Source organism: Martes martes (genome assembly GCF_963455335.1).
Source record: "Martes martes genome assembly, chromosome: 4".
NCBI classification, from domain to species: Eukaryota; Metazoa; Chordata; class Mammalia; order Carnivora; family Mustelidae; genus Martes; species Martes martes.
In genome coordinates this window covers 117,320,807-117,451,736 of record NC_137891.1, presented here as the reverse complement: position 1 = coordinate 117,451,736, position 130,930 = coordinate 117,320,807, and the positions used below count along the sequence as shown (strand labels likewise).

The 130,930-nt window shown below is 39.0% G+C and overlaps 2 protein-coding genes and 1 pseudogene across 4 annotated transcripts; all 3 read right to left on the bottom strand.

Annotated features, from left to right (window-relative positions):
* Positions 1–21,700: 21,700 nt before the first annotated feature.
* KYAT3 (kynurenine aminotransferase 3) lies at positions 21,701–82,651 on the bottom strand. 2 transcript variants are annotated; one of them, XM_080803077.1, is made up of 15 exons: positions 82,235–82,651; positions 76,698–76,794; positions 55,099–55,157; positions 54,420–54,564; positions 50,622–50,771; positions 47,020–47,106; positions 45,928–46,053; positions 45,708–45,828; positions 38,829–38,905; positions 37,309–37,398; positions 33,268–33,454; positions 30,944–31,020; positions 30,591–30,677; positions 24,122–24,196; positions 21,701–23,959 (listed from the first exon to the last, which is right to left on the bottom strand). In XM_080803077.1, exons 2-14 carry the CDS (start codon positions 76,791–76,793, stop codon positions 24,134–24,136), a joined length of 1,365 nt encoding a protein of 454 aa, XP_080659203.1. In that variant the 5' UTR covers position 76,794; positions 82,235–82,651; the 3' UTR covers positions 21,701–23,959; positions 24,122–24,133. The 2 variants fall into 2 exon arrangements, with proteins under 2 accessions (XP_080659203.1, XP_080659202.1); XM_080803076.1 differs by lacking the exon at positions 76,698–76,794 and having other exon boundaries at positions 82,235–82,640.
* A 15,260-nt stretch (positions 82,652–97,911) lies between these two features.
* On the bottom strand, positions 97,912–101,147 carry LOC308341675 (homeobox protein MSX-2-like; annotated as a pseudogene). Its single transcript has 2 exons — positions 100,925–101,147; positions 97,912–98,739 (listed from the first exon to the last, which is right to left on the bottom strand). The product of its transcript is annotated as a homeobox protein MSX-2-like (transcript).
* Positions 99,684–116,654, bottom strand: GBP1 (guanylate binding protein 1). Its single transcript, XM_080800917.1, has 11 exons — positions 116,472–116,654; positions 110,141–110,349; positions 108,494–108,621; positions 107,034–107,143; positions 106,570–106,766; positions 105,740–105,982; positions 104,573–104,853; positions 103,727–103,939; positions 102,836–102,938; positions 102,404–102,597; positions 99,684–101,832 (listed from the first exon to the last, which is right to left on the bottom strand). Exons 2-11 carry the CDS (start codon positions 110,328–110,330, stop codon positions 101,716–101,718), a joined length of 1,776 nt encoding a protein of 591 aa, XP_080657043.1. The 5' UTR covers positions 110,331–110,349; positions 116,472–116,654; the 3' UTR covers positions 99,684–101,715.
* Positions 116,655–130,930: the final 14,276 nt, after the last annotated feature.

The following is a 130,930-nucleotide window of genomic DNA, read 5'->3' as shown; positions in this document are numbered from 1 at the left end:
TTAGTAGTTTCATCAAGTTGTGCATACATCCTTAATCCAGTTTTAGCATATTTCCGTCATCTTGTTAAGAGCACTCATGCCCAGGGGCGCTGGATGGTTCAGTTAAGCGTCTGTCTGCTTTCAGTTCAGGTCATGATCCCAAGGTCCTGGGATCGAGCCCCGCCATCACGTTCCCTGCTCGGTAGGGAGCCTGCTTCTCCCTCTCCTCCCTGCTCATGCTCTCTCTCTCTTGCTATGTCTGTCTCTCTCTCAAAAGATAAATAAAATCTTAAAAAAAAAAAAAAAAGAGGACTCGTGCCCATGGACAGTTAATGTGAATTTGACTTCCAGCCCCAGGAATCACTTTTCTGGACTTTTCATGTAAATGGAGTCATATTACATGTCTCTTGTGTCTGGCTTCTTTTACTTGGTGTAATGCGGTGGAGGTTCATTAAATCTATCTTGTGGCCTCACTTTTGTAAACATTGATATTTAAGTGTCTGTTATGGTAACATTGGAGAAAATAACATTTTCCTAACCTAAGCAAGGTTTGACAAATATTTGTTTGGGAATTATATGACATATTCTGCTAGGCTTGGAAGACTGAAGGATTCAGTGAAATGTATGGCCAGATCTGACTTGGACTCTTGGAAATGGGATAAAATGCCTAGATAAGCTTATTAGATAAGCTTCATGTGCCTTGTGCCTAATGTGATTATGTATTACTTCTAGAAATGTGAGAGTTTCTTAAATTTTCCAAAATTTTTATTATGTATGAAGATGTTTGAACACACTAAAAATTAGAGGGTATAATGTGACAAATCTTCATTTATCTCTCTTCCTGATTAAACAATTATCCAGTACTTGCCACATTTGTATCATGTATCCTTTCTTCCTCTATGTCTCCCCTGGTTAAAGCACTTTATTTTATTTTATTATTTTATTTTATTTGTTTTTAAGTAGGCTCCACGCCCAATATCAGGCTTTAACTTGTGACCCGAGATCAAGAGTTGGGCACTCCACTGACTGAGCCAGCCAGGAGCCCCTAAAGCATTTTATAACAAATCCCATCTACCACCCTGACTCATACCTATTTTAGTGTGTCTGTCTAAAAAATAGGGACTTGTAAACCTTTTTAAATATAACATTATAATACTTCCTATATTACCCATGATACCTTTACACACTGAGTTTTTCGTTGGTGATTGCCTTGGGTCTGCTCTGCAGTGTTTGGTTTCACCAGGCTGAACAGTAAGACCTTGCTCAAAGTGGCGGGGAGCCAGAGAGGGACATGGAGGGCCCCTCATGGACCTGCAAGAACTGAGGTCCTTATGCAGCAGGCCATCTGTTAGGTACCTCACATTCCGCTTGTGTTCTCTCGTTCTTGGTTATCACATCAGGCAAGATATTATTATTCTCCTTCTAAAGGCTTAGAGAGGTTGAGGAGGTAAACCGCCCAGAGTCGCATGATAAGTTAATGGTGGAGGTAGAATTCAAAACAAGAAACGCCAGACTCCAAACTTTTCCCTCTTCTCTGTGAGCCTTTTACTTTACATTACTGTGTAATGGACACTGTATTCTGGGGCCCCAAGTACTGTGCCCTGGGAAATATAGATTATATTTGTAGAAGCATTCAATAGCATTTTGACTTTTTAATAAAGACATAAAGTTTTCTTTTTTTAAAGATTTTATTTATTTATTTGACAGAGAAAGAGATCACAAGTAGGCAGAGAGGCAGGCAGAGAGAGAGGGGGAAGCAGGCTCCCCACCAAGCAGAGAACACGATGCGGGGCTTGATCCCAGGACCCTGAGATCAATATCTGAGCCAAAGGCAGAGGCCCAACCCACTGAGCCACCCAGGAGCCCCAACGACATAAAGTTTTCTTTAAATTCAGATAGAAGTAGTAATAAAAATAAATAATCACGAAATTAATAATAGCAACATATGCTCCTAGAGTGCTTGATATGTGCCAGGTGCTATTGTTAAGGCTTTGCATGTATTAACTCATTTAATCTTTCCACCAACGCTATGTGCTGGATACTATTCTTGTCCCCATTTAACAGAGAGGGAAATTGAGGCACGGGATGGTTAAGAATAGCCTGAAATCACACAGCTACTAAATGGCAGAGCTGGAATTTGAACCCTGGCAACCTGGCATCAGAGTCCATGAGGTATCCCTCCTATTAGAAACTCAGTGTACAGAAATTCAATTTACAGACTTTAAGATCAGGGAATGGATTCAGCAAGCAGTGTACCTGCAGCAATCATGTGGGTTTGATTTTATGGGACTGCTGTGCTCTAAAATATTCTGATCAGCTGTCTGCATAAGGATACTTGTGTTTGTCAGATTGTGTGCTGCCTACACTGAACTGTGCCTGGCTCATCGCCCATTGCTAAAAGTACTTGCATATGTGATCCTGAATTTAACTTTTCCATTTGTTTGTTGATTTATGTGACATCTTTTATTCGCCAGTATTGGCAGCTAGCTTGTCTTTCCACTTGAGAATAAAGCTAGCTTTCCACTGAGAAAAGCCAGTAGCTTCTCCACATGCTAAGAAGTGGAATTTAGGCTTAAAACATTAATAATATATAAATAGAAAATATTAACTCTCAGTTATCTCCTTACAGGATCAGGAAGGAAGAGTGCTAGAAATTAATTCACTTTTTAATTCAATGTTCAGTGAGTAGTCGTTTACTTTTAAACTTCTAAATTACTCTGATAAGGGGCACCTGGGTGGCTCACTCAGTTGAGTAGTTCTGCCTTCGGCTCAGGTCGTGATCCCAGGGTCCTAGAATCGAGTCCCGCATCAGGCTCCCTGCTCAGTGGGGAGCCTGCTTCTCCCTCTCCCTCTGCCTGCTGCTCCTCCTGCTTGTGTTTGCTCTCTCTCTATCAAATAAATAAATAAAATCTTTAAAAAAATAAATTACTCTGATAAAAGCAAAATGAAACAAAACTCTAAGAGGTTCATATTAATAGCCTAATGACTATTTAAATTAATATTTTTCCAAAAAGATATCATTTGGCATTAAGCATGTGACATCAAAAGTTATGCTGCACTGTTTAGTGCTGTTTTATTCTGTCTTAAAACTAATATTCCTCCCCCCCCAAAAAACTAGTATTTCTCCCAAATACCAACTGTCTCATTTATAATAAAAAATATGGGGAAATTGAGTGATATATGAGGTTATAATTTCCTAAAAATGTTTTAAAGCACATTTACTGGATTGTAGGTAAGATTCACCTCTACATTTCTCTTAGTGGTTTTCGAGTGCCCTGATGAACTACTGGGGTAAAATGAGAACATGAAACATGTTCATGTTCATGTGACATGTTACTTCACACTTTCTTCAAGACTAAATTTTAACATTAGATATTTACTGTTTGCATGAAAATCACATGCTAAAAACCTTATTGTGGAGAATACCTATTTTCAAATAATCTCATGTGATCTGAACATTAAATAAAAACTCTGGAAGTATTAGTTATAAAGGATGACCATGTGACAAGAATATAAAATTGTTCCTCTCTTTACTGTCATGCATCTCACTACTATAAATTGATACAACCTTTGAGAAAGCAATTTGGCATTACTCCAAGAATGATGTAGACATGAGCCAGTAAGCCCACTTCTGAGAACCAGAGTAAGGAAATCATCTAAACTATGGGACACTCTGTTCATGAAGATGTCCACTGCAATGTTATTTATAATAATATAGGATTGGAAGCCAGATAAATGTGACAAACAGGAATACCGTAGCTCTGGTAGTAATACTACAAAACAGGAAGCGATCTTCCCTTTGAAATAGGGGAACAATATACAGAAGGTCCCTTAAGCCTTAGTACAATTTAAGGGGTAAAACCAATGCATGCACTAAGGATCTGTTCTAAGCAATTCTTGACCCATTCTGTTATTTTGGGTGCTTGAAAGGAAGCTGCAGTGAGCTCACTGAGGGCTGAGGCATCATAATTTTCCTCCAACCTTTGTGACTAATCTTTTGCACACAGAGGACACCCAATAAATGTTGGCTCGTGTGACTTATTGGTTGAATGAATGAAATAATATATTTAAAATATCACTATTCAGACTGTTCTTCACAATAATTAGACCAAATTAGTGAGGTTTACCAAGAGTATTCCCATTTATGGCTTTTCCTTTTTCTTTTTTTGCTTCCTTCATGCTTTCTCCCTTCCACAAAACTGTCCTTTAAACCATCTCATTCTAGCTATTTTCTGACCTTTCCCACCTAGTATTTTACTCCTTCACATTAATGAGATGAAAGGACCCTGCCCCACACTTGCGAAGTAAAACATTTGCCACCCACTGTTCTACCACTGATCTTAGTCAAGATGGATAGTCTGCTCAGTGCTTCATGTTCACACATCACAAGAGTCCTTGCTCTCATTACTGGTATTATTAGCATGTGAGTACTAACAGCGTACTTACTGCTAAACCAGGTCTCTTATTGACTGACAGTAAGTAACAATTCCCAAATAGAGCTTAATAGAGGTGATATTTGGTATACGATTGGTTGTAAAGAATACTTTTCCTGGGGTGGCTTTTTTCAAGTTAAAGAAAAGCCAAAGTAAGTTTGAATGTAGCTTTTTAATTAAAACTACAAAAGTCACAATGGGTTAGCCATTTTCCATGGTTTTAATGACTTTATTCTATGGCATTGCATCAAGATGCAGCATAAAACCTGGATAACAAGCCCATGTTGCTTTCATCTGTTCTGAACACTCCGACCAACTTTGTAGACTCTCATCAAATGTTCGCTTCTAGCAGGTCTGTGGATTATCACTTTCCTCTTTCAGGCCTGTTAAACTCTTGTCGTACTCTTACATTAGTGTAGATTTTGCCAATGAGGGAATGTTTGTATCTTTCTGCTTTCTTTTCTGTTATGTGGAAGTTGATGTTTAAAAAAAAAAAAAGATGCCCCAAGAACCCAAGATCACGAGTCTGATTTTACAATAGAAATCCTGAGACTCTTCCACCAGACTAAATGGTCACTCATCTCTACATCTAAAATACCTAGACATGTTTGATTTTTTCAAAATATTCATAAAATTGTTCCAGGATAACATATTAGCTACACTTCAATGAGAATTAAAGTTAAGTTAATGAGAATTTAGGTATGGTTTGCTTTCAAACTACTATATGACACTGTGATAAAAATCATACTTTTAAGTACTTTTATTTAGAACTCGAAAGTATTTGGATCTACTAATGGAAATAGTAAATCCTGAGTATGAAATAAGAAGAGAGGAAGATTATGTGACTTATTAAGATCAATTGTAAAGTACTGTAGGCAACTACTCCCATTTCCTGAACAAAAGGTGATGCCTAAAAACAGCAAAGGAGGGGCACCATACCACACTGGTGGTCAGTCCCTCAGATTTCCCAAACTCCCTCGCAACTCAGGACTTTGGCCAAAAGATGACACTGTTTCCAGCTCAGTTGACACTGCCATATTGCTTTTGCATAAGCACTGAGCCTGTTTAAAATATTAAACAAATTTTTAATTTGGAGATATTAAAAGCACTTAAAATTCTGAGCACAAGAAAAACTGTGTTAAAATTTTTATATATTCCAATATCTAATTTGCACATTCAGAGTCATGTAAATGTGCCCATATTGTACCTGGGCCTATTAATCTACTCTTGTGTTTTTATTTTATTTGTACACACAGATCATATTCAGTAGTCTGTTAGTTATATTTCAAGTGGCAGAAATGAAAAGCATTCTTTCATTAGATACCATAATTTATTTAACTATACCACCAATAATGGAGGAATTGGATATTTCCAGGTTTTTTGTATTATGAACAATGTTGTCATGAACATTCTTGTTCATATTTATGAGTGAATGTTTAAAAAGCATAAAATACCTACTCTTCTGAAGCCATTTCAAAAAATAGAAATGGAGGGAAAACTTCCAAGCCCATTCTACGAGGCCAGCATTACCTTGATTCCAAAACCAGACAAAGACCCCACTAAAAAAGGAGAATTATAAGCAAATATCCCTAATGAACATGGATGCAAATATTTTCAACAAGATACTAGCAAATAGAACCCAATAGTACATTAAAAGGACCAATCAGGGGCACCTGGGTGGCTCAGTGAGTTAAAGCCTTTGCCTTCGGCTCAGGTCATGGTCTCAGGGTCCTGGGATCGAGCCCCACATCATCGGGCTCTCTGCTCAGCGGGGAGCCTGCTCCCTCCTCTCTCTCTGCCTGCCTCTCCGACTACTTGTGATTTCTGTCTATCAAATAAATAAATAAAATCTTTTTTAAAAAAAAGGACCATTCACCATGATCAAGTGGGATTTATTCCTGGGCTTTGGGGGTGGTTCAGTATTTGCAAAATAATCAACATGATATATCACATTAATAAAAGAAAGGATAAGAACCATATGATCCTCTCAATAGATGCAGAAAAAGCATTTGACAAAATACAGCATCCTTTCTTGATAAAAGCCCTCAAAAAGTAGGGATAGGAGGAACATACCTTAATATCATAAAGGCCACGTATGAAAGACCCACAGCTGGTATCATCCTCAATGGGGAAAAAACTGAGAGCTTTTCCCCTAAGGTCAGGAGCACTAAGGGATGTCCACTCTCACCACTGCTGTTCAAAATAATACTGGAAGTCCCAGCCTCAGTAATCAGACAACATGAGGAAATAAAAGGCATCCGAATCAGCAAGGAAGACTTCAAACTTTCACTCTTCATACATGATATGATTGTACATAGAAAACACTAAAGACATAGATAGATAGATAGATAGATAGATATAACTATATCTATATCTCACCATGAAACTTACAATATGTTTCTCTTATTTAACTTATCATCTAAAAATCTATATCCTCCCCTAATATACATTCCATGAGGCCCTCCAGCACCTAAAGCAGAGTCTGGCATATAGTAGGCACTCAACAAAAATTCGAATTTCTGAAAATGGAATTCGGCCCTCAGAACACCACTGGTCCTTTGTTGTTATTTTGTCTTTAACCACTGGCTCTCTCCTTGGTCCATGTCCTTCATTTAGGAATGATTTCTTGAAGACCAAAGATTGTTTCTTTTTTTTTCCTAAAGATTTTATTTATTTATTTGACAGACATAGATCACAAGTAGGCAGAAAGGCAGGCAGAGAGAGAGGAGGTTGCAGGCTCCCTGCCGAGCAGAGAGCTCAATGCGGAGCTTGATCCCAGAACCCTGGGATCATGACCGGAGCAGAAGGCAGAGGCTTTAACCCATTGAGCCATCCAGGCGCTCCCCAAAGATTGTTTCTAAAACAGCAGATATGACTAGCTTGTCTCAGAGTCTTCTTCCTGGCTTCTGAATCCTCTGTGCTGAGGAATCCAGCTAATTAATAACGGACTCTGCCTGATCTCTGGAACCCCAGTCCCAAGAGATAGAACTCAAAGCTACAATTGGCTCTGGCCCCAAGATAATTAGTGGTCTGCAAACATTTTAAAGTCAGGTAGTGCATATATACACATGCAAATACACACACACACACACACACACACACACAAGCTTGAAATTACATCTACCTCCCTTTTGCCTGGCAAATATTTCTAATCAGGGTCTGCTTTTCTGTCTAAAATGATATTGAAAGGATAGCTCCATGCTGCTCTCCAAGCATGGGAAAATAAAAATTTAAATCAGTGCAATATTTCTGGAAGGCAATTTCACAACACCTATTAAAATGTTTTGAGCATGCCTTTTGATGTCCTGATTCTATCACTAGTATTTATGCTCTTTTTTTTCTGTTAATATTCCTTAAATTGAAATTCAAGTCAGTTAACATACAGTATAGTATTGGTTTCAGGAATAGGATTTAGTGATTCATCACCTACATGAAACACCCAGTGCTCATCCCAACAAGTGCCCTCCTTAATGCCCATCACCCTTTTAGCCATCCTCCCCACCTCCCCCACTCCCAGCAACCCTCAGTTTGTTCTCTTAGCTATAGTCTCTTATGGTTTGCCTCCTTCTCTGTTTTTATCTTATTTTATTTTATTTGAGAGAGAGAGAGAGCGTACAAGCAGGGGAGGGGGAAAGGCAGAGGGAGAGGGAAAAGCAGGCTCCCCACCCAATGTGGGGCTCAATCTCAGGACACTGACCTGAAACGAAGGCAGACTCTTAACTGACAGAGCCACACAGGCACCCCAGTTTTTATCTTAATTAATTTCCCTTCCCTTCTCCTATGTTCATCTGTTTTGTTTTTTTAATTCCACATATGAGTGAAATCATGTATTTGTCTTTCTCTGACTGACTTTTTCACTTAATATCATACCCTCTAGTTCCATCCATGTTGTTGCAAATGGCAAGATTTCATTCTTTTTATGACTGAGTAATATTCCATTGTATATATGTATACCACATCTTCTTTGCCCATTCATCAGTTGATGGACATTCCAGCTCTTTCCATAATTTGGCTATTGTTGATAGTTTTGCTATAAACACTGGGCTGCAAGGGCCCTTTCGAATCAACACTTCTGTATCTTTAGGATAAATACCTAGTAGTGCAATTGCCGGGTCATAGGGTAGCTCTATTTTTAGTATCTTGAGGAACCTCCATACTGTTTTCCAGAGTGGCTGCACCAGCCTGCATTCCCACCAGCAGGGTAGGAGGGTTCCCTTTTCTCCGCATCCTCGCCAGCATTCTGACAGGCAGGAGGTGGTATCTCATTGTGGTTTTGATTTGTATTTCCCTGATGATGAGTGGTATCAAGCATTTTGTCATGTGTCTGTTGATCATCTGTATGTCTTCTTTGGAGAAATGTCTGTTCATGTCTTCTGCTCATCCCCTGACTGGGTTATTTGTTTTTTTGGGTGTTGAGGTTGATAAGTTTTTATAGATTTTGGATACTAGCCCTCTTATCTGATTAAAAAAAAAAAAAAAGCCAACCAACATTTTCAAGTATCTAGAAAACTGAACAGTTTTCATGAGTTTTGTACTCTTTCACACATCTATGGGTCAACAGAACACTCCAAGAATAATTATAAAAGTGATGTTAAAATAAGGCAACTCAGAAATTCACACACAAAATGGAGTCGTTGTGTTAGAAGATACAGCTCTATGGTTTCAGCTAAAGTATGATATTTATACTTTTAATGGCTAATTAATGAGAAGGATAAAAGAGTTTGTGAAAATAATGCTTCAGACAGGATAACCATGCTCACTGAGAAAACGATTAAATTATTCATCTTTTAAACCATGAGACTTTGCTACAATGGAAAGTTTTACATATTATAAGAAAAAAAATGTTGTATCTAAATGTAAAGGAAAGTAGTAGCTGTGTAATATGATGAAGTTAATATTGATTAGAAAATCCAATTATTTCTACAGTTTATTCTGTTATATCCCAAGATGGCTGTTTGTCAGCAGGTGAACTTCCTATTTAATTGGCATGATTGAGTAATTAGATGTATTCTCAGAGCAGCAATAAAATGAAATTCTCATGTCTCAAGAACATGGTTGAGGTTTTTGTTTTGTTTTGTTTCACCCTTGGGTTTATCCAGCTGAGACTGAGGAGACTCCTTGCTTTATTTGGGAATAATTTTTGATTTAAATATTTGGTAATTATGTAGTTATATAATTGTTTTCATGATAAGAATGGGAAAAATTCACAAATTTGACAAAGATTGGTGATTATTTGCCTTTCTCCCATACTAAATCCTTCAGGCCCTCACCGTCTTTTCCTGTAGGAGCAGGAACCTTCTGATCGGCATCTCTTTCTGTCTAAAGGAATTTTCATCATGTCAGTTTACCTTCCAGAAGAAAAATTTGATATTTGTAGATAAGAGAAAACCCTGCTATAGTAACTTAAAACAAATAGAGGCTTATTTGTTTCATGCATTAAAAAGTCTGGGGGTAGGTACCATGGCTCCAAGTTGCTTCCAGGGTCCCATTCTCTTCCCACCTTTCTGCTCTGCTATCCTTGTGATGTAGGCATTCTCTCTCATGCCAACTGCTGCATGAATACAGTCTGGCTGCAGTATCTCTAGACCTTACTTCTACATTCCAGGCAGGAAGAAGGTAGGAAGGTGAAAAGGACAGAAAAGACAGAAAGTCTCAGAATGTCTTTGCCTTTTATCTTTTTCTACGAATGGAACCCCTTCTTGGGCACTTTCGATTAGTTGTAAGGGAAGCTGAGAAATTGGAAAGTTTAGCCTTTTAAAAGCCTCTATGTAGACGTGCTCAGAAGAGAAGGAGGATATAAATGGCTTTTGGTTAGCCCAATTATAATTTTCCATACTCCCTTCCTCTCTTCCATAAAAATCTGCTGAAATTCATCATTGTTTCCTATGCAAATCTGTATCTCTTACTGTCATATGGCATGATGTCACTGTATGACTTCTCATCTAATTTTGGGAATTTATAGACAACTTATTTTATTTTTGCTAATCTACCTGTAGTAGTCAGAATTCTCCAGAAAAAGAGAACCAATGACTTTGTGTGTACATATGTCTTTATATACATATATATATAGAGAGAGAGAGAGAAAGAGAGAGAGAGAGATAATTGACTCATGTGATTATGGATGTTAGCAAGTCCAAAATCTGCAGGGTGGGCCTGTAGTCCAGAGACCCAAAGACACAATGTTGCAGTTCAGGCTTGAAGTCTGTCTGCTGGCAGAACTCTCTTGCTTAGGGGAGGTTAGGTTTTTGTTCTCAGGCCTTTGATCAATTAGATGAGGCCCACACACATCTTGGAGGGGAATTTGATTTACTCAAAGTTCATTGATTTAGATGTTAATCTCACCTAAAAGCACTCTTACAGACACATCCAGAATAATGTTTGATCACATATCTGGGAACCATGGCCCAGCCAAGTTGACACATTATATTGAGCATTATACCACCCAATTTTAAGCACAAATGTCAAAAAATGACTTGGATTAAAAGGCAGAGAGGAAAAAAAAAAACAAACAAAAAAACCCCCTCATTTAGAAACTGAAATGAACTCAGTATGACCAGACCCGTGAGTTCGAAAAAAATGACCAGGGAAGATGAGACTGGGGAGAAGGAAAGACCATATCATGCAGGACACTGCAGGTCCTGATAAGGGGAGCAGCCCTTACATTAAGAGTGATAAAGAGTCATTAAAGTGTTTTAAGTCACTTAAGATGTTTGCTCATTCATCTTCCCTCTTTATCATTCTGTCCCTTCTGTCAACCAATATAGTTTGTGTTGAGTTGACCTCACATTGGCCTCAGATATTGAGCATAACCAATCCCCTTGGCACACCAGGCAGCTCAGGGAGGGACCAGTGTGTAACACAGTATGACCAATGCTGGAGCTTCAGAGAGAGAAAGTGTCCCTTTCTTGTTGGATTTGCTAGTGTGACCATATGATACTTAGAAATTCCTGCAACCAACTTGCTATCATAAGACATGGCAACTTGAAGTTCAAGCTGACTCAGAGAGAACAGAACTATAAGACAAATCTTGGTAACAGATTATAATCTGCACCCTGGATCAAGCTGTAACTGAAACTAGACTACTCCTAAAATGTTCAGCTAAGAAAGAAAATTCCTTTTTATTTGATTAAAACTTGCAACATGCATATGCTTAACTAATATATGTAACATGATCATATTTGTATTTTAGGAAGCTCATATTTGCAAGGATAATGGATTGCAAGGGGTAAGCAGGGAGAACTGTTAAGAAATTAACTGGTAGGGACACCTGGGTGGCTCAGTTGTTTGGACGACTGCCTTCGGCTCGGGTCATGATCCTGGAGTCCTGGGATCGAGTCCCGCATCGGGCTCCCAGCTCCATGGGGAGTCTGCTTCTCCCTCTGACCTTCTCCTTGCTCATGCTCTTTCTCATTGCCTCTCTCTCAGATAAATAGATAAAATCTAAAAAAAATAAAAAATAAAAAATAAAAAAAGAAATTGACTGGTAGTCTACTTGAGAGATGATATTGGCCTGTACCAGAGGGTTGCAGTTGGGGGCAGAGACGTGATGGATTTAAGAGATAGTTAGGACACTATATACAGGAGTTGGGTGTGAAGAGAAAAGAATGATTTCTCAGTTTTCTGACTTGAGCAACTGGATTGGTGGCATCATTAATTGAGGAGACCAAACTGGGCATAGGGTTTGCCTGTGAAACATCCACAGAAGACGACAAATGGACTGTTGGGTATATGGGTCTGAAATTCAACAGAAAGGACTAGGCTGGATACACAAATTTGGGGGTCCCTAGCACATAGAGGGTAAATTAAGTTATTTAGTGTGAAAGACAAAATACCAATTGCTTCTCAGCCTTTTGGCTAAGATCAAGTGTAGAAAAGACAAAATAACAATATTTGAGGAACAGGCAAAGGAGACTGAAAGGAGGCTATTCACGAATGTGCAGTGTCACAGGAAAAAGAAAGGATAGGGTTTAAGAGGGCCAGAGTGGTCTGCAGCAGTGAATACTAAGAGCTAAAGCCTGACAGGACTAAGAATCCAGAACATGGTTGGAGATCTTTAGAAAACTTAGCACATATGGTGAGTGCTGTGAGGTGTGTAAATCTGGTGATTCACAGACCTGTACCCCTGGGGCTAATAATACATTATATGTTCCCAAAAAAATTAAAAAAAAAAAAAAACAAAACTTAACACAATATTGGGCAAGGAATCCAGACTGTAGAGGTGTGTGTGTGTGTGAGAGAGAGAGAGAGAGAGAAAGTAGTGTTATCAAGTGAAAAAACTTTCAGGAGTTATTCCACTTTGCAGTAAAAGTTTGCAAAACTTCTGGGCTAAGTCATCAGTTCTTCTTATTGCTAATACTGACATATTTGGTGCCTCTATCCACTCTCATTTCTAAATATCATCAATAAACCACAGATTCTCAGATGTGTAAATCTCTAGCCTCTTCCCTAAACTCCAAGCTGACCCTCTAGCTGCTTACCCACCATCTCCATCTGAAAGGTAATGAGCTCTTTTCTCAAACTCAAATGTGTTCAAAACTGACCTCCTGACCTTCCTCCAAGACTGCTCCTCCTGGAGCCTTCTTGCCTTCAGTGAGAAACTCAATCCTGGCCTTTGCTCAGGCCAAAAAATGGACTCTTCTTCTTCTTCTATTTTTTTTAAAGATTCCAAGTATCTATTGACATTCTGAGTAAGAATCCCAACATATTTAATATTGCTCCTAGTTTAGCATATAGGAGTTATTTCCCTAAAATGTTAACCGCAGCTGGATTGAAGTATTTGAAAAATGTGGCAATGCTGCTTAAATAAGTCTACCATGTTATAAATCTACTGGAGAGCCAAAGGGATCTACCTTTACGGAATTTGGAACAAAAGAACAAGCAGCAAAATTTATTGAGGTAGTGAAGAACCTATAAAGAAAAGCAATGAAAATTAGTAAGTGCTTTAAATAGTAACAAAACTTTTTTTTTTTTTTTACCTATTTAATTTCAGTTTCATAACAACCCACCAGAATAAGCACCAAGAAAGCCTGGTTTATTTCCTAAGACAGTAAAAAATATAAGATCCTTTGTGCCCTTAGAATAGTTGGCAAATTATTTAATATTAATATTTAAGTAGATGTAGTTGAAGCTAAGTAAAAACTAATGATAACATTGTTACAGAAAAACAGAAAAAGAAGTTACAGAAAAAAGACAAAAAAGACAAGCTGAATGAAGAAGGAAGACGCTATCCAGACCAAGAGTCATCTGTGGGCACAAGCATGGGAAATATCTGTAAAATGAGAAGATCTAGGACCACATCTGAGGGTGCTGAAGTAGAGATTACTAAACCTCAAAAGTCACCCTTAAAGGAAAAGAAAAGAAAAAAAGGAGGGGGGTGGCGGAAGCGCTAAAGTATCCAGTTTACCTTCATTCAGCACAGGGAAGAGGACGAGAACTACTCTGAAGATGCAGAATACCTAATTCCCAGATGGAAAGTGAAGTCAATAGCTCAGAAAGACAATGTTAAAAAGAAAGCTTCATTAATTTCCAAAGACAACAAAGGTATACACAAATTTAAGGTTAGGATTAAATAGATAAGGTTTTCTTATTTAACTTAAATCTTTATTTCTTGATATGTCATTTTAAGAAGTCTCTGATAGAGGAAGAGAATATAGGAGATGTAAAACATGGATCTCTCTTAATGGTAAAAAGGAAGTATAAGAAAAAACATAAAGAGAGACAAAAAATGTGAGAAGGGATTCTACCATTAAGAGTATTGTCAAAGTAAGTTGATGATACAAATTCTACTGTTGGCAATTGACACACTTCATGGACACACTTTTGATTCCTTTTATAAACTCTGTTAGCAGATCCTCTTGGTCCTGCCTTAAAATATCTATCCAGAATCTGACCATTTATCACCTTCCATTGCCACCACAATGATCTTTTATGTGAATTACTGTACTAGGTCTCCTTATCTCAACCTTTGCTGACCCTGTGGTCTATTCTCGGCATAGCAGTCAGAGGGACACTCTGAAGAGATGTAAAGACTTCAAGAACCTGGAGTGCCCTCAAGAACAGATTATGATGAATGTATTCCCAATAGCAGGAAAGAGGAATAAAAGACCGAAGCCTCTGTTTGAGAAGATCAAATGAAGGGGGAAGAGGCTGGGAACTCTTAAAGGAGTGCAAGGCAGCTGTGATTTAATGCTAGGAGCAACTACTTTGAGCAACAGCTGCAATAGAGATCACCAGGAACCAAAGACATAGAGCAAGGTGCTAGATGTGAGCGGGGCAAACCAACCAAAGCCGATCCTAATGCTCTTGTTCTGTCAGTCTTAGGTTCTTGCAGACCCTTCTGTCCAACCCCTTTTGGGTTTCACACTGTAGCAGTGTGTCTCTAACCACAGTTAGACCTGGATATCTAATCAGGCACCTGGAAGTCTCAGGTCTAGCCTTGGCTTCTAAATTCCTAGAGATGTTAGGCTATACTTTAAAATTTTCTTTGTTCCAATATTGCACTTATTCACCCACAGATCCCATGTTTAAAATCCATGCCTTCCTCCTCCCGAAGTCAACTCTTTTCATCCCAGCCAAGTGGAAAGGATGGTAACCTCTGTCCCTTGATTCACTGAAACAAGGAGTTTGCTATGAACCAGTCCTAGGCCTGACTGTTGGACCAAAATATGGAAGCCCTCCAGTGGTCACAGAAATTGTAGAAACCCAAATGTTGGGGTGGGCATTTGAGGTTTCAATGATCACAGTATCAGATTCTAGTATAGAACACTCTGTCTACTGAGAACTCCGGCTTATTCTTTAAAGATCCTGTGAAGAAACCCTATGAAAACAGTGCTGATGAAATTCATTCATGTGTTTAGCTGTAGGTTGTGACTTTTCATTGCTGTATGCTATTCCATTTTATTAGTATACCCCAAATATTGACTGTTGATGAACACTTTGGTTGTTCCCAGTTTGGCATAATTACAAACAATGCTGCAATGAACATTATTTTAAATGTTAAAAATAAGTATAAAGTGGTATCCTGGTTGTCTGGATTGAACCATTATCCTAACACTATCCTTACACTACATTACTTCTCTGACCTCATACTTGCTACTTTGTGCCTTGGTTATTATATCCAGCCATACCAGACTCTTGGTACTCAGCAGATATGCTGAATACACCCTCCTGTTACAGTCTTTGCACTGGTTATTCCTTCTGGATAGAATGTTGCTCCTGAAGATCTCCACAGGGGTCCCTCCCTCCTCTCCTCTAAGTCTGCCTCCATGGTCCCTCCATGAGACCTACCTGACGATGTTTAACATTCCAAATTGCTTCCCTAACACTTTCATTCTCCTCTATCCTGCTCTACTTCTTTTCTTCATACAATTTCCATGTATAAGTTTGACATTCGGTAAGATCATAGGATACAAAATTAACACACAGAAATCTGTTGTATTTCTATACACTATTAATGAAGCAACAGAGAGAAATTAAGAAAGCAACCCCATTGACAATTGCACCAAAAAGGATAAAAAATTTAGGAATAAAATTAAACAAGGAAGAGAAGGACCTGTACTCTGAAAACTAAAAAACATTGATGAGGGGCACCTGAGTGGTTAGGTAGGTTAAATATCTGCCTTCAGCTCAGGTCATGATCCCAGGGTCCTGGGATCGAGCCTCACATCAGGCTTCCTGCTCAGTGGAGAGCCTGCTTCTCCCTCTCTCTCTGCCTGCTGCTCTGCCTACGTGTGCTCTTTCTCTCTTTCTGTCAAATAAGTAAAATTTTTTAAAAAATTGGTCAAAGAAATTGAAGATGACACAAATGGAAATGTATTCCATGTTCATGGATTGGAAGAACAAATATCATTAAGTTGTCCATACTGCCCAAAGCAATCTATAGATTTAATGTAATCCCTATCAAAAGACCAACATTTTTCACGGTACTAGAACAAATAATCCTAAAATTTGTATGGAACCACACAAGTCTCCAAATAGCCAAAACAATCTTGAACAAGGAAAACAAAACTGGAGGTATCATAATATCATATTTCAAGTTATACTATTAATCTATAGTATTCAAAACAGTATGATACTGGCACAAAAACAGACACACAGATCTATGGAACAGGATAGAAAGCACAGAAACAAATCCATGATTATATGGTCAATTAATCTTCAACAAGAGAGGCAAGAATATGCAATGGGAAAAGGAAAGTCTCTTCAACAAATGGTGCTCGGAAAACTGGACATCTAAATGGAAAAGAATGAAACTGGACCACTTTCTTATACTATACTTAAAAACAAACTTAAAATGGATTAAAGACCAAGGTGAGACTTGACACCATAAAAACCCTAGAAGAGAGCACAGGCAGTAATATCTCTGATATGGGCCATAGCAACGTTTTTCTAGATAGGTATCCTGAGACAGAGGAAATAAAAGCAAAAATAAACTACCTGGATACATCCAGACTGAAAGTGAAGGGATGGAGAAGCATCCTTCATGCCAATGGACCTCAAAAGAAAGCTGGGGTAGCGATTCTCATATCAGATAAATTAGATTTAAACTAATGACTGTAGTCAGAGATAAAGAAGGATCTACATCATTCTTCAAGGGTCTATCCACTAAGAAGATCTAACAATTGTAAAATATTTATGCCCCCAATACTGGAGCAGCCAAATATATAAGACAACTGTTAATCAAGATAAAAACTCATATTGATACGAATACGTTAATAGTAGGGGATCTTAACATGCCACTCTAAGTAATAGATCGTCCAAGCAGAAAATCAGAAAATCAATAAAGAAACATGAGCATTGAATGACACATTGGACCAGATGGACCTCATAGATATATACAGAACATTCCACCCTAAAACAACAGAATACTCATTCTTCTCGAGTGCACATGGAACTTTCTCCAGAATAGACCACATACTGTGTCACAAATCAGGGCTCAACTGATACCAAAAGATTGAGATGTTTCCCTGTATATTCTCAGACCACAATGCTTTGAAACTGGAACTCAACCACAAGAAAAAGTTTGGAAGGAATTCAAACACATGGAAGCTAAAGACCACCCTGCTTAAGAATGTTTGGATTAACCAGGAAATCAAAGAAGAACTTAAACAAATCATGGAAACCAATAAGAATGAAGACACTTCGGTCCAAAACCTGTGAGATACAGCAAAGGCAGTCCTAAGGGGGAAATACATAGCCCTCCAAGCCTCCCTCAAAAAGTTGAAAAATCCAGAATACACCAGCTCTCTTTACACCTTTAGAGAACTGGAGAATCAACAACAAAGTAAGCCAACCCCATGCACAAGAAGGGAAATAATCAAGATTAGAGCAGAGATCAATGAGATAGGAACTAGGGATACAGTAGAACACATCAATGAAACTGGAAGCTGGTTTTTGAAAAGAATCAATAAGATCGATAAACCATTGGCCAAACCAAACCAAAAGAAAAGAGAGAAGACCCAAATTAATAAAATTATAAATGAAAAGGGAGAGAACATGACTAACAACAAGGAAATAGAAACAACCATCAGAAATGATTATCAACAGTTATATGCCAATAAGTTAAGCAACCTAGACGAAATGGATGCATTCCTGGAAACCTATAAACTTCCAAAACTGAATTAGGAAGAAATTGACAACCTGAATAGACCAATATCTAGTAATGAGATTGAAGCAGTGATCAAAAACCTCCCAAAACACAAGAGCCCAGGACCTGTTGGATTCCCTGGAGAATTATACCAAACATTCAAAGAAGAAATAATACCCATTCTTCTGAAGCTGTTTCAAAAAATAGAAACAGAAGGAAAACTTCAGGACTCTTTTTATAAAGTCAGCATTACCCTGATCCCCAAACCAAGCAAAGACCCCACCAAAAAGGAGAATTTCAGACCAATATCCCTGATGATTATGTATGCTAAGATTTTCAACAAGATCCTAGCTAATAGGATCCAACAGTACATTAAAAAGATTATCTACCATGACCAGGTGGGATTTATCCATGGGATGCAAGGGTGGTTCAACATTTGCAAATCAATCAACGTGATAGAACAAATCAATAAGAGAAGAACCACATGGTCCTCTCAATTAATGGAGAGAAAGCATTTGACAAAATACAGCATCCCTTCCTGATTAAAATGATTTAAAGTATAGGGACAGAGGGAACATTCCTCAACCTCATAAAATCTATCTATGAAAAACCCACAGTGAATATCATCCTCAATGGGGAAAAGCTGACAGCCTTCCCTTTGAGATCAGGAACACAAGGATACCCACTCTTGCCACTGTTGTTCAACATAGTGCTAAAAGTCCTAGCAACAGCAATCAGACAACAAAAAGAAATAAAAGGTATTCAAAATGGCAAAGAAGAAGTCAAACTCTCTCTCTTTGCAGATGACATGATACTTTAAATGGAAAAGCCAAAAGACTCCACCCCAAAACTACTAGAACTCATACAGCAATTCAGTAATGTGGCAGGATACAAAATCAACGTACAGAAATCAGCTGCTTTCTTATACACTAACAATGAAAAAATAAAAAGGGAAATGAGAGAATCAATTCCATTTACTATAGTACCAAGAACCATAAGATACCTGGGAATAAACCTAACCAAAGAGGTAAAGGATCCGTACTCGAGGAACTACAGAACACTCGTGAAAGAAACTGAAGAAGACACAAAAAGATGGAAGACCATTCCATGCTCATGGATCGGAAGAATAAACATTGTTAAAATGTCTATACTGCCTAGAGCCATCTGTACTTTCAATGCCATTCCCATCAAAATTCCACCAGCATTTTTCAAAGAGCTGGAACAAGCAATCCTAAAATTTGTATGGAACCAAAAGAGACCCTGAATTGCTAAGGAAATGTTGAAAAAGAAAAAAACAAACAAACTGGGGGCATCACATTGCCTGATCTCAAGCTTTACAACAAAGCTGTAATCACCAAGACAGCATGGTACTGGCACAAAAACAGACACATAGACCAGTGGAACAGAATAGAGAGCCCAGATATGGCCCCGCAACTCTATGGTCAAATAATCTTCGACAAAGCAGGAAAAAATATACAGTGGAAAAAAGACAGTCTCTTCAATAAGTGGTGCTGGGAAAATTGGACAGCTATGTGGAGAAGAATGAAACTCAACCATTCTCTTACACCATACAAAGACAAACTTGAAATGGATAAAAGACCTCAACGTGAGGCAGGAATCTGTCAAAATCCTAGAGGAGAACATAGACAGTAACCTCTTTGACATCAGCCGCAGCAACTTCTTTCAAGATATGTCTTCAAAGGCAAAGGAAACAAAAGTGAAAATGAACTTTTGGGACTTCATCAAGATCAGAAGCTTCTGCACAGCAAAGGAAACAATCAACAAAACAAGGAGGCAACCCATGGAATGGAGAAAATACTCGCAAATGACACTACAGACAAAGGGCTGATATCCAAGATCTATAAAGAACTCCTCAAACTCAACACACACAAAACAGATAATCATGTCAAAAAATGGGCAGAAGACATGAACAGACACTTCTACAAAGAAGATATACAAATGGCTAACAGACACATGAAAAAATGTTCATTATCATTAGCCATCAGGAGATTCAAATCAAAACCACACTGAGATACCACCTTACACCAGTTAGAATGGAAAAAATTAACAAGGCAGGAAACAACAAATGTTGGAAACAATATGGAGAAAGGGGAGCTCTCTTACACTATTGGTTGGAATGCAAGTTGGTGCAGCCACTTTGGAAGACAATGTGGAAATTCCTTAAGAAATTAAAAATAGAGCTACCCAGGGCGCCTGGGTGGCACAGTGGGTTAAAGCCTCTGCCTTCGGCTCAGGTCATGATCCCAGGGTCCTGGGATCAAGCCCCGCATCGGGCTCTCTGCTCAGCAGGGAGTCTGCTTCCTCCTCTCTCTCTGCCTGCTTCTCTGCCTACTTGTGATCTCTGTCTGTCAAATAAATAAATAAAATCTTTAAAAAAAAAATAGAGCTGCCCTATGACCCTGCAACTGCACTACTGGGTATTTACCCCAAAGATACAGATGGAGTGAAAAGAAGGGCCACCTGTATCCCAATGTTCATAGCAGCAATGGCCATAGTCACCAAACTGTGGAAAGAACCAAGATGCCCTTCAACAGATGAATGGAAAAGAAGATATGGTCCATATATACAATAGAGTATTATGCCTCCATCAGAAGTGATGAATACCCAACTTTTGTATCAACATGGACGGGACTGGAAGAGATTATGCTGAGTGAAATAAGTCAAGCAGAGACAGTCAATTATCATATGGTTTTGCTTATTTGTGGAGCATAAGGAACAACATGGAAGACATTGGGAGATGGAGAGGAGAAGTGAGTTGAGGGAAATCAGAGGGGGAGACAAACCATGAGAGACTGTGGACTCTGAGAAAAAAACTGAGGGTGTTGGGGGGGGGGGTTGGTGAGCCTGGTGTTAAGTGTTATGGAGGGTACGTATTGCATGGAGCACTGTGTGTTGCGTAAACAATGAATTTTGGAACACTGAAAATAAAATTAAAAAAAAAAAAAACTACTGGGACTACATCAAAATAAAAAGCTCTGCACAACAAAAGAAACAATCAAACCAAACCAAAAGACAACTTCTGAATGGGAGGAGATATTTGCAAATAACGTATCTGATAAAGGGTTAGCATCCAAAATATATAAAGAACTGATACAATTCAACACCCAAAAAATGAATAATCCATTTTAAAAATGGGCAAAAGGGGCACCTGGGTGGTTCAGTGGGCTAAAGCCTCTGCCTTCGGCTCAGGTCATGATCCCAGGGTCCTGGGATCGAGTTCTGCATGGGGCTCTCTGCTCAGTGGGGAGCCTGCTTCCTCCTCTCTCTGCCTGCCTCTCTGCCTACTTGTGATCTCTGTCTGTCAGATAAATAAACAAAATCTTAAAAAAAAAAATTAAAAATGGGCAAAAGACAAGAACAGACATTTCTCCAAAGACATACAGATGGCCAAAAGACACATGAAAATATGCTCAATATCACTCATCATTAGGGAAATGCAAATCAAAAGTACAATGAGATTTCACCTCACACATGTCAGAATGGCTAAAATCAAAAACAAAACAAGTATCAGTGAGGATGTGGAGAAAAAGGAACCCTTGTGCACTGTTGGTGGGAATGAAGACTGGTACAGCCACTGTGGAAAACAGTATGGAGGTTTCTCAAAAAATTAAAACTAGAACTACCCTATGATCCAGTAATCACACTACTGGGCATTTACCCAAAGAATACAAAAACATTAATCTGAAAAGACATATGTTTATTGGGTATGTTTACTGCAGCATTATTTACAATAGCCAAACTGGAAGCAGCTCATGTGTCCACTGATAGATGAATGGATAAAGAAGATGGACTATGACTCAGACATAAAAAAGAATGAAATCTTGTCATTTGCAATGATATGGATGAAGCAGAGAGTATAATGCTAAGCAAAATAAGTCAGAGAAAGACAAATACTATATGACTTCACTCACATTTGGAATTTAAGAAATAAAACAAATGAGTAAGGGAGAAAAGAGAGAAAAACCAAGAAAAACCAACAGACTTAGATTAGTGTCTGTCACATAGTATGAGTTCAATGAGTGTTAAAGGAAGGAACAAAGGAAGGAAGGAGGGGGAGGGAAGGAGGAAAGAAGGAGAAATTTTACCCTGAAGAGAAAGAAATAATAGGGTAGTAGATAGCATTTAGGAGAGGATTTTCTAATAGAGAAATCTGGACATGTTTCACTGCTGAGGAAGGGAACCAGAGGCTGAAAATACAAGAGAATGGACTAAACCAAGTGAGAATGTAAGAAGAAAGGGTGGTAGGATTAGCAGTGGACAAGTCCCGGACTGCAAAGAGCAGATTTAAAATCCTGGCGAAAACTGTATCATGTCCCCAGCAAGAGTGGACGGGCTAAAAATTATACATGGGATTTATACTGGTATGCAGTAGTCAGCTCTTGAGGTCCTGGGTTTCCTTCTGCATGACTGGACCTGGTTCTACCTTCCTACCAATCCTCCCCATTCTGCTCCAACCCTGGATGAAATGAATAAAGGATGAATGCTGGTGCAGATAGGTCATAGGCCTGTTGGTAGGATCTCAGTTGACAATGCTTGTCTGGCAGCATCTGTTTTTACATTTTGTTTTTCACACAAGTGGGAGATGAGGTCATTATCTGTGATTTAATTGTGCTGGTCCTGGTGGGCTTTGAGATGTAGAGAGAAAGGAGGTTGGATATTTTTATGGTAGAGAACAGGAGAGTATTAGGAGTTGCTGTTGTGGTAACAGGTAGAGAAATCTCATTAGGGTGTCATGGAAGGATTAAATCTAGTTAAGCTTAACGATGTTCATTCGTGGTTGTTGGTATCTGCACAATTGTGTATTTTGTGACAGCAGTAGTCAGCAGCCCAGTATAAGCATTTAAGCACCTGGGGGGTGAAGTTTTGGGGTTTTTTGACCAGTTAGGTGAGATATAACAATGGGCAAGTTATTCAAGGCAGCAAAAGTATCTTGGTTGAAGTGAAAGATGATGCAGTCTAAGCTGGGCAGGGAAAATATAAGGGGACTGATGGGAATGACATAGAGGGTTCCATGTGATTATCAAAATTCAGCTGGTATAAAAATCACCTTGGAAGGGCCAGATCCTGAAATTATTTTCAGCAGGTCTAAGGTGAAGACCAGAATCTATTCTCATGGATTGATTCTGATTCTGCTGTAAGAAGGCCATAGACTTTTTTTTTTTTGAGAAATAGTGGATTTGAAATGAAATTATAGTGAGTTTAAAGAAGTGTTATTTTGAGAGCAGATGAGAAACATCAAGAGAATACTATAGGCATAGGTGGGTACGGTGTGAGATGACTAATTTATTTTCTCAAAGGTGACACAGCCTTAAATGATGAAAGGTCCAGGGTGTACCCAAGGGGGTGGGTGGCTGAAGTGGAGAGTGGGGTAGAGGTGAACATCACCAAAGGTGAGGTCAAAGTTCTGAAAGCCTCCATAATCCATGTGGACCTTGAAGCCACTCTGGAAGATGGCAGTATTTGTGACAGAGAAGCAAAACTGTGAGCAAAGTTCAAAGGCACTGGTAAATGAAGGGGAGGAAACTACATGTGAGTAGAGAAAGAAAGGACTTGGAGTTGAGGGCCTATAAGTGGCAAGAGTTTTCACACAATGGTGGAGAAATGGAACTGGTACTAACATTAGTTGAGGGTTTACTGAGGCTTTACATATATCAATCCATTTTATCCTCACAAACTTCATCTAAAGTAGGTACTATTTTTTTAAGTAAGTTCCATGCCCAACATGGGGCTGGAATTCATGACTCCAAGATCAAGATTTGCAGGCTCTACCCACACAACCAGCCAGGTGTCATAAGGTAGGTGTTGTATTTTATTCCCTTTTTATGATGAGGGAACTGAAGCACTGAGAGGTGAAGCATCAACCGGCATCTCACAGTTCTTATCCACGATGCTACTCTGCCTGAGGTAAAATGGTACCGGAAGGTGTTTGCATACATTTCAACTGAAAAACGACAAAAAAAGAAAAACCCCAGTGGGGTTAACATTTTGTAAAAGCAATGGAAATGTTTCTTCATATTTCATTGGTACTGATGTATTTGTTTTTCAATATCCAGCAGATGGCAGCACTAAATAACAATTCCATATCAGGTCATCTAATACAAACCTTCTGCTTGGATCAAGACTTCTGTCCAGTCCATGCCTTAATTATTTCTTCAGCAGCATCCAGTGTACTGTCTTTCTGTAAATAAATGAAATAATCTCAATATATATCAAACAAATTCAAGATGAAGTACATATTTAAATATTTAAAAAATATACCAAAGTCAATGGATCAGGAAAAGTCATGTAATGATTTGGAAACCAAGTGCTCTTCAACCCCTGATAACTTGAGCAGGGCCCAGCTGGGCTCTAGCCTGTCCTTGGCCTCCAAAGCACCGAATCCCAGAGTGTTCAATCTGGGATCATGCCTTCTCAGAAGATGAGTCATTGGAAGCCTTGCCTATATAAAGCCACAACTCTGGGAGGTGCATGGACAGAAACTGGAAAATGGCATCCATAGCATCTTCCTCCACCTTGGTGGTCTAGTACACAGGTCCTGAGCTCTTTAAGGAGCCCAGGAGCAAATTAAACAAATCAATTATTTATAATGTTATATCCCATTACTGCCTAGCTGGAAAAGTGAATGAACTTCCTAAGAATTCAATATTAGAGAAGCTAGAGAAGTGTGACACTGATCACTACATCATACTGTTTTGTGATACTGGCTGCCAGTTTATTGCTCCAATCCTGACACTAAAGAAATGTACAAATCAACTGGCATGTGGCCAAAAAGCATCACCAAGAAAATGATCGACAAACTGTTAAATGCAGTTCAGACTGAAAACTGTTTAACCTGATCCCTGGCAAAACCACATCCACCAGTGCGGACACTCTCACTATTTATAACCAACAGAGCAGTCCAAGCAGCTTGCCGTGCCAAAGAAGACCCAGACTCATAAATGACACTGATGCCGGCAGCGAGTCTGAAGGATGTGCCCATGGGATCCACATTTATTATTTTGGCTTTCTTGCCTCTCACATCACCCCCTTTTGTGCATGACCTGACACCCCTGATGATATCCAGCCATAAGCCTGGGATATTAAAGGACTGAGACTCAGTCTCCAGTTGGGGTATTTGAATATCTTTAGGAAAGGAATTCACAAGGGGGAAATCCTTTCCATTTGGGAAACTGCATGATATTTATTGATTGTGTTTACTGCCTACATTTATATCCAATGCTAAGATTTCTGAAAAAAATCATTTTTCCTTGCTGCTCAGAAAAGCTTACTGAAAATACTGGTTCACTAAAAGCATTAAAATCAGCAGTCTCTCTCCTCTTAAAATGACATTTACAAATATGAAGATGATTTTTTCTGACACAAAATCATGGTGAATGGTACCACTGGCTGGCATTTGCCTAATTGAAAATAGGCACGTTGAGCAAATTACAGCTATCATTCATGAAGTTTTGGATAGTACTCCAAAGATTTGTTTACTTTAAAATAAAGACAGATTTTGGTAAAGTAGAAAAAATATCAAACATAATAGCACTAAATGAAGACTTAAGTGAATATTTGATCTCGAGAGAATTTTCAAAATTTTCAAAAATGAAAAGGCAGACCTATAAAAGGAATACAATTAAATTAACATATAGTTATGGAAACAAATCAGAGAGTGTAGAAGAGCTTACAGAGTCAGAATCATCTGCTCCTCCTCCCTACTCCTTCCTACTATGCCCACCATCCCCCAAGACAACTTTTTATGGTAATTTCTGGTTTTAGTTCTAGTGGATACCTCCAAGATCTAAATAATGCATTTGGTTTTATTTCCTTATTTATCGACTTCAGACAAAATTCACAATTCTCTGCTCTGAATGAGGAAAAATTGTTCGTTTATACTACTATGCCCATTCCCTTCAATGTTTCAGTTATGATTTCTCATAAAACTCATTTGCTTTTTGAATAGGTAATACCAGCATATGGTATAAAATTAAACTGACAAACAGTGAAAATCAACCTCTTGTTTTTCTCCTCTGCTTTTTCTACTTCTTTTCTTTTCCCTCTCTACTGAATGATTTAATTGAAAAGCCATTTAGTGGGGCTGAGTGAAGCAGGTGTCCACATATGGAGGTAGGGGAAGCCTGGGCAGCCTGGTGCAGCATGTAGCAGCCTGAGTGGAAAGAGGAGGGTTTCTTATGTGGGTGGCATGAGGTGTTGGTGATGGCAGTGGCAGTGTTGACTGGAACAGGATGTCAGGATCCAAGCAGAGTAAGCCAGCATCTGTATGGCAGGGTGGCTCCAGGCAGGGTGTTGGAATAGATGGGATGAGGCAGGCATCTGCCAAGGTAGACGGGCATGGGATGTCAGAGAGTACGAGGGGTGAAGGATTCCATGCAGTGGGTGACAGTGGCAGCCTCGTGTGCAGTGATGGAGAATTGGAGGAGGGCATCTCTGCAACAGGTGACAGATATAGCAGCCTGGTACAAAGTGTCAAAGCCTGAGGGGTGGTGGCTGGAGGGACAGTGCCACATACAGAGGGACTGATTAAAGATGTGATTCCATGATGAAAGCCAGGGTTTTTTTCACTGTCAAAGAGGGGAGTTGAATCCTTGAGCACCAGTTATTCAAAATGTGCAAGTCAATCCATGGGGAAAAGATCCCAGAAGTAGAATTTCTGCTTCTGGGAGGTAGCAGAGGTATGTGCATTTACATGTGGATGGAAATGGTCAAACTAACCACTGTTAAGAGATTTTACAAATGATACCCCTGCTCTCTGTAAGAGTGTCTTAAAGAAATTTTTAGTTGTTTGGTTGTTTCCAAACTAATAGATAAAATAAAATTTTGTTGCAATTTTAATTTTCATTTCTTGTAATATGACTAAAGGGGGAGTCCTCTCATATATTTGAGAGCTGCTGAGAATTTTACCCATAACCATTGTAAAGTGCTCCTTTTTGGCTTATTTTGCCTTAAGTTTCACCTGCTTTCTTTCAATTTTCATTATTTTGGCATGTTTTGCCATCCTTTTATTTTTAGCCTTTCCAAGTGGTTGAGTCAGCCATGGTAACTTTCCTCAGACTTCTCGGTATTGCTCCCATATCTTCGCGGATTGAGTGTTGATGGAAAGGGGGTGTGTTCACACGGATCCTCTTACTCTGCCCCCATGAAGGCTTTGGTTTTTTTGTGTAGATGATGAAGGACTGTTTATCTTTTAAGTCCAATATATCTCAGTGTTAATTGTTCTGTGACAATCTTTCCTGAGGCAAAGCATTTCCTTTCAATTTCTGGATTTAGCTGCCTTTTTTTTTTTTTTTTCATTAAAAAAAATGAAATTACTGAGCATTCTTAAGCATTCTTAAAATACAGCTATTAAATTCTTTTCAGGGTCCATTTGTTTCCCCCACCACAGAATTCTAGATATTTCACTTGTCTTCCATATCTATAATTTTTCTAATATTTTAAAAGTCTTTGATCCTCTCCATTCTTCTTTGCTCACTTTTCTCAATCCTTAAGATGCTTACAGAAGTATTCAGTGTTCCCTGAGCTGTTTCCAATGTCACTACAATTACCAATAGCTTGATTTTTTTCCCTTCAATTTTATACCTGAGCTCTGACAAGCTGTCATTTTATCTTCTTATATTATCTGACATTATCTTCCCTGAACTTTTAAAATCTCTGCTTTAATCTCATTTTAAAGGTTCTGGATTTGAACTATCGACTTTTATTTGCTCTATAGCAACATTTCTCTGATTGCATATTCTCTTTCTGACACTTTGTTTTCCCTGCACCTTTCTCTTCCACCCTTAATAGTATATTTTTATAGATTCGCAGCTGATTCTTTTTCATGAGTCATTTTTGATTGAATTACCTCTGTAATCTCTTGCTAGTGCACCTACTGTTCCTTTTGTTCTGGTAATGAATATGTTACCTACTGACTTTGTCTATAATTTGAAGATGTATCTGCAAATCTGAGGAGTTAGGGTAGCACTAGAAGACAGCAGAAATTCTCCCTGGTTCATAGTAAAGTTTAATATGATTGATGTGGATTTTAGTGGTGGGGAGGGTTTTTTTTTTTTCCCTCCCAGATAATTTAAGAGGCTACCTCCAATTTAATCTATCTCCTACACATTGCCCCAACATGGGTTGGAGCAAATATGACAGGTGTGAATAAGAAAATTTATAACCCAACTATAATCTCCTTTCCACCCTGCCCCACACAGGTTCTAGATGGGACAGCTGTCTATCTCTCCTGCCTTGCATGATGCAGAATGAGTCTGGAGAAGCTCCCACTAGTGTACTTATTGTCCTATTGTTTTAACTGAGTAGGTTCCCTGCTGGTGCTGTTTACAACTTGAAGATGTAGACACAAGAGACTTTCTAGGTGTCTTCCCTTTATTTTCACAGTGTTTGGCAACTCTTCTTCATTTACTGGGGAATTTGTGAATCTGTTTTCCATTCTCCTCGTTGTTTTCGACAATTTCCAAGAAGAGAATGGGGAAGGGCAGTGTTTATGATTTTAAAACAGGAAGTCTTAAGTTACTTTTTTTTTTTTTAATTAGTTCTGCTTGTAACTTTAAAAGATACACCTCTCTTTCTAGGATCCACTGAAAGATGAGAATATTCTTGGCCTTACTCTCTCTTCTACAGTTTGGTCAACTAAATAAAATATTAATAAATAAAAATAAAATAAATAAAATATTATTAGGTTGTTAACATTTTTATTCTCTTCTGAATGAGTCTTCCAGAGTTCGTAGATTGTCTTTCAAAGTTGAAAACAATGTTTACATCATTCTGACTAGGTTTATAGATGAATGTGCTGGTAGTTTTTGGATCTTATTAAGCCTGTCTTCAGTAGCAACATCTTAAAAATAGCAATGATGCATATATTCAGATTTTTTTTAAAGATTTTATTTATTTATTTGAGAGAGAAAGAGTGAGAACACAAGCAGGGGGAGTGTTAGATGGAGAAGAAAGCAGGGAACCTGATGTGGGGCTCGATCCCAGGACCCCAAGATCACGACCTGAACTGAAAGCAGCCACTTAAGCGACTGAGCCACCTGGGTGCCCCTCAGATTTTTTTTTTTTAAGTACAGATCTGATGATAAGCAATTCATTTAGCTTTTGTTTGTCAGGAATATACACTTCATTTTCAGTTTTAAAGGCTATTTTCCTGGATAAAGAATTCTGGGCTGATATGTTTTTTATTTTAGCACTTTGAGGATGTCACTTCACTGTATTCTGGTCTCCATTTTTTTTCTGGTAAGAAGTTGCTAAATTCATAAGCATGTGAAGTAGAGTCTTTCTCTTGCTGTTTTCAAGATCTTACCATTACACTTGGTTTTCAGCAGTTTGAGTATAAAGTGTCTTAGGGTGGTTTCCTTTCCTTTCCTTTTTTTTTTTTTTTTAAGATTTGACTAATTTATTTGACAGAGACACAGCAAGATAGGGAACACAAGCAGGGGAGTAGCAGAGGAAGAGGGAGAAGCTAGCTTCCCACCGAGCAGGGAGCCCGATGTGGGACTCAATCCTAGGACCCTTGGATCATGACCTGAGCCAAAGGCAGATGCTTAACGACTGAGCTACCCAGGCACCCGTTAGGGTGATTTTCTTTACAGCCTGTTGTGGTTCACTGCTTTTAGATCTCTAAGGATGTTGCTTTTCACCAAATAGGAGGAAATTTTGGCCATTACTTCTTTTTTTCGGGCTATTACTTCTTAAAATACTTTTTCTGCCACTTTTCTTTTTTTTTTTTTTTTGGTACTCTAATTACATGTATTATCATTTGATACTGTCTCATAGACCTAAGGCTCTGTTCATTTCTCAAAAATAATTTTTCCCTCTGTTTTTCAGATTGGATAATTCTATGAATCTATAATTCAAGTGGGTCTTTATTCCTGATATCCTCAATCCTCTGTCTGTTAAGCCCCATACATTTTTCATATCAGATATTACACTTTTAAATTCCTGAATTTCCAGTTGATTTTTTTATAGTTTTAATTTGTTCATTCATTATGACTATATTTTCCTTTAATTTCTTGAACATACTTCCAATATCTGCTTTAAAGTCCTTGTCTGATGATTCCTATATCTGGGTCACCTTGTAATCTGTTTCTACTGACTACTTTTTTTCTTTATTAAGGGTTATATATGTATTTTTTAAAGATTTTATTTATTTGAGAGAGAGCACAAGCAGGGGGAGGGGCTGAGAGAGAGGAAAAACCAGACTCCCCACTGAGCAGAGAGCGTGACGCAGGTCCTGGGATCATGACCTGAGCTGAAGGCAGACACTTAACTGACTGAGCCACCCAGGTGCCCCAAGGGTCACATTTTCTTATGTCTTCACATGTCTAGTAATTTTTGATTTCTGCTGGACATTGTATTATTACATGGTAAGGTGTCTGATTATGCTGTAATACAGTAAACTCAATACTTCAAAGTGTTGAGTTTTGTTCTGGTAGGCAGTTAATTTCATGGCAGCAAGCCAAAATTTTAAAACTGCATATGAGCACATCATTCCTAGCAAGAGAAAAAAGGTGCTTTATAAATCAGAAGGAATGACATGGTAAATGTGTTTTTGAATAGAACAGGGAACTTACTTTTATGAAGCAAAATCGCACAAACTTCTCAAACTGTAGTTTGGTCTCTGCGTTACAGAATGCTGAAACTGGAATGGCTGACAGTTTCTGAAAAATAAATAGGAAAATAAAATAGGAAAACTACTTCTACTTCAAATTTAATTTTAGAATAGATAAATGTCAAAAACAAATACTTCTAAATGTTCACAACAACTTCTAAAAAGAAAAAATGTTTTTAAAATCCTCCACATAGCCATAAGTGGAATATCACATAACAAAACGATAGTTAACATTGTTCAAAACATGTCAGCAAGTATTCTTCGTAAGTTAACCATAAAATACAGCACAGTATCTCAAAGGCCAATAAACATTACCTTATTTTTAGTCATCCATTTCACAAATTTATAGTCATATGGTTCATTGCTGTCCTTCATACCAGAGAGGTCTGCATCTAAAACAACAATGAAAATTAGATGGTCTTATTATATCTGAGGAGAAGATGTATTTCATTTAAATCTGCCAAGATGCAAAATATTTTCAGAAAATAGTCACAGAAACTACTGAAGTCTCACACTATATGGTGGGTTGGGAAGTGAGGAATTCACAGGGAGGAAGTGAGGAATTCAAATTTTTTTGTTTTGTTTTGTTTTTTTAAGAACGATTATTTCCAAGATTATGTAACTAACTCCATTTTCCATTTGCTATGCAGCCACAAAGTTCAGTCCGAAGTTAATGCTAATCACAATACTGTATGAACCTATATGAAAAATTTGCTTCCTTCCCCTCCTATGTGAACTGATCCTCTGTTATATAAATTTCTATTTATATATATTATTACATAGAAACCTTTTTAATATAAGTTAGCTTAAATGCTTTCTGGAAATAAATCAAGTATATAAATTAATTATTTTAAAAATAACTCATGTTGGGCAACCCTCTGGTTCCCTTTCTTTCTCAGGAGCTTTTGTACTGTCACTTAGATATCTCTCAATAAACTTTTTCTGTTGCCCACCAATAATAATAATAATAATAATAATAAAAAAATAAGTACATAAATAAAAAAATAAAATACATAAAAAATAAAAATAATTCAATGGATGGCTCAGTTGGTTAAGCATCTGCCTTCAACTCAGGTCATGATCCCAGGGTCCTTGGGGTAGGGTCCCACATCGGGCTCCTTGCTCAGCAGGAAGCCTGCTTCCCCCACTGCCTGTCACTCCTCCTGCTTGTGCTCTCTCTCTCTCTGACAAATAAATAAAATCTTTAAATAATAAATAAAAATATACAAAATAAGTAATAAAAAATAATTCATGTTGAAATGGTATGGATTTTCAATTCAAAAGCAAAACTAAAGGTGATGAAAACAGCTGTTTCTTTTTATCATCTCATAAAATGAGTTATACATTTAGATGTACCATAGGAAAAGCGATTTCTAAACCTCAGAATATAGGACATCTTAAGGGGTTTTATATAATAATGGAGCTTGGTAGAGCCAAACATACATAGCTTTCAGGCTATAGGACAGCAAAAATCTCTGGGCATAATGGCCTCTGTTTTTCTCATAACAAATGAAGAAATAAGTCACTGTTTGGTTATAAAAATCAAAAGTTTCCAGTCTTATAAAATTTAGTATATATAAAATGCTTTTCAAGTTCAGTGGAATATAACTTTATTGTAATAGAACCTTAAAACAAACTATTTGGCCAACTTCTATCAGAATAAATTATGCTTTTAAATTTACTAATATTAACACTATAGGGGTTTTTTTGAAGAAAATTGGTTATATATAAAATGTTATTATGCTCCTAATTTTAGATTAGTATGGCATGTCAGAAATATATAAAATAGCTTCAGGTAATACAAAGACCATTGTTGGGGCTCCTGGGTGGCTCAGTGGGTTAAACCCGCTGCCTTCAGCTCAGGTCATGATCTCAGGGTCCTAGGATCAAGCCTCACATCCGGCTCTCTGCTCAGCAGGGAGCCTGCTTCCTCCTCTCTCTCTGCCTGCCTCTCTTCCTACTTGTGATCTCTGTCAAATAAATAAATAAAATCTTTAAAAAAATTAAATAAAATAAAGACCACTGTTTTTTGGAGACAAAACTATTTGGAATCCAGCTATGTGACTTCAGGCAAGTTATTTAAAACTTTCTAAGTCTTCACATCTTTAAAAGTGGAGCTAACAACACTTTCTTCAAAAGGGTGTTTGAAAGTGCTAGGCATGTAGTAGACTCTCAATAGACATTATTTTCCTTCTTTACTTCATTTCAGTATATTCTAAAATAACAAACATTCCCTGATAGCAACAACATTCTAGAAATTTTATTTTTCTTAAGTAAAAAGGGAACTAAAATTTTACTCAGGGGAACACTGGGATCATATATTATTTCATATACTTTTGTTTTAAATTCCACACTAGAACAAGATGATAGCAAATTCTATGTTTAATGGAATACCTAAAAGAACTGACTCCATAACCATGTTAACAGTCACACTTAAGGTTCAGGGACCTAAAACTCAAGACGGTTATTAAAACAAAAGATAAACAACAACAGTAACAAAAACCAGTGACATTGTAAAAAGCCATTTTCCAATAGACAAAATGTTGGTATGACTTTGATACCAATCTTTACTCTCTAATTCTAATATAATTTCACACATAAGTTTCCATATATTTGAAATAATAAAAACTCTTACAAACCTAGCAAAGACACATCAGCAATGATGAAGTATCCCCCATCAGGAACTATGGGCTTTAGGCCAAGATTTTCAAGTAAATGTATCATCCGATCTCTTTTTACTTCTAACTCTTTTGGCAAAGAATTGAAGTAACACTCTGGGTCATCCATGCGCTTGATGTCAATCCAAAAAGCTTGAGCCAAGGCTTCCTGCATGTTAAGAGTGAAACATGTGGAAAGGAAATACGGTAATGTTACTTATTGCTGAATTTATTGGTAGAATTAAAATTGTCTGAGTCACATGATAGGCAAAACAAAGAAAAAAAAGTCATTCAGGGAATTATAGCTGAATTCCTGTGAACTTATGTTAGACTATGTAAATTAACGGAGGAATCAGTTACATGTGAATGATTACATCTAACTTGAAGAACTGAGAATGAGCCATGAAGATCCGAATTAAAAAAGAGGTTTTGTATAAAGATGGCTTACTTGGAAATGAAAAGACATGAAGTTATTTTCCACTGAGATGAGCTGCAGAATGACTTGCTAGCTCTAAGTCTGAAAGATGACCAAAGAAATGATGAACTAGCCAGCCTTTTCCCATTACCTTGGAGGAGGTAGTGGAAATGAAAGCGGACCCACTATGTCACTACCCATAGGTATGCAATAATTCTAACCTAAATTCTAATCCCTGTTCTAATCATTCGTATCCCAGAAGTGTCTATGGACCACAGGGATTAGAAAAGAGTTTCTAAGGTATATGGAGTCACTTCTGTACCATTCCTCAAGAAAGCCAGAAGTGACAGGAGAGAAACTAGGAGAAGGGAAAAAGCCAATGTTGTTAAAGGTCATGTGGGTGTCTGAGGAGGCAACAGGTCAGGAAAAGGTAAACAAGTCTGAATCAGGACACATGTAAAGAACGAGGATCTGTACAAGCAAGGGGGCAGAAGATTGGTAGGTCAGTGTGAACTGAAACAACTTAGAAATACCGGTTCTCAGCACAAAGAAGGAAACATAAGCAAACAATCAATAAGTGGAATGGTTGAGATAGCAGGGCAAAGTGGCCAAATTTTAAGGAAATTAATCAGAACCAAGAGGTATCAAGAATTAAAGGATAAAACATTCATTCAGTAAACATATACTGAATACCAATGTTAAATATTGGCATTGTGATAAAACACTGGGGCTATAATGGTAAATAAGAGAAACATGATCCTCACCATTATGAAGATTCCAGTTGATGTGTACTGGAGGGGGTAAGTGGAAGGGATGAGGAAACAAAAACATGCAAAAGTCAGGATACACTTTGTTCTGTTGGAAGAACTGAGTCTGGCGTGGCTCAAGAGTAGCGAGAGTGGATAGCAAGAAATGACATGGAGAGACAGAGAAGGGTAAGATCACTGAGAAGATCGCATTCCAAAAGAAGCCAGCAGGAAAAAAGAATCAATAATAATTTCCAGTACTAACAAAATCTTGGGTAAATAAGGATCAAGCTGCATCAGCCTGGGAAGTTGGGGTTCTCTTGGGAAGCATGGGCCAGCTTCCAAACTTGGTTGTCTGAATGCATGGAAAAATCCAGGCACTTAGCTGAAAGCACTTAGCTGAAACGGAGGACCAGAGCAGTCAGGAAAGGATGTTCCAGATTCTTAGCTGCATCTTTCTTTTTCTCAATAATTTATTCACTCCCCATTGCAGGAGATATTGCCCTAGAAAAGTCAAAGCTCAAGAGACATAAACATCTCTCTTAACTGTAGTCTTACACTGGACTTCCTTTTCTCAAGCCCCACATGTGACCCAACAGCAAATACTGTCAGCTCTGCCTTCAAAATATATTCACAACCCAATCACATTCCACCATTTTACTATCCCCGTACTGGTTCAGTCAACTGGAGTCTCTCTCCTGGATCACTTCAAGAGTCTTCTGACTCAATAAAGTAGGCAGGTCCCTTTGATAGTGCAAGTTAGATCATGTTACCCTTGTGCTTGAACTCTCCAGTGGCTTCTTATCTCACTCAGCCTTTATAGTATGGAACATGACCTTACTTGATCTGGCTTCCACCTACTCCTTTGATTTATTTCCTCCTACTCTTGTCCTTTGATCATCCTGTCCCACTTTTGTGCTTTTCACAGATACAAACATGACAGCCAGACTGCTTACCCCAGGGCCTTTGCACTTGTTTTTCTCACAGTCTGGAAGGTTCTTCTCTAGGTAACCCATGTGACTATTTAAGCTTCAATTCATAGCTCAGATGTCATCTCAATGAGGCTTTCAAAGATTACTCCATTTAACATTGTATCTCCCTTAGCACTTTATATCCTTCCTCTTTCTTGTTTTATTTTTCTCTATTGCATCTATGAATACCTGGCATATCAGTAAAATATTTACCTCTTTATTATCCGTGTACCGTCACTAGGCTATAAGCTCAAAAAGAGCTTTTCAGAAAGAGATTCCTGCTGTATATCCAATACTCAGTAAATGTTTGTTAAATAAATGAATGGACTTATTTTGAGTGGATAAAATGAATTTATTATTATATAAAACCAAAAGTCAAAACTAGACTTTATTATGATACTGCTTTAGAGAGTCACTGGAGAAAGAATTAAAAAAAATTTTTTTTTCTCATTCAGTAGATATTTTGACAGGAAGCAAAAAAGTAAATTTACTGTAGCCAATATATTTCACTCTTTTGGCTTTTTAACTGTCTTCCAGAAAAAAAATTTTTTTTCACTGTTCTGATTATTCACAGAATAATAATACACAGATACTATTATATATTCATTTTTTAAAAACAGAAAAAATATAAAAAGGATATACATTAAAAAGTCTTGCACCCACGCCTGTTCCTATCTACTCATTTCACCTATTCCTCAATCCCCTACAATTAGCCACTTTTACTAGCTCCTTATGGGTCCTTCCAGAGATCCTTTAGAAAAATACAAGTGAATGGTTTCCCCCTGTCTTATACAGGAGATAGCATAAATATACACTGCCCTGCATCTTGCTTTTTTTACTTTACAGTATATTCTGGAAATTTTTCCATATTGATCATTATAGAGCTTCCTCGTTCTTTTCCTTTCTTTTCATTTTTTAAATAGTCATGGTGACAGAATGGCCCCCAAAGGTGTCCAGGTCTTAAAACCCAGAACCTGTAAGGGCACCTGGGTGGCCCAGTCCTTCAGTTCAGGTCATGATCCCAGGGTCCTGGGACAGAGCCCTGCATCAGGGTACCCACCCTCTGAACCTCCCCACTGCTTGAATAAATAGAAAAATCTTAAAAACAAACAAAAAAAACCCAGAACCTGTAAATATGTTACCCTGCATGGTAAAATGAACTTTGCAAATGTTCAAATACAATCATAAAGATCCTTATAAGGGCAAGAAGGTAACAGGAGAGAATCAGAATCATGTTATAGTGATGTGACCATGAGCCAAGGAATGTGAGCAGTCCCTAGGAGACAGGAAAGACAAGGAATGAAGTCTCCCTTACAGCATCCAGAAAGAACACCAGAAATTAGATGCTCGGTTTTTAGCCATAAGACCCATTTCAGATTGTTGACCTCCAGAACTGTAAGATAAAAAATTTGCATTGTCTTAAGCCACCAAGTTTATGGCCATTTGTTACAGAGAAATAGGAAACTAATACAAAACTCATATAGTATTTAAATGTTTGGATAAACCATGGTTTGTTTTAATTCTAAAGATGGATAATGACTATCCCCTATCTTCTGTAATAAATGGCCACACACATAGACAGCTCCTTAGGTGTACAGATAATAGCTACAGGGTAAATTCCCAGCAGATGGATTGCTGCTTTGTAGGGCATGCAAATCTATAATTTTGCAATCCCTCCAGCAATGTATGAGGTTCAGAGCTAAAACCTGATGTATTTAAATAAACAAAAAAAGCTGTTCTTGATAGCAATGAATATTTGTCCATTCCTAAATTCCCAAACAGTACTAGATGCCCGGCTCAAAAAGGGCACTTGAATACACAGCCTAAAATAACACTTTTACCAAAAGACCGTGCTTCAACCCCAAGTAATTAATAATTAATTAATACCTACCTGTAAAGGCGTCGCACAGGTATAAATGGTGTTTTGTTGGACCGTCTGTAAATGTTTTATCAAATGATGAGGACCAACGGACCAGCCAAGCTGGAAAAGGAAAAGATAAAAAGCAGTTTTCAAAAAACAAATCCAATTGTATGTACTAAATCTGATAGTAGATATTTAATGTAATTATTAAATATATGCAAGTCTAAAATGTTCATACTATGAAGGTAGTGCAGTGTTAGTATTTACCCCTCATTTCACACTGTTGTTTTATGAGAAAGTTTCCACTGGAGTCACTGAACTCTGCTTTCAGAAGGTAAACAGTACCCTTAGTCACTATTACCCTTTTCTTTTCTAATTTGCTACTTCTGATATTCTGAAGGTCTAAAAACTGTAACAAAGGTTATCTGAATTAGGTAAAAGTAACTCTGAATGAGGGCCTAGGGGGCTCTTCCATAAGCTGGTTCTCTAGGCCCCATTTTTTTGATACTCCCTGCTTCTTGGCCATGTTCAGGAGAGGCTGGCTGGAGGATGACCAAGTTTCCACGGCCTTACCATGGGTGTAGAGATTACTTAAATGAATAAATAAATAAAAACTAAACAATAACTTACTGGGTAAATTGTTATTGTATTACATAATGTGGTGCTTAAGTACGTGGATTCTGAAGCTAGACTGCCTGCACTGGCTTGACTTTATTCGCAGTATCGCCTCAGGCAACTTACTTAACTTTTCTGTACTAGTTTTATTGCCTGAGAAAGGAGATGACAAATATACTCACCTCATAATGCCCTTATGAGAACGAGCTTGTGTAAAGCACTTAGAACTTGGCACAGAGTAAGTGCCAAAATATTAGTTATTATTCTATATTATTTTCTTCCTCCTTTTATATTAATATGCAATAATCTGAACACTTTTTGCAAAAAAAGGTGCCATTAGTTCATTACTTATAAAATGAAAAACTACCTATTTTTTCTGCCATTTACAGTGACATGGATGGAGCCAGTGTTATGCTAAGCAAAATAAGTTAGAGAAAGACAAATACCATATGGATTTCACTCATACGTGGAATTTAAGAAACAAAACAAATGAGCAAAGGAAAAAAAAAAGAGAGGGAGGGAGGCAAAACAAGAAACAGATTCTTAAATATGGAGAACCAATGGATGGTTAACAGAGGGGAGGTGGGAGGAAGGATGGGGGAAATAGGTGATGAGGATTCAGGCAGGCACTCGTGACGAGCACTGGGTTTGTATGGAAGAGCCCAATCACTGTACTGCACACCAGAAGCCAATATGACATTTTATGGTAACTGGAACTTAAATAAAAACGTTAAAATAACAAAGAAATGATCAGGTCTCAAAAAGGATAAAGGCCAACATGAAAGCCGAATGAGTAAATAATAAAGAAAATATCAGTAAATATAAAAACCTGTGTAAACTGAAAATATATCCATTTAAAACACACACAAACAGAAACTCTACGAGAAATAAAATATACGCCTGTTTTGAAGACATTATTTTCTTCTGCATCTTACCTTCCAGCCAGTTACACTGAAAGTCTTTCCAGCACTTCCTATTGTTATTGTTCTCTCCCACATACCTGGAAACGTAGCTGAATAGGAAAGAGAAAAGAAAAAGGTTAAGTAATTGCTTTCCCATCAATCTATATTCAGTATAATCTAAAAGTAGTGTCGTCAGTGTATTTCAGTAGGTTTTTATTTTTTTAATTTATTTTTTATTTTTATTTATATTATAGATTTTATTTATTTATATGAGAAGGAGAGACAGAGAGCGTACAAGCACGGGGGAGCTGGAGAGGGAGAAGCAGGATCCCCACTGAGCAGGGAGCCTGATGCAGGGCTCCATCCCAGGATGCTGGGATCAGGACCTGAGCCAAAGGCAGATGCTGAATGACTAAGCCACCCAGGCGTCCCTTCAGTGGGTTTTTAAATATAATGTAACTTTAACCCAAACACAATTAAAAATGTTACAGTACTTGAAAACACTGTAATATGTGACAGATTAAGTAATTTTAAGTGGCAAAATTACTTCCAAGGGCAGGAGTGTCAGTAGCCAGTGGCTGGGCAGAGGTCACACAAGCCTTGGCACCTAGCACTCAGTGTCAGCAGTGGCGGTACATTCAATATTCTCTTCCTGTGGCTCCATTTTGGTTGTGGTCCTGGCTATTGTTGTCTCGACTCTACTTTGCCCATTTTGTGAACCTATTTCTCCAGGCTTCCTAAGGCAATGATTCTTAAAATGTGGTCCCCACACCAGCAACAGCAGTCTCAGTGGGGAATTAGTCAGGAAGGCAAACTATTGGAGTGAATCCCAGAGCTACTGAATCAGAAACTCTGGGGGTAGCACCTGGCAATCTGGGTGTGCATGCATGTACGTGTGTGTGTTTCACTAACAACTTTGAGATATAAATCCTACACCATAAAATTCACTTCTTCAAACTGTCCAATTTGATGATATTTAGTATATCAGCAGAGCTGTGCAAGCAGTTGGAGGAAGTCCATACCTTTTGGGTATCACCCCTTAATATCTCCATGGCCAAGAGCACTAGGAACTTGTGCCTGAATGGAGCTCATCTCCCACACTTATTCTCTCCATAATACACACCATAGCCTTCCTGCTCTTAGAAATATTAGCCAGCATGTCAGCACTATGCTTGGGATCTATTTTAATTTTTTTTTTAAGATTTTATTTATTTATTGGACAGACGGAGATCACAAGTAGGTAGAGAGGCAGGCAGAGAGAGAGGAGGAAGCAGGGTCCCTGCTGAGCAGAGAGCCCGATGTGGGCTCGATCCCAGGGCCCTAGGATCATGACCTGAGCCAAAGGCAGAGGCTTTAACCCACTGAGCCACCCAGGTGCCCCGGGATCTATTTTAAAGAACAAAACCATCATGAAAAGGACACTTGTTTATAGAAGGAGCTGAAATAAGAAAGCAGAGCATTGCCTTGTTGACCTCAACTGAGAACATGTCCATCGGGTCACTCCAATTTTTTGCCCCTTTCTGCATATTTATGAATGACGTGCCAAGAGTATTGACTTTGGAGTTAAAAATCTATTTCAGTGAGTGATTCACAAATATGGATTGTACAAATAATGAGAAATGACTGCATAAATGTTTTCAAGTTGATTGATATCTTTAAAAAAATCAGTCAATCTTATACTTATTTACTTACCAAACACTTATTAGCAATGATCAGGTGCCAGAGACTAACCTAGGTCTAGAGGAAACACAGATAAGAAGCCACTCCTATCTTCAAGGAGTTTAATGGCTAGTGGGGGTAGGAGGAAAGTAAAACAGCAACCATAGTACAGTGTGGAAAGTGCTGTAATCGCAACAGGCATGGAGTATCATGCAAGAACAGAAGAAGGTGTTAGGCGTAGCTTTCTGTAGCCAGTAATGCTTGAGCTGAGACTTGGAAGACCACGTAGGCCTTTGCCAGTCAGAGAAGGGGGAAAAAAGGTATTTGTGGCAAAGGGCATGCAGGTTACAAAATGATGAAGGTAGAGAATGTAAAATCTTGCGAACTTTGCTGAACATTGGCAAACTGTTGCCTTATGAATCTTCCAAGAATGCTAACTACACTGCTCTTTGCATTCCTTAAGTAATTTAGTCATGAAGTTCTTCTCATGCAATCCCATGAGTTTTTCACCTGTTCTGTAGAGGTACAGTAGATATTCTTCTGTTATTCTAAGACTCATGGTATACACAAACCTCTCTTTTTTTTCCAGCAGTAAACTGATCAGCTGAATAACTTACAAGGAATTTTATATTAGTTATCTGAATACTGAAAGATTTGTATATCAATATCAATGTATTAATATATTTTTTTCTAGAAAGAGAGGTTTCTTTTGTTGACTGAAACGTCATTTTATAGAAATTTGGAGATATCATTTGAATCAAGAATCTAATCCAAGAACAAATTCTACTACTTCAATAAAAAGGGCCCTAAAGAATTTTAAAACATCTGGATGTTCATGTCCTCTCCATCTCAGAGCCACAGAAGTTAATGTAAACAGAACAGAATACCAAAGTCCTGCGTGTGAATCTAACAGGAAAAAACCAAAAAATAGAAAAGAGTCTTTGTAGGTCTGATCATTTAAAAAAAAAAAAAAACAGTATCTAGGGGCACCAGTTGGCTCAGTTGGTAAAGCATGAAACTCTTGATCTTGGAGTTGTGAGTTCAATCTCCATGCTGGGTAGAGTTATTTATTTATTTATTTTTAAAGATTTTTTTTATTTATCTGACAGAGATCACACATAGTCAGAGAGTCAGGCAGAGAGAAAGGGAAGGAGGCTCCCTGCTGAGCAGAGAGCCCAACGCAGGGCTCGATCCCAGGACCCTGGGACCATGACCCGAGCTGAAAGCAGAGCCTTTAAGCCACAGAGCCACCCAGGCACCCCGGGTAGAGTTATTTAAAAACAAAACCAAAACCAAAAAACCTAGGGGCACCTTGCCAGCTCAGTTGGAAAAGCATACAACTCTTGGTCTCAGGGTTGTAAGTTCGAGCCTTACCATGGGTGCAGAGATTACTTAAATGAATAAATAAATTAAAACTAAACAACGACAACAACAAACAAATCCCAATACCTAAAGTTGTTAAGTTAAGCTTGCATTTATATCTCTAAGGCAACTGGTCTTTGCACTTCCCATATATGACCCATGATCCTTAAATCAGCCACAGTAGCTATGAGTTACTTACAGGTAGCTTAGGCTTCAGTGGACGTCAGGCGGGGATGAGAGGCATGAGGAAGAGTGCTACCCCGAAGAAAACTGCTTTAGTGAAAGCATGAGGATGATGCTGCTTCATGATGTATGGTTAGAAAGCCTTACTATCACACTCTGCAAATTGATGAAATAGCCATTTTGCATCTTTCATATAACAAAGGCCACTGTATTTGAAGAAGAGCTAAGTTTTCGTGGAACCAAACTGCACTCTCTAAATTCATTTTTTTTTCTTGTTTATGGGCTGTTATAAAAAACTAAAAAGTCTGAGTTAAAAATATATGTCTTGATATCTTCAGCAAGTCATATCTGCTACATTTTTAATATGAAGGGCTTATCATATGAGGTTTAAGCAATATAATAAAGGCTCAAACAATATATCTTAAGATCATTTAAAGTTATCTATTGGGAAAATATTGTTAAACTGCGTTAACTAAAACTCTAAAGATTTGAGGCATTATTGCATAGACATGAACATATGTTTTATGTTAAGTATAGAATTATATTCATTAGAAAGATGACACTTCTTCTCTCTGCTTAGTTAAAAAATTAAATTTATTTAATTAATTAAATTAGAAATTACAAAAAATAATTATTTGTCCACATTGATCTGACTTTCGACTGGAAATAGTTCAAATGACCCAAAACAGAGAGATCATCAAGATGAACCCTAATGCAGTTTTCACAAGGAACAGCAGTTTGCTGTGTCAAGGCATCACCGTACCTTTCAGATCTCTGGCTGTCTTCTCTGGCTATCCATTCTCCCTGAGAATATTCTCTTCCATGGGTTCCATCATCAACAAAATTTTGATGATTGCCCAAACTATTTCTCCTCATAATTTGATCCTGACTATCAGACCTATAATTCCACTTGTCTCCAGACATCTTCTCTATATCTCACAAACACTGAAACTTAGCAAGACTAAAGCGCGAGAGGCAGGAAGATTCCTTACTCCCCACAGATCTGCTCCTCCTCAGCACATCCCCACCTCTGCTTAAGAGCCTCATCACTGCTGAGCGGGCCGGACCAGAGATCTCAGAAGCTTACTTGCTTGTTCCCTTCCCATCTTCAAAGGCTATACCCTCTCCCTGCCCAAGCCCCACATTGTTTTGATTCTAAACCCTACTGCTAACCTATCTGACTCACTTCAGATCCTCACCTCTAGCTGGTTCTTAGCTTTATACTACAAATCCAATCATGTAACCAATTCCCTTGACATGACACGTCCCTTGTTCTCAAAGTATGCTCATTGGAACTCTGACAATCAAATTACTGTAGAATTTTTTTTAAAAAATCAATTTTAAAGTCAATCAGAGAAAAACAATTATCCTATGATCTCCCTGATATGAGGAAGTTAAGAGGCAACGTGGGGAGTTTGGGGGGTAGGAAAAGAATAAATGAAACAAGAGGGGATTGGGAGGGAGACAAACCAGAAGAGACACTTAATTTCACAAAACAAACAGGGTTGCCGGGGGGAGGTGGGTAGGGAGAGGGTGGTGGGGTTATGGACATGGGGAAGGTATGTGCTATGAAGTGTGTAAACCTGGCGATTCACAGAACTGTACCCCTGGGGCTAATAATACATTATATGTTAATAAAAAAAATAAAAAATTTAATTAAAAAATCAATTTTAAGTTTTCTTCCTTGAAATTTTCTTAAGTGCTTAAAATAAGTACTACTGTTTATCTGACAGTGTATGCTACCAACGATGAAACAAATGAATGTTTAGTAAGTGAATACTAATGGCAAAATAAAAAAGTTCTGGTGTGTTTATTTCAATGGCTCTCTGTTACAAATATGCACAGAACTGTGATTTTTATACTGACTTCTTTTTTATTATTTTTTAAAAAAGATTTTATTTATTTATTTGACAGACAGATCACAAGTAGGCAGAGAAGCAGGCAGAGAGAGAAGGGAGGAAGCAGGTTCCCTGCTGAGCAGAGAGCCCGATGCGGGGCTTGATCCCAGGATGCTGAGCCGAAGGCAGCGGCTTTAACCCACTGAGCAACCCAGGCGCCCCTTGACTTCTTTTTTTAAAAAGATTTCCTTGTTTTAGAGAGAGAGAGAGAGAGAGAGAGAGAGAGTGTGTGTGTGTGTGTGTGTGTGTGTGTACATGAGTGCGGGGGTGGGGGTGGAGGAGCAGAGGGAGAGACTGTTCAAGCAGACTTCCCACTGAGCACAGAGCTTGATCTCACAACCCTGAGATCATGACCTGAGCTAAAACCAAGAGTTGGATGCTCAATCCATCAAGTCACACAGGCGCCCCTAATGACTTCTTCTAATTATTAAATTTCTGTTAGGAAAACTCTTTCTTGTTTCAGGATGGAAGGCAATGTATCCCTATTTCATGATGGGAACTTTGTGGCTCTGAGGTGCTCTATATACTAAGGCTTTGAGTTTCAGAACCACTGACTTCCTCCACAAGTTTAAACTCTGTTCTCATATTCGAGGCTGCCAGAATTACCCTACTTTTCCATCATCATCTGTGCCTTTTATATCCTTGTAAACCACTTGCCCTAATCTTAAGTATATCTTGATCTGTTACGCCTCCTTGTTTCAGTCCATATTAGTTTTATCTGGTATGAATTTTCTTCCTACCTCTCTGCTTAGCAAATTCCATCTTTTGCTCACTCCTCTGTTGATCCCCTCAAGCAGTTGCTTTGTCCTCTGTATTTCTACAATTTATAATGTACATAGGGATAATTATGATATATTCAACTATTTATATATAAGTACACTAATTTTTTATTTATTGATTTTTGCCGGAGTGATTTTAGTTTTCCTTCTCTTATCCCCTTCATACTTTCTATTCATTTACTCATCAATTATGCTCTGATCCTCTAACATACGCAGGAATCCTATCCTGGAAATTGGGCATTCAGAAGACACTAAAACAAACAAAAATCCTTACGTTCTAGCAAGTTAGAAGTAAAAAATATAGGTCTTGATATTTATTATAAAAGAAAAAACAGAACGGGGGGGGAAGCAAAGCAAATGCTGGAAGGAAAGCTTATAACTATGTTATATATGGCCATAAAAATTGATACCAGAATAAAGCCCTGGGGGACGTGAGAGACTGAGCCATGTGGATATCTAGGGGGAAAAGTGTTTCTGGGCATTGGAAGGACAAGTGCAAAAACTCTACGTTTGCAGCTGTGCATATAATCTTATAGTTGATATCAGTCTGAACAATTCTAGAAGACACCGAGGCACTTGCGAGATGGCCCAGTAGTAATGAAGAAATCTCTGGCAAAGACCAAGCAGCAATAGCTTACTGGGCCTTACATTCTCCGGTTGACTGGGAATTTTGGCAACTTGCTCAGCACAGAGAGTCCAGCTTGGGAACAAGTAAGCTCCCTGTATCTTATGTACCAAGTAATAGATGGATTCTTGATAAAAAGCCAAGGATATAGGCAAAAGTATGACTTCTCTGGTTTCACAGCTTTATAGTATGATCCAAAAATCTCTTCCCTTAGTTTGTACTGCTTGTCCTTCAATCTGTTTATCATTTCACTCAAGCATCATTTATTCAAATCCCATTTAAGTGCTCATCCGGACAGATACCCAATGTAAGGACTATTTTAAAGCCGTTCTGGGATCCTTTCCAATCAGTTGTTCCACACGTGCCCAAACACATTTAGATTGTGACTCTATGTAATAATCAGTACCTATTTTTAAATGCTTATTTCCAGTATATACAAGCCATTCATAAACCTCATCACTGATGCAGAGTGTGTCATATTTGATGCAAAGGTCAGCAATTACTTGAAGTTCCTCTTTGGTATACACCTGTATGTATTAAAGAAAACAAAAGAGCAGAGCCAATTATGATTCAACGTGTGAGAAAATGATAGGTCAGAAGACTGTATAAAGAGATCAAAGACTCACCTTGCCAATGGGGTTATGTGGAGTATTCAGTATAATAGCTTTGGTTTTAGAATTAAATTTACTTGCCAGTTCTTGAGGATCCAATGTCCAGTCAGAACTAGACCATTTTTTCCCACTGACAGGTTTCTAAGTATGAAGAATAAAATGTGATTTAATTCAATTAATTCATGTTTGCTGTCTTACAAATAAATAACCTTACTGGGGGGGAAAAAAAATAGAGAAGGGTAAGGCCTTCACTAAGCCTGGGCGCCTGGGTGGCTCAGTTGGTTGAGCGACTGCCTTCAGCTCAGGTCACGATCCCAGACTCCCGGGATCGAGTCCTGCATTGGGCTCCCAGCTCCACGGGGAGTCTGCTTCTCTCTCTGACCTTCTCGCCTCTCATGCTCTCTCTAACTGTATCTCTCTCTCAAACGAATAAATAAAGTCTTTAAAAAAAAAAAAAAATCATTAAGCCTTAAGAGCCCAAGAAGACTAGTCTCATGCTCATACCTATTAAATGGCAAAATAAAATCTTGTCGACATAAATAGCTGTTAAGTGTCTACATTCCTTCAAGGGAACCAGCTATAACTATGGTTAACACGTTTGGTACTTTAAGGCCAATATAAGATTCTGTGATTTATCTTAGTGTATACTTATTTTAGTAAGATTTTTAAAAAGACATTGGTAGCATGCTTCATTAAATTCCTAAAAATAAAAGCAAAATTTTAAAAATTTCAGAATTTTCACTTTATTCAGAACTGAACAAGCATTTATGGAGACTCAGCATAAACTGTTAGTCACTGGGGAGCAGTGCTATGAAAGTGAGTTAGAAATGGTCTCTGAGCTGAACCTGCTCATGTTGGTGAGGGAGACACATAGCTACAAGAGATAACATTAGATATAATGTGAATGCTGGTACAACAGAGACACATGGCAAACACAGGAGATAGTAATATAAGTTGCTCTCTTCAAAATGTTGGTTACCTTCAGCCATAGTAGAGATACACAGTAAATCCCAAAAAGTAATCAAAGTTGAAACTTTATCAGGAACAAAGCAATTACATATATTTTCAAAACATCTTGAAGATTGTGAATGGTGCCGGCAAACTTACAGATCTTAGGGGAATAAAAACAGGTGTTGCTCCAGCCATTCTCACCATGGGCTCATAGCAGTCATAGAAAGGCATTATTATTATGACCTAAAATGAACCCAAATAAGAATTTAATGTACCAATTATTCATTCATTTAAAAAAATACTGTGTACCTACTGTATATAAGGCATTATACTACCTGCTGAGATGCAGCAGTGAAAAGGCTGGTCTCCCTTGCCTTCATGGAGCTAATAGCCAAGTGGAAAAGACCTTAGAGATACACTTGTCCAGGAGTCCTTGCTCTCTCAATGAGGTCTACAGAAGGGCTTGTAGTCGGGATTCTTGAAATTATATATAAAACTTCACACGGGCTTAGGTAGATTTTTCTGGGGGAAGAGGCCATGTCTCATCACATCCTTGAAGGAATGTTCCAGCCAGAACATTAAGTATTTCTTTAAATTTTAAATTACAAAATAAAATACAAGAGAGGGGCAGAAGCCAAAGACTGTAAGGAAAGACGACACAGCAATGCTCTCCATTATGGGGTACCAGTTTACAAGCATTATCCTGAGATTAAAGATGTTTTTCTCTGCTCAAAAGCACTCCAAAACAAAGACTGGATGCAGGGAGACAGGTTAAGATGCTATTGTTAATGTCTGATACCCACAATTTCCCTGTGGGTGACTTATATCTAGATTCAGTCTTTTTTCCTAGCCCCTTAAGATACATATTCCTTGTTCCTTGGCCTCTATGTGTTCTCTCTCAGTCACCTGTGGGCTGGCTTTTACATCAGTCAACGGGCCAATCCAACCTGTCCAGTTGGTATCTAGCATCCTTTTTACTTTTCTATAAGGAAAGTTTGAACACATAATTTATACCCATCATATATATTCTCTTTTTCTTTTTATCTTTTTTTTTCTTTTAGAGAGAGAGAGAACACACGGATATGGAAGTGAGGGGTCGGGGGCGGGGGGAAGAGAGAGAGAGAGAGAGACTCTTAAGCAGGCTCCACACCTAGCCTGACACAGGGCTCAATCTTATAACCCTGAGATCATGACCTGAGCCAAAATCAAGAGTCAGACACTTAACCAACTGAGCCATCCAGGTGCCCCTCTTTTTATCTTTTTAAACCTAGTAATATTTCATGAAAATTTCCTATTATACTTTTAATATTTATTATCTTAATGGCTACTTGGGAGTCTTAAAATAGTCTTTTTTTTTTTTTTTTTTTAATCATTTGCTTGTATAAAGAACAATGCTGGGGCACCTGGGTGGCTCAGGTGGTTGAGCATCCAACTCTTGATTTCAGTTCAGGTCATGATCTCAGGATCGTGGGACTGAGCCCCATGATGGGCTCTGTGCTTACAGAGGAGTTGGCTTAAGATTCTCTCTCCCTCTGCCCCTCTCCCACCAGTGCCCATGTGTGCTCTCTCTCTCTAAAATAAATAAATCTTTTAAAATAAATAAATAAACAATAATGCTATGTTTATTTGTGATTATATGTAGTTTCTCTGCTTTTAAATAGCTGAATAAATTCATATGATTGCTAATGCTAGATTAAAGGGTACAAACATTTTTATGGCACCTTATACAGACAGCCAAATTGCTTTTGAAAAATTGAGTAACTATTTCTAATTTCACAAATCAACACTAAGTTGTCTCACTTAACTTCTGTCGGTTAAATTAGCGATACCTGATTGTTTTTCCAAATTTGCACTTTTTACTGTGTATTTCTTATGATGTGAAATGCCTGTTCAAAGGCCTTTCTCACTAAAGTCATATCAGGGCCTTACATTCTAAAGCCCCTTTGTTTATGCTAGCCACTCAGTTCACACTGAGCACCTACTATACAGTATACTATATTAGGTGTTACCTACTGTGCAGGGCAAAGAAATCCATCTTTGTTCATTCCCTTTGGGAAGGGATCTTTCCCTCAGGTGGACTGTAAGTTCCTAATTAGTCTACGAAATTCTCAGGGACCAAGATGACCTATCTTTGAACCCTGGTGAGAAACACAGGTGCCTGATTTGAAGTGAGAGCTCAATAAAGGAAAATAAATTGGAGAGGCAGGGAGGTAAAATTGAAAGAATATACTTGACACTCTTTGCAGCAATTTCTCTATTTTTATGCTGGGAGTAATTCCCCTCTCTTTCTGCAGAGTATTTATTGAGTACTCAGTGTTTCAGGGACTGGTTGTAGAGCAATAAACTGGTTCTCCTGGAACTTACATTCTACCAAGACATTAAATAAGAAAACAAGGAAGTAAGTTAGATAATTTTGGATAGTAATAAATGTTATAAAGGAAATAAAATAGGCGAATGTGATAGAAAGTGACATGTGTGTGGTTTCAAATATCAGATACAGTGATCAGGGAAGAAAGAACAAAGGAAAGAAGAGCACCTGCTGAGTACAGAAGGGGGGAGCAAGAAAGGATTAAGAACATCAAAGAATGAGATGAAACTTTCAACTAGTTTATAGGCTCAAAGGAGATTATGTATATGAAAGTATACCTGTACTTCCTTAAGATGTTTCCTTAAGGAGCTTATTGTCTGGCATAGTAGAGGGAATTAGAGATGTAACAGAATAACATAATACAAAGTAACAGCAGTATGTTTTATAGAAACTGTACAGGGAAAGAGCCATGAGAGTTCAAAGAAAGGAATTAACAACATAGATCCAGGTAAATATTCATTCTTCAGACTCGGCTTAAGCAACGCCTCTCTGGAGTCTTCTGAGCCTATGTTAGCAGAGCCATCACCACCATAACTAACACATTCTCCACAACTGACTGTCACACGCATTCCAATTCACCAGTTGGAGAGTATCTCCTCCACTAGACGGGAAACTCCTGCCACACAGAAACTGTCTCCCAGGGTGCCTAGTATAGGAGATTCTCAGTGATTTCTGAATGAATGAAGAGGTCCGGAAATACTGGAGCAGGGGTATTGGAATGATGATAGGGACAGAGGGGCAGCACTGAGTCTGGGGTCATATGGGTCACAGTACCAAAGCAGAAATCATTCATCCTTCTTGTTACACATGGAGCTGCTAACGATGCTGGGCATAAAAACACACTGACCAAATACTCGCTGAGTTCAGATAAGGGTAATTTTAGTCGTGCAAATCAAAGATTCATTCTCCCCATCATTGCTAGCCCCTTCCACTTACCCTTCTCTAAACAGGCTGTGAAAATACGAATGAGTCACATGCAACGAAACAGATGAATCTCAGACATAATGATAAATGAAAGAAGCCGTTCAAGAGCACATACTGTGTGATTCCATTTATATCAGCTTAAAGAGCAGGTAAAAGGGGACTATGGAGACAGAAGAGTAGTTACCTCTGGAAGAATATAAACGAGGCAGAGGCAAAAGGGAGCCTTTTACGTGCAAAAATGTACCATATCTTCATCTGGTTTGTGGTTACCTGGATATATATTCACATATATATAAACATACACATGTAAACAACTGGTCAAGCTGGGTACTTAAGATTTGTGGATTTTACTCATGTGTACTATACTTCAAAAATAATTAAAAATACAATGTAAATTAAAAGATTCAAAGGCAGTACAAATGATAATAATTAAATATAAGTAAGATGATAATGTTAATACACTTACTTCATCTCCCTCATCAATTAATCCTTGAATGGCATTAAAAAGAGATCCGTATGCTCCTACTGTCACAAGGATTTCTTTATTTGGATTGATCTGATTTTGATAAAATTTTTCATATAAGCAGGCTAGAGCTTTCACAAGTGATGGATGACCCTGTTGAACAAAAAAGAGGGAAAAAAATCATAAATTTGATTATGGGATCTACTTCTTGGAGGTACTCTGGATCTAAAATGAAAGAATTTTTAAAATTTGGGTTTCATGTTTATAATTATCCAAAGAAAATTTATATTTTTTAATGGAAATAAGAAACATTTTTCCCTTACTTTCAGAGGATTCCTACATGAAGGGTAATAAAAACTTGCTAATGACAAAAAAGAAAACAAACAAAAAAACAAAATAAAAACCTATTAAACAATTGGTTTTGGAATTTAAAATACCAACATATTTGCTTTGGTAAAAATTGACTTCAGTACCAAATATGTCTTTGACAGTACATTTTTTGACAGCAATCAAATCACATTCAATTACTTTATTTTTGATAGTAATTAAATTATACTGGGTAGAGTTGGACTTTTTTCCCAGCTAAAATAAGAAAACCTGCATTGTCTATGTATCCTGACTCTGCTCTTCCATGTCACCAAAGAGAAGGCTATTATGCCAACCAATGGACTATGGAGAGAGGGCAAAAACAAATTCCCCAAAGAAATGTATATTAGTGCTTATATGAGAGTTATGTTAGGAGGGAAGTAGGACATTCTTCGCCACATGATAGCCAAGAGGGGAGGAGTCACTCAAGCAAACAACAACGTTCACTAGAGGAATGAAGGGACTGTAAATCCAAAAACTCTGAGACATATAGGGAGTCTTTTTTTCCCCCTTAGATTTTATTTATTTATTTGTGAGAGAGAGAGTGGGGGGGGAGAAGAGAGAGCATGGGGAGAGGCATAGGGAGAAGCAGGCTCCACACTGAGCAGAGAGCCCAATGTGGGACTCGATGCCAGGACCCCGGGATCACGACCTGAGCTGAAGGCAGACACTTAACCACCTGAGCCACCCAAGCATCCCTAAGCCACCCAGGCATCCCTGTAGGGAGTCTTAACTCCTTTATTCGATCTGCCTCGATTCTTCTCTTCTATGTTTTCTGTTCTTCCCTCCTTCTCTTTCTTTCCCTTCCGTTTTCCCCTCCTTGTCTTATTTGGTACTGAATTCAGTATTTCTTATTTCTTATTGTTTCCTAGCATGTAGCTCCTCTTTTTGCTTTTGGAGAACTTCCTTGATTTTCAGTCAGTTGCAAGTGAGAGTCCAAGTGCTGGGCATGTGCTTTTTTGCAAAGCACCTAGGGCTCTAAAGGAATAAACTGGGTCAGGACACAAGTAAGGCTGGTAGGATATACCTCAGATTTATGAAGTAAAAGAGCCTTTGGTCATTTTAAGTTATCCATTCCAGCTCATACAAAAAGGAGGCATTTGTTGTTGTTGTGAAAGATACTTTTGTTTGTCACCTTTGTCAGAATGTTGATTAGTATGTCACAGACCCTCACCCAAATAAAATGAATAAAAACAAAGCTGTAGCATATTTTTCATAATTTGAAATTAGGAGATATTGTACTATTAGAGAAACTGGGTATAATTACTAACAGGGGGGTGACAGAATACAGCCAGTAAACTAAAAAATAATAGCAAGAGAAAGAGACTACTTAAATTCAAGCTCCAAAAAATATACGCAATTTGTGAAAAGAGCAAGAGAAGATTGTCACCATTCCTGGAAAACCAAAATTTCTTTTGAATTTCATTTTAATAACACGTCTAACAAATTCTAGCAAGGGGTGATCTGAAAGCAACCATAAACATTACACGTTTCCTCAGAATAAGGGCCTGTGTTTTAAAAAATTTTTAATTACAAAAACAACACATGCTTCATACAATTATTAAAACTAGGCAAAGTTGTGTTAAAAAAGAATTATGATCTCTCCTCAACAACACTTCCTTCCCATCTCCCTGAGGTGACCAATGTCATCCACAGACTGGTGACAGTGCAATACTATCTCCTGTACTTATTCAAATAAAAAACACATATATATAAATATACTTACATATATTCACAAAAACTGAAAAATATTTAAAGAATGGGCATAGGTCACAGCAAAGGAAACAATCAACAAAACTAAAAGGTAATCTACAGAATGGGAGAAGATATTAGCAAATGACACATCAGATAAAGGGCTAGTATCCAGAATTTATAAAGAATGTATCAAACTCAATACCCAAAAAAACAAAAAATCCAGTCAAGAAATGGGCAGAAGACCTGAACAGACATTTCTCCAAAGAAGACATACAGATAGCCAAGAGACACATGAAAAGATGTTCAACATCACTCATTATCAGGGAAATACAAATCAAAACCACAATGAGATATCTCTTCACACCTGTCACTATGGCTAAAATTAACAACTCTGGAAACAAGAGATGTCGGCAGAGATGCAGAGAAAAAGGAACCTTCTTACATTGTTGGTGGGAATGCAAACTGGTGTAGCCACTTGGAAAACAGTATGGAGGTTCCTCAAAGAGTTAAAAATAGAACTACTAGGGGTGCCTGGGTGGCTCAGTCGGTTAAACCTCTGTCTTCAGCTCAGGTCATGATCCCGGGGGTCCTAGGATCAAGCCCCACGTCAGGCTCCCTGCTCAGTGGGAAGTCTGCTTCTCCCTCTCTCCCTGCCTGATGCTCCCCCTGCCAAATAAATAAATAAAAATCATAAATCATAAATAAATAAAAATCATAAAAAAAGAACTACCCTGTGATCCAGCAACTGCACTACCCGTATTTACCCCAAAGATATACAAGTGGTGATTCAAAGGGTTACCTGCACCCTAATGTTTATAGCAGCAATGTCCACATAAGCCAAAATGTGGAAAGAGTCCAGATGTTCATCAACAGATGACTGGATAAAGAAGATGTGATGTGTATGTGTGTGTGTATATAATACCAATATATATACTAATTCAAAAGAAATATGCACCCCATGTTTGTAGCAACATTATTTACAATAGCCAGACTATGGAAGCAGCCCAAGTGTCCATCAAGAGATGAATGGATAAAGAAGACGTGGTGTACACACACACACACACACACACATACACACACACACACACAGGAATACTACTCAGCTCAAAAAGAATGAAATCTTGCCATTTGCAACAACATGGATGGGGCCAGAGAGTCTAATGCTAAGTGAAATAAGTCAGAGATAGACGGATAGCATACGTGTTCACTCATATGTGGAATATAAAAAACAAAACAAAGGAAAAAGGTGAGAGACAAACCAAAAAACAGGCTCTTAACTAAAACAAATGGATGTGCAGCAGAGGGGAAGTGGGCAGGGGAAGGGTAAAATAGGTAACGGGGACTTGAGTGTGCACTGTGATGAGTATTGTGTACTGTACAGAATTGCTGGATCACAATATTGTGCACCTGAAGCAAATACAACATGGTACATCAACCATAGTGGAATTAAAAAAAAAAAAAGCTGGAAAAAAAGAGAGAAGATTCTCCCTCCCTTGTTGCCCTCAGACCCTATGCTGGAACAACAGTAAAGCAAAGACCAAGAGAGGACTGTGGAGGGGTTAGAAGTTGGGGACGGCTCCTTCTAGAAGATAAGGGCAAGCAAGGGTGGGGATTCCTCTGATTACCAGGTTGGGACAGCTGGTCCCAGAAAGCCAATTATACAGAAGTGACAGAAGCACATTTAACCACAATACCATATAAAATGCAAGCCCATGCCCCACATGGTCTTCATATACTTACAAAGCCTCGTGTATACTGGTTCAGGCTATCAATTGCTGCAATCTTTGATAATTTCTCCTTTACATATATGGGAGGGGATATATCTGGAAGGCCTTGACCAAGATTCACAACAGAGGGGTCTGCAGCCAACTTTGTAAATTCAATCCTAAAATTAAAAAAATAATAGTAAGTACCAAAATTACAAAGTTAGCTTTTTATATCTCATGATCTTAACATAAAACTGAAAAACTAAGACCTAGTTTAATCTCACAAATAAAAAAATATGAGTTCCCAGCAAAAACTTTACCACCTACAAAATGATTTTATCTAATTAAATGATGGCTTATGAACTAATGAACTTAGAAGTTTCTTAGAAATCTCAATTTCTTGAAACCTACAGTTTCATCATCTATTTTTTTCCCTCAACCATACCAGCTGCTACTAGCTCATGGATTACAAGATAAGTTCTTTGTCCTTTTCTCTGCCTATCTGTAAGCTTAGCACTTGTACCATATTTATATGAATGAATAAATCAGTGTATGGACCCTTAACTTCCTTCCAATTTCACTTAATGAGTAAATTAAAATAAGTCCCTTTATTTGTAGAGTTTTTATGAGGGTAAAAATTCCCAACTAAGAAAATCAAAATGTGCAGGAAGAAAGCTTCACCACATTATTACTGCTTATTCTAAGGCACTCACCACACGTTACTATCAAGGCCTTCGATTCGTTTTGCATTGGTGATTTTCAAAGACATCTTCTGAAAGATACAAATATTGAAAAGTATTTTTAAATTTCTTTAATCAAAATTGAAAAAAAAGCCAGAAAACCACTGGTAACTCTACATTTTCCCTATTGTCGCTATGGGAAGAGTGGTACCATGACAAATGCCAGAGCCCAGTACAAAATTCTGAAGTGGAATCATCTCCCACCTACTGCCCTAAGGAACACTTTTCTTATGATCCTTCGATGTTTATCTTCTCACCAAAGAACAAAAATAGCATCCTAGCCTAAAAAAATAAACCACTTTGAAGGCCTGAAATGCACTGAAAAGAACAATAATGATACTAAAAAAAGTCAGGGTAAAAACATACCCTGAGTCCTTCTCTGAAGATCATTTTAGGTAAGATGTAGTAACAGTTCCACAAGTACGTGCCTTGTATGGCACACAGGAAGCACTCAACAAATGGTTTTAAAACTATTTAACAGAGAGCCCCAAATCATAACAGCTCACATTATTGAGTAGTGAGTAGGTACCAGGCACTGTTCTAAGTGTTGTACATTATTAACTCATTTAATAGTCACAACAACCCTACGTAGTGGTTCTCTTATTTCCCCTAAGTTAGTTAGGAGCAAAGTGAGGTACAGAGGATAAGGTTATAGAACTTTACACATCCGCCCAAGTTTACAAAAGCTAGTAACATTTAAACCCAAACAGATTCAACCCAGGATCTAAACCCAGGCAGTCTGACTCCAGAATACATACTCAGATTTCTTTTCTTTTTCTCTCTTTTTTTTAGATTTTATTTCTTTCCTTATTTTTAGAGTTAGAGTGTGAGCAGGGGAAGGGGCAGAGGGAGGGAGAGGGACAAAGACAATGTCAATGACTCTATCCTGAGCATGGACTCCAGTGCAGGGCTTGATCCCACAACCCTGAGATCATGACCTGAGCTGAAATCAAGAGTCAGACGCTTAACCGACGGAGCAACCCAGGTGCCCCCAGATCTATTTCTATATACTGTCTTTTATGTAACAAGACCTTATAAAAAGTTACCAGAATGCTGCCTCCTAAAAAGAATGTATTAGACATTTAGGTCAGGTCTCTTTACATCAAGCAAGCTAGGGCTATGGGAGAAAAATATTAGAAGTTAAAATTATGGTACAGCATATAATTCTTTAGTTCTCTAGATTTTAAAATTAAGTTTATACTATCTCACCAAAGCACTGAATTAGAGTTAAGTTCACTGTTAACAAGCTGGTAGGGAAAAAAAGGATTGGCAGCATTTTTATAAAGATTTTCCTAATAGAATATTAAAGCAATTTTAATTCAATCTGGGAGAAAGATAATGATAATGGTTATTAAATACACCATTGTTCTCATTCTATTCCAACAATGGAACCAAGAAAAAATCTTCTTACTCTCATATTTTTTAATCTTTGAAACTCCAGCAAAGTAAATCACATGCAAATTCTCCAGAGGTTAAGGTGCCTTCCAGAATAGCATTATGATTAAGTACCCACCTGAACAGGATGCTATTCCAGAAACTACAATTATAAAACTAAAAAGTCCCAGAATGATAGACAGAAAAAAATATCTTAACAATTGTCCTTTGCCATTAAAATGTTTAAAACTTAATGATTCATTTAGCATGTGGCTGCAAACACAACGTACATATTCATATGTAAATAGGTGAGGAAAGTCTGCAGCAGATCATTTAGACACAAAAGTTCAATTTTATTTAAAATATTTAGATAACTGAAGGCAAAACATATTTCCAGATTTAATTTTAAAATTTGTGTCCAGAACAGCCTCTCTCACACAACCTCCCTGCCTCTCTGCTCCTTCCCACCTGCCTAAACCATTTTAATATTTGAAATACTCCATCTTACTTCTGTAGCTTCACATATGATCATTCCTCTGCCTTAATGGTTTTTCCATACCAATGTTTCCTAATCTCCTTTTCATCACTGCCCCCATAAGGAGACCTTTCAGATATGTCTTCTAATCATCTCCCCTACTGCTCCATAAAGTAAGTTTTGTCAGATAGGGCTAAACTTTCCAAGGTCACAAAACATTGTAATAGCTATGGTTGATTTCACCTGCCAAGCACCAATTTTCTCCCCTTGAGGGCAATGACGCCCCTGTTGAGAATGCATGTTCTATACTCAATTCAATCCCTGCTCCCCATCACCCTGTCTCTGCACTTGGCTACCTCCTAAACCACTTGCCACTTTCAGTTCTCAAGTTAGACTTCATTTCCTCCACAGAGTGTTTTCTGATTCCCTAGGTCAAGGTTATATGCTCTTCCCACGTACTTCTATTACATGGAGTAAATTCCAGCGTTTACTATACAATACTGTAATTTTCGTGTTTATTTATCTATAACCTTCCTTTGATTGTGAACCCTGAGGATTAGTTCAAGCTTGTTAACTGTTATGTGTCTGTAATCAGGTTTCTCCACAGAAATAGAACCAATAAGATGTGCATATATATATTGATTCAAGAAAGGCTTGTGTGACTTATGGGGGCCAGCAAGTTTGAAATCTGCAGAGCAGTAAGGCACGCTGGAGACCCAAGGAGAGTTGATATTACAGCTCAGGATCTAATGGCATTCTGGAGGCAGAATTCCCTTTTCCTGGGGGGAACCTTAGTCTTTTTCCTCTTAAGGCCTTCAACTGATTGGGTCAGGCCCACCCACATTCTATAGAAGGCAAATTACTTAAAATCTACTGATTTAAATGTTAATCTCATTTGAAAAACGCCTTCAGAGACATTTACATGGATGTTTGAACAAATACCTGGGTTTCCTGGCCAGCCCAAGTCAACACAAAATGAACTATCACAGTGTCCAACACATAGAACTATGCTTAGCACATAGTAATTTTTCAACAAATATCTGATGAATGAAAGAAAGAATCCACACATCAGAAGTGAACTTAAGGTATCAGTTAGTTTATGTTAGGTTTATTGTGTCAGTCAGCTTAAGTTAATTTATGCTTCAGTAATAAATGACCCCAAAGTCTTGGTGGCCTAAAATCATCAGGATTTATTTCTTTTTCACAGTACATACTGACTGAAGATCAGCTGCTGCTTTGTTCCATGTCACTGTCACTCTGAGACATCAGCTGACAAAATAGCCTCTTTTTGGAATACTGTCAATTTCATAGCAGAGGGGAAAAATGTTAATTTCTACTTAGATGTGCAAATACCACTTCTACTCACATTGTGTTGGCCAAAGCAATTCATTGCTATGCCTGATACCAACATGGCAGAAATGAAGTCTGGAGGTACAGTGATTGTTGTGGGTTGAATTGTGTAACCACCCCTCCCCCCCAAATTCATGTTGAGGTCTTACCACCCAGTACCTCAGAATATGACCTTATTTGGAAATAGGTTCATTGCAGATGTAATTGGTTAAATTGAGGTCATGGGTTGGGGGACACTGCTATGACACCGATATGACAGTGTCTTTATAAAAAAGGGTAAATCTGGAGACAGTCTGGTATATAGGGATAATATCACACAAAGATGAAAGTGATTATTTTTGAAAGTCAGGGAATGCCAGAGATTCACAGCAAAGCACCAAAAACTAGCGGAAAAGCAGGAAGAGATTCTTTCTCATATCAAACAGAAGAAGCCAACCCTGGTACACTTTGCTCTTGGGCTTTTAGCCTACAAAACTGTGAGCTAATACAGTTTTGTTGCTTTAGCCACTGAGTTTGTCTTACTCTCTTAAGGCAACCAGAGTAAATTAATACAGTGATGAACATTTACAAGATGCCTGACAGTGTCTAAAAACATCAAGATTCAGCAGTAGATGCAAATGCTCACTATATAAGAATTACTGTCCAGAGTAGATCCAGTCTTATCAAATGTTAGTAAACCCGGAATCCTATGGGGAATTAAGTATGAGCTTCGGGTGTATGATGGGAAATCTACAGGGCCTATATTAATTTCTGGGCCAGCTACTCCATGAGCTGGTTTCCACTCCCAGGTAAATTAGTACCGTGCATACATATATTGCACTGCTATGTTATAAACACAAAAATGCTAGTGAAATAATAAACAGCGTCTTTTTTTCATCCGCTTGCGGCTGAAAAGTGCAGTTCTGCAGAATCACCACTAGGTGGAACTCTTGGTAGAGATGAGAAAAAGCTTATTTTTTTTTACTACTATTTTTTTTAAATTTTATTTTAATAAACATATAATGTATTTTTATCCCCAGGGGTACAGGTCTGTGAATCGCTAGGTTTACACATTTCACAGCACTCATCATAGCCCATACCCTCCCCAATGTCCATTTCCCCCCACCACCCTCTCCCGTCCCCCCCCCAACCCTCAGTCTGTTTCTTGAGATTGAGTCTTTTATGATTTGTCTCCCTCCCAATCCCATCTTTTCATTTTTTCTTTTCCTACCTCCCCCCAACCCCCCCTCCCCACCTTGCATCTCCACTTCCTCATATCAAAGAGATCATATGATAGTTGTCTTTCTCCGATTGACTTATTTCGCTAAGCATGATACCCTCTAGTTCCATCCACGTCGTCGCAAATGGCAAGATTTCATGTCTTTTGATGGCTGCATAGTATTCCATTGTGTATATATACCACATCTTCTTGATCCATTCATCTGTTGATGGACATCTAGGCTCTTTCCACTGTTTGGCTATTGTGGACATTGCTGCTATAAACATTCGGGTGCACGTGCCCCTTCGGAGCACCACGTTTGTATCTTTAGGATATATACCCAGGAGTGCAATTGCTGGGTCGTAGGGTAGCTCTATTTTCAGTTTTTTGAGGAACCTCCACACTGTTTTCCAGAGTGGTTGCACCAGCTTGCATTCCCACCAGCAGTGTAGGAGGGTTCCCCTCTCTCCGCATCCTTGCCAGCATCTGTCATTTCTTGACTTGTTCATTTTAGCCATTCTGACTGGTGTGAGGTGGTATCTCATTGTGGTTTTGAGAGAAAAAGCTTATTGCCAATTCTCCCTGCAACGGTTACCGCAAAGGTGTTGGAACAAGGAAAACTTGGAAAGAAGAAAAAATATTACCCATTATCCTAAGACTCTAGCATAGTAAAGTTTCAACTATATATATTTTGAGCACTCTTCCTGTAAGACTGCTACTTTTGGGTCAGATAGGATAGATGTAGAAAAAGTCTTCCCAGGTGGTGGGTTAAACCCGGGGAAGCTGGGGGCTGTTGGCATTGATGCACCATGGGCTGAGTCAAGCGTAAAAAGATAAAGAGTGCAAGAAAAGGTCAGAAACAGAACTAACAAGCCAATGGTTAGAGAGGTGACAACAATAATCAGATATGAGAGGCAGACAGACCCCAGTACTTCAAGACTAGGCTGCAGCAGAAAGTAAGTAACAATCTAATGGGCACCCCTTAATGTGTCTGGCCGCTGGGGTAACTGAAACATCCCTTCTCTTTCAGATCTATGAATCAGGCATTTCTAATTTTCTAAACATTTGCCTTTTCTTTTAAGAGAGCATCTTAAACATTTTATGAATTTTCTGTCATAACATTTTCACTCTGATTAGCAGGTATTATTTCAGGTTCTTTACTCATTCATTCCCTATTGTTTGGGCGTTTCCCGTGTTTTGCAACTATAGGTAGCGTGTTTCTCCTGTGCATTTAATTATAGGGTTCTTATTCTGTTTCCTTCAGTTTTGGAGTTTGATGTGGAGGGGAATACCCTACTATAACACAAGTATTTATTATTACAAGAAGGATGAAATATCATCAATATATAGTCATCTAGTTTAGCTAAACTAACTGCACACGCAACTTTTGATTTACTTTTATGGAAAAAGTAAGGTATAAAATCTGATGTTCCAACTACCACAATGATCATACTTACTTTCATTTCCCTTCATTCCTTAGCACTTACTTCCTAAATGTCTTAAAAAAAAAAAAAAAACAGATCTACTTTAAAAAGAAATTTTGCAAGCCCCTGGGTTGTGCTCTCGGGTTAGGCATCCAGCTCTTGGTTTCAGCTCTGGTCATGATCTCTGGGTTGTGAGATCAAGTCCCACGTCAGGCTCCACACTCAGTGAGGAGTTGACTAAGAATTCTCTCTCCTTCTGCTTGTCCGCATGCTTATTCTCTCATGCTCTCTCTTTCTCTAAAATAAATAAATCTTTAAAAAAATAAAAAGAAATTTTGCACATAATTGCATAATTTATTGCATAACAAATTGCATAATTTATTGACACTTTGCCAGTTTGAGAGTTTGCCAGAAAGTTGATTATTCCCTAACCTGACTAAAAAGAAACTTGGTTATACTCTTTCCTAGCTTTGAGGCTGAGAAACAGATGAGTGCACAGATGCCTTCAAAGCTCCCAGGCTATATTACCCAGCTCTCTTAGCTGCAGAGACAGAAACTCAATCAAAAACAGTTTAGGCAAAAAGGGGAATTTATGAGAAAGCTCACATCACCATGATAAGGAAAGACGTGTGGCCAGGCTTACGGGTAACCCATCTACATTTTTACCCAACCTTGGTCTGCTTTCCTCCACAGGTGACAAAAACACAGTCACAGTCTTACCACCACTGAGTTTTTGTCACCTGTGGAGGGGACTGAGTTTCAGTTTCAGTTTCGAAAATTCTAGGGAAAGGCTCCAAATGACCTAGCCTTGGCTAATAAACTGTGGCATTTCCATAACAATTTAAAAAGTACTATATTAGTATGGTTGTTAAGAACATGATGAAAAAATATTAGCAAACGCAGTGCAGAGCAAGATCATGAGAGGTGTAGAGACGCAGTCAAATGATGATGCCCTTTTTTGGGGATGCTGTCTTTTTAATGTCATGCCCACTACCCAGTCAAGTAATAGTACAGACCTGGTTCTCCCAGGTGTGCTCCTTGAACAAGAGCCTGTCAATACCCCTGGATAGTACCTCCATAAGACATCAGCTTCTATTGAAAAACATGGTTGGAATGGGGAAAAGAGCATTTTCTGGAGAAAGAAGAGTTGATGATGTTCTTAAAAAGAGGGAGGGGTCTCAGGCCCCGGGAGTCCATCTAAATGGGAAGTTCACAGGGAATCTGTGGCAGAGCTAAAGGTACAGAGCTGAAGCTTCTACTGTTGGAACAGAGGGTCAGGGGAAAGAGCTGGCTACAAAACCAAATTCTCAGGCAGGGGTGGAATTCAGTTTCCTCTTATCTGCCAACTAATACATTGCTAGCGACTGCAATCTCATGTCTCCTTTACATTCTAACCACACTGGCTTTCAATAATTCATGCAATGACTATTTATTGAATATGTATTGTGCACAAGGTACTCTTCTGCATGGGATAGATCAGTGAGCAAAACAAACCAAGATTCCCTATTCACACTGAACCTTTCTTCTTTCTATACCCTAAACATGCCTGGTTTGTTTCTATCACATACTATATTACTCTATAGAGTTATTCACCTCTCCTTTTCAGGAGTGACTCTGAAATTGGCCATGTGATTTGCTCTGGTCAGTGGATTGTGTGTAGATGTGATCTATACTATGTCTAAGAAGCTGTAATTGCTTCTGCAGGGTTATGGCTCATACTCATACTTCTCTACTATGAGAAGACCATGTCTCAGAGTGGGGCTATTCCTTTAGCCTCAGTCCTGGAATAAAAAGACACAGAGTGGAGCTACCACCTGGAGCAAAGCCACTACTGATTTATAGCCTACACATTAATATGGGTGAGTATAAAATGTTCATGACCTGAGAAGGTAAGATTTTGTGGGTTTTGGTAGTGCAGCAAAGTTGCTGATATAAAAGCCTTTGCGGGGGCACCTGGGTGGCTCAGTTGGTTAAAGCCTCTGCCTACAGCTCAGGTCATGATCTTAGGGTCCTGGGATCAAGCCCTGCGTCGGGCCCTCTGCTCAGCAGGGAGCCTGCCTCCTCCTCTGCCTGCCTACTTGTGATCTCTCTGTCAAATAAATAAATAAAATCTTTAAAAAAAAAAAAAAGCCTTTGCAATTGCTGTGTGCTCTGCTTGGAATGCCCTTCTCTTAGGCTCAGATTCCCCACTCCACTTCGCCTCGCCTTGCCTTTGTTTCCTTGGGTGAATGCTGGAACAGCAATGGCTGCCTCCTCCACTTGGAAACTAGTGTGTAGCAAGGAAGCTGTGTATGTGTGTGTTTATGTGTGTGTATATGCGGTTGGGCCTCATGGTGCCTTGGAAGATGCAAATGAGTTTCCCCTACTATATAAATAAATATTTGCATGGTTAAACACACACACACAAACACACAGGTACCCACACAAATATTAATTGAATATATCCTCTTCAGAGAGGGCTTTTGAAATGATATGCCTTAATATTACTCATTGCCTCTCTCCTATTAGCCCCAGCAAGAATTTTAGCATGTTTCTCTATTTAATTTTCTTATGACATTCACCATTACTTGAAATTATTCTTTCTTTTTTAAAGATTTTATTTTTTTTAAGGTCTTATTTACTCATTTGAGAGAAAGAGAGAGACAGAGAAAGAGCATGCACAGCGGGGAGAGGCAGAGGGCGAAGCAAGCAGACTCCCTGCTGAACTGGGAGCCTGATGCCATGGGGCTCGATCCCAGGATGTGGAGGTGATGACCTGAGCCGAAGGCATCTGCTTAACAATCTGAGCCACCCAGTACCCCCGAAATTATTATTTCTTAATTATCAATCTTGCTCACTAAAATGAAAACCTCAGACAACAAGGACTTACCTTGTTCAGTACTGTATCTCTGGGATCTAAAATGGTCTTTGGCAGGTTGTATTTACAAGTATTTTCTGAACACATGAATGAAATCCCACCTCTTTTTAACTATCCTCATTTTTAAGTATTTCAAGGGCATCCTCCCTCTAACCTATCACCCAGTGCCACAGAGCTATGCACTTAACGCACATCATGGGCTACCACTTCGCTCTAAAATCTTCAGTGACTCTCCGCAAACTATGGGATGGGATTCAAATTCAAACCTGGCATCCACGTCCTTTAGCGTCTATTTCCAGCCTTCTCTCCCACCATGCCATCCCCTCACAGACAGTGATTCAACAGCTCAGAGGCACTTGCCATTCTCTAATTGCATTTCCCTTGCCCTTTTTTTTTCCAGAGAAAGGGAGAAGGAGGGAGAATGCACATGCACGAGAGAGAGCTGGGGGAGGGACAGGTGGAGAGGGAGAGAATCTCAGGCAGACTCCATGCTGAGCACAGAGTCCAACAAAGAGTTCCATCTCATGACCATGAGATCACGCCCTGAGCCAAAATCAAGAGTCTGACGCTTAGCCAACTGAGCTACTCAGGCATCCCAGAGAGAGAGAATCTTAAGCAGGCTCCATCCCTAGTGTGCAGAGCCCAACACAGGGCTCAATTCCACGACCCTGAGATCATGACCTGAGCTGAAATCAAAAGTCGGACAGTTAACCAACTGAGCTATCCAGGTACCCCTGTTTCCCATGCTTTTATTCAAATTCTTCCCCCATGTCTGTAGGATCTTCTCCATAATCCCCACAGTGGTAGGCTCAGAAATGACCTCCCAAAAGATGTTTGCATGCTAACCCTTGGGACTTGTGACTATTGCCTTATATGGCAGTATCTATCATTATATCCTTGCAGATGTGATTAAATTAAGGGTCTCGAGTTGGTCTTGATTATTTTGGACTTTTCAGGTGGCCCCTACATATAATCACACACATCTTTAAAAGGAAACAGAAGGAGTTCATACATGTATAGACGAAAAGGCCGTGTGAAGATGGAGCGGAGGGTAATCTGAGGATGCTGGCTACCATGACCAAGAGCCAAGGAGTACCAGCAGCCACCAGAAGCTGGATGAAGCAAGGAAAAGATTACTCCCTAGAACCTCTGGAGGGAGTGTGGCCCAGTGATACCTTCATTTTGGCCCAGTGATACTGATCTTAAATTCTCATCTCCACAACTGAGAATAAATTTCTGTATTATTAAGCCATCAGGTTTGTGGTAATTTGTTACAGCAAGCAGCCATAGGAAACCATTAAACACAATCTATCTGACAACATAGAGCATGGTGATTAAAGACATTAAGAATGTGATTAAAGAAAATTACTAAACCCTTCCAAACCTACACTTCCTTAGCTGTAAATTGCAGATAAAAATAGTATTTACAAAATAGGACAGCTAGAAGGATTAAATGAGACAGCATGTGAAGCACATAGTGCAGAGGCACATGGTGAACACTCCAAGACATTTATTAATATTATTGCTTGACTTAAAAAAAACCCATGAACTCTATTATGATTTTGTAGAAAATCAGAGTATGCCACCCCAAAATATGCCACTTTGACATAAGGACCATTTTGAGCTGACGGCAACTGAGAAGCAGCAGATGCAGGAAAAACTCTCTGCCCTCCCCTCTCTACCAGGATAGGCAAGACGTCACCAGACACAGTTCTAGACTCTTAACCTGCTGAAATAGCACCAGAGGAGTCTATGTAGGAACCTCATTAAAACTTCCCTTATTTTCCATTCCTAAGCCTCTTTTCCTTTGTCTTGTCACTTCTCTATAAATTTACTGTTCTTTCTTACAATGCTATCCAAGCCCAAGTTCTAACCACCCCTTTGAGTTAGTTATTCATCACTGAGCTCTCCCATGTGTATGTACAATGCATATGTTAATTAACTATGTCCGTTTTACTCTTATTAATCTGTCTTTTATAAATCTAATTTGCAGGGCCTCAGTCAGAAAACCTAGGAGGCTGGATGACAGAGTTAAATTTTTTCTCCCCTACAATATCATTCAATGGGGTCACAAATCTTAAATAGTTGCCAGGTGAGCCACAGAATGGGAGAAAGTATTACAACACATATCTTACAAAGACAATTATTTGGAATACGTAAGGAACTTCTACAACTCAACGGGAAGGCAAATAGGATTTGACAGCCACTTTGTAGAAGATATATGAATGGCCAAAAGCATGTAAAAGATCCTCAATGTCATTAATCATTAGGGAAATGCAAAATAAAACCACAATGAGGTACTACTAAATACCCATCTGAATGGCTAAAATTATAGATACTAAGTGATGGTAAGGATGTGGAGTAGCTGGAACTCACACAACCCTAGTGGGAAAGTAAAATGGTACAACCACTTAGGAAAGCTGCTTAGCTTAAAAAGTAAACATAATTGTAGCATACAACCTAACCATTCCACTGTTAGGTATTTACCTAAGAGAAATGAAAATGCATGGTTACACAACTGCTTGTACACAAATGTTCATAATAGTTTTATTCACGATAGCAAAACACTGGAAAAAATCTATAAGTCCATTAACAGGTAAAGGGGTAAACAAATAACAGTATATCATTTGTTTATATATGCCATATAATGGCATACTGTTCAGAAATAAAAAAAGAATGAACTACTGATACATCACAACATGCATAAATTTAAAAATCATTAAGCATGTGAAGAAATGACAAAATAGTACATATATATAATACAATTAATATAAAATAACTTTAAACTATTTTTTTACACATTTATTTATTTATTTATTTGAGAGAATGTGTGTGAATGGGGGTGGGAAGGGTGGAGGGAGAAGAGAGAGTCTTAAGCTCCATGCTCAGTGTACAGCCAGATGTAGGACTTGATTTCATAACCCAGAGATCATAATTTGAGCCAAAATCAAGAGTCAGAGGTTTAATCAACTGAGCTACCCAGGCATCCCTAAAATAATAACTTTTTTTAAAAAAAGCAAACTAATCCATGGAGCCACAGCAAATCAGTAGAGAGAGGGATGGACTGCAAAGGAGCATGAGGGATCTTTTAGGGTGATGGGCATGTTCTGAATGTTGATTTTAGCAATGGTTTCATAATATATACATCTTTAAGTAGTCAGTGAGTTTTACACTATAAATGGTTGCTATTTATTGCATCTTGATAAAGCTGATTTTAGAAAGCTGCCAGAGTAGTTTCTTATAAAACTAAAGATACTCTTACTATATAATCCCTCAATCACTTTCCTTGGTATTTACACAAAGGAGTTGAAAAATTATGTTCATAAAAAGTCCTGTGTGTGCATGTTTATGCAGCTTTATTTATAATTGCCAGAACTTGGAAGCAACAAAGACATCCTTCATTAGATGAATGGATAAACTGATACAACCAGACAACAGAATATTACTCAGTGCTAAAAAGAAATGAGCTATTCAGCAAAGAGACAACACATGCTGGAATCTTACATGAAAAATCATGAAGACAGTAAAAAGATCAATGGCTTCCAGGGCTTGGGAGGGGGAAGGAGAGATAAACTGGCAGTAAAGACAGGATTTTTAGGACAGCGAAAATATTCTGCAGGATACTGTAAAGGTGCATTTGTGTCATTACACATTGTCAAAATCCATAGAATGTGTAACTCTAAGAGTGAACCCTAATATAAACTGTGGACAATGTAGTTTCAATCTAGGTTCATTGATTGGAATAAATGCATCACGGTGGTGGCAGGTATAATAAAAAGGCAGGCTACGCATGTGAGAGGGCAGGGGATATATAGGAATTCTCTAGTTCCTGCTCAGTTTTGCTCTGAACCTACCTATAGTGCTCTAAAAAACAGAGATCTATTAAAAATGGAAAAAAAAAAAAAAAGGTTCCAGAGCATTCTGAAATCGTATCTTCTTTCTCCCTTTGAACAAAATACTCCTCAAGCAGGCAGGCATTAATAGAGCTATCTCATAGATTTTGATGTCTTCCAAGTTATGATTGTACATACATTCCAAAAACAAAAACCCAGACAAATGGGTCTTTCGCCACTAGATGGCACAGAATGTTCCTGCAATGGTAGAAGAACCGAAAGTAAAACTCCTAAGTGGAAACATAGAGCAGGGAACAATGACTTAGGATATACAAGGGGAAAATCTAATTATATAAAAATCTGGCTTATAACTCAAAGGCACACATATTTAACCAGAATTTTTAAGCAACATATATAGTTGTTTCATGTTATAATTACTTGTGTCTAATATCCTGTAGCTATTTGGTATTTGTCGACTAAACAAGTGAGGGAAAGGGAAGGAATCTCAATCCCTTCTGAGAGAGAATACATTGCAGAAAAAATGGGCTCTTTAGGGGAGAATATGCAGTGGTTACAGCACACCCTCACAGGGCTAATTCTAGCAGAGCTAAATTTGGTCTTTAACATATTTTGCACCTTTGCAGACTGAGGGTAACTGACAGACATGCAAACTCTGGTTCTATAATTTTGATTGACTTCCCTCCGTCCAGGGACTGACTTTCCTTTGAACTGGTTATAACTTGTGTTATTCTCTCATATGTATAAAATAAAAATCCTTAATACACATTCATTTTTACATCTGTATAAGTCAGGATTTTGCCTTTTTCTGAAAATTATCTTTTAACAATACCTGCAGAGAAACAAGTTTATTGGAAGCAAGAGTTTCTTCAAACCTGGGAGCCGACAGAATAAACATATGGTTGGAATGCCAAAAAATGGGACTCAGGTCAAGGAAAAAAAAAGCCTGATTTATTCTCTTTGAAAATCAGGCTTGGGCCAAGATCCTGTGTGTTTACTGACCCCACCTACACTCACAGAGGTGAATCTTTTTGCCTGTCTGGACTATATAATCCCATCCCCCAACCCTCAAAAGTTAATTAGGTTGGGATGGACAGAGTCAGGCTAAACTAATCAGGACAACTCTTGGAAATTTGGATTTGAGATTGGGCAAGAGGTCCTGGGTTCCTACTATGTATTTGTACCGGGAAGATACATAAAACTAGATCTGGAGCCCTGCCAAACTCTGTGTACTGTAATATATGCCTATATTCCAATTAAAATTTCCAAGCTTGTTTAATACAAAGAGTTTCAAGCCAGGTAGATCTTACTTTGAAATTAAACATCAAAACTACGAGCTGTGTGAAGTAGGAGGTTATGTGACTTCTCTGAAATTCAGTTTCCTCTTTTTTTTTTTTTTAAAGATTTTATTTATTTATTTGACAGAGAGAGATCCCAGTAGACAGAGGCAGGCAGAGGCAGAGAGAGAGAGAGAGGAAAGCAGGCTCCCTGCCGAGCAGAGAGCCCGATGCGGGACTTGATCCCAGGACCATGAGATCATGACCTGAGCCGAAGGCAGAGGCTTAACCCACTGAGCCACCCAGGCGCCCCTCCTCATTTGTTAATAAGGAAAATGTATCTGTGCCCCATGCAATTGCTATGATGCTTAAGTGCGTTAAATCCGTAGTGGAAAACATACCATACACTTAACACCAAGTGTCCACTTAGGAAGTGGAAAAGATTATCTTAAATACAAAGAGGATGAGTGACTTAACACCAAATACAGTAAGAATTGGGTAGGTACTAACTGTACAAGAGATAATATTTTCACATCAAAAAAGAGAGCTGTGATTTCTTTAGGAAGGACAGACTGAAGGAGAAGGGACAGTTTTTGTTTCAGCTGCTATAAAATAAATGTTTTGTGTTTTTCTGATGGACATGTAAATTTTAGAAGATGCTTTAAAAAAAAATAATCTATTTTTTTTTTTTAAGTAGGCTCTATGCCCAGCATGGAGTTCAATGTGGGGCCTAAACTCACAACCCTGAGATCAAGACCTGAGCTGAAATCAAAAGTCGGACGCTGGGCACCTGGGTGGCTCAGTCAGTTAAGCAGCTGCCTTCAGCTCAGGTCATGATCCCAGGGTCTTGGGACTAAGTCCTGAGTTAGACTTCCTGCCCAGCCAGAAGACCACCTCTCCCTTCCCCATCCCCCACCCCTCTCCTGCCCCTCCCCCTGCTCACGCTCACTCTTGCTCTCTTATTCTCTCTGTCAAACAAATAAATAAAATCTTAAAAAAAGGAAAAAAAAGAGTCTGACACATAACCAACTGAGCTACGCAGGCACTCCAGACCTATCTTTTAGAGTAGTTTTAGGCTCACACCAAACTGAGTAGAAAGTACAGGGTTCCCATATACCCCCACCTACTCTCCCCACCAATAACATCCCCCATCAGAGTGGTACATTTGTTGTAGCTGATGAACCAATACTGACACATTATCACCCAGACTCCAGTTTATCTTAGGGTTCCCTCTATGTGTTGTAAATTCTATGGGTTTTGACAAATGTGTAACATGTGTCCATTATAGTATCATACAGAATATTTTCCTTGAGAAGTCCTATTTAGGAAGGCTATTTGGAGGAGAAGCAGACAACACATTATTAATGAAAACAAAGCAGAAAACCAGTGGGCTACAAACTGCAGTCTGGATGATTAACCCTAAAATAAGGTTAGTCTAACCAAGGGTGACATGGTGAGGTAGAAAAGGGTGTTCCATGAGACACCTCACCAGCAAGGACTGCTTTCTTCCTTCCTTGCTTCTTCCCTTCCACCTTTCTCTCATCAATCACTAATTCTTTTCTCTGGCTTTCTGGTGCCAAGGGATAATATAAACTTTATATCCCAGTTTCTAAGCCTTTGAGATCTAGGTGTTAAATAGGGGACAGATAGTGATTTTTATCCTGAGTTCCTCTTCTTTCTTTTCTTGCTGTATAGCAGTAATTCTTTTCTTAACCTTTAAAGTATTATTCATCATGTGTCTGTTGGCCATCTGGAAGTCTTTTTTGCAGAAATGTCTGCTTATATGTGGGGTTATGGACATTGGGGAGGGTATGTGCTATGGTGAGTGCTGTGAAATGTGTAAACCTGGCGATTCACAGACCTGCATCCCTGGGGATAAAAATACATTATATGTTTATAAAAAATTTGAAAATTAATTTAAAAAGATACTTAACCAATTAAAAATAGCATAAAATAAAAATAAATAAGCAATTTAAAGTATTATTTATCTAAAAGTACAGAAGCAACAAAAATACAATGTTGTAAAAACAAGCAAGTGATAGACAAATTGTAGCCCAGCCCCCAGTACAGTTCTTTCCTCAGAGTTACCTTTTATGTAAAAAGTTTCCATTGACACTAGTGATGATCTTTCCTGTTCTTTACCATCTATCCTTGAAACAGAAAAATTCTAACAAAAGTTCCTTAATTTAATTGAGTTGCCTGAAATTTGATGGGCTGTTTCTAGTATTACTAGTATCTAGTTGGGAGGATAAAAAAAAGCAGTGCCTATAAAAATTCCTAGAGATGTAACTAAACTTATTCCTAAATTGTCTCAAATATCCACGCAGGGCCTTGAACCAATAAGAGAAGACCTGATCAGCCAGGAGTCAGTTAATTCTGTACCAGCCCCTGTAATACTCAAGGGTCTTGCCAGTCTGGAAACCGATTGGGAAGGTATAGTAATTTGCCCAAATCTATCAACAAGACAGTTATTCTGCCCTTCCGAAACATCCTTTTGTCACAAGTTCCACCTGACTCAAAATGGCTCACATGGCAAACCTCTGTTCAGCCGCTTTTAGCACCCCTGAAGATCCTAACAGCCAAGACCTATTTGCCCTTACTTAGAAAATCAATATATCTGGACAGTTGTATTCTGAGGCCAAGGTTCACAGAGATCCCTTCTTATTTCTCTGGATTAACCCAAACTTTCTCTGCAAACAGACTAGTCTTATGATGCCCTTCTGCTTTTGCCACCAATCTTCATCTTAAACATTGTAATATTCTTAATCCTGCCACATTATTACACCTGCCTAATGAAGGTGAGGCCCACGACCGGGAGGTACTGGCATCCCACTTCATGACACCACATCCTGATCCAAGGCACACCCCTTTGACTAATTCTGATCTAATTTTGTTTGTGGATGAGTCATATTGTAAAAATGAAAAGGGGAATTTCCAGGCTGGTTATGCTATTACCACTCAATATGAACTACCTGGAAAGGGAAATCTCCCATAAGGTAAACCGGCCCAACAAGGAGAACTCCACACCCTCGCCAGACTGTGCCGGCTATCAAGAGGGCAAATTGTAATATTTATACGCTGGCCAATACATTGTTGGGTTGTCCATGAATTCGGAATGTTATGGAAACAAAGGGGTTTTCTCATGTCCACTGGGACCCCAATCAAAAATGGACAAGTACATGACCACAACTGCTCTTCTATTTTCTGAAGTTGCTGTCCTCAAATACAGACACACACTAAAAGGACTAAGCCTGACTATTAGGGAAATGCCCCAGTGGACTTTCAGGCAGAGGCAACAGCAAGAGAATCTGTAAAGGTTGTGGAACATGTGGGTAAAGTCCATTCCACTTCTACAAAAGAATGACCTCTTGTTGCCAGATTTGCCATCCTAATGTCCTTGCAACGTGGCAAAAGTCTGCTCCTGAATCAGAAAAATTAGGATGGGCAAATAATGGCTATAATTTCAACAGTCAGGGATATGGGAAACCCAAGATGACCCCTTCGTTCTTCCCAGCCCCTTGGCAAATTCTATTTTTTGATTTTTACATTGCTTCACCCACCATGATGTGTTTAAAATAACTCAATTTATAAGTAACATTGGTGGGGAGATTTCTACAACACTGCAAACAACAACAACCAAAACCAAAACCAAAACCAAAACCAAAACCAAAACCAAAACCAGTTTATTGTCAGTGTCTAACTTATCAGGTCCATAGTTCTGGAAAACCTATTTTTGTTCCAAGATGCCTCAAACCTCCTCCCTGTGGACCTCTGGAACACCTGCAGCTGGACTTCATTCACTTGCCACAATTCTGGGATTATCAGTATGTTCCTGTTAGTGTTTTTACGTTTTCTAGCTGGCTAAAGTTTTTCCCTGCTGCGAGGCTAATGCCCTCACCATGGCAAAGAAACTGTTAGCAAACATGTCTCCCACCTGGGGTACACCTTCTATAATTTCTAGTGATCAAGATACCCACTTCACAGGGAAAAACATACAAGCTTTAATAAAGGCCTTTAAACATCTTGGAATTATCATTGTCCCTAATACCCTCAATTACTGGCAAAGTTGAAAGAACTAATGTAATTTTCCAACCTAAAATCTCTAAGCTTAGACTCTACTGGACTCCCTTGGCCTAAGGCGCTGCTGCTAGCTCTGTTGCTAATCGACAATATCGCCCTTGGAAAATATACACTCACTCCATATGAGATGGTTACCAGTAGGCCAAAGATCAACTTTCTGCTGATCCCCTGCCAGTATGATCCCTTCTGCCCTCATGCCAGTATGACCAGCTACTGTGAGCCTTTAATGTCTAATGCTGAAGCCTACCATCAACAGGTTAAAGAAGGGTTCTCTGACCCCAGTTCAAAGGATCCTGTGGGTTAGTCTGGAGCCTGGTGATTGGGTATTTTGGAAGCACTGTCGCGGGGAGAGGGGAAAAGCAGCTCTCAAGCCACATTGGAAACAAACTTACCAAATGTTCCTGACACTAGAGGCCAAAACTAGAGGGCACTGAGCTTTGCCTACAAATCTCACAGCTAAAGATGGCCTCAACTGACCTCTGGTCCTGTACAGATGCTGGAGACCTCTAAATTGAATAGACAAGGGAAGACAAGTAGTTCACATCAAGGTGAGCAGCTTCTGTCCAAGGTGCCAGATCAAGACTTCATACTTTAACATGAAATCTTTTTTTCTCCTCTTTCTTTCCTCTGGTGACAGCCTGGAAAGATATGCTCTCATGTGTATCTCCCAGGCCACTGAGGAGGGGGGAGGTGTCATCTTTCAGATTGCTGGTTTGTCATCAAAGATTCCAATCTGTCCATGATGCTAGAGACCCCCTAGTCCTTCCTGTAACTAATTTCTCTTCTTTTCCTAATGTCACTGTAAACTACAACTGATTCCCCCAGAAGACTCCCAGTAATTTCAACATTGACAGCCAGAACAACCTGTCCCTTGCTTTTATCCTTCTTCAACTATGAGTGTATGTGTATGTACCCAAGGAAACACAACTACTTATGTAAACCTTGGTACATCTGCACCCCCATGTTCTTGTGATCATCTAGCTTCTGCCCCCTTCTCTAAGGCATCACCCATCTTTGCAGCAACACCCATCTTTGCAGGGTATTTAGAACGACTCTCAGGCTAGGAGATATTTTCTTCCGGTGGGTGCTGAAAACCTAAATGACCCCAGGCTGGAGAGGGTGAATGCAATAATCCCCGAGAATGAATTCATTAATAGCACCACCTAAAGGGAAAGGTTGTGTGTCTTTGAGGCAGTTAATATTCGCCGTTGGCCTATGAATGCCTAGTTGATCCACAACTGGGCAATAACTCTTAAGTTAATTGTACAGCTAACTTTTCATAAGCAAACTAAGACATCTCATTAGTTGACTCCCTTGAATTTATACCATTGAGATAAAAAAAGATCTACCAGGAGGCATTCATGATTCAGGATTTGCTTCTTTTTGGCAGGGCCATGCTTTCCTGGTTAGGAGTTAGTGAAAACAAGATGTGATCAGAAACCTCTCCCTCACTCTTGAAGATAATGCAGAATCTGTTGCTAATGGCCTAGGCACCCAACAAAGATCTTGAGCCTCTCTGGCAAAGTTGTTCTTGATACTAGAACAGCTCTAGATGATCTTATAGCTGAACAAGGAGGTATCTGTGGTGTGGCCAACACCACCTGGGTGCCAAGATTAGCATTCTGGGAAATTGACGCTAAATTACATGAGATCACAGAAAAAATTACTCCTTCCATGAGGCCTTTCTTTGACTTATATGATTTTGACTGGTTTGGGTCTTGGGACCATGGCTTCAAAGTACACTCCAAACATTGGGAATTATCCTCCTTATAGCAATCATAATAATCTCCCTGATGCATTGTATTCTCTCAAAAGCTTTAAATGCATGTTTGTAGCCGTTAACCACCAAGCAAATGAGTGGACCACCTAAGAAATGACGAAAATAACCAACTTAACAAGTGTAAACTGGAAACTGTGACCCATAAGTATCAAGAGGTTAAACAGGCATATCATGACCTATAGGTACCAGACAAAGAAACAATGAAAACTGTGAATTTCAGAGTGGTAGCTAAGAGTGGTACTAGTGCCTTAAATTTCAGTCACATCTCTCAGTTACCTGGAGAATTGAGAGAATTGTTAAAAACAAAACCACAAGCCCAAAATGATGCCACTTAGATCAAGTTCCCAAACTGGGGTTTGACACCTAATCTAATGACACTTTCAACCTCTGCCAGAAATGTTGTCTTAACCAGTCAGCCAGGAATTTTTCAATTAGTGCCAAAGGGTCTACCACAGGGCCCCTCACATCCCCCAAAGAAAGATGAGGTAATCTGCATGATAAGACCTCTTGTCATCTACCCTCCCACCCCACCAATGGAAAGCCACCAGGCCTAGAATTCATTACTTTCCTTTGCTAATTACCTTCTTTCCCCACCCTCCTTCTACAACAACCTTCCATTTTGTACAGCTCCCTGGGGGCTCTTCTCTACCTCCTAGATGGGATGGGTGCCCTGCTCAGGAGTCATTTAATAAAGCCAGTTAGATCTTCAAATTTTCTCAGTTGGCTTTTGTTTCTTTAACAGTACCATCTAGTACCCAGTCCATATTCATATTTTTATGATTGCCTTTAAAAATATCTTTTTTTCAGGGGTACCTGGGTGGCTTTATCAGTTAAGTGTCTGACTCTTGATTTTGGCTCTGGTCATAATCTCAGGGTCACAAGATAGAGCCCACGATGGGCTCTGTGCTCAGCAGAGTCTGCTTCCCCTCTCTCTCTGTCCCTCCTCCCTGCTCCTCATACATGCCCTTTCTCTCCCCCCCCAAAAAATATATATATATATCTTTTTTAATTTCATTTGATTGCATCAAGTTCGTAAACAAGGTCCACACATTGTATTTGGTGAATGAAGTTCTCAAGCCTCTTTTCATCCTAGATCAGTCCTTCTAAACTTACCCTCTCCCACTTTTCTCCCATGCCACTGACTTACTGAAGAAATTAGGTCAGTTATCTATCCTGTGGTTATGACCCACAGTTTGGATTTGTTTGCTTTTCCATGATTTCACACAACTTGTTCCTCAATCTGCCATATTTTTTGAAAACTGGAAGTCACAGGGCCAGCACTGATAGTCACTATAATATCCCATCCTGAGTAGACAAAGCGTGCCCTTTCTTGGGAGTGCCCATGTTAGGCAGGCGTGAGTGTGGTATTTTGGTTATGCCGCTTAAAATCTGTGATGTTGGGCAAGTTACCACACCTATCTAAGCCTCTACAGGAAGGAAATATAACAATTCATAACTTGATGAGTTGGTTTTTTTTTTTAATTTATTTATTTGACAGACAGAGATCACAAGTAGGTAGAGAGGCAGGGAGAGAGAGAAGAAAGCAGGCTCCATGCCGAGCAGAGAGCCCGATGTGGGGCTCCATCCCAGGACCTGGGATCATGACCTGAGCCAAAGGCAGAGGCTTTAACCCACTGAGTCACCCAGGCGCCCCCTTGATGAGTTTTATAAAGATAAAATGAGATGATGAGAAGGCAATGCCCACCCTGTGTCTGATACATACACACACAGTCGCTCAGGGAGCGTCAGCTATAACAGTGACAGACGATACCTCTGGTTCACATAGCATAGAAATACTCATTCCAATAAAATGCTTATAAAGTACTTGAAAAACTGTATCTTTTTTTTTTTGACATAACAGGATATGCACAATATTTATCTGTGTCAGTGATTAAGCAATACATACAGCAGCAGTAGGGAGTCCAAGGATTTTTGAAGAATTAATTGTCAGGAATTTTGCTCCACTGTTAAGGGAGCAGAGTCTCTGCTGGGCCGAAAACATGCTGCAGAATAAAAGAAAAACTTTAAAAGGAAGAAAACATATGATACTTACATCACTATCAGATACTTGCAGATACCTAATAGACCATAAGCTTATATAAAATATAAGTAAAAATTGTTGATAGCTGTTTTCTTCCCACATGTAATCTCTCACCACTAGAATCATTCTAATAGAATCCTCCTTATCTTACAAAAATTTATGCATCTGTCATTTTAAACTAAAGATGTATAAGGATATTGTAAATTCAAAAAACAAGGCTCTCATTTAGTCAAGGGCATAAAATTACAGTAAGTAGAAGTTTCATTTGTAGCAGCTATAAAAACCAGAATGTTTCAATCTAGGAAATACTCAAATTTCATAATTTTCTGGATAATAGTCACTGGTAAAACAGCACAATTTTTGACAGTAAATTAAAGTGGTTAGAAACAGAATTTAGTAAGTTGTTTGAAAAGGATTATATCAAGACAAATATAAAGAATATATGAATGAATCTTAGGTTATTTTCATAGATGGTACTTTCTTCAACAATCCCATAGACAGCGAGCAAGCTATTTCAATAGATTCCAGTTATATAACAAGCATGCATTCTGAATTACATCTCGACCTATAAGGAAAACTTACCAAAGAAATATGAAATTCTATTACTGTACTGCATTTACAAGTATAAGAAAACCCAGCTTTCTAAAAAATATCCAAATGTATAAGAAGAAACTTCTCCTAAGGTTTTACTTACGAGAATGCTGTATCAGTGGATGGCACTTCCTCTATCTCTGGTAGTTAATCAAACTTTAGAAAAAGAGACATACTCTACGACTCAAAGGAATCCACTGAAGCCAGCTAGCTATAAATCTTTTCAAGTTACCAAAATGTTAAGGCTACAGAAAGATTTAAAGGTGAGAAATAATATATTGGATGCTTCTTAAAAAGTTAAATATAAAATCCTGACCTTGTCAACAAAATCTCAGCTTAAAGTGACAATCTCTTAGCCATTCTATATCACATCAGCCCTTTAAAAAGCACTTTTGTTGCTGTTGTTTGGTTGGTCACTCATTCACTTATTCGATGTTTCATGAATAGGGACCTGATGTGTTTAGTTTACCAATGCATTCTCTGGCACCTGGTAGGCACTTGATAAATAACAGTATTAAATGACTGAATAAATACAGAAAAATCACACTATAAATTAATGATTTAGGTGGACTATTTATGAGGCCTTTTATGAAATATTGATTCCTTTTGTAAAGTAAATAATTACCCCTTATGTTGTATGTCTTTCAAGTTGAAGAATAGGTTTTCTTAAATCAAGAAATGCCTAGTCTTCTGTCATTAACTGTTCTATTCAGGAATAAAATATTAACTAGATTAGGCAATAGGGATTGTTTTAAGAAAAGATATTACCAAACAACAGGAACAATATTGAAAAATCTTATTCGGTATCATGGAGTTATTTGATTTAGGATAATACAGTTGTCCCCCTCCCCCAGCAAATAAATGTCCATTTATTTAAGTTCAGGCTAATTTCTTAGGTATTCAAGCAAAGTATAAGCAAAATGCTTTCTTGCAAGTAGAAAAATGGGAGAAACCTCTTCTACCTTCTTGAGATAAACTAGGTGAAAAAACAGCATAGGAACCAGGATACCTTGATTCTAGTCCTTATTCTGATATTTTAGAAAGTTTTCATACATTATATGTTAATAAAAATAATTAAAAAAATAAAAGTATTCTGTCCTTGGACAAGTCACTGTTGCTGAACCTCAGTTCCATCATTTTTCAAAACAGATGAATATACAAACCATTGATTTGAGGTCAAGTCAGAAGGGGCTGGTAAGTCAATGGCTGATCATGTGTGAGCTTAGGCACAATTCTTGGGAGATTTCACTCCACACTGGGTGAACCATGCCCTCTGGCCAGCAGGTCTCAGTGCCCATTCTCTTTAGGGAGTTAAGAGTAAATCTATCTGTTTTCATCTGGAAATCCCAAAGCCTAAATTCTGCATCATCTCTAGCTACCTTCAACAGTATAGCACCTCCACAGTACAATGTAATCCCTGGCAAGTGACCCAGTTCTTCATTTCTCTGCCTCTTCCATACCTTCCACTGTGTCTTTTGGAACAGATAGGCCATAATCAACAAATTTCAATGTATCTTTACATTCTCAGTGTGTTTTCCTTGCTTTAATGCCTATCTTATTGTTCCCTGAAGATACCATTTCTATGTTCCTCAGTGCTGGCTTTTGTTTTTATATTCCGCACCTAAGTCTTTCCTGTTGTCCATTTCACCACTTCCAGACTATTAGTTCCCTCATCTGCCTCACTAATGTTATCTCCTGGTCTGCTGATAACTTCCTGTCATTACTAAAGATTTTGTCATTAGGCATACAGTTTTCTTCTCAATGCAAAGTACTGTGATCATCCCAGATAATTTCAGTGGCTTCAGAGAGGATCCTCCCAACAGCTGACAATCCCATGTCCGTTGGTCTTCTGCTCCATTCCACCTTAGTCACTTTCCTTCCATTATATCCTGACCCTGCACCTTGCCATTACCTCAGTCTGGTCTAATTCCAAAATAACTAACTGAAACATTCTGCTTTTTGACCATAAGCTACCATCCCTTTCAGTTAATTATTCTATTCTTCAGTATTATCAAGATCTCTAGGAGGCTTCCTCTCCTTTTCTCAGTCAGCCTTCCCATTCCATTATTTTCCAAATTAGATGCCAGTTCTACCACTTTGGTAATGTTCTTGACAATGCCCTACCCACCTGTCTGTCCTTTTACCCATTTGCAACACTTTAGCCCTGGATGAACTCTTCCACAGAGTCTGGTTTTCCCAAGCTGTGGAATGCTGGGGAAAGTCACATGGGACATGTTTGGTTTCACCATAAATTCATGGTCATTAATCTCAAATTGATTCCCAACACTCTCCAGCATTTATGCTATATTTTACAGGAGAAGGATGGCAGAATATGTCACCTCAAAATATCCCACTTTAGAATAAGAATTATTTTGAGCTAAAAGCACTTGAAAAACAGCACACACAAGAAGAGCAATCTGATTCCTCTCCTTCTTTCTGAAAACAGGAGATAAAATTCCCATGTGAAAAGTGCTCTCCCTGCACAGGAAAAAAGAAACATTCTTACATGGAAAGTTGAAGCTGAGAGAATTCTGTAAACACAGAACTTGTTAAAATAACTCTTACCTTCCTTTAGCCTCCCCAAATATTTTGGTTACTTTTCCACAATTGCCTCTCCAAGTTCAACCTAGTATAACAACATTTGTTTTTGCCACTGCTTCAGGTCTTCATTTTCTTAGGATTCCTGTGTCACGTAGACCTTACATTAAACATGTGTGTTCTTCTCCTGTTATCTGCATTATGGCAGTTCAATTCTCAGGCCCAGCTGGAAACCTTAAAAGAACAGGCCATACTTCTCTCCCACAGTCGAGAATGACTATTTTAATTTTTCCCACACTCCTCTAACCTAAAAGCACCTTATTCTAAGTAGATGAACTTGATTCCTATCACAGAGAAAACAGAAGCTATCAGATTTACCATTTCAATTCACTCGAATTGAAAACACCAAACCCCCCAAATGCTTTCCTTCCCTTCTATTATAATAAAGAAAGTGACCCTCCCACAAAGGATAATTCTTCCTCCTGTGACTAACTCTATGGAGACTTGCTCCAATGATTTTAACCCCTTTCTCTGGTATATGCAACGTTCCTTGCTTACATCTCTTCTGGCTAAAAAACAATAAATACAAAATATAAACAAAAATTAAAACTCTTGACTCTACCTTCTCCTCCCTGTTGCTCATTTCCTCTTCAAATCAAAACTTTCCAGTTACTTTCTCATGATAGCAAAGCTTTTAAGAAGTTATGTTCTCAGTTGTCTTCTTTTCCTCAATCTATACTCTTCAACCTGGTACCATCTGACTTTTGTACCCAGGACTCCACAGACACGGCTCTTGTTCAAGTCAGCTTTGACCTTCATATTGTTAAGTCCAGTGAACATCTGGCAATCCTCTCACTTCCCTTGAGCTCCCTGTTGGTCAAACTCTGTCCCCTCCCAGAAACACCATGTTCCCTTGGCTTTTGACATACTACAATCCCTCATTTCCCTCCTACCTCTCCTCCAATCTGCCATTGAATGATGGAATTTCTCAATACCCACATCTGGATTCTATCTACTCACTCATTAATCTCTCACTAACTAATCCGATTGTGGGAAGAATTGTGGGGGCATCAGTAAAAAAAAAGCTCCAGAGAAATCTAAGTAGGCTGACATACAGATTCAGAACCTCTGAAACTACTACTTTTCTTCTGTGCTTTACATACACATTTTGACCAGCACTTCCTAATGCAGTTAATACTCCATACATATACTCACAAATAATAAAAATAGATGAACAAATTTGGATGTCATTGAAAAGTTGGAGAAAATCCAAACGTATATGGCTTTTAATTCTAAACAATAATTTCACTGTATTTTTTCTAGTTTCTCCTTAAAAACAATGTTCTATGAAGAAAACCAGGCAATTGTGAATTAAGGTGATCTGGTAAACCAGATTATGGCATATTGTAAATAAGGTCATCTCCATATTCAAATACGCATGATCAATAGAAAACTAAAGTATTTCTTATCATGGGAACCAACTATTTAAAATGAAGATACAGCAGGTATGTGTGGCAGAAGCTGAGAAGGTTGGTGAATTGCTGGGGCGGGGTGGGGGGGGTTCAGAATCCACAGCTACAAGGTAAAAAAAAGTAGACAAAGTGAATTGTATCAAGTTTGAAACTCGGGCCTTAAACCCAGATGATCAATTTACATATAACCACTTTGCACGTGCGGAGGAGAGGAAGAGATTTATGTAACTTGACAAAGTTCCGAACGTTCAGGTTAACTGCAAGGTCAGGGAAGGGTAAGGTGAGTGTCTGCAAACAAAGGCTGATGCTAATCAACGCACCACCCACGCTGTGAAATCTGAACAAAGGTTATTTCTCCTTTATGCTCTCCCTGGCCACCCACTTCTAGAATGTTTATAAGGTTTCCCCGTGCAACAGAAGGCATCTAGAAGGTGAACCGGTACTAGCTGGGGAAGTACATTGGGAATAATAAGCCTCCAAGTCGTGACTGGAGCGAGAGTGTAAAAAATTAGCCATATTTAGCCCGAGCTAAAAGGCGGCGGACCCTGAAACTGCAGGAAAGCCGTTCTGTGAGCAGGGGTCCGTGGACTATACATGTGCCCAGGGTCAGAAGTGGGGCTGCCTGGTCTCCAGGAGAAGGAACGAGGTTTCTGCCCAGCACGAGGTGACACTTGCGGCCGCTGTGGGAGAGAGCGAGCTGCCCAGCTCTCGCCCCCGGCGGCGGGGGAGGACCGCCCGGAGCCGCAGCTGGAGCTGTCCGGCTCTTTTCACGGCGCGCTGGAGATTCCACCCTTCACTTACTTGGCAGCAGAACAGCCTTCGTTCCCTTTCTTCTTAGGAAGCCCGGTTATGGCTGAACTGAAGTCGGTGTTTCCACAGTGCCAGAGTCGTCGAATCAAGAGCCAAAGGAGGCACAAAGCCCGTCTTTTTGGATGACCGAGGGGCAGGGGCCGCACGCAGCAAGGGCAGCCACCCGCCCGGAAGAAACGTGATTCCAGCGCGGGCGCCGGCCCCCGAGCGCGAGTCCGAGTCCTGAAGGAGATCCAGCCCGGCTCTCGGTCCCGCCCGGCGCGGCGCTCGGCGGCCTCCCCCCGGGCGGGCCTGGCTCCACACGACTCCGCGCGCCGGGCTCCGCAGCACCCGGTCCGCGGCGCAGTCACCGAAGAAGCGCGACAGTCTCGCCTCCCCGGGCTCCCCGCCCCCGGGCGCTGCAGGGAGGCGTGGGGAGCGGAGGGACTCGGACGTGGGGGCGGCGCCCGGGCGCGGCGGGACGCTGGGGCGGGATGCAGCACGCGGATTGGCTGAGGCGTCGGCCGCCAGCGCGGACTGGTTGGCTCGGGAGGCGGGGTGGGGTGGCAGGGAGTCCGGGGGGCGCCGGCTGCGCTGGCAGGTGGAGGTGTGGGGCAGCGTTAGGTCGGCCGGGTAGAGGCGGGTCTGAGCCTCGGGGTGGGGCGGGGAGGCTGGAGAGGCCGGGGATTGGGGATGAAGACTAGGCCCAGGGCCCTGATTAGATATGTATCCTTGATTTGGGTTGGAATGGTTGTAGGACAAGGACTGATTTGGAAGAAACGGCAAACTTGGGGCACTGCGCCTAGGGCAGGGGTGGCTGTAGATAGAATAATGTTGGAGGGTGCCTGGCAGAGGGCAAGTCTAAACAGAATGTGAAAAGGGATTTGTAGATGTATTCATCGCCTGTGATGGGGGTAAGAAAAAAAGCAGGAATTTACCGGTGCCTGGGTGGTTCAGTCGTTAAGGGGCTGCTTTCAGCTCAGGTCACGATCCCAGGATTCTGGGATCGAGCACCGCATGGAGCCCTGCATCGGGCGGGCACCCTGCTCAGTGAGAAGCCTGTTCTCCTTCTCCCACTCCCCCTGCTTGTGTTCCCTCTCTCGCTGCCTCTCTGTGTCAAATAAACAAAAGCTTAAGAAAAAAAAAAAAAGCAGGAATTTACATCTCTGAATAGAAAAAAAAAGAAGTTTGATTAGAGAACTGACAAAGAAAGGGAGTGTGACGCTGGAGGAAAATACACGACGTTTTAAAAGTTAAGAAAAAAATCGCCAAGGAGAAAAAGACACCACCAGTGTTAGGTGATGTAGTGCTAGTGAGCGCACTGTTTCTGTTAAGAATCACATTTCACAATTAGACTTTCTTTCTCTCCTATTTTAAGAAGATGAGAGGATAGATGAAGTGAGAGTGACAGCAACATTGTTACTCAAGCCTAGAGGAAAGAACAAAGGTAATCTTTGGTTGAAGGAATATACTCTTCAACTAGGTACAAGGAGGTTCAGGAGACAATTAGGTGAATGGAGAAATTACTGGGTGCTACAGAGACCCTAGCCCTAGATTGTGAATTGTTGTGGAAACCATTCAGTTGTCAATATTTTCCAACGATTTGTCAATACTTTCCTTTTTGCTGGACAATATTGGTGGTCCAGAAGACCACCAAGAACACACCTGTAATCAGAAAGTTGGGTATATTACTGGTTGCAATGAGGGAGAACACACACCCTGGGGAGCCATGAGTTGGTTATTCCAATAACAGGGCGTTAGAAATGACTTAAAATTTTTTTGCATGTATTAGGTGATTTGGGGGGAGGATTCAAGGAAAGGGAGATTCATTCTATTTTGAATCCTGTCAGGAAGTAGAGGCAATTGTAGGATGAGGTGACATGACGTTTTATGTAGAGGGAGGGAGGAAATTGCAAGGCTAAATCTGGAATTGGTAAAGAGGCAACAATTTTGCCAAATCGGAGAGGAGGAAATTTAGTACTTTTGCAGTTTCCATTATGACCTAGTTTTTAAATCTGTGTTTAGGCAAGATTATTAAGTGATCTTGTCTGTTATCTCACTTCATCATGATCACAAAAGTGATTTTTGTCTCATATCGGTGTTCTGTTAAACTGTTATATCCTATAGGTGAACACTGCAGCCAGTTCCTAACAACACTGAAGCCTTAAGAGTAAGTGTCAGTTCAGTTCCCAATGTCTGGTGCTGCTTTTCTTTTCCTCACAGTTAACAAAAATGAATTGAGTACACAGGTGCTGAGGCTACTTGAAAAAATGAGGCAGAGGAAGTGTGTGTCATAAACCTTACAGAGGGAGAAACACACATAGAGGAGTTAATATATACAGTGACTTCAGATGATGATAAGTGCTATAAAAGAAGCAATGATGGGTGGAGACAGCAGATGATTTAAATAGGATGGTTGGGAATTTCTTTTCTTTTTTGTTAGGGGTGACATTCAATCCTGAATTGAATGACGAAGAAGCAACCTTGCAAAAAATGATTCTGGAAAAGAAAATAATAGTGGTAAATGCCCTGAAAAGGGAATAAACTTGGCATGCACAAGGAATAAACGAGATCAGTGTGGTTAAAGTATAGCAATCTAGAAGGAAAGTGCTTCTAGATTAGGGTAGAGAAGAAAGCAGGGGCTGTATCATGCAGAACCCTGTAGACACCAGAAAGGAGTTCAGATTTTATTTTGAAGCAGCCATTGGGAAACCTTTAGCTGAGGAATAATATGATCTTAATTACATTTTTTTTTTTTAAAAAGATACTCTAGCTGCTTTGGAGGAGAGACTTGGGGGCAGGCAAGAGTTGAAGCTGAAAGACCTGTTAGGAGGTTGCGAAAGTGGGGAGTGATATTGGTTGGGACTAGGGTGGTGGTAGGGGAGGGAAAAAGGGCTAAGGATCTCAACATTCATTCTGCTGACATTAAGTTACTGCTCCTATCTCAGCACTGCCCCGCCACCTTCAGGTGTGCTAGGTTTCTCCAAATTCAGACACTCTTTACTCACCACCTTCAGAGTATAAACTGCTAATTTCTTGCTAAGATGAAGAGGGGGCAACTGGCAGGGCTATATGGACCAGGAATGGGGGTCTGGAGATCTAATCGTTTCCTAGAAAGTCTTTTAAAAGATCTTTCTGTATTTAGCCCTGAACCTTTGGAGAGTCATCTGGGGGTAAGTGCAGCTGCCATTTTTACTTTCTTCATGACTGGTCTAGGACTCAACTTACCTGAATCTGCTGTCTACTACCTGTCTGCTAGAAAGCCCATTTGCTTTCTAACTTCTCTAATTTTTGTTGCCACTCTCTTTCCTTTTGTTTTTGTTCCCATGGGTTTATGGCTTAAAAGAACCTCCTTATTGTTATTTTGGTGGGCTTACGTAGAGTTAAAATATAAATATCTTAGATTTGCTGTTTCTTGCTGTTGTTGTTATTGGTTTACATACAGACTCATTAAATGACTGAATGACCAAATGCTGGGGATTCAGATGCTTTGTTCCTACATTAAGTCTCATGTTATTCTTTATACTCATGTTGATGTTTAAGAGAAATCATGTTGATGTTAAAGAGAAATATAGAAATATAAGTGATTCCCTGGAATTAATAGCTCATAGGTGTATTTTCCTTACAGAATAGATAAACTGGAAAGAAGAGCTTAGGGGGAAAAGTGGCACAAAGTTCAGAAGATACAAGCAGGTGAGCAGTGAAGTTCAGGTCTTTGGGTCTAGCTGGTGACAGAACTTGCAAAATTTCAGCAGCGTTTGTGGGTAGTTGGTATAAAGACTACATTTCCACCCTCTGTTGTAGCTGGGTTGGGGATAAAACTAAATTCTGGTCACTGGGATATAAATGGAAACTACATGTGCTTCATCCTGGAAAATCTTAAAGGGCTAGCATGCCCTTATTGCTCCCTTGTTTTGCAGTTCCCCTGACAGTCTGTGTGCAGACAAGATGGCTGCAGATCTCTTGGGCCACCAGATGGAATCTGCAAGTTGAAGATGGTGGAGCCATAAAAAGAATGAGAGAGAAGGAGCCTGAGCCCATGACATTAGGGAGCCACTATTCCAGCCCCACACCTACTGTATTTAAGTGGGAGAGAAATCGACTTCAGTTCTGTTTAACTCTTTCATATGAATTTTCTGACATGCTGTTGTACTGTGACTGTTGATGGGTTCCTGACTTTGCTAGTTTGCTTACCAAAGGCATTCCACTTTACTTTTACATGACCTCCCAGGTGACAATAGAGGAGTAACAGGGAGGAGAACAAGGTGGAAGCAAATCTCCATTACCTGGAAATGCTTCACAAGAGGTATTAATGCTTTCCAGCTAGATAAATAATAACTATACAAACATTAGTTTAAGTAATTCAAAAACTGTAGTAGAAATTATACATTTTCCCAGGGAAAGCCTGCCTAAGGTAACTATGTATCTATTTATCTGTCTATCCATCTGTCTATCCACACACACATTTGGCTGGATTGATAGCAATGTAGCTATTAACATTGGTTACTTAATCCGTTCAGAAAGTCTTCATAGTCTCTGAACAGTCTTTTACAAGAGAAAATAAATTTTGACTTTACAAATAAATTTGGCAGGAAAAAAATTAATGCAAAACATGGGGTTCATATGTAAGATACAATAATATTTGCTTTGGCAAATATTATACCCTTCTAGGCTAGGTGTGTGTCTTCTGGCTAAATAGTGTTAGAAAATGTCCCTACACAAGTGAGTATCATTGTGTTAGAATCTAGTAGAAAACGCTCTTCTCAGGGAGGTGGCATGTGTTCCTTCTCAATCTACTCCGTCTCTGAAATTCATGGTTCACATTCTTGATGGAGCTCTCAATCTTTCAGAGGCCTCTCTCTTACAGGCTATATGCAGATTCTCAGCTTCTAAAGGGTTTCTTTCCCTTTCTTGCTTTTTCTTTCTTTCCTTCTTTCTTTAAAAGGTTTTATTTATTTATTTGACAGAGAGAGATAGAGCGCAAGTAGGCAGAGTGGCAGGCAGAGGGAGAGAAGCAGACTTCCTGCTGAGCAGAGAGCCTGATGTGGGGCTTGATCCCAGGACCTGAGCTGAAATCAACCCTTAACGGACTGAGCCACCCAGGTGCCCGCACTGAAGGGTTTCTATGGTGATGGCCTTTTGATCTCTGTATTTGTCATAGTGTGCAGTATCTCTTTGACACTGCTGCCTGTGGCAGTGCCACATGCGTTATGCTGGGTGGCTCTTCAGAGCAATGGCAGGAAATTAACACCAGATTCTCTAGATCTGTAAGGAAGAGATAGTGATGAAATTCTTTGTGAGGAGGGAGAGGGAGAAGTTTCTCCTTTAAATAGTACAAGAATATAAATAACTATCAAATTCCTGCAATAGTCAATATGATGTTAAATAACCAAACGGTAAACTTTCAGGGAGAACCCTCAGGAATGGAGTTGTGATGATAAGCAGCATAAGGATGTTCACTTATATGTTTAAAGATATATATGGTATGAAGTGTTTACTATGCCAGGCACCCTTCTGGACTCTGCTGATTCCAGTGATGAACAAAACAGTTCCTACCCACATGGAGCTTGTATTCTAGTGGGAGAAACAGGCAATATATACTGACAAACCGAAGTGATAAAAGGCAGTGATAAAATACCATGAGGAAAAACTAAAATGTTGGCCACTAGATGGAGCTCATTGCCTTTTTCATTTCACTTACCAATCCACTCAAGAAGAGAGATGCTGAGCGCAGGACCTACTATTAAAGTTGTGTTTTGGGGTCAGGTGATAGGCTGTCTCTCTCTCTCCCTATATCTAATTTGGATTTTATTTTATTTTTCTACGAACTGAAAGGGGGAAACAGAGTTAAGACATACTACAGAGCCAACCAAGATATCTTAGGATAGGTGGATTAGATCAGCTCCTTCCTACATCATAGAAATCCTCTCCCCTCAATTTCCTGGGTATTTCCTTTTATGTATTTATTTGTTTAATATCTGTATTCACAACTAGACTATTAGCTCCTCAGGAGAGGGACTACAGGAATGTTTCCCAGTACTTGACAGAGTACCCAGCAGGTACCTTTTGAATGAATGACTCCCTTTAATCCAAGTAATTGCTGTTTTCCATGTAGTCTCACCTAACTCCCTAGGGACTCTGTTCTGAGGTTTGGTTGGGGAAAAAATCTCCATAATAAAACCTTAGGTAGGTTTGTCTGTCTTGTCTTCTGTGAATTCCTCTCTGCCAAAGAACTCTCAGTCAGTGGGAAGTGTGTGTGTGTGTGTGTGTGTGTGTGTGTGTTAGAAGTACTTTTTGGCTTTCTGAGTACAGGCCATATTTTTTCCTTTTTCTACTTAGAGAAAACAGTGTGGAGGTTCCTCAAAAAACTGAAAATAGAGCTACCCTACGACCCAGCAATTGCACTCCTGGGTATATATCCTAAAGATACAAACGTGGTGCTCCGAAGGGGCACGTGCACCCGAATGTTTATAGCAGCAATGTCCACAATAGCCAAACTGTGGAAAGCGCCTAGATGTCCATCAACAGATGAATGGATCAAGAAGATGTGGTATATATACACAATGGAATACTATGCAGCCATCAAAAGACATGAAATCTTGCCATTTGCGACGACGTGGATGGAACTAGAGGGTATCATGCTTAGCGAAATAAGTCAATCGGAGAAATATAACTATCATATGATCTCTTTGATATGAGGAAGTGGAGATGCAAGGTGGGGGGGTTTGGGGGGAGGTAGGAAAAGAAAAAAATGAAAAGATGGGATTGGGAGGGAGACAAACCATAAAAGACTCAATCTCAAGAAACAGACTGAGGGTTGCGGGGGGGAAGGGGGATGGGAGAGGGTGGTGGGGAAATGGACATTGGGGAGGGTATGTGCTATGATGAGTGCTGTGAAATGTGTAAACCAGACGATTCACAGACCTGTACCCCTGGGGATAAAAATACATTATATGTTTATTAAAATAAAAAAATTAAAAAAAAAATTATTGAAGCAAAATTGACATACAATGTTACATTAATTTCAGGTGTGTAACATTTTTAGAAGGTAGAGAAGAGACAGGAAAGTATCCCCCAAACTGAAAAGGCATTTTGAGACCAGAAAACAAAGCAGGCCACCCCGTACAGTTTACACAGGTTTATTCAGGAAAACTTACCAAGAGGGAAGATCTGGTGGAGGACGATCCATGTCAGCTGTCTAGTTATTCTGCACAAAATTCAGACCTTAGTCCACAGATTTTATGGAGCGAGGGGACACACAGAAGGGGCACTGTAATGAGGTCAAAGGGTTAGCGTGTACCTCAGAGGGCTTCCATACACCTGACAACTACCCTTCAATTAGATTTTGTAGTACTACCTATGTGTGGAAGGGGAAGGAAAGATGTTATCTCTAACAGATTCCTGGGAGGCCAAAGCAAGCCTGCCCCATTCCCTACCTTGAGAGGCATCTCTAAGGTATGTATATTAATCTCCAAGGGGCCCAAACTCGTAGCCAATGATGGAGTCAGTATTGTCAGCACTCCTGGAGACATACTGATTTGACAGTTCTGTGCTTTACTCAATGTTTACCGTAACTATTATGGTCACCATCTGTCACTATATAGCATATTACAATATTGTTGACTATATCTCCTATGCTGTCCTTTTCACCTCCATGATTTATTCTATAACTGTAAGTTTGTACCTCTTAATCCCCTTCACCTATTTCAACCATTTCCCCACCCACTTCCCCTCTGGCAACTGCCGGTTTATTCTCTGCATTTAAGAGTCTGGGTTTTTTTGTTTTTTTGTTTTTTTTTTGTTTTTTTTTTGTTTTTTTGTTTGTTTGTTTTATTCTACATATAACTGAAATCATATGGCATTTGTCTTTGTCTGACTTATTTCATTTAGCATAATACCCTCTAGGTCCATTCATGTTGTTGCAAATCAATGCAATCCTTACCAAATAGCAATAGCATTTTTCACAGAACTAGAACAAATAATCTTAAAATTTGTAACCTTGACTAACCAAAGCAATTTTGAGAAAGAAAAACAAACCTGAAAGTATCACAATCCCAGATTTGAAGATATATTACAAACTACAGTTAATCAAAGGAGTATGGTACTGGCACAAAAATAAACACATGGATCAATGGAACAGGAGACAGAGCCCAGTAGATCCACTCTGTGTGCTGACCTTGTATCTTACCACCTTATTAAACTCATCTATTAGTGGTGGTGGGTATTAAGGAGGGCACGTATTGCATGGAGCACGGGGTGTGGTGCAAAAACAATGAATTCTGTTACACTGAAAAGAAAAAAAAACTCATCTATTAGTTCTAAGAGGTTGTTTTGGTCGATTCCTTGGGATTTTCTGTAGGGACAATAATGTCGGAGAATAAAAACAGTTTTATTTTATCCTTTTTGATCTATATGCCTTTTATTTGTTTTTCTTGCCATACTGTTCTATAACTTTCAGTATAATGTTGAACCAGAGTGGTGAGAGTAGACATCCTTGCTTTATTCCTGTTAGGGGCAAAAGTTAGGAGCAACGCAGTCAGTTTTTAGCATTAAATATGATGTTAGCTGTAGGGTCTTTGTAGATGCCTTTTATCAGCTTGAAGAAGTTCACTTTTATTTCTAGTTTGCTGAGAGTTTTATCATGAATGGGTATATTATTTTATTGAGGTTTTCTGCATCTGGTCTTCCTTAGACTTTTGGTATGGTAAATTACATTAATTGATAAATCCCAGATGATTGAGGTGCATTATTTTTATGTACTGCTGAATTCAACTTGCTAATATTCTGCTGGGGATTTTTGCATCTATGTTCATGAAAGATAATGGTTTGTTATTCTCTTTTTCTGTACTGTTTTTGTTTGTCTGATTATGGGTTCTGGATTTGCTGCCCTTGTAGACTGAATTGGGAAATGTTCCCTCTTCCATTTTCTGGAAGAAATTGGGTGGCTTGGTGTTACTTCTTCAAAAGCTTGGTAAAATTCACCAGTTAGGAGGGACCACATGAATCTGGATAATCATTTTCCAGAATTCTTTTTAATAGCACAAGAGTCATAATTTTAACACAGATAAATTGAGCCATTAGCTTTTTCACTTTATGTAAAATGTCAGTTGTAACTTCTTTGAATGGCAACCTCCTGACAGTATTTATGTACATATGTATGGATGGATGGATAGCTGACACATAATGTTGCTTTAGTTTCAGGTGTACAACATAGTAATTCAACAACTGTATGCATTATGCATGCTCACTACAAGTCTAGCTACCATTCGTCACCATACAATGCTGTTAAAATACCATCAACTATATTTTCTATGCTATACCTTACATCCCTGTGAAAAGCTCATTGGTTCTTTCCACTGAATAATTGAATCTGCTGTTGAACACTCTACTGAAGATTTTGGATCAGTTACTATTTTATTCTTCAACTCCAGATTTTCTGTTCAGTTATTTTTATGGTTTCTACCCCTGTCTTGACATTCTTATTTTGTTCATGTATTGTTTTCTTGATTTTGTTGCTGTTGTTGTCCATCTGTGTTCTTTTATAGTTCACTGAGCTTTAAGAAGATTATTTTGAATTCTTTGTCAGGCAATTTATAGTTTTCCATTTATTTAGGGTTGTCTATCAGAACAGATTTATTCTGTTCATTTGGTTGTATCATATTTCCCTGACTCGCATGCACCTTATAACTTTGCATTGGTATCGGTTGATCTGATGAAGCATTCACCTCTTCCAGTCTTACAAACTGATTTTGTCAGGAGAAGATAGTCACCAGTCAACCCAGCTGGAGATTCTGGGGGCTTGTTAAATGTTTTCTGTGGTCGCGCATTTCCCAGTCCTCTCCCTCCCTTCCAGAAAAGAGATTCCAGGCTTGGACATCTTTCAGTTTCACAAAGCCATGTTGGTTTCTATAAGCCTGCCCTCCCTTTTGCTAGAGCAGTGCACTGATAGGCCAGCCTTCTGGAAACATACTCCAGTCTTCTCCTTCTCTTCCAGGGGAGAAGTCTCAGGATTGTGGACCTTCTTCCAATCTCACAAAGCTTTTCAGGCCACCATAAACCTCCTGCTACTTTTTTCTAGGTCAGAGTACCAAAATGCCAAGTTGTTCAGTTCAAGCTCCACTTTTCTCCCTCACTTCTGAGGAAAAGATTCTGGGTTGTGTGTTTTCTCCCTGTCTCACAGAGCCATGTCAGCTGTTGAGAGCTGCCTGCTCTTTTTCTCTAGGACAACATAGAAAAATGCCAGGATGTACTGGAATGGCACTGGATACAAGTTCTACTTCTCTCCCTTCCCCTAACTTTCACAATTGTTTATCTTCTCTCTCTCTCTCTCCCTTTTTAAATTTAAATTTTAGCTAGTTAACATACAGTGCAATATTGGTTTCTGGAGTAGAATTCAGTGATTCATCACTTACATACAACACCCAGTGCTCGTCACAAGTGTCCTCCTTAATACCCATCACCCATCTAGCCCATTTCTCACCCACTTCCCTCCATCAACCCTCAGTTTGTTCTCTATCACTAAGAGTCTCTTATAGTTTATTTCCCTCTCTCCTTTTTTTCTTTTCTCCCATTCTATGTGTTCATTTGTTTTCTTTCTTAAGTTCCACATGTGAGTGAAATCGTTTGGTGTTTGTCTTTCTCTGACTGACTTATTTCACTTACCATAATACACTCCAGCTCCATCCATGTCATTGCAAATGACATTTCATTCCTTTTGATGGCTGAGTAATACACACACACACACATTGAAATCTAGTATATATATCCAATGTATATACCCTATATATACATATATATCAACCTATATCTATATCTATATATCTCACTTCTTCTTTATCCGTTCATCATTGATGGACATTTGGGCTCTCTCCATAGTTTGGCTATTGTTGATAATGCTGCTATAAACATTGAGATGCATGTATCCCTTCGAATCTGTATTTTTGCATCCTTTGAGTAAATATCTAGTAGTGCAATTGCTGGATCATAGGGTAGCTCTATTTTCATCTTCTTGAGGAACCACCATACTGTTCTCCAGAGTAGCTACAACAGTTTGCATTCCCACCAGCAGTGCAAGAGGGTTCCCTTTCTCTGTATCCTCACCAACACCTGTTGTTTCTTGTGTTGTTAATTTTAGCCATTCTGACAGGTGTGAAGTGATACCTCATCACGATTTTGATTTGTATTTCCCTGATGATGAGTGATGTTGAGTATTTTTTCATGTGTCCATTGGCCATTTTTGCCATTTCTTAACTGGATTATTTGGTTTTTGGGTGTTGCGTTCTTTATAGATTTTAGATACCAACACTTTATCAGATATGTTGTTTGCAAATATCTTCTCCCATTAAGTAGGCTACCTTTTAGTTTTGTTGATTGTTTCCTTCACTGTGCAGAAACTTTTTATCTTAATGAAATCCCCGTGATTATTCATTTTTGCTTTTGTTTCCCTTGCCTCTGGCTAGGTAACTAGAAAGAAGTTGTTATGGCCAAGGTCAAAAAGGTTTTTGCTTGTGTTCTCCTCTAGGATTTTGATGGTTTCCTGTCTCACATTTAGGTCTTTCATCCATTTTGAATTTATTTTGTGTGTGGTGTAAGATAATGATCCAGTTTCATTCTTCTGCATGTCATTGTCCAGTTTTCCCAAGGCCATTTGTTGAAGAAACTGTCTTTTTTTCCGTTGAATATTCTTTCTTGCTTTGTCAAAAAATAGTTGACCATATACTTGTGGATTTTCTGTTCTGTTCCATTGATCTATGTGTCTGTTTTTGTGCCAGTACCATACTGTCTTGGTGATCACAGCTTTGTACTATAGCTTGAAATCTAGAACAGTGATGCCTCCAGTTTTGTTTTTCTTTTTCAGAATGGCTTCGGCTACTCAGAATCTTTTGTGGTTCCATACAAATTTTGGTGCTGTTTGTTCTAGCTCTGTGAAAAATACTGGTGATATTTTGATTAGGATTGCATTAAGTATATAGATTGCTTCCGGTAGTATAGACATTTTAACAATGTTTGTTCTTCCAATCCATGAGCATGAAATGCTTTTTCATTTCATTGTGTCCTCTTCAATTTCTTTCATAAGTGTTCTATAGTTTTCAGAGTACAGATCTTTTACCTCTTTGGTTAGGTTTATTCGTAAGTATCTTTATGGTTTGGGTACACTTGCAAATGGATAGATTCCTTAATTTCTTTTTCTGCTGCTTCATTATTGGGGCATAGAAATGCAACCGCTTTTTGCATATTGGTTTTCTATCCTGAAACTTTGCTGAATTCATGAATTAGTTCTAACAATTTTTGGTGGTGTCTTTCAGGTTTTCTACATAGAGTATCATATCATCTGTAAATAGCGAAAGTCTGACTTCTTCCTTGCTGTTTTGGATACTTTTTATTTCTTTTTGTTGTCTGATTGCTGAGGCTAAGACTTCTAGTACTATGTTAAACAGTAATGGTGAGAGTGGACATCCTTGTCTTTTTCCTGACTGTAGGAGGAAGGCTCAGTTTTTCCCCATTGAGGGATAATATTACTTGTGGAATATTGGTTCCATATGGTTCTTATCCATTCTTTCATATATGGCCTTTATGATGTTGAGATATGTTCCAAATATCTCTACTTTATTGAAGGTTTTTTTTTTTAATCAAGAAAGGATGCTATATTTTGCCAGATGCTTTTTTTTTTTCATCTATTGGCAAGATCATATGGTTCTTATCCATTCTTTTATTAATGTGGTATACCATGTTGATTGATTTGGGAAGCCTGCAGCCCAGGAATAAATCCACTTGATCGTGGTGAATAATTCTCTTAATGTACTGTTGAATTCAATTTGCTAGTATTTTATTGAGAATTTTTGCATCCATGTTATTCAGGGATATTGGCCTCTAATTTTCCTTTTCAGTGGGGTCTTGTCTGGTTTTGGAATCAAGGTAATGCTGGCTTTGATGAAGTTTTAGAATAAAAGTGAGGTTTGGTGGGGTGAGGTCCAGAGTCGATGACCAAGAAAGAATTCTTGAGACATCTTTGGTGCAAAAGCATGGGGACAGGACCCTTGGGCAGAAAGATCTGCTGCTCCAGGGTTGTGCGGAGTGGTCCATTACATATTGCAAGTTGGGAGGGGGTTAGGGATGGAGTAAGTCTCTAAGGAATTTTGGGAGCAAGGTTTCCAGGACCTTGAGGGGCTAGCTGTAGTTGGGAAAAAAGGTTATTCATTAATGGTAATAAAACCTTTGTCATGAGACCCTTTAGATGTATATCAGTGGGCCTTATGTTTGGGAATGATTGTCAACAGTATCTTGGAGCGTTTAGAGATAAAGGAAGTTTCCAAAGGAATTGTTAAAGTAGACTTACAGGATCCTGGTTGGGGGTAGGGGTAGGTCAGGCTAGGATTGCCCTTTGCCCTTAACAAAGCCTAAAGGTGGAGGTAGTTGAGTCCCTAGAGGAATATCACTGCCTGTTTCAAGGACTTGTCAATGGGTAAGGAAATTTAATAATTTTTCTTCTGCCTCTGTTTCCTACATCAGCTTCATAGAATGAGTTTGGAAATTTTCCTTCCATTTCTATTTTTCATAACAATTTGAGAAGAAAAGGTATTAACTCTTCTTTAAATGTCTGGTAGAATTCACCTGGGAAGCCATCTGGCATAGGACTTTTGTTTGTCAGGAAATCTTTGACTACTAGTTTAATTTCTTTGCTGACTATGGGTCTGTTCAAATATTCTACTTCTTCCTGTTTTAGTTTTGGTAGTTTACAAATTTCTGGGAATTTTGCATACCTTCTCTCATCCTCATCCCATAGATCCATGTAGGCAGCTGAGAGCTCTTACCCTTTTCTTTGTTCTTAGGTACCCCCAGGCTAAGTTGCCTCAGCACTCTTGAATGAGTTGAGATAGTAGATCTTTTGGGCAGCATCCTGAAAAGTGAGGGTAATGTCAGATAGTTGCTTCACTCATTTTTCTGGCCCTGAGGGAGAAATTGTGGGCTGAAGGGATTTTTTTTTTTTTTTTTAGATGCTGACTGTTACAACAATGGGAGGGACTGATACCAGTAAAGTGAAATAGCATTCTTTTATTGGTGTTTTTGTTAGAGAATGAGGCCTAGGACTTCCTTTTCCATTGTCTTGTAGATTTTACTTCCTTTTATTATTATTTTTTTAACTACAAATGTAATTTCTTTAGAAGTTATAAGACAATTCAGGTCATCTATTTCACCTTGTATTGGTTTCAGTTGTTTGTGTTTTTGTGAAATTGGTCCATTTCATCTAATTTGTTGAAAATATGCATGTAGAGACGTAACAGTGTTCATTTTTAGCTTATCTATATATCGAATATTTAAAAGATTTCTTAAATCTTTATGTTTGCATTCATTTTTCATTGAATATCTTCATTGGCCTAATTGGTTCTTTTTTTGGCAATTAAACAAATATTTAATTCTTATAGAATAAATGAGAAGAAATAACTCTTCAATGAAATATATATATGAGGCAACCTTTCAAAGGGATGTGGTGGGGGAAAGGTTGAGAGAAAGATGAAGAACCAGGGAGCTAAGTGGGCTGTTTGACAACACCATTTTTAACAAGTCAAAACATGGCTTTACCCTTTGCCAACATGTTAATAAAATATATAAATTTTTCTAATAAGTTTAGCACATACAATAGGTACCAGAGAAAGCATGATTTTTTTTCTTTCTGAATCTATTCATTGCTCAGGAATATTTAGCATATAGGTAATAGTTACTATATATATATATATATATTTTTTTTTTAAGCGGAGAATTAACTATACTCCCTGCCCCCCAATCACCTTTGCAATGTGTGCTGACTGACTTGTGCTCATATTTCACAGAAACCATCAATCCCCCAACATGTTTTAACTTTTTACTAATTATCTGAAATGGAGTTAAGCAACAGCCTTGAGAGGAATTAAGAAGTACTCCCATCTTACCCCAGGGCATTCTCAGGATTCTTCTCATCCCCCCCTTTTATTGATCTTACAAAAAAAAAAAAAAAAGTTAAGACTTTAATAATCTGTAACAATGCAGACATAGGGGAAAATATAGGGCCAAATACGGTGGTACCTAATGAGTTTTCTAACCCACTGAGCCACCCAGGAGCCCCCTAATGAGTTTTTTAATGCATGTAAAAACTAAAAAACACGATGTCTCTATTTTGAGGAATCTATTTCCTAAACATCACACCTAATTCTAACCTTTGTTCTCCATAAGCAAAAGTCAGTCATCCAATCAAAATCACCAGATGTCAGCAATTTTAGCAAATAGTTGGTCTCTCCTATAAGAAAACAAAATGGACTTGAGCAGTCTCTTTTAGGAAGGGGATATATAGAAAAAAGTATACATATGTGCATATAAATTTTGCCTTTCAAAATAAATTGAATTTTTAAGTCTGCTGCATAAAAATGTCATTATATTTTATTATGTATATATTTATGTATAAAAACCATCAGAGCCAATCTTTGTGAAAGGAGAAGGGGGCATTTAGAAGATCACACCAAGAAAATGGGGCTTGGTGCCTCCAGCCTAAAGAACAAATTCAAACTATGTCTGTGGCCCTGTGGGTCTAGCCACTTAGGGGTGGCTTCTGCAAGGTTTGCTGAGCAGGAGTACCCGCTTGGTACTGCCTTCTTGGAGAGGGAAGGGGGACCCATTTTAACAAGCATCCATCATGGAGTCTATGGAGCTGGTCTTCCTTAGGATAGATGGTACATGCCATATCCGACTGGAGTCACATAGAGTCCAATTGGGGGATGGGAAGCACAGATCTATGGAAAAGGAAGGATGCCTTGTATATGGATGCTGCTCACAGGGACGAAATGATGGGGAAAGGGAGGCCGAAGCCAGAGGGCAGGCAGCATAGGTTGTGCAGCCGTTTTCAGCTTTTCTAGTTCTGCCTCCTGCAGTCTTTTCGCTGTGGCCCTTTGGTTCTGGAACCAGATTTTGACCTGGGTCTCTGTGAGGTTTGGAGCCCTGGACAACTCTGTCCTCTGTACAATGGAGAAGTGCTGCTTCCCGCGGAGTTTGTGCTCCAGAGCAAGGAGCTGGGCCTTCGTAAGGGGTGTTCGCGGCTTCTGATCGGTCTCGTGCTTCTGCAGGGAGCAGGTGGTGGGGCTCCTGTGTCTTGGCCGCGGGGAGTATCTGCCAGGTTCCTGCATGCTGGCGGCCCGATCTCCTGAGTTTTCTGACTTGACCGAGGCAGTCTCCAAGGGCTTACCCAGCGGCCCGGTGGGGTGAGGGGGGTGAGGGTGGTGGAGGTGGTTTTGCCTGGCGGGCAGTGGGGACGCCCCCTTGGGCAGCTTCTTGTCCGGTGTGAGCATGAGCGCCTCCAGCTGAAGGGCAGGCTGGAGACCTCCCCGTGGCACTCCTCCACCATCCCCTTCACTCCCCCAGGCCCCGGCCCAGCCTAGCCACCATTGCCTGGGCCTCCTCATCAGATGAAAACAGGTCCTTGCCTTTGACGCAGAAGCCATGACTTCTCTGACCTATGGAGCGTGGGACTCCCAGCCCAGCTGATTTTTGACCTGTGGAGGACAGCTTTCACTGAGGAAGCTCTGCTGTTTTGTCAGGATCTCAGTGTTCTGTGTTGTCTTTCTCTAAATCGGGGGATCTTATACATCCTTTCACTAAACCCACAGAAGGAAAAGTAACAGCCTGACATTTAAACAAGAGAAAATATACTTCTCTAGGTTAAAAAGAATTTTGACAGAACACCGTAAGGGTCAGCAAATATCAGTCCTAACGTGGGGTAGCTTTGGCAGACTGAAAGCTGAGAGCCTTGAATTACCTTTTTCTTGTTATTGTATTACCCAATGACCCGTCTCAGATATACTATATCAGGAAGTCAAGGGAAGGGTAGGGGCCAAGGAATTTTATACTTAGTAAATTGGTTTTATTTCACAGCGGACCACTGTTGAAAGCAACATGCCTCCCTGGAGAGAGAGCTTTATTTTGTTCCTGGAGACTAGGCCTGGAAAAGGCACTGAACCAGACACATCATTCAATGGCATTAGCTGCTTCCCTATATTTCTCTCATCTTGTAATATATTGAAACATTGTATAATATTTTCAAGATCCTAACATACAATTTAATACACATCCCCTTACAAATGTAAAGCAGATACATAGAATTTGACCCATGTTTTAGTAGAGCAATAATCTGAAAACTATGGCTTGGGGGGGTGCCACCTGTATTTTAAAATAAAGGTGTATTGGACACAGCCATGCCCATCCATGTATGTATTGTCTATGACTGCTTTCACACTGCATGGCAGAGTTGCACAGCTGAGATAGGAATTACAGAGACCACAATGCCATGAATAATAATTGTCTGGTCTTTTGCAGAAAAGTTAGTCAACCATTTCTATGAAGAGTAAAGCCTTATTTTTTGCTGAAAACTAAAAAAAAAACAAAACAAAAAACAAACCCCTATCAGAAATAAAAAGGCTAGTGAAGCGCATTTTATTTTCACCTTGAAAAAAAATTTTATTAACATATAATGATTTATTAGCCCCAGGGGCACAGGTCTGTGAATCATTAGGCTTACACATTTCACAGCACTCACCATAGCGCATACCCTCCCTAATGTCCATAACCCAGCCACCCTATCCCTACCCACCTACCCACCCCCCAGCAACCCTCAGTTTGTTTCTGGAGATTAAGTCTCTTATGGTTTGTCTCCTGATCCCATCTTGTTTCATTTTCTCCTTCCCTACCCCCCACAACCCTCCACCCTGCCTCTCAAATTCCTCATATCAGAGAGATCATATGATAATTGTCTCTGATTGACTTATTTCACTCAGCAAAATACCCTCTAGTTCTATTTGTGTTGTTGCAAATGGCAAGATTTCATTTCTGTTAATGGCTACATATTATTCCACTGCATATATATATACACACCACATCTTTATCCATTCATTTGTTGATGGACATCTAAGTTCTTTCCATAGTTTGTTTATTGTGGACATTGCTGCTACAAACATTCGGGCGCATGTGCCCCTTTGGATCACTACATTTGTAGTCCGATTGCTGGGTCATAGGGTAGCTCTATTTTCAACTTTGAGGAACCTCCATGTTGTTTTCCAGAGTGGCTGCACCAGCTTGCATTCCCACCAACAGTGTAGGAGGGTTCCCCTTTCTCCGCATCCTCACCAACACCTGTCGTTTCCTGACTTGTTAATTTTAGCCATTCTGACTAGTGTGAAGTGGTATCTCACTGTGTTTTGATTTGTATTTCCCTGATGTAGAATGATGTTGAAAATAATTTTTAATCATTCTAAGAAAAAAACACTTACCTAGAGTTTAGAAAATTAGGATAAATTCTATATACACTATGTAATACCAAGAACACTATTTTGTTGGCCAAAAAATATAAAAAGAAATCTATAATTTCTTTGGGGGAAAATCAGCAAACTTCCAAGTATAGACTGCTAAGAACTGGGAAAATATTGCCTAAATTATAGGACTATAAACAATCTAATAATTTAGTTCAGTTTTCTAATATATTATCTGTCATCATTTAAGGTTCATCTTTGTGAATTACATATTGTTATAAATACACAATGCATAATTGTCATCACGTTACTATGTTCAGCCCAGTGTCAATTACCTAAAATTCTAAAATGTCTCATTGAATTTATAATCTGGGTGAATTGAGCAAGAAAGGAGAGTTTCCTTTTTTGGCCTGTTTGTTTGTGACCCAACCCCTACTCATGCTAATGATTTCTTCCATCTTATGAAAATTCTGTAAAGGTTCTGGGTCTCTATATAAGGTGGCTTGCTTCAGTTTGGAATCCATCAGCAAGGTTGTCCTTTTCCAGGGCCTAGTGATCGCATAACTGCTCAGACTGTGCAGTTGTGACACAGTAGAAAACTGCACACACACCTTCTTCACTAAAAAGCTAAGATGGTTGTCCCTGACATTGAAACCCATTGTACACTTGGCCAAACTGATGCCCCACGTTGTTCTTAAGTTTTTACTTAAGATTTGTTTTTTATCCATTTGTCAACTAATGGTCACACAGAAGAATAAACTGCTCCTGAATGGTACCAGCTCAAATACCTCCCGTGTTGTTAGAGAGGTAAAACTGACCTTTGTTACACAACTTACAATATTTTTAGGAAGATGGACATGATTTTAATTATAGCACTGCATGTCTTTGCAAATTTATAGTGTTATAAAAATGCAAGACCTAATTACTTTCAAGTATAATGCTGTATTTACAAATTCAAAAATTACTTAAGCTATGCCTTGGTTAAGAGTGACCAGAGGGGGCGTCTGGGTGGCTCAGTGGGTTAAGCCTCTGCCTTCAGCTCAGGTCATGATCCCAGGGTCATGGGATTGAGCCCCCGCATTGGGCTCTCTGCTCAGCGGGGAGCCTGCTTCCCCCTGCCCCCCCACCTGCCTCTCTGCCTACTTGTGATCTCTCTCTGTCAAATAAATAAATAAAAGTTAATTAAAAAAAAAAAAAGTGACCAGAAAAGCTCTGTTCTTTAAGTCTTCAGCTTATGACGCATACTCTCCTTGGCCTTGCCATGTTCCTCCGGAGATTTTCTATCTCATTATGAAGTTGTTTGCTCTCATTTTGGAATCCTTCCTTTAGTAGATGGGCCTGTTCCTAAAAAGGGAAAAATGGAGACTGAGTATATCAGGTTTCCACATTCATAGATTTTTTTTTTAATATTTCATTTCTTTTTGACATTTTCTCTACATTTACTTTTCATTAGTTTCTCTTGGGCATCCTGTGATTACATCTGCGATTACATTTCCACTGAGTGGTAAAGACAGTTCAGATATCTTACCCACCTCTGTGACCCTATAAAAGTTATTGGAACTTTTCTGAACTTCTGTCTCTTTTCCCGAGTAATAGAGGCATGGTATTCTTGCTTCATACAGTATTAAGCAAGAGATACAAATAAATGATTTTTCAGAAAGTCTAGCAGATAGCAGCCACCACTGATTGAAGGATGTACAGATAAAGGTCTGGATGGGACCTAATGCAAATAAAATCTTTTAATAACCAGGCAGAGGCAGGAGCCAGGTCAGGCAGGAAGACAGAAATCGAAAAGTACAAGTGATGCAAAGACCTTCTTGTGGGCGTCATGTTCTCACCGCTACACTAAGATATGATCAGGGACAGTGGAGAGGAAAGAGAAAAACAAAAACCTCAAGGTAATGTAATTAGATACCTGAAGTTTGCAAGTTAGAGTTCTCTTTTGTTCTTCCAGCAACTGGATTCTATCCCTCTCCATCTTCTCAGTTAATTGTTTCACATGTTCCTGATAGCTCCTCTCTTTCTGTTCCATCATCTGCTGATTCTTTATTTGCATTTCCTCCAGCGCTTTTGTTGCAGCCTGTGCAGATTCGGCTTTCACACGTTCCACTGTGAGGAGGAAAAAGAAGAAACACGTACGTGAGAAAGCACGTCGTCCCTTCTTTCCCTGCACACTCACCTGTCCTTGTTGCTGCTCACTGCGTATGCCCTACTCAGAAATGACCTCAGCAAGGGAAGGGCATCTTCGTTCTTTTTGCCCAAGTGTAAGGATCACAGGCTTACCCAGCCAAATTATTTAAACTTCGAGAGCTCTAGAGGCTATCTAGTCTCTGGACCGGCTCCTCACCTTCGATCTCCTTTTCCTTTTCTGTGAGAGTCTGGTCCGTCTGCAGAATGGCATCAGTCATAGACTCTTTGGACTTCAAGTATTCCTGAAGAACCTCTTCAGCCTTAGGACCCAGAGAACATGGACTTAGTAATAGGAAATGGCTAGAAACGCTTGTTCCTGATTGTCTTCCCACCATCTTTTCCTCTGGGAATTGCTCCTCTGGGCCCTGGTGTGGCCGCTGGTCAAGATTCCTTGCCACAGGTATGGGCACTTGCTCCAGGCTCGCCAATCATGGCACCCTACTAAGCAGAATCCTTTATAGGAGACTGATAGAGACACTGGGGAAAAGAGAGTCTTTGTTCTTTCAGACGAAGGGCTCTAGTTTTGGAGTTATTGGTGCTGTGGTATCCTTTTGAGTGAGTTACTAAAAAAGGAAGCCATCATGGAGAAAGCAGATCAAACGAAAGGTAGAGGGAGAAGGAAAAACAGAAGTGTGGGGTTGCGGAGAGTAAAGACAGAGAGACAGATGATGGCATTACTTGAAATCTTGAATCTAGCTGTCCTTAAAGCCGTTTTGTAGCCTAAACTGATGAATTACCGTTTTTGTTTAAGTGACCATTCCTGGGTTTCTGTCCCTTACAGCATAAAGATCCAGCTATAATAGTGAATTACGGTAACAACTTGGTGGTTAATCTGAAAATCCAATTAATAACTCAGTTATTAATTGAGTGCACTCTTTTGGATGAGCACATAGGACATATGTGGTATAATAGGCTCCCTGTACGTGTTTATCAAACGAAAGCTTGAATGCTGTTGTTCTTGCAACGTGTGCAATTACACTTGGTTATGCTGGTCTTCCAAGGAGGCATGTCAGCAGCTTTCCAGAATCAGCAGATAAATCTTGCTTACCTGTATCCCCTTCCCAGGTTTCTGAAGGTACTCTCTCTTTAGCTCTTGCATCTTCTGGATAAAGAGACGATATCCTCCTGGTTTAGAATAAACCCCCTGCTTCACAGCTTCTTCTAGAGGACTGAAAATATCCTTAAGTAAATCTGAGCAACGATCTGTTGATGCTTGCTGATTCTGTTTACAAAAGTCATCTCGCTTCTTTACTAGTTGGGCCTTTAATTTAAAAATGAGAAGTAAAAAGAGTAACAGGGAAAAGATGTTAGCTTGACCTTGGAGATTTTGGAAAGGCATCTCAAGAACAAGTCTATGACCCTAGAAAAAGTTATAGGCACTTCAACGGGATCATGTCCTTCCTCTTGCTTCTGACTCTTACTAAAGTCCTTTTTCCTTGGAGGTGAAGTTCAGAGCAGAGATTGCTGGCTTTTTTTTTTTTTCTACACCTTTAAGAGGTAGACTTCTGTTTGTCAAATTAGACCAGCGATTACATAGAATAAATGTGTCTCAACATAAGCCCGCAAATGATAATCAGGACTACAGTTTTCTTTGCCTTTGACTAGGATATCAAACCAGTCTGATAACAGTGGACATTTGAATAGAATCTCTGATTGTTACCTATATACCTTTAGTTAAATTTTGAGGGATTATTATTCATGAAAGAAAATTGTTTTAAAACTTTGAGTTTATCATAACAAACTTTGTTCTTCTTTTTATGATAATAACAAATAGTGGTTATCACCATTCTAAAGTCTAGTAGACATTCCCTCTCTCAAAATAAATGCCCATTTCATTTTCTGGTAGTACTTTGTTTTCTAAGCCCTAATCCATATAAACTTGAGAAAAAGTTACCCCTAAGTCCTTTTGAAATAAATGGTCTACATCTTTGAAGGAACTATTCATGAAGAGTTCGATGGCCTCTTTCTCACACGCCTGGTGCAGGTGCAGCAGCTCCTGGAGGGTTTCTGTGGGCAGCTGCACCCTCTGGCTCATCTCCTGGTCATAGTGGGCAATCGCCTTTTGCACTGCAGCTGCATTCTCAATCTGGGCCAAGGCCAGGACTGCATTCTCCATGCAGGGCAGTTCCCCACTACTGATGGCATTGACATAGGTCAACACCAGTTTCTCTAGACCTACAAATTGAGAACAAATGAGAATACTTGTTGCTGGTGAGATGAGGAAACATTCTATTCTGTGTGATTCTGATCACGTCTATTACTACTCATTCGCCTCACAGCATCAACATCCTCAGGAAGCTTGCTTCCTTCTAACATCCAGCTGGAAGCCTCCTGGGAATGCAGATTCTCAGCCTTTGCCCCAGATCAACTTAATCAGACCCTCCTCTCTGGCAAGAGGCCCAGGTGATATGTATATGCACGGAAGGTCAAGAATCTCTATTATAGATAACATATGCCTATGTTTTTTGAGTGTTTGCCTCCACTTTACCCCCCAAGCATCATTAGGACAGGAACCACACCTCTCTCATTTAAGTCTCTGTCATCAGCCCTGGTCTGTGGTAAGCATTTGATCAATATTGTAGAACAAATCAAAAGAAGTTTTGTTTGTTCTAGCATAGTGTTGTCCAAGAGAAATTCCTGGACAATGGAAGTGTTTTATGTGTATTGTACAGTATGGTAGCCAACTGCTAGCCCCATGTAGGTATGTATGGGCCTTTGGAATATCGCTGTGTAATTGGAATTTTAAGTTTTCCTTAATTTTAATTAATTTACACTTAAATTGAGAGAGCTACACTTGTATAGTGGCTACCATATTGGGCCATGCAGGTCCAATTAACTAGGGTAAATTTAAGAAATAGAGCTTTTTCTCCTTTGGCCCCTCCCATCTTTTCTCACCCAAGGGAATTTGGCTAGTAAAAGCTATTAGAAATGTTGGTGTCATCTAGAATTTAAATGATAATAACAGTAGGATTTGCATTTTTCAAAGCTGAAACTGTGTGGATATAATTCTACCCTCCTTTAGTCTTAACAATGAAAGAAAAAGACTAGGAAGAGGACTCACGAGGTCCATTGACTTTGATGCCTCCTGAAAGAGTTTTAGTTTTGGAATTGCTAAAGATGTAGGAACAGAAGACTGCAGTTTGTTGCACAAATTCAGAATCCAGCTCATTATCATGCAATGTCTCAAGCTGGCCTAGCTTCTTCCGGTGAGTGGGTCGATCAAAGATAAAGCATTTCTTCTTTGGGAAAAACTTCCGGATACAGAGACGGGGCAGATTAAAATTTTGGTCACTTTCAGTGGTACCTGCAGGAAGATAAAAAACGAATTTCCCAAATATAGAGGCTTGAAAACCTTTTTCTGTGAAAAGCCAGACAGTAAATATTTTAGGTTTTCGAGACAGGTGTTCTCTTTTCCAAGTACACAGTCCTGCTGTTGCAGCATGAAAGCAGCCCTAAGCAATCTATGAATGAATGGCTATAGCATTATTCCAATAAAACCTTATGTACAAAGATAGCTGGCAGGCTGGATTGGCCATCATTTGCCAACCCTTGGACTGGAACACTGTTCAGGCTTTAATCTATTTTCTTCCAATCAAGGCCTATTCTATTCCATATTCCTCAGCTAATTGCAAGCCCTAAGCAAGGATATAAAATCAATCTAATAACAGCACAGGAAAAGATGAAAGAAAAATAAATTATTCTTAGAAAAGAGGAGACTATAATTTAAAATCAAATTTATTAATTCGTGTCAAATAAGCAATAATTCTTAGTTATAGCTAGCTAAGAATAAATAGAAAACTATAAATGTAAGAAAACTGTAAATGGAATGCTGAACATGATAGTTTCTTGTGTTTTGTTATCTCCTTTTAATTATAAATCCCTGCCTTTCACCTCGTTTAAGCTTGAGTGAATTCTCCAGGTACTCATCTGCTGTGATGGGTAGTCCATTTACTTCCAAATCTAAGGAAAAATCCCTCAGTGTCCACACAAAATCTGGAAAGAAGCTCATAAAGTTAGCTGAATCTTCAATCTCATTGGCATTAGGGGAGGATTTTGCCCTGATTCGATCTGACAGCTCTGTCACATAGCTGAGTAGCAAACTAAGGAAAACTAGCAGAAAAGAACAGTGTCCTCCATCTCATATTAGTTCCATATATTTAAAACCTTCATTTCACCCTTGTTTTTAACCCATGTCAATTCTTCAATGGGTACATTGGATCTTTCCCTTACCCTTGAATTATTTCTTATGTTTTCTCTTCTTGTGCTTGATTCACCAGGATTCACAGCCAAGCAGCTGGTTTTTAAATAGGTCTCCCCTCCTACTTTGGTGCTATTTTGAACAGCAAAAAGGATACTGTAGTTGGTCCATGGCCTGCTGGTTGATGGTTCCCATGCTGTTGTACACAAAGGTGCTGCTCAGGAGTATTGCTAGGGCAAAGATCCAGGAGTCATTCTGGTTATTACCCTGGAAACCAGAGCACATTTGGGCTGAGATGCTGAGATTATGTTTCATTCTCCTGGTACTTCGCAGATCAGCAGCAGTAAAAGGATGCTCATTTAATTAGAGGGTCATGGTGTTTGTTTGTTTGTTTTAGTTTAGTTTAGTTTAGTTTGGTTTGATTAATGACCTATATGAGAAAACTAAATCCAAACAAATGTGTTAGTGGGACTTCAGTTTTGGGTCATTTTATAATTAGTATATTTAGTTTACATTGATTCTCACTAGGTCCTCTTATGATCATTGACAGGTAATTATAAAATAAATAATCAAGATTGGTGGGCATGCTAAGGCTTTAAATATAACTTAAGTTTAAAGTTTTCTTTTCCTTTTTATAGCAAAGTTGACTTACATAAGAGTAATAATATGTGTAGCTACTTCATTGAGCAATTATTAGGCACTTAACATTTTCCATTACTTACCTTATTCAAAACAATACTATGAGGCAAATATAGATCTATAGATAGGCAAAAATCTGTTTTACAGATTTAGAGAGCTGAGGTCAAAATAGGTCAAATAAATTGCCAAGGCCACTGAGTTAGTGACAGGGCTTATATTTAAACACAAGGGTATGGGACTTCTGGGGCGCCTGGGTGGCTCAGTGGGTTAAAGCCTCTGCCTTCGGCTCAGGTCATGATCCCAGTGTCCTGGGATCGAGCCCCACATCGGGCTCTCTGCTCAGCAGGGAGCCTGCTTCCTCCCTTCTCTCTGTCTGCCTACTTGTGATCTGTCTGTCAAATAAATAAATAAAATCTTTAAACACAAGGGTATGGGACTTCAGAACCTAAATTCTTTTGTTTTTTTCCTAAGATTTTATTTATTTATTTGAGAGAGAGCAAGAGTGAGAGAGATCACAGAAGGAGAGGGAGGGGGAGAAGTAGACTTGCTACTGAGCAGACAGCCTGATGTGGGGCTTGATCCCAGGACCCCTGGATCATGACCTGAGCCAAAGGTAGACTTTGAGCCACCTGAGCCAACTGAGCCACCCAAGTGCCCCAGAACCTAAATTCTAACTAAAGTTCTCTGCAGAATTGAACTCATGACATTGATTTTATTTGTACTACTTTTATGTATCTGGGTTAACTGACTTAGCATATAGGCTGTTGTTAATAATTAGAATACTACCCACTGACTACTACGATTTTCTCGGATTCTGCCTTCTGAATGTTTTCCTGACCTCTGGTTGTTAAACTTGGTCTCAGGGCACATAAACAGAAATGAAAAAACATATTTAAATGACAGCTTTTGTTAAAAAAAATAAATACTGTAGAGAATATTATTAGGTTCTTATGCCAAAATGAAATCCTTAATCCTTACCTTCTCTACATCTCCCAGGCCCTCAGTGTCCAGAAGAACTAAAGTGTGGTTTGGCTTCTTGGGATGAGGCACACACCACATCCAGATTCCTTTCGTATGGGACTGCACTGTGGAGCCCAGAGAAAAGCCTATGAAGGGGAGCAGGGATAAGAGGGGGTAGAGTTTTAATAGTGGACAGATCTAGAAGTCCTACAATGCAACACAAAAAACAACCTTGGTTAAAAAATGAGCAAAGCCCAGGAATAAGTCCCAGTTGGTTGTGGTGAATAGTCCTAAGAGATGCTGAGCTCTAGGTAACAAACTGAGGGTTGTTGGAGGGTAGGGGCAAAGAATAAATGGGTGATGGGCACTAAGGAAGACACTTGATGTAATGAGCACTGGGTGTTCTATGCAACTGATGAATCACTAAATTCTACCTCTGAAAGTGATAAAAAATTTTTTCTAAATGAGCACAGGACTTGAGTAGACATTTCTCCAAAGAAAATATACAAATGACCAGTAAACAAATGAAAAGATGCTCAACATCACTATTCATTAGGGAAATAACAAATCAAAACCACAATGAGATACTACCTCACACTCATTAGGATGGCCACTATCAAAAAACCAGAAAGTAGTAAGTATTGGGGAGGAAGTGGGGATAATAGAAACCTTGTGTTTTTCTGGTGGGAATGTAAAATGGTGCAGTTACTTTGGAAAACAATATGATGATTTCTTAAAAAATTAAACATAGAATTACCATGTGATTCAGCAATCCCACTTCTGGGTACATACCCCCCAAAAGTGAAAATAGGCCCTTGAACAGATATTTGTACCCTCATGTTTTTAGTGACATTATTCATAATAGCCAAAAATGGAGGCAACCCAAGGATCCTTCAACAGATGAATGGAGAAACAAATTGGTATGCCCATAGAGTTGTTCAGCCATAAAAAAGAAGAGAATTCTGACACATGGTACAACATTGGTGAACTTTGAAGACATTATGCTAAGTGAAATAAGCAAATTACAAAAGGAGAAATAATGTCCGATTCCTCTTAAATAAGATTCCTAGAGCAAGTGTCATAGAGACAAAATATAGAACAGTAGCCACCAAGGGGTGGGAAGTTATTGTTTAATGGGTACAGAGTTTCTGCTGGGGAAGATGAAAAAGTTATGATGACATATGGTGGCAATGGTTGCATAACAGTGTGAACTTAACTTAATGCCACAGAACTGTATGTACACTTAAAAATTGTTATAATGGTAAATTTTATGTTATGTTTATTTTACAACACTTTAAAAAAACAGCCAATACAGACCTAAACATTCCACTTAATAATCAGTGGAAAGTTGCTTTTACTGCATCAACATTTCAGCAAATGTCTTGTAGTTTATTATTTTGTACACTAATTATTTTTATTACTGCATTATTAGTCTTTCTAGGAAAGGAACAATTTATGCTTTTAAAAGGGGATACTAAAGCAAAGTGGGAAGTGAGATGAACTGCCTTTTACACACCATAGTGAAGATAAGAGCATAACTGTGGGCTGAAAGGTAACTTTCAATATTCTTCTGCATCTCTGACTTCTTCTTCTTGCATCAGTGCACTCAATGCTGGCAGTGGGTGGACAGAAAGAACTTGGCAGAGCTTTGTTGGTGCCACTCACCCTTGTTCTTCCCAGCCAGCTTGTTCATCAGGTAGGATTTGCCTGTGCGGTAGAGACCCACAATAGCTATCACAACAAGAGGATTCTTGTGGGCTGACAGGATCTTCAGAGCTTCCTGATTAGCCACCAGTTGCTCTCCAGTGTTCTCAATGAGGCACACGGGGGCTGGCATCACCATCTCTGAGGCCATGTTCAGAGTGTTCCTTAGTCTGCAAGACAAGAGATGGGATGAAATAAAATTTCCAGTATAAGCAGATCTAATAATTCACCGGGTTATTTTACATTCAGAAGGTAGAGTCCCCAAATGTCCAAAAGTTTGATGTCAGCATTGAGATAGATGAGGGTAATATCTGTATCATTTTAGGAAGTGGCAGAAGTATTGTCAAAGTAGTCCACTGAAAAAATACTGGTATGACAGTATCTTAGGAACATTCAGCCTCCCTCATAAAAAAAATTGTTCACTTAGTTCACTATAGAAAACTTTCTTTTCGGATGTGCATTAAAAAATTTAGAGTAAACTTTAAATGTAAAATAGAATAGAATTTAGAGAAATTTATTTTACATCCTGGTTATATGTAAAAAATTCAGTGTTTATTTATTCATTACTTCTTACTACGAATAAAGACTTTCATACATCATTTCATGTATACCCTTTGAACAGTTCCCAGAGATTTTAAGTATTTTTTCCCCCATAGTTATTCTTATTTTGCTGTAATGATGGTCCACAGAGCTCTTCACACTGCCATTCCAAAAGTGGAACCAATATAACTTACTTTTGCAAATTTTATAAAAACATATGCCCATGTGAGACACATGACTAGAGACCCATCCAAAGCCTTGGTGTGGGCTTGTGTAAGCAAGGGGCCTTTAAACTTAAATTTCATTACCTTCACAAGTAAATTAGCCTACAGCTACATGACAGCACAAGTGCACAACTGGAAATACTTAATGTGGCTAAAAATTATATGTATAGACATATACATATATACACATAAATATACATATATACATATGTGTGTGTGTACACACACACACACACACACACACACACACATAAGTAAGGGAACAAAAGACTGAAATAAGGATTAAATGATTAGGAGGCAGAGAAGCCTGGAAAAATTGCAGAATAAGAGGATCCTAAGCTCACCTCATCCCATGGACATACCTAGTAACAGCTACATCAGTGTAAATACCCAAAAATGAACCAAAGACTGGTAGAGAAGACTGTCAACAGTTAATTGCAGAGATGAGACCACATCGAAAATAATAGCAAGGGTAAAGTCTGGTTGGAAATGAAATTAACGTGCAAGACTAACCACAAGCAGGAAGAATACCACAAGTACAGAGAATGGAGAGGAACAGACCCCAAACCAGTCACCCCAGACATGGGGACCTGCACTGGGAATACACTCCTCATCACATCTGGCTTTGAAAACTAGAGTGGCTTAACTTTTTGAGTTCTTATAATCAGTGGTGCTTAACATCAGGAACTTTATTTTTTTAAAGATTTTATTTATTCATTTGAGAGAGAGAGAGAGTAAGCAAGGAGAGAGGCAGAGGGAGAGGGAGAAGCAGATTCCCTGCTAAACTGAGAGCCTGACATGGGGCTTCATCCCAGGACTTGGAGATCATAATCTGAACTGAATGCAGATGCTTAACCATCTGAACCACCCAGGCACCCCTTAAAATTTTACTTATTTGTTTGAGAAAGAGAGAAAGCACAAGTCAGGGGATGGGCAGGGGGAGAGGGAAAGCAGACTCTCTGCTGGGCATGGAGCCTGACGTGGGACTTGATCCCAGGACTCTGGGATCATAACCTGAGCTGAAGGCAGACACATAACAGACTAAACCAACCAGGCACCTAACATCAAGAACTTTAAAAGGCTTGGCTCTGAGAGAGCCTGGAGGGTGATGGAAAAGTGAGTCCCCACCCTAAAAAGCCTGCATAAAAATCAACCCCAGTAAGACACAGCACAGAGGCAACAGTTTGAGAGGCAACTGGGGTATATGAGGAGATTTATTTACTAACCTCAGAATGTGCACAGGAGGGGCAAGGAACTTTGGGAGACTTCTCCAAGAACAAAAGAACTGGTGGATGCCATTTCTCCCTCTCAACCCCAGCCTAGATATGCAGACACCTGTGGTAACTAGTGTGAACATTCACCATCTAGTTTCCTAACACCACATACCCTGTTCTCCTGCAGATCCCCCCATCCAAACTACCCCACTCAGGAGGAGTTCCTCCAAAATGCTTTGGCCCGGTCTCATCTTTCGAGTAGCTCTGATAGTTGTCAGCACCACTCCAAAGTGTCTGAAGATAACCACACATGCACCAGTTTAACTGCAGCCTCAATGGTCTGATCTGACTGCTGGTTCTGCCCACCAACAAAAACCTCACAGGTGTCTGCACAGAGATCCCTGTAGTTTGAAGTCACTACAACCCCAACAGATAGACTGGGAGTCAGACATTTGGTCTGACTGCAGGTCCTTCCCACCAATGAAAGCCTCTCAGAGGACAATGCAGAAAAAGCGCCCTGCAGTTCTGTGCAACCACATTTCTGGCAAATGGGCTCAGGGCAGTCATCTGGTCTGACCTAACTATAAGCGCAAGGCTGCCCCAGACTGGTCCCTGAACAGATAGAGACCAAATCCTGCTCACAACAGGCAAAGAAGGCCATTGCAAAGAGCTGAGGCCACTACTTTCAAGATCAGGAGATATAGCTGACTTTGCTAATACATTAAAAACAAACACAGAGAGTTAGACAAAATGAGGAGGCAAAGGGATATGTTCCAGATTGAAAGAAAAAGACAAAACCACAGTAAAAGCTAAATGAAATGGAGATAAGAAATGTCTGATAGAGAATTCAAAATAATGATGATAAAGATACCTATTGGAGAATGGAGAGTGGAGGATCTCAGTGAGACAAACAAATGGAAAGATATTCCATATTCAATGATTGGAAGAATAGATATTGTTAAAATGTCCATACTACCTAAAGAAATCTACAGATATAATGCAATTTCTATCAAAATACCAATAGCATTTTTTCACAGAACTAGAACAAACAATCCTAAAATTCGCATAGAACTACAAACAGCCAAGGCAATTTTGAGGAAAAAGAACAAAACTGGAGGTATCAGAATCTTGGATTTCAAGATATACTATAAAGCTCTAGTAATCAAAACAGTATAGTACTGGCACAAAAAGAGACACATAGATCAATAGAATAGACTAGAGAGTCTAGAAATAAACTCATGCTTTTATGGTCAATTGATCTACAACAAAGGAGGCAGGAATATGCAATGAGAGGGGTGCCTATGTGGCTCAGTTAATTGAGTGTCCAGCTCTTGATTTTAGTTCAGGATGTGATCTCGGGGTTGCGGGATTGAGCCCTGCATTGGGCTCCATGCTGAGCATGGAGTCTGCTTGGGATTGTCTCTCTGTCTCTCCCCCTGTTCCTCCCCCCAACTCACACACTCTCTTTCTTTTTCACTTTCTCTCTAACATAAATAAATAAATAAATCTTTAAAAGAAAAAGAATATGCAATGGGAAAAAGTTTCTTCAACAAATGGTATTAGGAAAATGGGACAGTACATGCAAAAGAATGAAACTGGACCGTTTTCTTATACCATACACAAAAATAAACTCAAATGGATTAAAGACCTAAATGTGAGATGTGAAAGCACAAAACTCCCAGGAGAAAACATAGGCAATAATTTCTTTGCCACCAGCCTTACAAGCATTTTTCTCCAGAGGCAAGTGAAACAAAAGCACAAATATACTGCTGGGACTACATCAAAATTAGAATCTTTTGCACAAAAAAAAAAAAAAAAGCTTTTGCACAGTGAAGGAAACCCATCAACAAAACAAAAAGTTAACCTACTGAATCAGAGAAGATATTTGCAAATGACATTTCTGATAAGGAGTTAATATCCAAAATATATAATGAACTTACATAATTCAACACCAAAAAACTAATAATCCAATTAAAAATGGGCAGAAGACATGATCAGACATTTTTCCAAAGAAGATATATAGATGGCCAATAGACGCATGAAAAGATGCTCATAACATCATTCATCATCAGGGAAATGCAAATGAAAACCACAATGTGATATCACATTATACCTGTCAGAATGTTTAAAATCAAAAACTCAAGAAACAAGTGTTGGCGAGGATATGAAGAAAAGATTCCTGGTGCCCTGTTGGTGGGAATGCAAACTGGTGAAGCCACTGTGGAAAACAGTATGGAGGTTCCTCAAAAATTAAAAATAGAGGGGTGCCTGGGTGGCTTAGTGGGTTAAGCCTCTGCCTTCGGCCCAGGTCATGATCTCAGGGTCCTGGGATCAAGCCCCACATCAGGCTCTCTGCTCAGCAGGGGGCCTGTTTCCCCCCCCCACCCCCCCCCGCCCTCTGCCTGCTTCTCTGCCTACTTATGGTCTCTCTCTCTCTGTCAAATAAATAAATAAAAACTTAAAAAAAAATAGAACTACCATATGATCCAGTAATTCCATTACTGGGTATTTACCCACAGGAAACAAAAATGCTAATTCAAAAAGATATATGCAGCCCCATGTTTATTGCAGCATTATTTATGACATGGAAGCAACCCAAGTGTCCAACTGTAGATGAGTAATTAAAGTGGATAAAGAGGAAGTGGTACATACATATAACATTATAATTGCCATTATATGTAATACATATTAATAGAATAATAATATGCCTTTAATATGATGAAATACTACTCAGCCATATAAGCTGATCTTATCATTTCCAACAATATGTGTGGATCTATAGAGTATTAGGCTAAGTGAAATAAATCAGTCAGAGAAAGACAAACACCATATGATTTCACTCATATGTGGAATTAATTTAAGAAACAAAGCAAACAGGGGCGCCTGGGTGGCTCAGTGGTTTAAGCCTCTGCCTTCGGCTCGGGTCATGGTCTCAGGGTCCTGGGATCGAGCCCTGCATCGGGCTCTCTGCTCAGCGGAGGCCTGCTTCCCCCTCTCTCTGTCTGCCTCTCTGCCTAGCTCTGATTTCTCTCTGTCAAATAAATAAAATATTAAAAAAAAAAAAGAAACAAAGCAAACAAACAAAGCAAAAAAGAGAAAAACAAGCCAAAAACAGACCCTTAAATATAGAGAAGAAACTAAAGGTTGCCAGAGGTGAGTTGGGGGGGGAGGTTGGATTTGGGTGAAATATGTGAAGGGAATTAAGAGTGTGCTTATTGTGATGAGCACTGAGTAATGCCCAGAATTGTTGAATCATTATATTGTATACATGAAACTAAAAAAAAAAAAAAAAAAATCAGGAGGCAGATCAGGAGAGGTAGAGGGAAAGCTGTTCAAAGAAAATATCTGTATTTTCAGCCATACACTTCTAAGTTTTCTGTTCTGTTTTCTCTTCCATTTGGTGGAGAAAGAAAGGCAGGAAGAGAAGGTGAAGGGGAGAGGAAGAAGAATGAGAGATGAGGGGACAGGAGGAAGAGAAACGGAGAGGGAGAGGGAGCTGTCAGACAAGGGATGATGAATAAAGCTTGCACCAAGCCAAAGAATTCAGGGCAGGAGTTTCCAGAAGTCAAGGTCAGAACTGCTTGAGAGCACGGAGAGGTGAAGGCAAACAAAGATGTTGCCTTTAGTGATGCACCACAGTGGATTCTTTACAGAGGAAGCTTTTAGTAAATCAGGGCTACAGATACTATTTGTAAGGGGTAAGAAATAAGTTGGTACTAAGAAATTGGATCTACAGAACCTGGATTATTTCTAAAGGAAGAAAAACACACTTTGAAATAAAGTTCAAGTATGTGATTAAAAAGTACGGTGTTTTCATAAATCTTCATCTTTCACTCTGGGTTTCAGTTTTTTCTTTCTCTGTCTTTAACAGTGTCATTGGCTGTTTAGCACCTCTTTTACTACTCAAATGTAACATATTTCAGTTGCTTTTTAGTTTCTTATTTGCAGTCAGAGGGGTACCTAGCAAATTCCACCAAAGATAATGACAATTTAAAAGAAAAGAGAAAGAAATCCTAATGCACTTCAAACTTCATTTAGGCCCATGTCTGCTGGTGCCTAATTCTGCAGAAGCACAGTGCAGAACAGGTAGGAACTTGCTACCACCAGGTAACACCAGTATGTCACCCTCTGACCTGATTGCCCATAGCAGGTTCACCTGCAGCCTGTCCCGATGCTGGTCACCTTTTAAGAAAACCACCCCTTATGAATCCCTTCCCATCTCTGTCCCAACCTTATCATGAGTTCCGTTTCCCAGAGCAGAGCTTCTTTAAAGCTGAAGAGAAAGCTGCTTTGATAAGAAAGTGGAGTTCTTACCTCTTTTTTTTCCTTCTCTGGTAGGTGGAGTGGCTTCTGTTACTTCTCTGTCTCTCACCGGATCTTGGATCTTCTATTTCACCCGTCCAACGTCGTTGGACTTTCCAGATTTCCTTTAAAGACAAAACAGAAGTAAAGCAACCACTGTAACAGACTTTCTAGTAACACGAAAATGAAAGCACTAAACACAAAACAATGAACTCAATGACCATAAAAGGAATTTCTGGCAGCTGAGTCAATGGGAGGGTAGATGGGCTTAACATAATTTCTCAACCAGAAAACTTCACATTTCTTTGAAAGAAGAGATTTTAGAGAATGTTTACTGATTTAAAGAAATGTCTATCAGATATTTAAATATAATGAAGTGGATCTCAGACTTGGGGTTCAGTTTGAGAAGCCCAGAATGAGGAACCAATCATGTAAATTTTTAGGTCTAATTTCCTTAAGTAATGAACACACTTACAGTAGGTCTGGCTTCTCATTTATACATACAGTAAGCGAAGAAAAGGACATGCCTCACACACTCACAAACACCCAGCATCTGCACTAATCCCCAGTGCACAGTGAGGAAGTGTCTCCATATATTGCACACATGTTCCAGGCTCTATGCTGATTGCTGTACATGGGTTTCATAGTTTATATCTCATGCTAAACTTTTCCCCACGATTTTATAGAAGCTGAGGCTCAGAAAGGGTGAATGTCTTAAGCCATATCACAGCACTCTAAGTAATCTGAACTGAATCAGCGTTATCCCCTCTTGTTAAGCTGCTTCACTGTGCAGAGATCTGAGTGAATAGCAATAGAAGTAACAGGTTTATCTTTCCTTTTTTATGTGTTACATGTCTAGCTCATTCTTGGTAACAATCATGCTGAATAAGTGACATTGTCTTCATCTTACAATGAAGAAAAGGAGGCTTGAGAGAGGGTATATTATATGCCTGTCCGTATTCAGTAAGTGAGTCATAAGCATGGGAATCAAACTTTAAACTATTTTTACCTTTAAATTCTGCTTTTTCCTCTTCCTCTCCATTGTTTCTGAAAGGAAGAAATAAGAAAATGAGGAGAAAGAGAGAGGTTTACCAGGTTCTCTGCTGATCCCAGATATTTCTCTATACCTAGAAGCCGTGTGAGATATTTAACAAATAGAATTGAACACTTTCTTTTCTTGTCCCTTTTTGCATTAACTTTCCAAATGTCTCTGTGTAAATAGCACTTCAATTTGTTTAGAAAAGTATGACTTCTCTGGGTATTTCCGTTGCTGGTACACACTGAGTTTCTTCCTGCCTTAACGGACTGTAAACAGCAATTTTGCAGATGTGAAACTTCCTTATCCTTGATCTTGGTAAGATTGGTTCCTTTCTATTCTACTGGTCTCCCATGAGCCCTTTCTCAGTCTCCCCTCACATCACCTTGATTTTTTTTCCCCTTATGACTACCTGAAATTCAGGTTCATAAAAGCAGTTAACTCACATATTCACAGCACCTACAGTAGGGCTTGGCATGGAATAGAAGTTCAATGGCTATTATGTGACTAAATACAAAATGACCCCAACTATGAGAGGAAACCCCACACTTTTGCCAATTTGAATATGTAAACTTTTTGAAGTATAGAAAAATAGTAGAATACCTGTGTAAAACATTTATTTGTTAATTTCATTATATAGTTCTAAAATTACATATTACATGTATTTGTAATACAGATATATTGTTTCATATTTATATTTTATAAAATAATTTTATTCAAACTCTTCCCATCCTTTTTTAATATTTATCTTCATCATTATTAAAGCTATTTTAAAATCCTTTAACTTATTTCTTTTTCAGAAGCATCATTCTTCAGTCAAATAATTTGAACTATTTAAAATATCTGTGGGACACCTGCGGGCTCAGTCAGTTAAATGTCCAACTCTTGGTTTTGGCTCAAGTCATGATCTTGTAGTCCTGAGATGGAGCCTTGCACTGGGCTCTGCGCTGAGCATGGAGCCTGCTTGAGATTCTCCCTCTGCCCCTTCCCCCACTTGTGTGTGTGTGTGCACACATGCTCTCTCTAAAAAAATTAAAATTAAAAAAAAAATAGCTGCAAGCAGTCCTAAAGTCATACATCAAACAATGGAACATTTATTCAGGAAGATTTCCTACAACCCTGGAGAGAAAAGCTGAGAGTCGATGGTACTTGAGCAAGGACGTACTCCCTCCCCATTCCCAGTTCAGTTTAACAAAAGCTCCACTCATGGCGGGTATGGAAAAAAACATATGGCTTGCTTTTCCCTCACTTTCCAAGCAGAGATAAGGTATCTCATTGGTAAATGCAGGTCACTGGTATTTCTCATCCCCTCCAACACTGAGTTGCAGAGACTAAATTCCTGGTTAGTGTGACCAGGGACCGGGGGTCTCCCCGTCTCTACCAATCCTGCTTTTAGAGTGGAGGTTTTAGCCAGATTTAGCAGGCTGAGAACATCTGGCCTGACCACCTTCACTCTGGTTCATTTGTAGGGTGGAGTTTCCATGTTTAAGAAAGGCAAGTGAAAAACATCAGAGGCTACCATACCTGCCCAGTAGAAGGGCACAGAGATTTTTATCCAAGGACAGAGGCAGTCCATAAACACAGAGCACCGTGAAGTTCTCCCCAGTGGGACTGACTTTATTTAAAATGGAGTGTGGGGGAAGTTCAAGCCTGAGGACTTAAAGAAAATTTATTGCTGCAGATTGACATTTATAAGAAATACTAACAGGAGATTTTCAGGCAGGGAGCAAGTGACCCAAGGTGAAAAACTAATACCACCAATGAGGGAATATGTAATTATAAAAGACAAAATAAATGCATATTATTTCTCTTTTCTTAACTGACTTAAAAAGAAATTATATAAAACAATATGTATATAATTGTATCAGAGGGCCTATAACATATATAAATATAATATATTAACAGCACAACAAAGGAGCTACATGAGTGCAAAGCTTATTGGAATAAAGATATAACACCAGACATTGACTTGAATCCATGGGAATAATATGGGAGGCCGCGCAGTAGCTCGAGAGTGAACCAAACCAGGCCCTGACTCGCGCCTCCTTAAAACCTAAGGGTTAAAGCAATCCCGTGGTTAATAAGTTGAGGTGCTTTTGAGAATGGGCCTGTGCTATGTGTCTCACGCTCTCCTACGCGACCACCCTCTGGGGCTTATCTGGAACAGGACGTGCAGGCCTAAAGCCACGGCCTAAAGCTCTTTTTGAATCAGTAACTTGACTTGCTGTCCCTGCAGGGGCCATAAACCTCACCGGATGCCCTTTGGCCCTTCTCTGTCTACTTATCTATAGGGAACTCATCTTTAAGCAGCCCTCTTGGTGTCAGGATGTTTGCACATGAGCCTTAAGAAACTTTCTAAGGGGAACCTGTGGAAACTATTCTAAGAATGCAATGGATCACTGCTTCCTTGTGATTGTCTCTGTACAATATTTGTATCAGAGCACTCTTCTGAATAAACTGGCACTGCTTGGACATCATCCACTTTGCCCCTCCTGTCCCCATCTCTTTGCGTCTCGTCTTCATTTCACCATCCTCTTACCCTCTTGCCCCTGGTCGTGTTGTCGTGCCGGCAGTGACAGTATAAATAAAGAGAACCAGAAATTATAAGTAAGAAAGTTAATATAACAAGTCCTATATATTTATTCTTCCTCTTTCAGCTACTTTAAAAGACACATAATTGTATAAATGAATAATTATAACAATGTATAGTTGGACTTGTAATATAAGTAGTTGTAATATTTAATATATAGAAGATTAGTAGCACTAAAAGGGGGAGGAGGGAGTAGGAGTATAGGAGTAACAATTCTATATCTTGCTAGAGCTAAGTTAGCATAAATTTCAGGCTTAGAGAAGATTTATATCTCTATCTATTTATATCTTTGTTTATATGTGGTTAGCCCTGGAGCAGCCAAAGAAAATAAGTCTCAAATCAGTATCTTTTCACCTTAAGTAACTGGTAAAAGAAGAGCAAACTAAAATCCAAAGTAATGGAATGTAGAAAATAATAAAGATTTTTGTAAATGAATGTAATGAAATTAATGAAATAGAGAAAATTAATGAAACCAAAAGCCTATCTTTTTTTTTTTTTTAAGATTTTGTTTATTTATTTGACAGAGAGAGAGAGAGCCCAAGCACACAAGCAGGGGGAGTGGCAGAGGGCGAGGGAGAAGTGAGCAGGAAGCCTATGCACGGCTTGATCCCAGCACACTGGGATCAAGACCCTGAGCCGAAGGCAATTGTTTAACCAACTGAGCCACTCAGGCGCCCCCTATCTTTGAAAAGATCAACAACATTGACAAATTTGAAGTCAAACAGGCCAAGAAAAAAAGATGGAAGACTCAAATTACTAAAATCAGGAATGAAATAGGGAATATTAATATTGACTTTCAGAAATAAAAAGAATTGTAAGACAATGCTATGAACAACTGTACACCAACAAATTGTTTTAAAAATGGACTAGTACCAGGGCACCTGGGTGCCTCAGACCGTTAAGCACCTGACTTGATTTTTGCTCAGATCATGATCTCAGGGTTGTGAGATTGAGCCCTGCGTTGGGTTCTGCTTTTGCTTGTCCCTCTCCCTCTGCTTCTGTCCCTGCACACTCATGCTCTCTCTCAAATAAATAAATAATCTTTAAAGAAAAGAACAATGGACCAGTACCTGGAACGACACAAACTACTTAAACTGTCTCCAGAAGAAATAGCTCATCTGAATGCACCGAAGTACACAAGAGATTGAATTACTGATAAAATTCCTTGCAAACTTGGTAAAAGAAAGAAGAAATTTACCCAATTTCTCAAAAGTTATTTTACCACATGTACTTTCCTTCTCTCTCTGAACTATTTGAGCATTATAGACACAATGCCTCTTTACTCCTAAATAGTCCAATGTGTATTTCCTAAAAAAATAATGATCTTACAGAAGCTTATTATTTCCTTAGGTCATGCACTTTTTTGGTAGTTGCTGTTGTAAAAAGCTGGAATTCTGCCTCCCACCCCTCTTGGAAGGGACCATTGAATGTCTGAACAGACATTTTAGACTGGTTATGGCAAATGTTAAATAGATATGTAGCTATAAGAAATGAGTAGTTGATGGGGTGCCTGGGTGGCTCAGTGGGTTAAGCCTCTGCCTTCGGCTCAGGTCATGATCCCAGGGTCTGGGGATCGAGCCCCACATTGGGCTCTTTGCTCAGCAGGGAGCCTGCTTCCTCCTCTCTCTCTCTCTCTGCCTACCTCTCTGCCTACTTGTGATCTCTGTCTGTCAAATAAATAAAATCTTAAAAAAAAAAAGAAAAAAAGAAATGAGTAGTTGATGCCTCTTATTCATATATCTATCTCCTTTATTATGAAATGATGGAAATTTGAATCAAGACTGTGGCATCTTTTGGTGCCATTCTTTGAACTTTTGAGGTGAGGGATTGGAGTTATTCTGTTGGGACTACTTAGGCCTATATTTGTCCCTGAGCTAATAAACAATATTCAAATTTAAAAAATTATTCAAGCTGTTATGAGATCATAGCTAGCCTATTCCAGAACTAAAAGTTTGTATACGTTGTTTAGTTAGTGAATAGTTTTCACCAGGACAGACAATACTTATGACATGTAGTTTCCAAACTGAGAAAAAAAAGAAGCCTCAAAATCTGATGAAGACTCCATAGAACATAAAAAGCTTTGAATTTCTTGAATTCAATGTAAATCAAATATGAAAGTATTTACTAATGTCTTGAAGAAACTTCACTATTATTTTGAATGAATTGTTACAATTACATTTAGAATGAGGTTTCCACTACTGGACATCATGATGAAGAGTGACATTCTTCAAATGTCATGGAAATCTTCCAACTAGTTGCAGGACTTAATCCACTTTTGCATGACTACTTAGAAAAATGCTAAAATTTAAAAAAGCACAACATATTCAGTATCCGTATCCCTAATAGATTATGATGAATTAGTCAGAATAAAAGGAAAACATATATAAAGTCAAGTGTTATGTAGAGTCCAAATGCTACTCCAATATTGTAGATTTTTCATGATTTTAACAAATACTGACCAACTGGCAATACTGTGTGTTTAAGTTATTACATAAAACCATGAGAAATTTGTGGGTTTTTTTCCCAACTGCAATAACTTATCTGTGACTTTATTTAACACAGCGAGATATATTCTGGGTGATTGTAACTTGCTATTGGACAGTATTTGTGGGCATTAGTATGAGTATGTCATATAACAATGCAGCCGTATAAAAAGTAAAGACAAAGGGCTACATGCAATCTTTATAAACGTTAGTAAATAAGTAGAATGTGCTGTCCCACGGGAGCTTATTACCTTTTTCATCAGAGTATAAACTGGCCTTCTAGTACCTGAAGTTATTAAATCCTTAAGTATCTTTCCAGTTATATTTTCTCTTGGGTTAGTCTTGTTTAGTAGAACGAGTGTTTTAGACACACAGCTCAACTTTGTTAAGTAGCTAAAGCAGGATGCCTGGTTTTGGCTATAACAAGGAAAATACAAAATGGGTGGTGGAGGAGGGACATGGTGAGCATCAATTATGGTCTATGACAAGTTGCAGGAGTTAAAGTCTGTGGCATGTACAAAGTCATGTGTAGTAAGTCCTTTATAGAATTGTAGCTAGTCACCAACTTGAAGATAAGGTGATGGATTTCATTTAACATAAGGCACAGCGATCAGAGCGGTGCAAGGAGTGAACCATTTCAGATGTTTCTGGTGCACGGACTTGAATCTTCTCCATCTCACCTCTGATGCCAGCTCTGGCTGTAGTGGACAGTTCAGAGAAAGCCTGAACTCATCTCAGGCTGAGAACATCTTGCTTTGGTATCTATAAAAACCATGTCCTCACAAGAGACTATAGGGGTTATGGGCTTGGGGTTTCTCCCCTATAACTTCCCTCTCCTGGCCTCTCGCAAACATGCTGAGCATGATCTTTCCCTAGGGCCTTTGTACTTGCTGTTTCCCCTGCAACTTACACTGTTTCCCCATATACCCAAGTGATCTACTCCCTTTACAGCTTTAGCTCTTTGCTGAAAGGTCGCTTCACTGGTGGTGCTCCTGACGCCCTATTTAAAATTGGTCTACTTCAAATTGCCGGCACTTTCCCCTATTCCTACTTCACTTTTCTGCATAGAAATTGTCATCTGATACCCTGGATAGTTGATATTTTTATTGCCTGTTAGAATGTTAACCTCCACGAAGGCAGCGATTTTTGTTTGTTTCGACTTCTGAATCCCTCAAAAAAAAAAAAAAAACAAAAAAACCTGGCATATAATAGGCCTTCAGTAAGTATTTGTGATTGAATGGATCCAATTGTGAAAGTGAACACGCTGGTGAAAGGTTATGCTCTTTTCAGACACTTTGGAGACATACTATAAAATTTGCTTCTGGAAATGTTCATACTTTCCTACTCTCCAAATATATATATAAAGTATGTACTTTTCACATCCTCCCAAACAAGTGGAATCATAGCTTCTTAAAATCTAAGCTACACTGAGAGGTAGATAATATCATGCTATTTCAAGTAGACAATTTTTTATTATTGCTGAAAAAGAACATATATTTATATAATTATTTTTACCACATTTTTATCTCATAGTATAGAAGTTTTGTTGAGGCATTGAAGCCTGAAATAATGTTATAATAAATAAAATGCACTTGGTGCCTACTATATGGTAGACATTGTGCTAATTCCTTATAGGTGTTACTAATTAAATTTAATTTATTCTTTAGCATATGCTTATGAGTAAGTATTATCATTTGCATTCTATAGACTAGTAAATACAGTTTAAAGATTTTATTTATTTATTTATTTTAAAAAATCAGTTAAGAAAACTATTTATACTGTCTTATAATTATACAATTTACTAGTGTTCTTTTCTTTTTATGTGCATTCATATTACCTGGGCTCACTTTCAGTCTGAAGAATTTCACTATTTCTTATGAGATGAGCCTGCTAGCAAAAAATTCTGTTTTTATTTATCTGGAATGTTTTTTAAAGTTTTTAGTTATATACCAGAAACATTGTATGTTAACTAACTGGCATTTAAAGATGTTTTTTAAATAAGAGTTCAGTGGGCAACAAGACAATTGAGATTTCCTTAAATGATAAGTCAGTGTATTAAAAGAGAGAGGTCAAATTAAGTTCTTCCATGCCTCTGTATTTGCAAAAGTGGCCTGGGACACTCTGGTATAGTATATATCTTTTATCCCTACCAATTTTGACAGTCTGATTAGTCCTTTCAGCAAATAAAAGTCTCTGCTTCTCAATTAAGGGATTTCTTGTCTCAATTAAGGACAACTTGAAACTGTTTTTATTGAACACATATCAATTGAAAATGAAAGCAGGAACAAGCTCTTAGTTTCTCAGAAATAGGCCAGATGTTAAGAAAAAGCTCTTTCTTATGTAACATAATGAGTTGTGTGCAATTTTTGTGCATTTGCCTTGCAAATGTTCTAGGGACTTTTTCTTTTAAACACTGGGTATGAAGAAACTATCTATATTTCCTCACTTTCTAGTATAATTGGAATTGCAACCTCTGTCTGTCTAAAAGACAGACACAAATCAAATTAATTTGTGTGTTAGTATTATTAAATTAAAAATTTATGTATGTATATATGCTTAATGGTTTCAAATGTTACCCAGAATTACACATCTAGAATGTTTTTATATTAAGCTGTTTTACACATGGAGAATTCCAAGCAGAACATTTTAGGGTACTAAAATAAATAAATAAAATAAATAAATAAAATTTAGGGTATTCATATACTATTGTATATGAGTCTCATATACAATAGGAGGCAAGACCAGGAAAACAACTTTCAGAGAGAGAGTGTGTGTGTGTGTGTGTGAGTGTGTGTGTGTAGAGAAAGAGAGAGAGAGAGAGAGAGAGAGAGAGCGAGCATTTCTACATTCCATTCTCTTCTCACTCCAGCCCTTGGTGACGCCATTTGTACTTTCTGTGTCTATGAGTTTGATTAACTTAGATACCTCATATAGGTGAAATCATAAAATATTTGTCTTTCATAATTTATTACTTTACTTAATGTTCTCATGGTTAGTTCTTGTTTTAGCATGTGACAGATTTCCCTTTTAAGACTGAGTAACATTCCATTGTATATATACAACATTTTCTTTATCCATTTGTCTGTCCATATAGACATATGGGTTGCTTCTACTTCTTGACTGTTGTGAATAATGTTGCAATAAATGTGGGTGTGCAAATATCTCTTCAAGATTTTGTTTCAGTTCTTTTAGATGCATACTCATTAGTAAAATTTCTGAAACATATGGTTAACTCTATTTCTAATTCTTTAAGGATCCACCTTACAGTTTTCCATAGCAACTGCATTTTTTTTTTTTTTTTTCAGAGAGAGAGAACATGTGTCTGGTACAGAGAAGGGCAGAGAGAGAGAGAATCTTTTTTTTTTTTTAAAGACTTTATTTATTTATTTGACAGAAATCACAAGTAGGCAGGCAGGCAGAGAGAAAGAGGAGGAAGCAGGCTCCCTGCTGAGCAGAGCGCCCCATGCGGGACTCGATCCCAGGAGGCTGGGATCATGACCCGAGCCGAAAGCAGAGGCTTTAACCCACTGAGCCACCCAGGTTCCCGAGAGAGAGAGAGAGAGAGAGAGAGAGAATCTTAAGCAGACTCCAAGCTCTGAGTGGAGCCTGACATGAGGCTCGATCTCATGACCCTGAGATCATGATGTGAGCTGGAATTAAGAGTTGGATGCTTAACCAACTGAGTTATCCAGATGCCCCCGTTATTTATTTATTTATTTATTTATTTATTTAATTTCCATTCACATTATATAAGAGTTTCAGTTTCTCCATACTTCCACCAATATTTGATATTTTCTATTTTTTTTTAATTTTTTATTTATTTTCAGCGTAACAGTATTCATTGTTTTTTCACCACACCCAGTGCTCCATGCAATCTGTGCCCTCCCTAATACCCACCACCTGGTTCCCCCACCCTCCCACCCCGCCCCTTCAAAACCCTCAGGTTGTTTTTCAGAGTCCATAGTCTCTCATGGTTCACCTCCCCTTCCAATTTCCCTCAACTCCCTTCTCCTCTCCATCTACCCTTGTCCTCTATATTATTTGTCATGCTCCACCAATAAGTGAAACCATATGATACTTGACTTTCTCTGCTTGACTTATTTCACTCAACATAATCTCTTCCAGTCCTGTCCATGTTGCTACAAAAGTTGGGTATTCGTCCTTTCTGATGGAGGCATAATACTCCATAGTGTATATGGACCACATCTTCCTTATCCATTCATCCGTTGAAGGGCATCTTGGTTCTTTCCACAGTTTGGCGACCGTGGCCATTGCTGCTATAAACATTGGGGTACAGATGGCCCTTCTTTTCACTACATCTGTATCTTTGGGGTAAATACCCAGCAGTGCAATTGCAGGGTCATAGGGAAGATCTATTTTTAATTTCCTGAGGAATCTCCACACTGTTCTCCAAAGTGGCTGCACCAGTTTGCATTCCCACCAACAGTGTAAGAGGGTTCCCCTTTCTCCACATCCTCTCCAACACACGTTGTTTCCTGTCTTGCTAATTTTGGCCATTCTAACTGGTGTAAGGTGGTATCTCAATGTGGTTTTGATTTGAATCTCCCTGATGGCTAGTGATGACGAACATTTTTTCATGTGTCTGGTAGCCATTTGTATGTCTTCATTGGAGAAGTGTCTGTTCATATCTTCTGCCCATTTTTTGATATGATTATCTGTTTTGTGTGTGTTGAGTTTGAGGAGTTCTTTATAGATCCTGGATATCAACCTTTTATCTGTACTGTCATTTGCAAATATCTTCTCCCATTCCGTGGGTTGCCTCTTTGTTTTGATGACTGTTTCTTTTGCTGTGCAGAAGCTTTTTATCTTGATGAAGTCCCAGAAGTTCATCTTTGCCTTTATTTCCTTCGCCTTTGGAGACATATCTTGAAAGAAGTTGCTATGGCTGATATCAAAGAGGTTACTCCCTATGTTCTCCTCGAGGATTCTGATGGATTCCTGTCTCACGTTGAGGTCTTTTATCCATTTCGAGTTTATCTTTGTGTACGGTGTAAGAGAATGGTCAAGTTTCATTCTTCTACATATAGCTGTCCAGTTTTCCCAGCACCATTTATTGAAGAGACTGTCTTTTTTCCACTGGATATTTTTTCCTGTTTTGTCAAAGATTATTTGACCATAGAGTTGAGGGTCCATATCTGGGCTCTCTACTCTGTTCCACTGGTCCATGTGTCTGTTTTTATGCCAGTACCATGCTGTCTTGGTGATCACAGCTTTGTAGTAAAGCTTGAAATCAGGTAACGTGATGCCACCAGTTTTATTTTTGTTTTTCAACATTTCCTTAGCAATTCGGGGTCTCTTCTGATTCCATACAAATTTTAGTATTATTTGCTCCAGCTCTTTGAAAAATACTGGTGGAATTTTGATTGGAATGGCATTAAAAGTATAGATTGCTCTGGGCAGTATAGACATTTTAACGATGTTTATTCTTCTGATCCAAGAGCATGGAATGGTCTTCCATCTTTTTGTGTCTTCTTCAATTTCTTTTAGGAGTGTTCTGTAGTTCCTCGAGTACAGATCTTTAACCTCTTTGGTTAGGTTTATTCCGAGGTATCTTATGGTTTTTGGTGCTATAGTAAATGGAATCGATTCTCTAATTTGCCTTTCTGTATTTTCATTGTTAGTGTATAAGAAAGCCACTGATTTCTGGACATTGACTTTGTATCCTGCTACATTACTGAATTGCTGTATGAGTTCTAGTAGTTTGGAGGTGGAGTCTTTCGGGTTTTCCATATAAAGAATCATGTCATCTGCGAAGAGAGAGAGTTTGACTTCTTCCTTGCCAATTTGGATACCTTTTATTTCTCTTTGTTGTCTGATTGCTGTTGCTAGGACTTCTAATACTATGTTGAACAAGAGTGGTGAGAGTGGGCATCCTTGTCGTGTTCCTGATCTCAATGGGAAGGCTGCAAGCTTTTTCCCATTGAGGATGATATTTGCTGTGGGTTTTTCATAGATAGATTTGATGAAGTTCAGGAATGTTCCCTCTATGCCTATACTTTGAAGCGTTTTAATCAGGAACGGATGCTGGATTTTGTCAAAAGCTTTTTCTGCATCAATGGAGAGGATCATGTGGTTCTTCTCTCTTCTCTTATTGATTTGTTCTATCACATTGATTGATTTGCGAATGTTGAACCATCCTTGTAACCCAGGGATGAATCCTACCTGGTCATGGTGGATAATCTTTTTAATGTGCTGTTGGATCCTGTTTGCTAGGATCTTGTTGAGAATCTTAGCATCCATATTCATCAGTGATATCGGTCTGAAATTCTCCTTTTTGGTAGGGTCTTTGCCTGGTTTGGGGATCAGGGTGATGCTGGCTTCATAAAAAGAGTCTGGAAGTTTTCCTTCTGCTTCAATTTTTTGAAACAGCTTCAGGAGAATAGGTATTATTTCTTCTTTGAAAGTTTGATAGAATTCCCCAGGGAATCCGTCAGGTCCTGGGCTCTTGTTTTTTGGGAGGTTTTTGATCACTGCTTCAATCTCGTTACTAGATATCGGTCTATTCAGGTTGTCAATTTCTTCCTGGTTCAATTTTGGGAGTTTATAGTTTTCCAGGAATGCATCCATTTCATCTAGGTTGCTTAGCTTATTGGCATATAACTGTTGATAATAGCTTCTGATGATTGTTTCTACTTCCTTGGTGTTAGTTGTGATCTCTCCCTTTTCATTCTTAATTTTATTAATTTGGGCTTTCTCTCTTTTCTTTTGGATTAGTGTGGCCAATGGTTTATCGATCTTATTGATTCTTTCAAAAAACCAGCTTCTAGTTTCGTTGATACGTTCTACTGTATCTCTGGTTTCTACCTCGTTGATCTCTGCTCTAATCTTGATTATTTCCCTTCTTACGTGTGGAGTTGGTTTGATTTGTTGTTGATTCTCCAGTTCTTTAAGGTGTAGAGACAGCTGGTGTATTCTGGATTTTTCAATTTTTTTGAGGGAGGCTTGGATGGCTATGAATTTCCCCCTTAGGACCGCCTTTGCTGTATCCCATAGGTTTTGGAGTGAAGTGTCTTCGTTCTCATTGGTTTCCATAAATTGTTTAAGTTCTTCTTTGATCTCCTGGTTGATCCAAGCATTCTTAAGCAAGGTGGTCTTTAGCTTCCAGGTATTTGAGTTCCTTCTGAACTTTTCCTTGTGATTGAGCTCCAGTTTCAAAGCATTGTGATCTGAGAATATGCAGGGAATCATCTCAGTCTTTTGGTATCGGTTGAGCCCTGATTTGTGACCCAGTATGTGGTCTATTCTGGAGAAGGTTCCATGTGCACTTGAGAAGAATGAGTATTCTGTTGTTTTAGGGTGGAATGTTCTGTATATATCTATGAGGTCCATCTGGTCCAATGTGTCATTCAATGCTCTTATTTCTTTATTGATTTTCTGCTTCGATGATCTGTCTATTTCTGAGAGAGGCGTGTTAAGATCTCCTACTATTAATGTATTCATATCAATATGACTCTTTATCTTGATTAATAGTTTTTTTATGTAATTGGCTGTTCCCATATTGGGGGCATAGATATTTACAATTGTTAGATCATCTTGGTGGATAGTCCCTTTAAGAATGATGTAGTGTCCTTCTGTATCCCTGACTACTGTCTTTAGTTTAAAATCTAATTTATCTGATATGAGAATCGCTACCCCGGCCTTCTTTTGAGGCCCATTGGCGTGAAAGATGCTTCTCCATCCCTTCACTTTCAGTCTGGGTGTATCTTTAGGTTCAAAATGGGTCTCTTGTAGACAACATATGGATGGGTCCTGTCGTTTTATCCAATCTGCAACCCTGTGTCGTTTTATGGGTGCATTTAGGCCATTCACATTGAGAGTGATTATTGAGAGATACGTTTTTATTGACATGGTGTTATCTTTGAAGTCTTTCTGTCGATTGTCTCTATATTTCTGTTCAATGCTATTCTTAGGATTTTTCCTCTTTTATAGAACCCCCCTTAATATTTCCTGCAGTGTCGGCTTGGTGGTTGCATAGTCTTTCAAGCCTTGCCGGTCTTGGAAACTCTTTATCTCTCCATCCATTTTGAATGTCAGTCTTGCTGGATAAAGTATTCTTGGCTGCATGTTCTTCTCATTTAGTGCCCTGAATATATCTTGCCAGCCCTTTCTGGCTTGCCAGGTCTCTGTGGACAGGTCTGACGTTATTCTGATGGGCTTTCCTCTGTATGTAAGGAGGTTCTTTGTCCTAGCAGCTTTCAAGAGATTGTATCTACAATTATGATTCCTCAATTTTACTATGAGGTGCCTGGATGTTTTTTTTGAATTTATAATCTTGGGGGGGGACCTTTCTACTTCTAGTACATGAACACTTGTTCCATTCGCAAGATTGGGAAAATTTTCA

Bases quoted from the DNA above. Each gene is read 5' to 3' on its own strand.
- GBP1 (XM_080800917.1), bottom strand. From the start codon at position 110,330: ATGGCCTCAGAGATGGTGATGCCAGCCCCCGTGTGCCTCATTGAGAAC. The intron at 108,622-110,140 runs GTGAGTGGCACC...TCCCCTTCATAG, and splicing joins GCTGGCTGGGAAGAACAAGG to GCTTTTCTCTGGGCTCCACA. The intron at 106,767-107,033 runs GTATCCTTTTTG...TTTGCTACTCAG, and splicing joins CAGGCCATGGACCAACTACA to CTATGTGACAGAGCTGTCAG.
- KYAT3 (XM_080803077.1), bottom strand. From the start codon at position 76,793: ATGTTTTCGGCCCAGCAGAGACTCTGCTCCCTTAACAGTGGAGCAAAA. The intron at 46,054-47,019 runs GTAAGTTTGCCG...CTTCATACTTAG, and splicing joins TTTTTATTCCCCTAAGATCT to AAACCTGTCAGTGGGAAAAA. The intron at 31,021-33,267 runs GTTTGTAAGAGT...TTGTTGTTTTAG, and splicing joins TGCTGATGTGTCTTTGCTAG to ATGCAGACCTCTCTGGTATG.